Here is a 144,179-nt window from a genome sequence, read left to right on the forward strand (position 1 = left end):
TTCACATATGGTGTCCAGGGCACAGCTAGGGACAGAGGGTGGTCTATAGCAAGCGGCAACAGTGAGAGACTTGTTTCTGGAAAGGTGGATTTTTAAAAGTAGAAGCTCGAATTGCGTTGGTACAGACCTGGATAGTAAGACAGGACTCTGCAGGCTATTTCTGCATTAGATTGCAACTACGACCCCTTTGGCAGCTCTATCTTGGCGGAAAATGTTATAGTTAAGGATGGATTCTGACACGGCTAAGACATCCGGGTTGGCAGAGTGTGCTAAAGCAGTGAATAAAACAAACTTAGGGAGCAAGCGTGTAATGTTAACATGCATGAAACCAAGGCTTTAACGGTTACAGAAATCAACAAATGAGAGCACCTGGGGAATAGGAGTGGAGCTAGGTACAGCATGTCCTGGAATAACCTCTACATCACCAGAGGAACAGAGGAGGAGTAGGATAAGGGTACGGATAGAGGCTATTAGAACTGGTCGTCTAGTACATTCGGAACACAGAGTTAAAGGAGCAGGTTTCTGGGCGCGATAGAATAGATTCAAGGCATAATGTACAGACAAAAGTATGGTAGGATGTAAGTACATTGGAGGTAAACCTATGCATTGAGTGATGATGAGAGAGATATTGTCTCTAGAAACATTTAAACCAGGTGATAACATCGCATATGTGGGAGGTGGAACTAAATGATTGGTTAAGGCATATTGAACAGTGCTAGAGGCTCTACAGTGAAATAAAACAATTATCACTAATCAGAACATTAATGGACAAGGCATATTGACATTAGGGAGAGGGATGCGTAGCCAAGTGATCATAAGGGTCCAGTGAATGGTTGGGCTGGCTGGAGACACGGCGATTCAGACAGCTATCAGGCAATCAGAAGGGCCTTAGAGGGACATCGCAACGGAGGAAAGTCTGTTTTAGCCTCCTTGTGCGGTTTTGTCGATAGACCAGTCGTGATGTATTAGTAGGGTTCCATGTAGCAGAGGGGTCCAGTCCAATGGGCAAATGGATATATTTAGCTAACCGTCCAATATGCTCTAGACAGCTAGCAGGCCACGGCTAGCAGGCTAGCAGATGGGCATTCAGGGGACGTCGCGACGTAGGAACCAGTAGAGTAACCCTCTCGAGCAGATTTTGTCGGTAGTCCAGTCGTGAAGAATCGTTGGGGTTCTGTACCCCGTGCTGGCAGTAAAAGGGGTCCAGTAGTGGCTGATGAACCTCTTCAGCTAGCGGGGAGATTGGCCTAGGTGGAACCCAGCTGCCACCTTCGGGAGCGCTATGCTGGAGATCCAGAATCCTGCCGGCGTTTCCAGAATCCTAGGCGTTTCTCTCTTAGTGTTCTCTCATCTTTGAGCTGCAGCCCTCTTCATTTCCTTCGGATCGCTCGAGGATAGCGTAATTGATAATGCTTATGTCTGAGAGGGCTCACGCCTGGGCTACTGCAGTGTGGGAGCAACAATCCACCGTTTGCCTCAGTCTGGAGGAATTTGTGGCGGAGGTACGTAAAGTGTTTGATTCTCCGTTGTCCGGGAGAGAGGCACCTTGTAAGCTGCTCCAACTACACCAGGACTCCAGTGTTGTGGCAGACTATGCGGTGGATTTTCACAAGTTGGCAGCTGAGAGTGCCTGGAACCCGGAGCCCTGTTCGACACGTTCCTTCATGGATTAACGGAGGAGGTTAAAGACGAGCTCGCAGCCCGGGAGTTGCCTACGGATCTCAACTCACTCATCGCCTTGACCATACGGATCGATGGATGGCTACGGGAACGTAGGAGGGAGAAGAGGTCTGATTCCGGTCCCACTCGCTCGCCCAATGATCCCACCTCACCTCTGAGGAATCCCGGAACTCCCCGGCATCTACGTTCCCGAGAGAATCTGAGGTTACCCGAGTTCCCCCGAGACCGAAAAAACATTTGGACATGAGAACAGCGATTACTCACCGCAGACTGGAATAAACTTTTTCCTTTAACGAGTCCGACTAGAATGATATTCTGCTTTCACTGGAACAGAACCAGATTGACACCTCTTGCATGAAGAAAAGACACAGGAAAAGGGGTCGCAGACCGGGCAGCCTTCTGAGAATCTGTAGGCGAGCGAGTAAACTCCCACTGCCATCTGTTCTTCTTTCTAACGTGCAATCATTGTAAAATAAAATGTATGACCTACGATTAAGATTATCCCACCCACGGGATATCATTAACTGCACTATCTTATGTTTCACCGAGACGTGGCTGAATGTCGATATGGACAATATAGAGCTAGCAGGATTTTCCATGCACTGGCAGAACAGAGACGTTACAATCAATAAATGACAAACTGGGAATACTTGAACTAGTCAGTAAGGATATAAAAGAGTTGAAGGCAAGCCTTGAGATGAGTGACGAAAAAGCTGCGACATTGGAGAAAGACACAAACAAGCTAAAAGGGTTGAAACTGAAGTTAATTAACTTAAAAAGGAGAACATCGTTCTGAGAGAAGCCTTACTTGACATACAGGCTAGATCCATTAGAGAGAATCTGGTACTTAGAGGTATTCAAGAGAAATAAGGAGTTCCTGAATGTGTAGTTAGAGAGTTCCTCCTTACAGAACTTCAGATCCCATGCGAAGCTATCAACAAAATCCAACTCGAACGTGTACACCGCTTCGGACTGAGGGGGCAGAGGTATGAATGCCCAATCGTTGCTAAATTTACTTTCTTTAAAGATAAAATAAAATACTTGCTGCCATGAAAATAGGCATGAATGACCAGTTCCGGAAGGAAATTGCAGAACGGAGCAAAGTTCTGTATCCTATTTTCAAGGAAAATAGATTGAAAGGGAAATGCGTAGCTCTTGTGGTCGATAAACTGTATATTGATAATCAGTTGTTCAGAGGCAAAAGGACTATGCCATGGCTATTCTAAAAATTACAAAGTTAGAAACGTTAGCTTTTCTGTCTATCTTCAAATATAACTAATTGGAACACAAAGCACTATTCAACATGGTGGAGATACAAACACAGCAGACAGAAGGGACAGTATGTGTGGATGTATTGAGATGGATGGTGTGGTATGTGTTTTTTTGGTGTTTGGGAAAATGTGCCGTTGAATGAGAAAGGAAATGGTTGCATATCCCAGAAACAATTTATGTCTGTGAGTAGTGGTTGTGAGGGAGCTTTCAAGGTTGTGCAGATGAGGGATATATATTTTATAATGAATTATACATCTTGTTTATTTATTGTCCTATCATGGTGGAACAGCGTTTTAAAATAAATTATACATCTAATTTGTTTATTGTCATATCATGGGGAAATACATTTTGATCCAAATGTGCAAATTGTCCAAAAAGAACAAGGTACAGTTGAAATCGGAAGTTTACATACACTTAGGTTGGAGTCATTGAAAAACGAGTTTCAATTACTCCACAAATATCTTGTTAACAAACTATCGTTTTTGGCAAGTCAGTTAGGACATCATTTTTCCAACAATTGTTTACAGACAGATTATTTCACTTATAATTAATGGGAAAATCAAAAGACTTCAGAAAAGAAATTGTAGACCTCCATAAGTCTGGTTCATCCTTGGGAGCAATTTCCAAATGCCTGAAGGTACCACGTTCATCTGTACAAACAATAGTGCGCAAGTATAATCACCATGCAGCCGTCATGCCGCTCAGGAAGGAGACGTGTTCTGTCTCCTAGAGATGAACGTACTTTGGTACGAAGTGCAAATCAATCCCAGAACAACAGCAAAGGACCTTGTAAAGATGCTGGAGGAAACAGGTACAAAACTATCTAGCAAGGAGGAAGCCACTGCTCCAAAACCACCATAAAAAAGCCAGGCTAGGGTTTGCAACTGCACATGGGGACAAAGATCGTACTTTTTGGAGAAATGTCCTCTGGTTTGATGAAACAAAATTAAACTGTTTGGCCATAATGACCATCGTTATCTTTAGAGTAAAAGGGGAAGGCTTGCAAGCCAAAGAACACCAAAGTGAAAGTATTCGAATGGCCATATATTTAAGCAACATCTCAAGACATCAGTCAGGAAGTTAAAGCTTGGTCGCAAATGGGTCTTCCAAATGGATAATGACCCCCAGCATACTTCCAAAGTTGTGGCAAAAGGGCTTAAGGACAACAAAGTGAAAGTATTCAAATGGCCATGACCTCAATCCTATAGAACATTTATGGGCAAATCTGAAAAAGCGTGTGTTAGCAAGGAGGCCTTACAAACCTGACTCAGTTACACAAGCTCTGTCAAGAGGAATTGGCCAAAATTCACCCAACTTATTGTGGGAAGCTTGTGGAAGGCTACCCAAAACGTTTGACCCAAGTTAAACAATTTAAAGGCTATGCTAACAAATACTAATTGACTGTATGTAAACTTCTGACCCATTGGGAATGTGATGAAAGCAATAAAATATTAAATAAATAATTCTCTCTACCATTATTCTGACATTTCACATTCTGAAAATAAAGTGGTGATCCTAACTGACCTAAAATAGGGATTTTGTACTAGGATTAAATGTCAGGAACTGTGAAAAACTGAGTTTAAATGTATTTGGCTAAGGTGTATGTAAACTTCTGACTTTAACTGTAGATGGATTATTTTAAATATGTTATTGGACAATACACAGATATGGCTTATTAACCTATACGGTCCAAATGATGATGATCCAAGCGTCTTTGAAAATATTTAAGAATTTATCTATTACCCTGCCTAGAATGCCAGCATCCCAGAGTCACCTCTTCACTGTTTTACGGGTACTATTTAATGAAGCTGCCAGTTGAGGACTTGTGAAGCGTCTGTTTCTCAATCTAGACACTCTAATGTACTTGTCCTCTTGCTCAGTTGTGCACCGGGGCCTCCCACTCTTTCTATTCTGGTTAGCGCCAGTTTGTGCTGTTCTATGAAGGGAGTAGTACACAGCTTTGTACAAGATCTTCAGTCTCCTGGCAATTTCTCGCATGGAATAGCCTTCATTTCCCAGAACAAGAATATACTGATGAGTTTCAGAAGGTCTTTTGTTTCTTGACATTTTGAGCCTGTAATCAAACTCACAAATGCTGATGCTCCAGATACAAAACTAGTCTAAAGAAGGCCAGTTGTATTGCTTCTTTAATCACTAGAACAGTTTTCAGCTGTGCTAACGTAATTGCAAAAGTGTTTTCTAATGATCAATTAGCCTTTTAAAATGATACATTTGGATTAGCTAACACAACGTTCCATTGGAACACAGGAGTGATGGTTGCTGATAATGGGCCTCTGTACGCCTATGTAGATATTGTTTTTTAAATCAGATGTTTCCAGCTACAATAGTCATTTACGACATTAATAATGTCTACACTGTATTTCTGATCAATTTGATGTTATTTTAATGGACAAATTGACTTTTTAAAATTTCAAAAACAAGGACATTTCTAAGTGACCCACACTTTTGAACGGTCGTGAATGTTTACCCCAAAAATATATGGGGGATTGGAAGTGATGCAGGCAATTACATTGATGGAAGCAACAATCTATCTGCAATACTAAAGCTGATCCACTCTCTGAAAAGCAACAACAAAAAATACTACTTGAGAAAAAGTCTAAAAGTATTTGGTTTAAAATGTACTTAAGTATCAAAAGTAAATGTAATCTATAAAATATGCTTACGTGCCAAAAGTACAAGTATAAATCCTTTAAAATTCCTTACATTAAGCAAGCCAGAAGGTACGATTTTATTTGTATTTTTAATTTACGGATAGCCAGGGGCACACTTCAACACTCATAGACATAATTTACATTGTGTTTAGTGAGTCTGACAAATTAGAGGCAGTATGGATGACCAGGGATGTTCTCTTGAAAAGTTTTTTGAATTAGACAATTTAACTGTCTTGCTAAGCATTCAAAATGGAACTAGTACTTTTGGGAGTCAGAGAAAATGTAAGGAGTAAAAAGTACATTATTTTCATTTGGAATATAGTGAAGTAAAAGTAGAAGCTATCAAAAATATAATTAGTAAAGTACAGTTACCCCAGAAAACTGCTTAAGTTGTACTTTAAAGTATTTTTACTTAAGTACTTTACACCACTGTCTCACAGCCCTCTGACCTCTGCCTGCCCTTGACCTGTCGTCTGCCTGCCCCGTTTTGTTAGTAAACATATGTTATTCGAATTGTCTGCATCTGGGTCTTATGCTGAGGTCTGATTGTGGGACAAACTCTATAACAGTGAAAGCCAGGAAGTTAATCTGTACTTTCTTAGACAAAACCTTCTCAAACATTATTCGTACTGAACAGCCTTTTGGCTTCAACCCCTTCTGCATTTTATTTTATATAATCTATGGACATAGATAGTGGAACCCCAGAAATTACACCACTCAGCTAGGCTGAAGCTCCAAGGACATGACTTGTGAATTTCTTCCCATTGAGAGTTTTAATTTTCATAATCTTCCCTCATTTTCACAATATTCCATTTCTCTTTGCTTATTTCAGCTGTTCTTGCCATAATATGGACTTGGTCTTTTACCAAATAGGGCTATCTTCTGTATACCACCCCTACCTTGTCACAACACAACTGACTGGCTCAAACGCATTAACTTTTAACAAGGCACACCTGTTAATTGCATTCCAGGTGACTACCTCATGTGCTGGTTGAGAGAATGCCAAGAGTGTGCAAAGCTGTCAAGGAAAAGGGTGGATACATTGAAGAATTTAAAATCTAAAATATATTTTGATTTGTTTACATGATTCCATATGTGTTATTTCATAGTTTTGATGTCTTCACTATTATTCTACAATGTAGAATATAGTAAAAATAAAGAAAAACCCTGGAATGAGTAGGTGTGTCCAAACTTTGACTGGTACTGTATTTTGGTGGGGACAATTTTACCTGCTTCAAACATTGGGGACCCCTTCTACGCCCTTGCCAAAGAGCAACTGACAAGGCCTTCTATCCTGCTTTACTGGGTACATACTTTTAAAAGCATCAGAAAGGAATTCACCACATGGACAACATTTAGAACATTTTAATGTCATTGTCTTTTCAAGAATCTAATACAAATGCATACAAATACATTTATTTTCACCTAAGCCACATGTAACCACAATTGCAATGAACATCACAATACAAATACAATATTTTATCAGAAGTTGGCTTTCAAGCTCGAATGGTCAAACGGGGCAACATGCACACATGCATTCATTCATACAAGGACACACACACACACACACACACACAGTATAGATGGGACTTTTAACAGCATTAAAGAGGTAAGGCTCTAACAATAGTATGTGGAGGGAGGGAGTGGGAAAGATGGAGGAATTGTGGTATCAGTAGATGGAAGGGCGGGGGATCGGGGGAGGAAGAAGTGGTAATAGGAAGGAACAGCTAAAGTGTACATAAAACACATATTTCTATATTAGTCAAGCCAACTTTTTACTCAGTAAGTATAAATATTCTTCATCCAAAAGTCAGTGCAGAGTCTTCTGCTCTAGCCTGAGTCCCAGTTAGCTAGCAAGACAGCACAAACAGATCTGGGTCTCAAGCTACTTCTGCTGCAGGGCAGGCTTCAACCGGGTCCTCTTATTCACCACGCCTGGTTTCACCCAGATCCTCTTCGCGTTCCACTACTATACACCCGGTCCGTGTTGGACCTGGTCCATGAAACATCTGTTTCACTTTACATACGTTTTCCTGTCGTTCTTGTCTTTTTCTCTTTCTATCATTTCTTTTTTTTGCCACCAAATACCTCAAAGGTCCAGCTGAGAAGTACAAGTTGTTTGTTTTCTGAGTGTCGTTTTGTTTTGTTTTCCAACCAATCAATACATTTTGCAGATATAAAAGAGGACAATACATTTACAAGTGTACATATTTTCTTTCCCTTCTCCTGATTTCCCTTTTGTAGCTCCAAAAAGTCCTCCTGTCCGGTGTACGGTGCGATAATCCTACTGGATACCTCTGAAGAGACACATGGCAAAGACCATGGCAAACAGCTGTGGAGAAGAACAGAGGAGTGTCAGAACAGCAGTCAGGACAGAGAACAAGACACAAGTAAGTGTTTCAATTCTGCGAGCCTAAACTGGTCGACTGTTCTGCAGCCAAACGATGATGAGGAAACTAAACAAAATCAACCAAAACTATCTACATGATGATGATTAGACAATTCAGCTCTGGCTTAATCTAATAAATCGACTAGATTGCCATATCCATAATTATGACTTCAGAGATGCCTCCTCAGTAAATTCTGCTATGTAATGTATGGTGTGTAACAGTCCTGCAACACCAATGTTCTCCACTAAGTGGGGCAATCGTACTATAAACGGGGAAGTGACCAGCACTTGCTTCAAATTATATTCTCCAGTATTTCAGATTCCGTTGCTGTGTACTGTGTGTGGGGGAGATAAGCTACATGGATTTTTCTGAACAGCTTACATTACCAATCACACCAACTGATAAGGGAAAAATGTGTTGATTTGGAGGCTACTCACAAAGCGCTTATTATAAGTAACAAAATATTGAATCCTACCTCAATGGTGAGTACCACGATGGCCAGCGCTCCAGCCACATAGATGTACAGCTCAAAGTAGTCCACCACCGCTGAGTAGCAGCCCTGAAAACACACAGAGAGGAAAGAGTCTCAGTCACAATTCAATAGTATGAGTCAATATGAGAGAGTATTGAAATGTGTGTGTTTGTGTGTCTGTGTGTGCGTGCATGCATGCACTTGTGCCTGCATGTGTGTGTGCACGCATGTGCATAAATGCATGCATGTGTGTGTGTGCTGAAATGCATGGACAATATAAATAGCATCAGAGCCATAACTGAATGTGTCAGTGAACAATAGACTAGATGAATGGGCTGAGAGACAGAGACTGAGACAGGACCCCTGGCCTCATTGGCTTTTAATGAGGCTCTGTGTGTGAATGGGAAAGAGACAGCGAGAGACAGACGCCTTCCTGAGATACTGCATTGTTCCACAGGCCTTAAAAAACAACAGTTGGAGCCTCTCCTTCCTATCAGTGTTGACTGTAATTACATTTCACTCTCAAGACAGTCATTAAAACAGGCAAGCACACACAGAGATAAATATAGACCCGCACACACAAGCACACAAACGTGTGCATTCCGTTTGTCAATATGGCTAAATCCATTTGTCTAATATGACTAAATCCTGTATGTTTCTCCCTCCACACACACGCACACACCTGCACGCCCACTCCCCTATCCTACTCCAAGCCCGCACTACCCTACCCTACTCCAATCTACATAGTCAAATACAAGCATGCATAAGTATACACACACTGCACTACACAGTAAAACATACTTCCTTGACACCCAGAACATAGAAAAGCACTAATGAGTCTACCGGTATGAGGACAGTGCCAGTGGAGAAGCAGTCCCATTATATCATCACTCCAACACTCTTCTGCTCTAGTTTAGCTGATAGGCAAGAGGAGGATTTTGTTTCCCAGTGTGGCAGGGAGAGTGGGCAGTGGTAGCCTCGAGGTTAGAGTGACGAACATGCAACTGGAAGGTAGCCAAGTCAAATCCTAGGGTAGGAATGTGGAGGGCTGCCAGATATCTCAGGTGCCACCTACTGCTGATGTGATGCTCTAGATGCCCTGCTCTGGAGGTCCTGCTCCAGGGGCGAAATGTTTAATTCCATTCTCTTTGTTGAATGGGTCAATAAAGATAATTAAAGGGTTTTAGTAGTCTAGTACCAGTACCAGCACCTTGTTGTTTCTGAACAGCATGTTCCCCATCAGACACTCCTCCTGGGGGATGTAGGCTGAGTCTCCGGGGTGACTACCCCTCCTGCAGCAGGCTGCAGGGACCATCTCATTAGGGTTTATCAGTCTGAACAGGCTCTCCTCAAAGTCCACCGGGCTGTTCACGCCACAGCAGTCAAACTGGGGAGGAGAGGAGAGATGAGTATATTACACTGAGTATACAAAACTGAGTATACAAAACATTAAGAACATTAAGAACACATGCTCTTTCCATGACATAGACTGGCCAGGTGAAGCCAGGTGAAAGCCATGATCCCTTATTGATGTCACTTCAATCAGTGGAGATGAAGGGGAGGAGACAGGTTAAAGAAATGTTTAATCCTTGAGAACATTGAGACATGGATTGTGTATGTCTGCCACTCAGTGAATGGGCAAGACAAAATATTGATGTGCTTTTGAACGGGTTATGGGAGACTTTTATCTCCCTCACCAACTTTAAACATCTGCTATCTGAGCAGCTAACCGATCGCTGCAGTAAATAGCCCACCCAATTTACCTACCTCATCCCCATACTGTTTTTGATTTATTTACTTTTCTGCTCTTTTGCACACCAGTACCTGTACATGACCATCTGATCATTTATCACTCCAGTGTTAATCTGCTAAATTGTAATTATTCGCCTACCTCCTCATGCCTTTTGCACACAATGTATATAGACTTTTTTCTTTTCTTTTTTCTACTGTGTTATTGACTTGTTTATTGTTTACTCCATGTGTAACTCTGTGTTGTTTGTTCACACTCCTATGCTTTATCTTGGCCAGGTCGCAGTTGTAAATGAGAACTTGTTCTCAACTAGCCTACCTGGTTAAATAAAGGTAAAAAATAAATGGTAGTAGGTGCCAGGCGCACTTGTTTGTGTCAAGAACTGCAACGCTCCTGGGTTTTACAGGCTCAACAGTTTACCATGTGGATAAAGAATGGTCCACCACTCAAAGGACATCCAGCCAACTTGACAAGACAGTTTTATTAGTCGTATGTACAGCATACACATGGTATACACCGTCCAACGAAATGCAAACAAAGTAAATGGCTCAGTAAAATATAATACAAATTTTAGTATAAGTATAATACAGGAAGGCACCATTTATAGTCCAATATTTACAGTGCCTTGCGAAAGTATTCGGCCCCCTTGAACTTTGCGACCTTTTGCCACATTTCAGGCTTCAAACATAAAGATATAAAACTGTATTTTTTTGTGAAGAATCAACAACAAGTGGGACACAATCATGAAGTGGAACGACATTTATTGGATATTTCAAACTTTTTTAACAAATCAAAAACTGAAAAATTGGGCGTGCAAAATTATTCAGCCCCTTTACTTTCAGTGCAGCAAACTCTCTCCAGAAGTTCAGTGAGGATCTCTGAATGATCCAATGTTGACCTAAATGACTAATGATGATAAATACAATCCACCTGTGTGTAATCAAGTCTCCGTATAAATGCACCTGCACTGTGATAGTCTCAGAGGTCCGTCAAAAGCGCAGAGAGCATCATGAAGAACAAGGAACACACCAGGCAGGTCCGAGATACTGTTGTGAAGAAGTTTAAAGCCGGATTTGGATACAAAAAGATTTCCCAAGCTTTAAACATCCCAAGGAGCACTGTGCAAGCGATAATATTGAAATGGAAGGAGTATCAGACCACTGCAAATCTACCAAGACCTGGCCGTCCCTCTAAACTTTCAGCTCATACAAGGAGAAGACTGATCAGAGATGCAGCCAAGAGGCCCATGATCACTCTGGATGAACTGCAGAGATCTACAGCTGAGGTGGAAGACTCTGTCCATAGGACAACAATCAGTCGTATATTGCACAAATCTGGCCTTTATGGAAGAGTGGCAAGAAGAAAGCCATTTCTTAAAGATATCCATAAAAAGTGTCGTTTAAAGTTTGCCACAAGCCACCTGGGAGACACACCAAACATGTGGAAGAAGGTGCTCTGGTCAGATGAAACCAAAATTGAACTTTTTGGCAACAATGCAAAACGTTATGTTTGGCGTAAAAGCAACACAGCTGAACACACCATCCCCACTGTCAAACATGGTGGTGGCAGCATCATGGTTTGGGCCTGCTTTTCTTCAGCAGGGACAGGGAAGATGGTTAAAATTGATGGGAAGATGGATGGAGCCAAATACAGGACCATTCTGGAAGAAAACCTGATGGAGTCTGCAAAAGACCTGAGACTGGGACGGAGATTTGTCTTCCAACAAGACAATGATCCAAAACATAAAGCAAAATCTACAATGGAATGGTTCAAAAATAAACATATCCAGGTGTTAGAATGGCCAAGTCAAAGTCCAGACCTGAATCTGTGGAAAGAACTGAAAACTGCTGTTCACAAATGCTCTCCATCCAACCTCACTGAGCTCGAGCTGTTTTGCAAGGAGGAATGGGAAAAAATGTCAGTCTCTCGATGTGCAAAACTGATAGAGACATACCCCAAGCGACTTACAGCTGTAATCGCAGCAAAAGGTGGCGCTACAAAGTATTAACTTAAGGGGGCTGAATAATTTTGCACGCCCAATTTTTCAGTTTTTGATTTGTTAAAAAAGTTTGAAATATCCAATAAATGTCGTTCCACTTCATGATTGTGTCCCACTTGTTGTTGATTCTTCACAAAAAAATACAGTTTTATATCTTTATGTTTGAAGCTTGAAATGTGGCAAAAGGTCGCAGTTCAAGGGGGCCGAATACTTTCGCAAGGCACTGTATATATATATATATATATATATATATATATATCACATTTACTCAGTACTTTGTTGAAGCACCTTTGGCAGCGATTACAGCCTGGAGTCTTCTTGGGTATGACGCTACAAGCTTGGCACACCTGTACTTGGGGAGTTTCTCCCATTCTTCTCTACAGATCCTCTCAAGCTCTGTCAGGTTGGATGGGATGCGTCGCTGCACAGCTATTTTCATAATCCAAGATGGAGTAGCAGTGGGAGTAGTCTGTTTTGATTGTCTTGTCCTGTCCCTTCTATATATCGTTTTTATCTTAATATATTTTTTAAATCTAATTTTCCATCTACGGACTGAACATACTCTCCTGCAACCCACCTCACCCAATGTGTAATGGATGTGCTATTTTTACACTTTTGAACCGGAACCCCCTTCAGGAGCTAGCCAGCTAACTAGCTAGTAGTCAGTTAGCCACTGCTAGCTGTCACCACAGTTAACTCGGACATCTGCCAGCCTCAGCCCGGGCAACTCCTGCCAGCCTGAACAGCACGATATCTACCCAGAACATATTGAACTGCTTTTCTCTACCACATCTACGGATTCCTACCGCAAGCTCTGAACCTTTACTCCAGATCATCGCAGCTACCTAGCTGCTATCCGAGTGGCTACTCCTGTCTAACGTCCCGAAGCAAGCACCAGTTAGCCCGGTGCTTACTTGGCCCATCTCCCGGCGAGCCGAAGAGATCTATCAAGCAATTTCTGGGCTTCAAATACCTCTTTTGCCAATTGGCCTGGACCCTTTGCTGCCGACACGGAGCCCAGGCGACCATCACGACTGGTCTGCTGATGTAACCTTCCGAGGGGGTTACAACAGGCTCTCCCAATGCAACGTCCCCCTGAGGCCCATCTGCTAGCCCCGGACTGCTAGCTGTCTGAATCGCCGAGCCTCCAGCTCGTCTAGCTACTCACTGGACCCTATGATCACTCGGCTACACATGCCCCTCCCTAATGTCAATATGCCTTGTCTATTGCTGTTTTGGTTAGTCATTTTTATCTTATTTCACTGTAGAGCTTCCAGCCCTGCTCAATATACCTTAGCTAGGCCTTATGTTCCACCCCCCCACCCATGCGGTGACCGCACCTGGCTTAAATGGTGCCTCTAGAGACAAAACATCTCATCGTCACTCGATGCCTAGGCTTACCGCCACTGTACTCACATCCTACCATACCCTTGTCTATACATTATGCCTTGAATTTATTATTCCGCGCCCAGAAACCTGCTCCTTTTACTCTCTGTTCCAAACACACTAGACGACCAGTTATTTTAGCCTTTAGCCGTACTCTTATCCTACTCCTCTTTTGTTCCTCTGGTGATTTAGAGGTTAACCCTGCAGCCCCCAGCATCAGTCCCATTCCCCAGGCGCTCTCATCTGTTGCCTTCTGTAACCTAAAAAACATTGGTTTCATGCATGTTAACATTACAAGCCTCCTCCCTGAGTATGTTTTATTCACTGCTTTAGCACACTCTACCAACCCGGAAGTCCTAGCCGTGTCTGAATCCTGACTTAGGAAGGTCACCAAAAATCCTGGAATGTCCATCCCTAACTATAACATTTTCTGACAAGATAGAACTGCCAAAGGGGGCGGAGTTAGCCTGCAGAGTTCTGTCATACTATCCAGGTCTGTGCCCAAACAATTCGAGCTTCTACTCCGCCCCATCTATCTTCAGAGTTCGTATTGTTAGGTGACCTAAACTGGGACATGCTTAACACCCCGGCCATCCTACAATCTAAGATAGATGCCCTCAATCTCACACAAATCATCAAGGAACCTATCAGGTACAACCCTAAATCTGTAACCATGGGCACCCTCTTAGATATCATCCTGACCAACCTGCCCTCTAAATACACCTCTGATGTCTTCAACCAGGATCTCAGCGATCATTGCCTGCATGCGTAATGGGTCCGCGTTCAAACGACCAACCCTCATCACTGTCAAATGCTCCCTAAAACACTTTGGCAAGTAGGCCTTTCTAATCGACATGGCACGGATATCCTGGAAGGATATTGACCTCATCCCGTCAGTAGAGGATGCCTGGTTGCTCTTCAAAAGTTTATTCTCCATCTTAAATAAGCATGCCCCATTTACAAAATGTAGAACTAAGAACAGATATAGCCATTGGTTCACCCCAGACTTGACTGCCCTTGACTAGCACAAAAACATCCTGTGGCGTTCTGCATTAGCATCGAAGAGCCCCCGCAATATGCAACTTTTCTGTTAAGTCAGGAACCAATACACTCAGTCAGTTAGGAAGGCTAAGGCTAGCTTTTTCAAACACAAATGTTCTTCCTGTAGCACTAATTCCAAAAAGTTTTGGGACACTGTAAAGTCCATAGAGAATAAGAGCACCTCCTCCCAGCTGCCCACTGCACTAGTAATAAATCTCTGATAATCGGTAATTTCAATAAGCATTTCTCCACGGCTGGCCATGCTTTCCACCTGGCTACCGCTACCCCGGCCAACATCTCAGCACGGTTCCTAGGCCGTCATTGAAAATAAGAATTTGTTCTTAACTGACTTGCCTAGTTAAATAAAGGTAAAATACATTTTAAAAACTCGCCCCCCCCCCCCCCCCCCGGTTCTCCTTCACCCAAATTCAGACAGCTGATGTTCTGAAAGAACTGCAACATCTGGATCCCTACAAATCAGCTGGGCTAGACAATCTTTCTAAAAATTATTAGCCGAAATTGTTGCAATGCCTATTCAACCTCTCTTTCATATCATCTAAGATCCCCAAAGATTGGAAAGCTGCTGCGGTCACCCTCCTCTTCAAAGGGGGAGACACTCTTGACCCAAACTGTTACAGACCTATATCCATCTTTCCCTGCCTTTCTAAAATCTTCGAAAGCCAAGTTAATAAACAGATTACCGACCATTTCGAATCCCAAAGTACCTTCTCCACTATGCAATCTGGTTTCCAAGCTGGTCACGGGAGCACCTCAGCCACACTCAAGGTCCAAAATGATATCATAACTGCCATCGATAAAAGACAGTAATGTGCAGCTGTATTCATCGACCTGGCCAAGGCTTTCGACTATGTTAATCACCACATTCTTATCGGCAGACTCAATAGCCTTGGCTTTTCAAATGACTGCCTCACCTGGTTCACCAACTACTTCTCAGAGTTCAGTGTGTCAAATAGGAGGGCATGTTGTCTGGACCTCTGGCAGTCTCAATGGGGGTGCCACAGGGTTTAATTCTTGGGCCGACTCTTTTCTCTGCATATATCAATGATGGTGCTCTTGCTGCTGGTGATTCTCTGATCCACCTCTATGCAGATGACACCATTCTGTATACATCTGGCCCTTCTTTGGATACTGTGCTAACAAACCTCCAAACGAGCTTCAACGCCATACAACACTCCTTCCGTGGCCTCCAACTGCTTTTAAATGCAAGTAAAACTAAGTGCATGCTCTTCAACTGATTTCTGCCTGCACCCTCCCGCCCGACTAGCATCACTACTCTGGACGGTTCTGACCTAGAATATGTGGACAACTACAAATACCTAGGTGTCTGGTTAGACTGTAAACTCTCTTTCCAGACTAACATTAAGCATCTCCAATCCAAAATTAAATATGGAATCGGCTTCCTATTTCGCAACAAAGCCTCCTTCACTCATGCCGCCAAACATACCCTCGTAAAACTGACTATCCTACTGATCCTTGACTATGGCGATGTAATTTACAGAATAGCCTCCAACACTCTACTCAGCACACTGGATGTAGCCTATCACAGTGCCATCCGTTTTATCACCAAAGCCCCATATACAATCCGCCACTGCGACCTGTATGCTCTCGTTGGCTGGCCCTCACTACATATCTGTCGCCAAACCCACTGGCTCCAGGTCATCTTTGCTAGGTAAAGCCCTGCCTTATCTCAGCTCACTGGTCACCATAGCAACACCCACCTGTAGCACGCGCTCCAGCAGGTATATTGCACTGGTCATCCCCAAAGTCAACACTTCCTTTGGACCCCTTTCCTTCCAGCATCATCTGTCAGAGCAGCCTACCGATCACTGTACCTGTACACAGCCAATCTTTAAATAGCACACCCGACTACCTCATCCCCATATTATTATATACCCTCTTGCCTTTTTGCACCCCAGTATCTCTACCTCAACATCTAGCACTCTAGTATTAATGCTAAAATGTCATTATTTTTGCCTCTAGGGCCTATTTATTGCCTACCTCCGTACTCTTCTACATTTGCACACACTGTACATAGTACTGTACACTATTTTTATTTTATTTTGTGTTATTGACTGTACGTTTGTTTGTGTAACTGTGTTTTTGTTGCACTGCTTTTCTTTATCTTGGCCAGGTTGCAGTTGTAAATGAGAACTTGTTCTCAACTGGCCTACCTGGTTAAATAAAGGTGAAAAAAAATGTTCAGCTCTCTCCAGAGATGTTCGATCGGGTTCAAGTCCGGGCTCTGGCTAGGCCTCAAGGACATTCAGAGACTTGTCCCGAAGTTACTCCTGCGTTGTCTTGGCTATGTGCTTAGGATCGTTGTTCTGTTGGAAGGTGAACCTTCGCCACCAGTCTGAGATCCTGAGCCCTCTGGAGCAGGTTTTCATCAATGATCTCTCTGTACTTTGCTGCGTTCATCTTCCCCTCGATCCTGACTATTCTCCCAGTCCCTGCCACTGAAAAACATCCCCATAGCATGATGCTGCCACCACCATGCTTCACCGTGGGGATGGTGCCAGGTTTCCTTCAGACTTGAAGCTTGGCATTCAAGCCAAAGAGCTCAATCTTTCCTCAGACCAGAGAATCTTGTTTATCATGGTCTGAGAGTCCTTTAGGTGCCTTTTAGCAAATTACTGAGGTGTGGGTTCCGTCAGGCCACTCTACCATAAAAGCCTGATTGGTTAAGTCCTGTCAGAGTGACCATCAGGTTCTTGGTCACCTCCCTGACCAAGGCCCTTCTCCCCCGATTGCTCAGTTTGGCCGAGCGGCCAGCTCTAGGAAGAGCCTTGGTGGTTCCAAACTTCTTCCATTTAAGAATGATGGAGGCCACTGTGTTCTTGGGGACCTTCAATGCTGCAGAATTGTACCCTTCCCCAGATCTGTGCCTCGACACAATCCTGTTTCGGAGCTCTATGGACAATTCCTTCGACCTCCTGGCTTGGTTTTTGCTCTGACATGCACTGTCAAATGTGGAACTTTATATAGACAAGTGTGTGCCTTTCCAAATCGTGTCCAATCAATTGAATATACCAGTTTTAGCAACATCTCAAGAATGATCAATGGAAACAGCATGCCCCTGAGCACAATTTTGAGTCTCAAAGCAAAAGGGTCTAAATACTTGTATAAAAAAACCTTATATAACCTAAATACCTTATTTATATATTTGCAAACATTTCCAAAAAGCTGTTTTCGCTTTGTCATTATGGGTTATTGTGTGTAGATTAATGAGGAAAAAAATGTACTAGGCCGTCTTCACCACCGGCTGGAGGGCATTGCTGTCATGGAAGGAGCAATTCCCGTACCAGGCCATGATGCAACCGGTCAGGACTCTCTCGATGGTGCAGATGTAGTATTTGGAGAGGGCCTGGGGTGGCATGCTAAATTTCTTCAGCTGCCTTAGGAAATAGAGATGCTGTTACGCCCTCTTGACAAGAGTGGTGGTGTTGTTGTTCCATGACAAGTCCTCAGTGATGTGGACACCAATGCATTTAACACTCCTGATTCTTTCTACTGCAGTACCGTTGAGGGAGAGGTTGTTCTCCTGGCACCACAAATCCAGTTTCTTACCTCCTCCCTCTAGGCTGACTCGTCATTGTTGGTTATCAGGTCTATATCCGTGGTATCCTCAGAAAACTTGATGATGGCGTTGTTGTCGTGCAAAGCCACGCAGTCGTGGGTGAACAGGGAGTACAGAGTGCTGAGGACACTCTCCTGGCGGGCCCATGTGTTCAGTGTGGTGAGTCAGTGTGGAGGAGGTGATGTTGCCAATCCTCACAGCCTGTGGTTTGCCTCTCAGGAAGTCCAGGATCCAATTGCAGAGGGTGGTGTCCAGACCCAGGGCTCTGAGCTTGGTGTCGATCTTGGAGGGAACAATAGTGTTGAATACTGAATTGTAGTCGATGCACAGCATTCTCACATGGGTGTTCCTCTTGTTCAGATGTGTTACGACCATATGAATAGCGATGGAAATCTTCTGTGGATCTGTTGGAGCAGTAGGCAGATTTGAGTGGGTCCAGAGTGCCTGGCATGCTGGCCTTGATATGGGACATGACCAGCCTCTCAAAGCACTTCATGATGACCTGGGTTAGTGTGATGTGGCGATAGTCATTTGGATATGTCATCTTGTTTTTCTTGGGCCCTGGGACGATAGTGGTCTCCTTGAATCAAGTGGGGACTACAGCCTGAGACAGGGACAGGTTGAAGATGTCCAAGAAGACGCCTGCTAAGTAGATAATTGTATTTTGTATATCTACCAAAAGCAAGTATCAGGGTTGGGGTGAATTCCCTTTCAAGTCAGTCAATTCTGGAAGTGAACTGATTGGAATTGACTTGAATTGAGTATATTGAAATGGAATTGACCTCAAGCTTAGCAAGTAAAGTATTTTAGCCTTACAGTGTTCATGATAGCGTTCCACGTTCCAGTGAAGACATCAGTGTTATTGTAGCCCTGGTAGTGCCTCTTCAGCTCCTTTGTGAAGTACTCTCTGGTCAGCTATACAGGACATGGAGAATGTTAGAATTAGTTCTGTATGGTCAGAGGTTTTACTGTATCACCATGATGAAGGGGACAGTGTTTGCACACTACAGTGGATGGTCATAGGATCTATAAGGAGAGAATTTACTCACATGCTCCCGGAATATGAAGGCCAGGATGGCTGCAGCTAGTTCCGCCAGGAAGATGACCAGGATGAGCATGAAAAACTGCAGGGGCACAGGAGAGACAGCAGGAGGGAGGGAGAGAGAGGGACGGAGGGGGGGGGGGGGGGTGGACAAGACATTCAGTGAGAGGAGAGACGGAGAGAGATAAAGGGAGAGAACGAGTAACAGACTTAGTGTCAGCAAAAGTGAGTGCGAGTCACAAAAAATTCAACATTAACTCTGCATCTTGCCTGGTGCACCGAAGGCAAATTATTGGAATCATGAAATATACTCCGTTTTATTATGGCTTATTTATTTTTCCATCTATCTCAGGCCAGCATGACTCTCTCTCGCTCACATACAAAAAGCAGCAGACACTTGTTCTCAATGATGACTCCAAAGCAGCAAAGGAATGTTGATAACACTGTTATAACGCTGTGACCTACTGTACTATCACAATTACTCTATAATATAACACAGTGTAGGCCTACTTACAAACATCAGCAGACACTTGTTCTCCCGGATGGCTCCACAGCAGCCCAGGAAGCCCAATAGGAAAAGCATTCCCCCCATGGCAAGGATGATGTAGACTCCTGTGAAGAGCAGTGGGTTGGCTGCTACGATCTCCTTGAAGCCTGTAGGGTCCACCAGCACCCACACACCCACACCCAGGAGGAAGGAGCCTCCCAGCTTGGAAAAAGAGGGGAGAGTGGGAGAGAGAGGGTTAAGTTTAGTTTATCTGCATATAATAATTGTAATTAATGGAAGAAACAGAATATGTGCAGTTGAGGTAGGAAACCTAACAGGGACTTATGAAAACCTCACCAAAGAGGGATGGAGGGAGGGAGGGAGAGTTAAATCACCCTCACAACCTCTACTTTTTCAATACGGTACTCCTGAACTCCTTGTATGTGACTCCTCCATCTTGGCTCCATGTCCATGTTATCAGCTATAAAAGTCATTTTTACATGGTGACCGTATGTCAGAGTGTCACTGGCTCTGTAGTAGATCCTGAGGAAGTCTGTGCGAGGAGGAAATTGGGTCAGCACTCCCTCTAATGGTGTCTCTGGTCTCGTCTCCCTATCTTTGCAACTGTTCCCCCAAGAGATTATTTCAGCTCTTTCATATGACCAATCTGTTACATTTGTATACCTCTTGCAGGGGAGAAACATGTAAAATGTTGTGTGTTCCTTATGTTTCCTTATGTGGTAATATGTCAAAGTAACTAACTGAATGTTGAAGGCTTCAATGAAAAGTCATAGCAAGCCAAGAGCAGTCTCCGGGAGATATTCCAACCTCTGAGAGAAGTCGCTGGTGTAGAGCCGGCTGCTTCCTCCAGCCAATCTTCCAGCTTTCCATCAGCCCTGAGTGCCCTGCCCACCTCTCTGCCATAGAAACCTCTCCACTTTCTTTGCCAGCTACCTGGCTGTTTATTTACCACCACAGACAAATGCTGGCACTAAGACCGCACTCATTCAGCTGTATAAGGAAATAAGCAAACAGGAAACCACTCACCCAGAGGCGGTGCTCCTAGTGGCCGGAGACTTTAATGCAGGGAAACTTAAATCAGTTCTAACAAATTTATATCACCATGTTAAATGTTCAACCAGAGGGAAAAAATGTATTGATCACCTGTACTCCACAAACAGAGACGTGTACAAAGCTTTCCCTCGCCCTCCAGTTGGTAAATCCGATCACAACTCTATCCTCCAGATTTATGCTTACAAGCAAAAATTAAAGCAGGAAGCACCAGTGAATCGGTCTATAAAAAAGTGGTCAGATGAAGCAGATGCTAAACTACAGGACAATTTTGCTATCACAGACTGGAAAGTGTTCTGGGATTCTTACGGTGGCATTGAGGAGTACACCACATCAGTCACTGGCTTTATCAATAAGTGCATTGAGGACATTGTCCCCACAGTGACTGTAGTACATACCCAAACCAGAAGCCATGGATTACAGGCAACATTCACACTGAGCTAAAGGGTAGAGTTGCCGCCTTCAAGGTGCGGGACTTAACCCGGAAGCTTTCAAGAAATCCTGCTATGCCATGCGACGTACCATCAAACAGGGAAAGCGTCAATACAGGGCTAAGATTGAATCACTGGCTCCGGGCTTGCAAACTATTACAGACTACAAAGGGAAGCACAGCCGCGAGTTGCCCAGTGACACGAGCCTACCAGACGAGCTAAATCACTTCTATGTTCACTTCTAGGCAAGCAACACTGCATGCATGAGAGAATCAGCTGTTCCAAACAACTCTGTGATCACGCTCTCCGTAGCCGACGTGAGTAAGACCTTTAATAAACAGGTCAACATACACAAGGCTGCGGGGCCAGACGGATTACCAGGACGTGTGCTTCGGGCATGTGCTGACCAACTGGCAGGTGTCTTCACTGACATTTTCAACATGTCCCTGATTGAGTCTGTAATACCAACATGTTTCAAGCAGACCACCATAGTCCTTGTGCCCAAGAACACAAAGACAACATGCCTAAATGACTACAGACCCGTAGCACTCACGTCCGTAACCATGAAGTGCTTTGAAAGGTTGGTAATGGCTCACATCAAGACCATTTCCCCAGAAACCCTAGACCCACTCCAATTTGCATACCGCCCAAACAATCCACAGATGATGCAATCTCTATTGAACTCCACACTGCCATTTCCAACCTGAAAAAAAGGAATACTTATGTGAGAATGCTATTCATTGACTCCAGCTCAGCGTTCAACACCATAGTACCCTCAAAGCTCATCACTAAGTTAAGGCTCCTGGGACTAAACACCTCCCTCTGCAACTGGATCCTGGACTTCCTGACAGGCTGCCCCCAGGTGGTGAGGGTAGATAGCAACACATCTGCCACGCTGATCCTCAACACTGGAGCTCCACAGGGGTGCGTGCTCAGTCCATTCCTGTACTCCCTGTTCACCCACGACTGCATGGCCAGGCACAACTCCAACACCATCATTACGTTTGCAGACGATACAACAGTGGTAGGCCTGATCACCGACAATGATGAGACAGCCTATAGGGAGGAGGTCAGAGACCTGGCCGGGTGGTACCAGAATAACAACCTGTCCCTCAACGTAACCAAGACTAAGGAGATGATTGTGGACTACAGGCAAAGGAGCACCGAGCATGCCCCCATTCTCATCGACGGGGCTGTAGTATAGCAGGTTGAAAGATTCAAGTTCCTTGGTGTCCACATTAACAACAAACTAGAATGGTCCAAACACACCAACACAGTCGTGAAGAGGGCACGACAAAGCCTATTCCCCCTCAGGAAACTAAAAAGATTTGGCATGGGTCCTGAGATCCTCAAAAGGTTCTACAGCTGCAACATCAAGAGCATTCTGACTGGTTGCATCATTGCCAGGTACGGCAATTGCTCGGCCTCTGGCCGCAAGGCACTACAGAGGGTAATGTGTACGGCCCAGTACATCACTGGGGCTAAGCTGTCTGCCATCTAGGGCCTCTATAACAGGCGATTTCAGAGGAAGGCCCTAAAAATTGTCAAAGACCCCAGCCACAGACTGTTCTCTCTACTACCGCATGGCAAGCGGTACCGGAGTGCCAAGTCTAGGACAAAAAGGCTTCTCAACAGGTAACAGACTCCTGAACAGGTAATCAAATGGCTACCCGGACTATTTGCATTGTGTACCCCTCCCCAACCCCTCTTTTTACACTGCTGCTACTCTCTGTTTATCATATATGCATCGTAACTTTATCTATACATTCATGTACATACTACCTCATTTGGGCCGACCAACCAGTGCTCCCACACATTGGCTAACAGGCTAGCTGCATTGTGTCCCGCCACCCACCACTCCCTATTTTACACTACTGCTACCCTCTGTTCATCATATATGCATAGTCACTTTAACCATATCTACAGTGCCTTGCGAAAGTATTCGGCCCCCTTGAACTTTGCGACCTTTTGCCACATTTTAGGCTTCAAACATAAAGATATAAAACTGTATTTTTTTGTGAAGAATGAACAACAAGTGGGACACAATCATGAAGTGGAACGACATTTATTGGATATTTCAAACTTTTTTAACAAATCAAAAACTGAAAAATTGGGCGTGCAAAATTATTCAGCCCCCTTAAGTTTATACTTTGTAGCGCCACCTTTTGCTGTGATTACAGCTGTAAGTCGCTTGGGGTATGTCTCTATCAGTTTTGCACATCGAGAGACTGACATTTTTTCCCATTCCTCCTTGCAAAACAGCTCGAGCTCAGTGAGGTTGGATGGAGAGCATTTGTGAACAGCAGTTTTCAGTTCTTTCCACAGATTCTCGATTGGATTCAGGTCTGGACTTTGACTTGGCCATTCTAGCACCTGGATATGTTTATTTTTGAACCATTCCATTGTAGATTTTGCTTTATGTTTTGGATCATTGTCTTGTTGGAAGACAAATCTCCGTCCCAGTCTCAGGTCTTTTGCAGACTCCATCAGGTTTTCTTCCAGAATGGTCCTGTATTTGGCTCCATCCATCTTCCCATTAATTTTAACCATCTTCCCTGTCCCTGCTGAAGAAAAGCAGGCCCAAACCATGATGCTGCCACCACCATGTTTGACAGTGGGGATGGTGTGTTCAGCTGTGTTGCTTTTACGCCAAACATAACGTTTTGCATTGTTGCCAAAAAGTTCAATTTTGGTTTCATCTGACCAGAGCACCTTCTTCCACATGTTTGGTGTGTCTCCCAGGTGGCTTGTGGCAAACTTTAAACAACACTTATTTTTATGGATATCTTTAAGAAATGGCTTTCTTCTTGCCACTCTTCCATAAAGGCCAGATTTGTGCAATATACGACTGATTGTTGTCCTATGGACAGAGTCTCCCACCTCAGCTGTAGATCTCTGCAGTTCATCCAGAGTGATCATGGGCCTCTTGGCTGCATCTCTGATCAGTCTTCTCCTTGTATGAGCTGAAAGTTTAGAGGGACGGCCAGGTCTTGGTAGATTTGCAGTGGTCTGATACTCCTTCCATTTCAATATTATCGCTTGCACAGTGCTCCTTGGGATGTTTAAAGCTTGGGAAATCTTTTTGTATCCAAATCCGGCTTTAAACTTCTTCACAACAGTATCTCGGACCTGCCTGGTGTGTTCCTTGTTCTTCATGATGCTCTTTGCGCTTTTAACGGACCTCTGAGACTATCACAGTGTAGGTGCATTTATCCTCACACCATTCCCTTCCTCCTGGGAAAGAACCTGTCTTTCAATAAATGTCCAAGAAAACGTTCTGTCAAAGGCAGAGCTTAGAGCTATAGAGGCAACCATTGTCTCATGGGATGGTGGGAGGGTAGAACTGTCTGAGAGTATAAACAAAGGAATGGACATGGTAACAGTCACTGGTTGCTACTGAGAAGTTATTCAACCCTCCCCACTAAATTTAATTATATGACCCTCCTCACCACTACCCCCATACCCCCAGTTATTGGCTCTCTCTGGAGTTACCTTTGATTGTCTGATCAAAACTGAACAAGCAAAACATCAATTGCAAGCTGCATACCCAGTGGAACTGTAAATATGTGTCATCACCAAAATGCCTCCGTGTCTTATTAAATACATGTGAGACCACAATAGAGAGATGGAAAGAGTACTGTTAGATACCATAGGAGGATATATAGGATATACAGAATATATACAGTGTACTGTATATAGGAGGACAGTTTAAGATAATACTTACGAAGATGAGAAAGTTGAAGACAAACATGAGGTATTTGATGCAGCTGAGACAGTCTCTGTCCATGGCTGTCCCTCTCGCTGAAGCCTCTCCCAGCCCCTGAGAGAGAGAACACACAGAGACAGAGCAGTCATTTAAACTGATTTTGTTCTGCAAGAATACACACAACACAAAACCCAGCACTCACTTTTTAATGAGTTCAGCCCATCAAATATACAGTACCAGTCAAAGGTTTTGACACACCTAGTAATTCAAGGGATTTTCTTCATTTTTACTATTTTCTACATTGTAGAATAATAGTGAAGACATCAAAACTATTAATTAACACATATGGAATCATGTAGTAACCAAAAAGTGTTAAACAAATCTGAGATTTGAGATTCTTCAAAGTAGCCACCCGTTGCATTGACATCTTTGCACACTCTTCACATTCTCTCAACCAGCAAATTAAATGCTTTTCCAACAGCCTTGAAGGTGTTCCCACATATGCTGAGCTCTTGTTGGCTGCTTTTCCTTCACTCTGCGGTCCAATTCACCAACCATCTCAATTGGGTTGACATCGGATGATTGTGGAGGCTAGGTCATCTGATGCAGCACTCCATCACTCTCCTTCTTGGTCAAATAGCCCTTACACAGCCTGGAGGTGTGTTGGATCATTGTCCTTTAAAAAAAACAAATGATAGTCCACTAAGCACAAACCAGACGGGATGGCGTATCACTGCAGAATGCTGTGGTAGCCATGCTGATTAAGTGTGCCTTGAATTCTAAACAAATCACTGACAGTGTCACCAGCAAAGCACCACCACACCATAACACCTCCTCCTCCACGCTCCACGGTGGGAACCACACATGCAGAGATCATCCATTCACCTACTCTGTGTCTCACAAAGACACGGCATTTGGAACCAAAGATCTCAAATTTGGACTCATCAGACCAAAGGACAGATTTCCACCGGTCTGATGTCCATTGCTCGTGTTTCTTGGCCCAAACAAGTCTCCTCTTCGTATTGGTGTCCTTTGGTAGTGGTTTCTTTGCAGCAATTAGACCATAAAGGCCTGATTCACACAGTCTCCTCTGAACTGTTGATGTTGAAATGTGTCTTACTTGATCTCTGTGAAGCATTTACTTGGGCTGCAATTTCTAAGGCTGGTACCTCTAATGAACGTATCCTCTGCAGCAGAGCTAACTCTGGGTCTTCCTTTCCTGTGGCTGTCCTCAAGAGAGACAGTTTCATCATAGCGCTTGATGGTTTTTGCGATTGCACTTGAAGAAACTTTCAAAGTTCTTGATTTTCCGGATTGACTGACCTTCATGTCTTAAAGTAACGATGGAGTGTAGTTTCTCTTTGCTTATTTGAGCTGTTCTTGATCTGTTCTTGCTTTTACCAAATAGGGCTATCTTCTGTATTCCACCCCTACCTTACAACACAACTGATTGGCTCAAACGCATTAAGGCAAGAAACTCTACAAATTAACTTTTAACAAGGCACATCTGTTAAATGAAATGCATTCCTGGTGACTACTTCATGAAGCTGGTTGAGAGAATGCCAAGAGTGTGCAGAGCTGTCATTAAGGCAAAGGGTGGCTCCTTTGAAAAATCTCAAATATATTTTGATTTGTTTAACACTTTTCTTTTGGATACCACATGATTCCATATGTGTTATTTCATAGTTTTGATGTCTTCACTATTATTCTACAATGTAGAAAATATTAAAAATAAAGAAAACCCCTGGAATGAGTAGGTGTGTCCAAACCTTTGACTGGTATTGTATGTAAACAAAGTGAGTATCTTCATTTCAGCCAATATAATCGCAACAGAAAAACACCAAAATCATACCCACAGGCATTCTGCAAAAGCAACACTTTCTGAACTAAACCAGAAACCTACAGTATAGGTTGGGACAACAACATATTCACAGTGTCAGAACCACACAACATGACATGGCACACAACTCGGTGAGCCCCCAAATTGTGACTGAAAACTTGTCAGTGTTTAACTTTGCTAGTATCGGCCCCTACCAGGGTATTTTCTGGAACAAAATGGGGCTTAGGTAATGAGCATGGCACTGGAATTATAGGACTTCCTGTTGGCCGCAGTGACAAAATTTAGCTTTTTTAAAGCTAATTTTCTGTAAGTCTACATATTTTGCCATGGCTTATGCTATCGGAGTGACTCTAAACATTATGACAAAATCAATTGCACTGTTGGAGCTACAAACATAAGCCATGAATAAAATACTCCTGATTGCAAAACATTTTTTATGTAAGATTCTACCTGACTGTCTAGCTTTTATTTTGGTGATTGTTAGTTCTCAAATATGCTCTTATTTAATCATATATAGGTCCATTATCTTTTCTACATACTTTACATCTATTTTTAGTCGTCTAAGTTTACACTGCTGCAGCTGCGATATCTGCAAAATATGTGTACCCAACCGATAAAACTTGATTTGATTAAATTTTATTTTACTGTTTTTACATAGACTTTGAACGTCACAGCAGAGGGGATCAGACATTCAGGCTCAAACACAGTTGAGGCTTCAAGCTTTTCCTCTAAAAGCTTAAAACCATCAAGCCCTGGATTGGTAGATATTGCCCTGGTTTTAACCACTGACTCAGAGTTCCTGAGAGAAATCGAGATAACTCTTCTAGGCTTTCACAGCAGATAAGGCTAGAGTAGAAGACAGCTGGAAGATTAGGAGTCTGAAGCTAGAAAGGAAGACAGGGAAAATGGAAGCCATTTCAACTTTTTTTTACAGATTGGCAGTGTCTGTGAGTTGTCTGGTTGCCCAAACCAGGTCTATTCATAACTCCTACACTCCCTAAAGGTAGATTTACTTCTAGCCGTCTCGGAAGAGTTAAGTACCGTTGCTTATATGTGAAATAAATACAGGCATGTCGGGGAAAATCTTTTTGCTGGTTTTACCTCTGACACCAGTGGCGATTGGTACTATTTAAGATGAGGGAGGATGATAATTTGTTTTCTTGAGCATGGCCTTATATCTATTACAGCATATTGGATGGTCATTCAGATTCCATTCACCCAGCTCAATGTAACATCAATAGGTTTAGGCTACTACATGAAACCAAAATGTTCCCTATACCTATCATGAGGTTGCTACAACCTAACCTATTAATGAAATTATACAATGTAGGTGCACAAATTTGTATAATCAAGGTGACAGGCAGCATTCAATAACGCCTTGCACACTCTTGCCTGCATCTAGCTTATCTAGGGTATAATCATTAGTCCAACGGCTGCAAAAGAGAGTTTCTATTGGACGAACTCAGGTATGTTCCTCCCCGTTTTGTTCCGTTTGCTTCCATTTAAGAAAGCAAAATCAGCTGAATGAATATACTCCTGATCACACGCAAACACAGTTCACTTACATAGCAGCCACATACAAACAGCATGATCACTTTGATCGTTGTAGCTATAATTCGTTCTGCATCTACCCGCTCTCCTCCTCTCACATTTTTCATTTTCTTGTGGACTTTAGTGCACAAAGCAACACATCACCAAACCTTCATATTATAATTGCTAACCACAACACAAAGCCGACATCGTTATCACCATTATAAGCTAACATCAAAGTCAACATACAGTATGACCCTGTTAGTATAACCAAAAGTATGTGGACACCCGCTCGTCGAACATCTCATTCTAAAATCATGGGCATTAATATGGAGTTGGTCTCCCCTTTGCTGCTATAACAGCCTCCACTCTTCTTGGAACACTTTCCACTAAATGTTGGAACATTTCTGCGGGGACTTGCATCCATTCAGCCACAAGCATTAGTGAGGTCGGGCACTGATGTTGGGCGATTAGGCCTGGCTCGAAGTTGGCGTTCCAATTCATCCCAAAGGTGTTCGATGGAGTTGAGGTCAGGGCTCTGTGCAGGCCTCTCAAGTTCTTCCACACTGATCTCGACAAACCATTTCTGTATGGACCTCGCTTTGTGCACGGGGGCATTTTCATGCTGAAACAGGAAAGGGCCTTTTCCAAACTGTTGCCACAAAGTTGGAAGCACAGAATTGTCTAGAATGTCATTGTATGCTGTAGCGTTAAGATTTCCCTTCACTGGAACTAAGGGGCCTAACCCAAAACATGAAAAACAGCCCCAGACCATTATTCCTCCTCCACCAAACTTTACAGTTGGCACTATGCATTCGGGCAGGTAGCGTTCTCCTGGCATCCGCCAACCCCATATTCGTCCTTACCACTTTGTGGCTGAGCAGTTGCTGCTTCTAGACGTTTCCACTTCACAATAACAGCACTTACAGTTGAGCTCAGATCTGGCAGGGCAGAGGTGCCACGTTGAAAGTCACTGAGCTCTTCAGTAAGGCCATTCTATTGCCAATGTTTCCTATGGAGATTGCATGGCGGTGTGCTCGATTGTATACACTTGTCAGCAACAGGTGTGGCTGAAATAGCCGAATCCACTGATTTGCAGAAGTGTCCACATACTTTTGTATATATAGTGTAGCTGTTCTGATGTCCAGAAGCTTTCTTTCTGTCATAGGAAATGATGGCAGAAACATTATGTACAAAAAAAGTTATGATCAGCACAAAAAAACACAACCTAGCAGAATTGGTGAGGAGCCTGTAAAACAGAAGCTATCCATTGTAGTGCCATTCTATTTTTTATAACCTTTAACTTCTTTGGGATAGGTGGGACATTAACATCCCACCTGGCCAACATCCGGTGAAATTGCAGAGCATGAAATTCAAATTAAATTACTATAAATATTAAACTTTCATGAAATCACAAGTGTAATACATCAAAATATACCTTAACTTGTTGTTAATCCAGCCAAGGTGTCAGATTTCAAAAAGGCTTTACGGCGAAAGCAAACCATGTGATTATCTGAGGACAGCGCCCAGCACACAAATGCATAACAAATCATTTTCAACCAGGGAGTTGCGACACAAAAGTCAGAAATAGCTATATAATATATGCCTTACCTTTGAAGATAGAAGTGGTTGGGTTCTCTTTCAAAACTGAACACCCTTGGCTGCATGGTGGTTTCTCCTTGAGTGTGACACTTTCAGCTCAATTCATGAAGTGACTCTATTGCCCCCCTCTTCCCTCCCCACCATTTCCTTCATCATCCCATCGCTCCTCCCATCATCCCTCTCTCCTGACCAAGGACAGTAATGAAGTGACTATTATCCCCATCTCCTCCGTCTCTCCCCCTCCCTCCCTCATCTCACCCATCATCTCTCCCCTACCCCCCATTCAGGACAGATGTACCAGCAGGACAAGGACACTGTCTGCTCTGAGCCAATTGGCACCCTATTCCCTATTTGGTGCACTATTTTTGACCAGGGCCCAGTCAAAAATAGTGCACTATATAGGGAATAGGGTGCCATTTGGGAGGTAGCTGTGTCTGATCGGAGCCAAACTCCCCCAGCCACCTTCACCCTCCCTCAACCCTGACCATGAGCCTGCATACCAAATCCTCACCCTCCCTCCCTCACCTTCCCCCACCCTGCTGCTCACCCTCTTTACTCTCCCTCCCTTCTCAAACCCTCGCCCTCCCAGACCATGAGCCATGAGGCTGCATAGCAAGTCATCATTAACCCATCAGACACTGCTGGGATCATGAGGATGGAACTTGACCTCTCTCAAATGCCGTTGACCTCTATAATTGACCCCTAGGGACCAGGCTGATTGTCCCCTCTCCACCGTGCAGGGGGAGCAGGTGTGTGTGTATGTGTGTGGTACATTGTTTGCATCAGTCTGGATACAGAAGGTGCACACACCACACACACACACAATCTTCGCACATACACACACGGGTGATAATGCTAATACCTCAAAGTACGGACGCAGACCATTCTAGTTTGTTGTTTATGTGGACACCAAGGAACTTGAAGCTCTCAACCTGCTCTACTACAGCCCCGTCAATGAGAATGGGGGCGTGTTCGGTCCTCCTTTTCCTGTAGTCCACAATCATCTCCTTAGTCTTGGTTGCGTTGAGGGATATGTTGTTATTCAGGCACCACCTGGCCAGGTCTCTGACCTCCTCCCTATAGGCTGTCTCGTCGTTGTCGGTGATCAAGCCTACCACTGTTGTGTCGTCTGTCGTCTGCAAACTTAATGATGGTGTTGGAGTCGTGCCTGGCCATGCAGTCGAGCACGCACCCCTGGGGAACTCCAGTGTTGAGGATCAGCGTAGCAGATGTGTTGCTACCTACCCTCACCACATGGGGGTGGCCCGTCAGGAAGTCCAAAACCAGTTGCAGAGGGAGGTGTTCAGTCCCAGGATCCTTAGCTTAGTGATGAGCTTTGAGGGCACTATGATGTTGAACGCTGAGCTGTAGTCAATTAATAGCATTCTCACATAAGTGTTTCTTTTGTCCAGGTGGGAAAGGGCAGTGTGGAGTGCAATAGAGATTGCATCATCTATGGATCTGTTTGAGCGGTATGCAAATTGGAGTGGGTCTAGGGTTTCTGGGGTAATGGTGTTGATGTGAGCCATTACCAGCCTTTCAAAGCACTTCATGGCTACGGACGTGAGTGCTACGGGTCTGTAGTCATTTAGGCAGGTTGCCTTTGTGTTCTTGGGCATAGGGACTATGGTGGTCTGCTTGAAACATGTTGGTATTACAGACTCAATCAGGGACTTGTTGAAAATGCCAGTGAAGGCACCTGCCAGTTGGTCAGCACATGCCCGGAGCACACATCCTGGTAGTCCGTCTTGTGTATGCTGACCTGTTTAATAATCCAAATTTTCACTTTTGGATAAATAGCGTGCCCAATTTCAACTTCCTCCTACTCATGCCAAGAATATAAGATATGCATATTATTCATAGATCTGAATAGAAAACACTCTGATGTTTCTAAAACTGTTTGAATCATGTCTGTGAGTATAACAGAACTTATGTAGCAGGCAATACCCAGAGGACTAACTGTTCAGAATCCCCCCTCCTCTCTGTTCACTAAATTGTCTTTGCCATTGGATATTTAATAGGAACCTATTTTCAATTCCTACCGCTTCCACACGATGTCGCCAGTCTTTGGAATATGGTTGAGGTTATTCCTTTGTGCTATGAAGAAGTAGGCCAACTCGGAACTGGGGACACTTTTCAGGGTTGCGCAAGACGTGAACAGCAGTGCTGGTTTGTTTTCATTCCTGTATTGAATACAGATTGCCCCGTCTACAATTTGATTGATTATTAACGTTTAAAAATACCTAACGTTGTATTACAAAAGTAGTTGAAATATTTTGGCAAAGTTTATAGGCAACTTTTGAATATTTTGTAGTGACGTTGCGTTTTTGTACTAAGCTGTCTTTTTCTGGATCAAACGCGCTTAATAAATTGACATTTTCGATATATATGGACGGAATTAATCGAACAAAAGGACCAATTGTGATGTTTATGGGACATATTGGAGTGCCAACAAAAGAAGCTTGTCAAAGATGCATATTTCATATTTTATTTATTTCAGCGTTTTGTGTAGTGCCTGCTATGCTAGCTCCTTTGTTTACTGCTGGTGCAGATGGGTGCAGGCTATCTTATGCTTTCGCCGAAAAGCTTTTTAAAAATCTGACATGTTGGCTGGATTCACAACGAGTGTAGCTTTAATTGAGTATCTTACATGTGTGATTTAATGAAAGTTTGAATTTTATAGCATTTTATTTGAATCTGGTGCTCTGCATTTCCCCTGGCAATTGGCCAGTTGATGCTCTCATGCCTCGAAGTGAGCATAGAAGTGATTTAGCTCGTCTGGTAGGCTCGTGTCACTGAGAAGCTCGCGGCTGTGCTTCCCTTTGTAGTCTGTAATAGTTTGCAAGCCCTGCCACATAAGACAAGCATCGGAGCCGGTGTAGTATGATTCAATCTTAGCCCTGTATTGACGCTTTCCCTGTTTGATGGTTCGTCGAAGGGCATAGCATCATTTCTTGTAAGCTTCCCACCTTTGAATGCGGCAGCTCTACCCTTTAGCTCAGTGCGAATGTTGCCTGTAATCCATGGCTTCTGGTTGGGGTATATACGTACAGTCACTGTGGGGACGACGTCCTCAATGCACTTATTGATAAAGCCAGTGACTGATGTGGTGTACTCCTCAATGCCATCGGAAGAATCCCACAACATGTTCTAGTCTGTGATAGCAAAACAGTCCTGTAGTTTAGCATCTGCTTCATCTGACCACTTTTTTTTAGACCGAGTCACTGGTGCTTCCTGCTTTAATTTTTGCTTGTAAGCAGGAATCTGGAGGATAGAGTTGTGGTCGGATTTATCAACTGGAGGGCGAGGGAGAGCTTTGTACACGTGTGGAGTACAGGTGATCTAGAATTTTTTTCCCTCTGGTTGCACATTTAACATGGCGATATAAATTTAGTAGAACTGATTTAAGTTTCCCTGCATTAAAGTCTCCGGCCACTAGGAGCACCGCCTCTGGGTGAGTGGTTTCCTGTTTGCTTATTTCCTTATACAGCTGACTGCGGTCTTAGTGCCAGCACCTGTCTGTGGTGTTAAATAAACAGCCACGAAAAGTATAGCTGAAAACTCTCTAGGCAAGTAGTGTGGCCTGCAATGTATCACAATATACTCTACTTCAGGCGAGCAAAATCTAGAGACTTCCTTAGATTTTGCGCACCAGCTGTTGTTTACAAATATGCACAGACCCCCCCCCCCCCCCCCCCCCCCCCCCCCCCGGGAGTGTGCTGTTCTATCTTGCCAGTGCAGCATATATCCCGCTTGCTGAATATCCATGTCATCATCCAGCCACGATTCCGTGAAACATAGGATATTACAGTTTTTTAATGTCCCGTTGGTAGGATATTCGTGATCGTACCTCGTCTAATTTATTGTCCAATGATTGCACGTTGGCGAGTAATATTGACAGTAAACGGCAGCTTTCCCACTCGCCTTCTGCGGGTCCTCACGAGACATCCGGCTCTGTGTCCCCTGTACCTGCGCCTCTTCCTCTTGCAAATAACAGGGATGTTGGCCCTGTCGGGTGTTTGGAGAATGTCTTGTGCGTCCTGCTTGTTGTAGAAAAAATCTTTGTCAAAGGAAGATTGACAGACAACTTTGACTGAACACTCAGGGAATGAGAAGTTCTACAAGCAGATCTCACACGAAGAAAGTGTGAAGCTTCAAGCTTCACGGTATGGGACTCACAGAGAGGATACAGTGTTCTCATGGTCAAACTGTAACTCATTTGGATCTGGTTGTTAGGGAAACTGGCTGTGGCTGGCTGGCCAGAGCCCAAATGCTGGTTAAAAGCCCAGGTGGAAACATACAATACTGCTACTCCTCTGCCATCAGGCAAGGTACTTTAATTGTTTCAGAGAAGGCTATGCAAAATAGCTCTTATAGATAGATGTAAGATGAGATCTTACAGATGACCTCTGCAGGCGCTGTACTGTACACCAAGACAAGTGGGTAAGATTGGTCTCAGTTATCCTCGCTCAGTAGACCCATTAATCATTTCTATTCATTGTACAAAAAATCTTTGTTAAGACTAGAAAAAAAATCAGTGAAGGCATTTGGAGACAAAACAGCTATTGGGAAAAGGTATTATGTGTATTACAATTTCAGAAACTGCAGCATGCCAGTGTACAGTAATCCCCTTTATTGCCTCTAGGGAGCGCTTTTCATGCTGGTACAGTCCCAATGAGTAAGTCTGAGGCCCAAGGATAAAGGTGACCAAGCAGCTGACACAGTCCTGAACAATAGTCTGATTTACTAACACTCTTTCCAATCTGGACACATAGTCCTCCCAGTCGAGAGAACCAGCTTTTGGAACTTCTGTGAGTGTTTTTTATAGATAAGATAGATAGATAGATAGATAGATAGATAGATAGATAGATAGAGAGAGAGTCTGATAGAATATATCCAGACCATATGCTATCAACAAGAATGCAGGCCAAGGTCTCTGCCATCAAGCATTTTTCAATTCAATTCAATACAACCACAAGAGTAAGGGGAAAGATCCTGGCTGATATCCATGCTCGGTGTGGTAGTGGTCCTTGTCGTCCTTCGTCTTCTCCCTCTTACTCCTCCCTCACCCTCCTCCCCCTCCTAGTCCTCAGTCTTTTCCCTCCCCTCCTCCGAAAACCCCCCTCCGTCTTTTCCCTCCTCCACCTCAATCCCAACCTCTTCCATCTCCTCCTCCACATTCTCCTTCATACAGCAGATATATAGGCTTTGCTCCAGTTCTCACTTAATAGTGTCAACACCTGTATCAGACAGAGTGGAGATAGTAACATGCTCAGGGAGGATGGATCGATTCATAGCCCAGGGATGGCAGATGGTCAATGGGCATTGATCCACTGAATCACCCCCTCTCCTCAGTCTTCTCTCTCTCTTTCTCTCTCTCTGTGTATGCGGTAGTGTTGAACAATGAACACAAACACATTTGTGGTCTGCTGTGTGGCTCAATTGGTAACAGGATGTCTCTAGCAACACACGACTAGGTTGTGGGTTTAATTCCCGCAGGGATCACAAACACTTCAACACAGAGGCCTGTTAGGGCGCAACCAGGGTGTTCCCAAGGGGGCTGTAGACACACACATGCATAAATACACGCACACACTGGGGCTTTCCATGAGAATGAAGCTCTAAGTCAATGTAAATCATGTGTGAAATGATAATGAGTTGATGACAATGGGGTATATTATTAGACTGACTGCATTCCTGTTGGGTTCAGACCATTTGAACCGGAATGCTCTGTGAATGGAAGTATGGAATGGATTGTCTGCCTAGGCATGTGTTGATAGAATCAATGATTATCAAAGCACACACATTGTTCATTGCATTACAAACTCCTTTGAATATTGTCCAAATCGAAGAACACGCATCATTACATTGGAACCTTCTCAGAGTAACCCACAGCATCTACTATCACAAAACAGTCTTCTGCTACTTCCAAAATCTAGATACTATTGTGATAGCAACCAAGCTAGTCCAGTAAACCTGTCACGCATGCTCCTGCTCTCCCTCTCTGGTGCTCGAGGGCGCCAGGCTGCCCTTCATTACGCACACCTGTCACTATCATTATGCGCAGAAGCGCTCATTGGACTCACCTGGACTCCTTCCCTTTGTTGATTGGCAAGTCTAATTGTCTGCTCCCCTGGTTGTTCCCTGTGTCTGCATTAATGTCGTTATGTGTTTATGTCGAGACGCTATCCTGTCCTGTTCCATGTCCGTGCTAATTAAATGTTCACTCCCTGTACTTGCTTCTCATCTCCAACCTTGACCATTACAAAACCCACTGGGCACAGACATCATTTCAACGTCTAGTTTTGATTTATATTTGGTTGAGATTTAGGTGAAAAGTTAAATGAAAATACTACATTCCCTTACGTTGATGACTTTTTGGAAATCCAATCCGTTTTTCCACATTAATTCAACGTCATCAGATAGATTTTGTTGTTGAAATGATGTGGAAACAACGAAGATGGAAGTAAACAGCGGCAGAAACAGGTCCTTATAGGGACGGACAACCCCCTCTGCCCAAGAGCAGTAAACGCTAGTATGCACACACACACACACACACGTACGCAGGCACGCACACACACTTCTGGCAGGGTTATACATAGAGTGCAATAGAGGAACTGAGACAGATCTTGTTCTAAATAGCATAAGACTCCTGGCTGAGTAGTCAGCCCAGAGTGGGAAAACATGTAAACAGGTTTTTAGGGGTAAGAATCTACAGTGTTGTTGATGAACTGTGCATACTTTTTAGTCCAAGACTAGGCTTAATCTGTCTGGGAAACTGCCCCTCTATGTCTGTTTTATAATCCATAAAAAAAACAAATACAAAGTGAACATGAAAAAGGGGTGAAAATGTAACATGGGACTCTGTGATCGTTTTTTATCGTAATATCCCCCTGGGATTTTTGACAACATTTAGAAAACTTTCCAAGACTACGAGCTCTGCATAAAAGACTGAGCATGGGCTGAGGTGTTGTGCGCTGTGGGGAGGGGGTGAGAGTGTGTTTTGTCTTTGCAGACTAGTGTTTGGCATCTCCACTTAACACTACCCACTGGGCACACATATGTTTGAATCAACGTTGATTCCAAGCCATTTAATAAAATTATGTTGAACCAACGTGGAATAGACTTTGAATTGACGTCTGTGCCCAGGGGGTAGTTTCTGTTACTACAAACAAAGAACTCCAGGGTGAAGTTTCCCCTAGGTACAGATCTAGGATCAGCTTCCCTTGCCCCAATCCTAACCTTAACCATTAGTGAGGAAAATGCTAAACTGACCCAAGATCAGCGTCTAGGGGTAAATTCACCCTACACCAACAAAAAACAGCACAGGAACAGGAACAGCTTGGATGGCCATTTGTCTAATGAGTGATCACTCACACGGCTTTGCTCCCTATTACCAGGCCATATGTTAGTTAGATAGAGGACCAGAACCACAGGCCAAACCTGTTACTGTTTACTTTGTTGGTTTGTTAGCTAAGCCTCTCACCGTGAAGCTTTTTTTGAAGGGACACATTAATATTCAAGATAGGCTACAATACAGAGGAATCAGACTGAGTGCATGGAAAGAGAAAAGGTCAAAACAACCACAGCAGGGCCTAGTTGTGTTACAGGTTGTACCTTTGAGGGAGTCAAAACCAAAGCCTGGAGAAAGTGTGTGTGGTGGGGGAGGGTGGGGGGGGGGGGGGGGGTCTGTGTGTGGGCGTGTGTTTGTGTCTCAAAAGAAAGATGGCCATCTGCTACACACATGTAAATACACCACTTGTTAAATAACACAAGTAAAATTCCATGTGCATAGTGCATTCCACAGGTCACGTTTATAAGTCAGTGTTCAAAAAAAATAATCAAATTAGGAAAAGTTATGGCACACCTGAGAGTTGGGAGCCACTGCTCTAGGCTACCATCTGGAAATGGAAATACATTATTTCATCCATAAAAGTTAGCAGGAAAAAACAAACACACACGTGCAAGCACATACACACGCGCTTACACACACGCTTGTTTTCTAGCTTTAAAGGGAAAGCTGTATGGTGAAAGGTTTCCATGTCTGTCTGCAGGCTATGTTGTGGCTTTGTCTGAAGTCCACTTTAACTTCTCGATCTATGCATGTCTGCTGCCGAGGCGTGCTTTGAATGCTAATGCTTTAGATCTCTATGTTAACAAAGGGTCTAACCCTAACTCACTGCACCGCTGTGACAGGCTGAGGGGTCAAAGCCCACTGGTGGTGTCTTAGTGTTTTAGATTAACTAACTTCAAAGTAATGACTCGGACGTCGGGTTTGATACGAAAGATTCTTTTTAGTAATAATACTTGTTCACGTTATATTTAACAACTTTGTTTTGGTACAGAGCAATACAGGTAAGTTGGAAAGTCAGAAAGTCAGCCACAATCAACTGCACCTGCACATAATTGGCGCGTTATCTCTCTCATTCCTCTCGCAAGGCATTCTGGAGGAAGAGGATAACAGTTTGGGCCTAAACACCTCCACAATTCTCTGGGCTAAGATAGACATGCACAGGGAAATAACTGATGTGAGAAAAACACAGAGGGAGAGGAGGCTTTGAGAAATGGGCAATTGAGAAATGGAAGTGTTTTTGAGAGAAAAGTATTAGTCGGGCAAACTCGGTGATGAAGCTATATGCTGAGAGATCATGAGTTGAGATTTGGATGGAAGTGATACCAACATACCATGAGTTTCTGTTTCTGCGTCTTTGTTCAGATGAAGCAGATGACTTCTCTGTTTCTCCTCCTCTCCTGTTTTCATTTAGCTGTGGGCAAAAAGACAGACACAGGTCAGGGGTCATAGATCACATGCAGAACCCTAATGGTTACAGTTTCTCTATTTTTACTAACTTACAGAGAAACTGTCTACAGAACAGGCATGAAGAACATGTGCTGAACCACAATAATGACAGTCAGTTTCTCTGTGCTGAAAACCTGTAGGACCCGGGTATTAAGAACATGTACACTCAACAAAAATATAAACGTAACATGTAAAGCGTTGGTCCCATGTTTCATGAGCTGAAATAAAAGATACCAGAAATGTTCCATATACACAAAAAGCTTATTTCTCTCAAATTTAGTGCACAAATTTGTTTATATCCCTGTTAGTGAGCATTTCTCCTTTGCCAAGATAATCCATGCACCTGACAGATATGGCAAATCAAGAAGCTGATTAAACAGCATTATAATTACACAGGTGCACCTTGTGCTGGGGACAATAAAAGGAGCGTGCAATTGGCATGCTGACTTGCAGGACTGTCCACCAGAGCTATTGCCAGATAATTGAATGTTCATTTCTCTACCATAGGCCGCCACCAACATCGTTTTAGATCATTTGGCAGTTCATCCAACTGGCCTCACAACTGCTGACCACGTGTAATCACGCCAGCCCGGGACCTCGACATCCGGCTTCTTCAAATGAGGGATCGTCTGAGACCAGCCATCCGGACAGCTGATGAAACTGTGAGATTGCTCAACTGAATAATTTCTGCAAAAACTGTCAAACTGTCTCAGGGAAGCTCATATGCATGCTTGTTGTCCTCACCAGGGACCTAACCTGACTGTAGTTTGGCGTCGTAACTGACTTCAGTGGGCAAATGCTCACCTTTGATGACCAATGGCACGCTGGAGAAGTGTGCTCTTCATGGATTAATCCCGGTTTCAACTGTACCGAGCAGATGGCAGACAGCATTTATGGCGCTATGTGGGTGAGCAGTTTGCTGATGTCAACGTTTTTAAAAGAGTGCCCCATGGTGGCGGTGGGGTTATGGTATGGGCAGGCATTATGGTTATTATGGTATGGACAACATTCCACAGGCCACAATCAACTCTATGTGAAAGAAATGTGTCGTGCTACATGAGGCAAATGGTGGTCACACCAGATACTGACTGGTTTACCGATCCACGCCCCTACTTTTTTCCCCCTAAGGTACTTTATCTGTGACCAACAGATGCATATCTGCATTCCCAGTCATATGAAACCCATAGATTAGGGCCTAATGGACTGATTTTCTTATATGAACTGTAACTCAGTGAAATGTTAGAAATGATTGCATGTTGCATTTGTAATTTAGTTAAGTGTATAAAATAAGCCTCTACAAGACATTTCAAATGGTGAGATTTGGCGAGCCAATCACAGAGACTGCGCCAGTGTTTTACCCATGGGAACATTACGCTGATACTCAGCTGGAGGGAGAAATAAAAGGGGACAGAGAATACAAAATGCAGCAGCTGCCTCCTCTAATAGTTCCAATCCTGTCTGTGTCTGTGTCTGTGCGCACGCATGCGTGTGTGCGTGCGTGTTATACCAGTCAAGTAAAATTGTAATGCCTGCCGCCAAGGTAGCTTGGAGGGTAGGAGCGTTGGGTCAGTAACCAAAAGGTTGCTGGATTGAAACCCAGAGCTGATAAGGGGAAAGGTATCCCCCTTGAACCATATGGGTCAGTTAATTGGTCCTTTATTTGTGTGTAACACAGTCTCTCTCTCTCTCTCTCTCTCTCTCTCTCCTCATACTGGATCTATCTGATGCTAACCTTGATTAGCATCTCATGCATTATACATAGGTAAACTAGCATACATTGCTAAATACACGTTGCTAGCAATAACTGACTGTCAAAATGGATATTTACCTTAGTGTGGCTAATGAGCCTAAATGCTTTTAACTTTTCCTACTTCGCTCTTCTGTTCTTTTCAGTTTGCTTTCTTTGCCACAAGTGTCTAAGTTAGTCCCAGCTGAAAATAATTATATGGCAGCGCAATGGAGAGCCAACTACATTACTGCTAGTAGCTATTCCTGCCTGCTTGAACTTAATGCAAAAATAGTCAGAGGAGCTATTCTGATAGAATGACAATACGTTGGAGTGGATTTCAAAGTGATTGACAGTGGCTTTGACAACTGTAAAATCAAATATCTATAGATAGAAGCGTTAGCTGTCTGTGGAGACATTCTCCTCCATTAGATGTACAATTCCAGGCTGTGTGTATTCTACCTCTTACAGACGCTGGGATAGAATGGAGAATCATAATGTCACAAGAGTATTCTGGAACCAGAGCCTAAAGCCATCACCGTCACCACCATCATCCTTCTATCCTTCCACACCATATTGCCAGCAGTATCCTACAGAATCAACAAGACACCAAAACTGACACTTGCAGCTCACCAACCACCCATGGAACAAAAACAGGAACACACTCACACCAGCCCCCATATAGCATATGCGCACACACACACAGACACACATTTTGTGATTATATCTACACACTACACAATGCAATCACAGCCTGAGTAGGTAACTAGCGAGGAAGAGAGATGCTCCAAAATTATACACTGTTATCACAGGGTTTGCACTGTGAGACTCTTCACAGTAAACACCCAGGGAATCAATAAACCTCCACAGTCGTACAGAGGATATAGAGGCACACATCTATAGTATGTGGAAACAAAATCCATCTTTTGGAGAGCAACAGAGGTGTTTTAAACCAATTTTACAGCCTACTTGTTTACAAACAATCCAATATCATCGGCTCTATTTGCTTCTTGGACAGACAGACAATAGATCTCTCTCTATCAGGCAAGTCTATCACTACCTAACCCCCCCTCCCATATATCAATAGCAGCCATACTTAGAAGTGTGTACTGAAACAAAAGGGGTCAAAGTCTATCTATCCTGCCAAGCTGGTAGCAAAAAAGCCTCTCCAATGCCCTGTGCTTAGTGCTATTGTGGTTGGCAGGTAGCCTAGCGGTTAAGAGCATTGGGCCAGTAACCGAAAGGTTGCTGATATGAATCCCCGGGCTGACTGGGTGAGAACTTGGCTGATGTTCCCTTGAGCAAAGCACTTGACCCTAATTTCTCCAAGGTTGCTGTCAATAATGACTGATCCTTAGCTGTTAGGATGTCTCAGGGGAGAGTGGGATATGCAAAAAAACACATGTATAATACACACATGAAATAGGAAACATGTAAGCACCCACCTAATTATTATCTGCTAGAGTAGCTGGTGGAGAGAAGGCAACAGTAGAGAGGGTCTGCATTATTTTCAGATCTCCATGGTAACCTTGCACAGGGAGAAAGTGGAGCACCAATAGGATCAGGGAGAGAGACTCAGCAAGGCGGCGGTATCGGGTGTATGTTACGTGGGGTGAGGGGGAGATCGGCAAACTTGCGCACACACACACACACACACACACACACACACACACACACACAGCAACAACTAAAGGGCGGTGGTATAGTATAGATCCTTGCCTCGTGGGAGACTAGAAAGGCCAGGCCATTGAGGGTCCGAGTGAAAGAGAGGAAATAGAGAATGAAAGACTTCTACCACCAGGCAATAGGTTTCATCTACATCCACTCAAAATAAACCCTTTCAAGTAGGGCTTCTAAATCCCTTTTACTCTCCAATCGTTGACATTTAAGCATCGACCGCTGTGTGAGAGATTTACAAATCAAGCCTGTAGGTAATTGAATAGTGTCTGTTGATATTCAGGCTCTGAGTGAGTTTATTGTTGCATCTACTGTCAGACTCATTGAAAATCGGGTGTGGAGTACCACAAGGATGTGATTCGGGACCTTGTTTGGGATCTAATGTCATCTTACACACTTTGATCAACCCTACCTCATTTATTTCAGGGCACTCCTATGCAGAGGGCCTTGCAATGTGACAATACATCTTACACGGCTAAGCGCTCTTCAATAACAGGTTTCACTTCTCATTTTGTCATTCTTTGAAAAGTAGCAGATGACTTAAACATAGATAGAAGAAGAGTTAAAACCAATCAATTATTTCCAATCCTTTGAGCATTGTCCATCCATCCCCATCGCTTCGCCTCTCGCTTCGCCTCTTCCCCTCTGTGACCACTGACCCACTGTTGGACGAGCGAGCTACACCCAAAGCAGGACTTCTATTGCTGTAAAATTTTGACTTTTAAGAACCAGCTCCACAGCCACCAAATAACATTACGATTCTGACAGATCGTAGGGCTCTGGTTAAAAGTACAGGGAATAGGATGCTATTTCGGACACAGCCCAAAGAGCAAAAGAGCATAACAATAGAGCAAGAGCTTTTTCAGCTATATTTCTCCTGGATATCACAGGTTTTAATGAGCAGAGTGCTGAGACAGACTTATGGCTCTTCTAGCAGATCCAGATTTATTGATCTACAGTGTATAAATCAACCGCCCAGGACAGACGGACAGGGATAAACTGCTGAGGTTGGAGGTTCAATCCCCACACACATCTGATTGGATCAGAAAACTCATCATTAATTTACCTTCCCCTCTCTTTGGTCATAGCTCTCAATAGATTGGTAAACAGTGAGCACCTTGGGTAAACAGATGGGTAAACCCTAACTCAACAAACATGTATCTAGAATAATAGGTGGGTAAACCGAACTCAAATCACCCATCACCAACTGAACTCAATCACCCATCTTAAATTATTTTGATTGAACTCATTTTACCCTGTCCTATGTCTTCTCAGTGTTAATGTTTTGAGGGGAGATGGGAAACCTGAGAGATTGCAGCAGCAGCCCCTTGAATATGTGTTTATGAGGAGTTACATTGATGCTGGTTGAAGCAGATGAAAAAAATATATATATTTTATATATATATATATATATATATATATATATATATATATATACAGTGGGGCAAAAAATGATTTTTAATGAATTTATTTTCAAATTATGGTGGAAAATAAGTATTTGGTTTAATAAATAAATAAAAAGAAAAGATTATGATGGGCAAAAGAACAGACTCTGGACAGAGGAACTCTGGAGCAGTGGAAACGCATTCTCTGGAGTGATGAATTACACTTCACCATCTGGCAGTCCAACGGACGAATCTGGGTTTGGCGGATGCCTGGAGAACGCTACCTGCCCGAATGCATAGTGCCAACTGTAAAGTTTGGTGGAGGAGGAATAATGGTCTGAAAGGCCCTTTCCTGTTTCAGCATGACAATGCCCCTGTGCACAAAGCGAGGTCCACACAGAAATGGTTTGTCGAGATCGGTGTGGAAGTACTTGACTGGTCTGCACAGAGCCCTGACTTCAACCCCATTGAACTCCTTTGGGATGAATTGGAACGCCGATTGCGAGCTATGCCTAATTACCCAACATCAGTGCCTGACCTCGCTGCCATTCAGCCACAGAAACATTAGTAAGTCCCCGCAGAAATGTTCCAACATCTAGTGGAAAGCCTTCCCATAAGAGTGGAAGCTGTTATAGCGTCAAAGAGGGGCACAACTCCATATTAATGCCCATGAGTTTTGAGTAAGATGTTCAACGAGCACGTGTCCACATACTTTTGTATGTGTGTCCACATACTCGTGTAAATGGGTAAAAATAAAAAATCAGACAATGAATATCCCTTTGAAAATGGTGAAGTTATTATTTACACTTTGTAAGGTGTATCGATACACCCAGTCACTACAAAGATTCAGGCATCCTTCATAACTCGGTTGCCAGAGGAAGGAAACAACTCTGGGATTTCACAAAGAGGCCATTGGTGACTTTAAAACAGTTACAAAGTTTAATGGCTGTAATGGGAGAGTACTGAGGATGGATCAACAACATTGCAGTTAATCCAAAGAAGGAAGAAAGCCTGTACTGAATAAAATATTCCAAAACATGCATCCTGTTTGCAATGAAGCACTAAAGTAACATTTTAAATAATGTGGCATGCAATTAACTATATGTCCTGAATAGAAAGTGTTATGTTATGTTGGATTTGCCCCAAACATATCACCTAGTACCACTCTTAATATTTTCAAGCATGGTGGTGACTGCATCATGTTATGGGTATGCTTGTCATCGGCAATGACTAGAGAGTTTTCTCTTCATAAAAAAAAACGCAATAGAGCTAAGCACAGGCAAAATCCTAGAGGACAATCTGGTTCAGTCTGCTTTCAGACACTGGGAGAAAAATTCACCTTTCAGCAGGACAATAACCTAAAACACAAGGGCAAATATACACTGGAGTTGCTTACCAAGACAACACTGAATGTTCATAAGTGGCCTAGTTACAGTTTTTACTTAAATTGGCTCGAAAATCTATGGCAAGAATTGAAAATGGCTGTCTAGCAATGATCAACAACCAAGATGACAGAGCTTGAAGAATGTGCAAATATTGTACAATCCAGGTGTGCAAAGCTCTTAATGTCTTACCCGGAAAGACTCCCAGCTGTAATCACTGCCAAAGGTAATTCTAACACGTATTGACTCGGGTGTGAATACTTATGTAAATGAGATATTTCTGTATTTTATTTTAGATACATTTGGAAACATTTAAAAAATATATGTTTTTGCTTTGTAATTATGGGGCAATGAATATCAAGATGATTGAAAAAAAATCTATTTAGTCCATTTTTAATTCAGGCTGTAACACAACAAAATGTGAAATAAGTCAAGGGGTACGAATACTTTCTGAGGACACTGTATGTCATTATCATTAAGACTGCAGAACAAGAACAAGCTTAACCTGTAATCACAGAACTCAACATAACACATTAACTGGCATGACAATCCATGTCATGGGTGGCCTTGAGTTTGGACATTCCCTGTGACAAAGTTAATGCGCACTATATAGGAAGAACTTTAGAGAGGGAATCCCGGGAACAGAGAGTTCGGAGTTCACTCATGCCACGAACCGCGGGAGATGCACAGTTTCGCAGCCTCGTTTGAAATGAGCTGGTGAGAGAACCTGACTTAAATGAGACTTCTTCACAGAGCTCCTTGAAATCTCTTCTCTTGTTGCTAGTTATTGAACAAATGAAAAAGGAAAATCAACATGACAAGGTAAACACAATTGATAATTATTTAAAAATGGTGTTGTATACAAAGTCAATGAAGTAGGCTATTTGGGATTTTCAGATTATCAGTCATTTATCGATCATGATGAATGATTGACGTTTGTGATCATAAGCTAAGACCTAACATTAGCCAACTAGGTAGCTAAAGTTCTTAGTAAAAAAGCAAGATAAAGAGTTACATTTGTGTCTTGGATGGTTATATGAATGATGAGAGTATGGATAGATGAATGAAGAGGATAGATGAATGAAGAGAGTATGCATAGAATAATGAAGAGAGTACGGATAGATAAATGAAGAGAGTACGGATAGATGAATGAAGAGAGTACGGAGAGATGAATGAAAAGAGTACGGATAGATGAATGAAGAGAGTACGGATAGATGAATGAAGAGAGTACGGATAGATGAATGAAGAGAGTACGGATAGATGAATGAAGAGAGTATGGATAGATGAATGAAGAGAGTATGGATAGATGAATGAAGAGAGTACGGATAGATTAATAAAGAGAGTATGGATAGATGTAAGGATAACATTAAGAGAAAAGAAGGAGGGGCATAGGAAATTACTTGTCTGTCGCTTCTTTATTCACATCTCATAATCTCTCTTAAGCCCCATCTCCCTGTCTGTCTCTCTCCCTTTCTCTCCCTCTTGTTCCTGCTCTCTTCATCTATCCATATTCTCTTCATTCAACGTCCATCAGACAAACAGACAAGTCATTTCCTATGCCCCTCCTCCTTTCCACTTAATGTTCATCAGAAAGGTGGGGGCATTCCTAAAAGATTATATATTATTATTTTGTCATTATATGGAAGTGGGTAATGCTCTACTATTTCAGTAAAAGTTGCTGGAAAGGGAATCAACACTTGACACCTTGCATTCCCAACAAGGAACAGTTCAAGTCTGTGAACCCATCATACATATGTAACTATCCTCACTTGAAGGTAGGCTACATTGTCCAAATGATCCTTTATTGTAGCCTATAACCTACAGATGTAGGTCCATAACCATATGCACTGTAAGTTTGTGATGAAGTAACCCAAGTGCGAATGTTGTCCACCCTTCCTAGGATAAAAAAACACAATGTATGTAATATGTCAAAATTCAACAAACTCCTCACAAACCCTTATAGACTTCTACCATAGGGCTGCTTGGCTAATGGTTTTGACAAGTTTTGCTCTTATGAGAACACACATTAAACTGAAGACCACCAAGACTGAGGCAATTCTCAGAATATCCATCTGTGGAGGAGGTACATCAGTGGGTGAAGAGAACCAAGGATTGACATGTGACATGGAGGGTGGAGAGGACCAGACTGAGGAAAGGACATCAGATAATTTTTAAGGTAAAGTAGGTCCACAACTTCAGCAGCCCTGGCATTGTTCCTTTTCAACTCTGTTTTTCTGAGTGTAGTGAAATTACATGATCAACAGAATGGAATGCGCTCAGACCAGTTTTTACACTCAATAAATGCATGCAACAGCAATAAATTCAAGTCTTGAATGGTTATTTATTTGTCAAATTCTTCTGTACTTTTCAGACAGACTACAGGTGTCAACACAACACCAGATGGTGCTCCTCAGAAGCATCAAAACATTGATCGAAAAACACACTGTTCTGCCAAAATTTCATTTTGCTGAGGACTGAGATAAGTCAAAGATAGCAGGTCAAAAATGTACATATACACTACATGACCAAAAGTATGTGGACACCTGTTCGTCAAACATCTCATTCCAAAATCATTGGCATTAATATGGAGGTGGTCCCCCCCTTTGCTGTCATAAAAGCCTCCACTCTTCTGAGAAGGCTTTTCACTAGATGTTGGAACATTGTGGGAGGGACTTGCTTCCATTCAGCCACAAGAGCTTTAGTGAGATCAGGCACTGATGTTGGGTGATTAGGCCTGGCTCACAGTCACCTTTACAATTCTTCTCAAAGGTGTTCAGAGCTCTGTGCAGGCCAGTCAAATACTTCCACACCGATCTCGACAAACCATTTCTGTATGGACATCGCTTTTTGCACGGGGTCATTGCCATGCGGAAACCAGAAAGGGCCTTCCCAAAACTGTTGCCACAAAGTTGGAAGCACAGAATGTCATTGTATGCTGTAGCATTGATTTTCCTTCACTGGAACTAAGGCCAAACCATGAAAAACAGCTCAAGACCATTATTCCTCCTCTACCAAACGTTACAGTTGGCACTATGCATTCAGGCAGGTAGTGTTCTCCTGACTTCCGCCAAACCCAGATTAGTCGGTCGAACTGCCAGATGGTGAAGTGTGATTCATCACTCCAGAGAACGCGTTTCCACTGCTCCAGTGTCCAATGGCGGCAAACTTTACACCACTCCAGCCAACGCTTGGCATTGTGCATGGTGAACTTAAACTTGTGCGGCTGCTCGGCCATGGAAATCCATTTCATGAAGCTCCCAACAAACAGATCTTGTGCTGACATTGCTTCCAGAGGCAGTTTGGAACTCGGTAGTGAGTGTTGCAACCAAGGAAATACCATTTATACGGGCTACACACTTTAGCACTTGGTGGTCCTCTTCTGTGAGCTTGTGTAACCTATCACTTGGCGGCTGAGCCGTTGTTGCTCCTAGATGTTTCCACTTCACGATGACAGCACTTACAGTTGACCGGGGCAGCTCTAGCAGTGCAGAAATCTGATGAACTGACTTGTTGGAATGGTGGCATCCTATGACGGTGCCACGTTGAAAGTCACTGAGCTCTTCAGTAAGGTCATTAAAGTGGCATTGTTTGTCTATGGAGATTGCATGGTCGTGTTCTCAATTTGATACCTGTCGGCAACGGGTGTGGCTGAAATAGCTGAATCCACTAATTTGAAGCGGTGTCCACATACTTTTGTATAGATAGTGTATATGGTCAAATAAAAAACAGATCACATCATCAAAATAATAAATAATCATAAACACTGAACAATTACATAAAAATACAAACAAAAGTTGCAGTACATTGTAGAGTAGTGGTGTCTAAGTCCAACCCTATTCACAATGGGGCAGCAAAGGTCCAAGCTACCTACCCAAAACGCCAGTGACACCTAGCCCATTCAAATAATGGTGTGAGTCTTTCCACATCTTCTCCAACATTGGGCTATACCTGCATGACTGCATTTTCCTTACATAGCTGGAGTTCTGTAAAAGCAAGTCTGCAATTTCCAGGCAAATAGCACTTCAGAAAGTATTCATACCCCTGGACTTCTTCCACATTTTGTTGTGATACAACCAAAATTCAATATTGATTCAATATTAAAAAAATCTCATCCATCTACACACAAAACTCCATCATGAAAAAGTGAAAATATGTTTTATAAAATGAAATACAGAATGTATTCACACCCCTGATTCAATACATGTTAGAATCACCTTTGGCAGTCATGATTACAGCGGTGAGTCAATCTGGGTAAGTCTCTAAGTGCTTTGAACACCTGGATTGTACAATATGCCCATTGTTCTTTATAAATTCTTCAAGCTCTGTCAAGTTGGTTGTTGATTATTGCTAGAAAGCCATTCAAGTCTTACCATAGATTTTCAATCCGATTTAAGTCAACACTGCAACTAGGCCACTCAGGAACATTCAATGTTGTCTTGAGAAGCAACTTCAGTGAATATTTGGCCATGTGTTTTAGGTTATTGTCCTGCTGAAAGGTGAATTTGTCTGCCAGTGTCTGCAGACTGAACCAGATTTGGACTGTGCTTAGCTCTATTCCGTTTATTTTTTATCCCAAAAAACTCCTGAATCCTTGATGATGACAAGCATAACCATAACATGACGCAGCCACCACCATACCTGAAAATATGAAGAATGGTACTCAGTATTGTGTTGTGCTGGAATTGCCCCAAACATAACACTTCGTATACAGAACATGAAGTGAATTTCTTTGCCACATTTTTTGCAGTTTTACGTTAGTAAAACTTACTAATGGATGCATGTTTTGAAATATTTTTATTCTGTACAGGCTTCCTTCTTTTCACTCTGTCAATTAGGTTAGTATTGTGGAATTAATACAAAGTTGTTGATCCATCCACAGCCATTAAACTCTGCAACTGTTTTAAATTCATCATTGTCCTCATGGTGAAATCCCTGAGTGGTTTCCTTCCTCTCCATCAACTGAGTTAGGAAGGAAGACTGCATCTTTGTAGTGACAGGTTGTATTGACACACCATCCAAATAACTTCACCATGCTCAACGGGATATTCAATGTCTGCTTCTCCCCCATCTACCAATAGGTGCCCTTCTTTGCGAGGCATTGGGAAATCTCGCTGGTCTTTGTGGTTGAATCTGTGTTTGAAATTTACTGGTTGCCCAGGAACCTTACAGATACAGTGCATTCAGAAAGTGTTCACACCCCTTCCAAAACATGCAGCTGTTTGCAACAAGGCACCAAAGTAATACTGCAAATAATGTGGTAAATCAGTTAACTTTTTGTCCTGAATACAAAGTTATGTTTGGGGCAAATCTAATACAACACATTCCAGAGTACCACTCTCCATATTTACTAGCATAGTGGTTGCTGCATCATGTTATGGGTATGCCTGTAATCATTATGGACTGGGGAGTTTTTCAGGATAAAAAAGAAAAAGAATGGAGCTAACACAGACAAAATACTAAAGGAAAACCTGGTTCAGTCTGCTTTACACCAGACACTGGGAGATTAATTCACCTTTCAGCAGGACAATAACCTAAAACACAAGGGGAAATGTACACTGGAGTTGCTTACCAAGAGGGCAATAAATGTTCATGAGTGGCCAAGTTACAGTTTTGATTTAAGTCTGCTTGCAAATCTAAGTCTAGAGCTGAAAATTGTAGTCTAGCAATTATAAACAATCAATTTGACAGAGCTTGAAAATAATAAATGGCAAATGTTGCAATATTCCGGTGCACTGCTCTTAGAGACTTACCGAGAAAGACTGACAGCTGTAATCACTGGTGATTCTAACATGTATTGACTCAGGGGGTTGAATAGTTATGTAATCAAGATATGTTTATTCTTCATATATATTTTTTAAACGTTAGAATTTTTCTTCCACTTTGACAGAGTATTTTGTGTTGATCGTTGACAAAAAAATGACAATTAAATCCATTTTAATCCCACTTGGTAACACAACAAAAAATATATATGTTCCATGTGCTCTATTTCTATGCTTCCCGTTAAGTTTTGTTTTTGCGTGTTTTACTTTCGGTGTTGTACACCAGCTTCAAACAGCTGAAAAAATACAATAATTTTTGTTATTGAAAATATATTTCACAGCAGTTTAGATGGCACCATGATTCTCTACACTACACATTGCATGTTTTGTCACAAATTAGCAAAACAATTAGAATTTTAGCAACCAGGAAATGGCAGAGCAAATGCAATCTAGGTCATTTGAATCTGCTATTAGATGAAGCACAGTGATAACACAATCTGTTGTATAAATAAACAAAATATCTGACACACATGAAACATTCATGGAAATTTAGCTAGTTAGCTGTTTTGTTGTTATTTTATCTGACATGCAGATGTGACCAACAACCTCGATTTGTTTTTTTGCAAAATGTTAAATGGTGTTTTTCACATTGGATAAAAGTAAAGACTCAGCTACAAAATGGTATATCACAATCTGCAGTTGAAGAACAATGGGAAAGTCATTCTGCTTTGAAAGTTGATAGATTTGTAACCCCACGATTGAGAAAATGGCCCATGAATGTTTTGGTAAAACTACTTGAGAATTCAACTTTGTCTACACACCTATTCAGCATTGTTCACACCCTCTTAAGCCTTAGCCCCACCCATCTCTTTAAGTGTTCACATGTGAGGCCATGTGCTAAACAGACTGAATAATGTAGTGTAGTAAACAACCAACGTTTTCAAAACTAAACGTGGTGAAAGTAGTAGCCCAGAATAAGGAAAAACTCCAGGCAAAAATACACTTTTCTTGGCCTATATCCTAATCTGACTTTGGTGCAGGTCATGTTGTTCTTCACATTACCATCTCTGTAAAAATAACATCTAAGTGTATTTGTCACATGCACAGGATACAGGTGTAAACGGTACTGTCACGCCCTGACCTTAGATCCTCCTTATCCTCCTTATTATTCTCTATGTTTGGTTAGGTCAGGGTGTGACTCGGGTGGGAAAGTCTATGTTTTCTATTTCTTTGTTTCTGGCCGAGTGTGGTTCCCAATCAGAGGCAGCTGTCTATCGTTGTCTCTGATTGGGGATCATATATAAGTTTTGGGTTTTGTGGGATCTTGTTTTCTGTTTAGTATCTGAGCCTGACAGAATTGTTTGCTTTCGTTTTTTGTCGTTGTTATTTTGTTTTGGTGTCATCAATAAAAAGACGATGTACGCCAACCACGCTGCGCCTTGGTCTCCTTCTTCAAATGAGAGCCGTAACAGAAGACACCACCAACGGACCAAGCAGCGTGCCCCGGAGTGGAGGACATCATGGACATGGGAGGAGGTAATGGCAGGGCATGAGAGCCAGCCGTGGAAACAGGTGGAAACAGCGAGGGAGGAACGGCGACGAGACCAGGAGTCATGGCAATGACGGAAGCCTGAAAGGCAGCTCCAAAATATTTTTTGGGGGGAGCACACGGGGAGATTGGCGGAGTCAGGGTTTAGACCTGAGCCAACTCCCCTTGCTTACCGTGGGGAGTGTGTGACCGGTCAGGCACCGTGTCATACCGTGATGCGCACTGTGTCTCCAGTGCGCATTCACCGCCCGGTGCGCTCTGTGCCATCTCCCCATATTTGCCGTACTAGAGTGGGCTTTCAGCCAGGACGGTTTGTGCCGGTCAGTGAGACCTGTTCTGGTTCCACGTACCAGACCTCCAGTGTGTCTCCCCAGCTCGGTAAGCCCTGTGGCAGCTCCACGCACCAGGCTGCCAGTACGTCTCCTCAGTCCGGTGAGACCTGTTCCGGCTCCACGTACGAAGCCTCCAGTGATGATCCATGGTCCGAAGCCTCCAGTGATGATCCATGGCACGAAGCCTCCAGTGATGATCCATGGCCCGGGGCCTGTAGTGATGATCCATGGCACGAAGCCTCCAGTGATAATCCATGGCCCGGAGCCTCCAGTGATAATCCATGGCACAAAGCCTCCAGTGATGATCCATGGCCCGGAGCCTGCAGTGAAGATCCAGGGCACGAAGCCTCCAGTGATGATCCATGGCCCGGAGCCTGTAGTGAAGATCCATGGCAAGGAGCCTGCAGCGATGGTCCCCGTTCCGGAGCCTGCAGCGACGGTCCTTAGTCCGGAGCCTCTAGCGACGGTCCCCAGTCCGGAGCCTCCAATGAGGGTCCCTAGTCCGGAGCCTCCAGCGACGGTCCCCAGTCCGTGCTTACAGGGGGGGTTCCTAGCCTGGAGTCCCCGACGACGATCTACGGTCCGGAGGTCCGGGTGAGGATCCCTGCAGCAGAGGTGCCACCGAAGTGGGGGGAGCCTCAAGCGGAGCGGGGTCTGTGTCCCGCACCGGAGCTTCCACCGAGAGTAGATGCCCACCCGGACCCTCCCCTATAGGTTCAGGTTTGTGGCCGGAGTCTGCAACTTTTTTTTGGGGGGGGGGGGGGTACTGTCATGCTCTGACCTTAAAGATCCTTATTATTCGGTATGTTTGGTTAGGTCAGGGTGTGACTCGGGTGGGAAAGTCTATGTTTTCTATTTCTTTGTTTCTGGCGGCAGAGTGTGGTTCCCAATCAGAGGCAGCTGTCTATCGTTGTCTCTTATTGGGGATCATGTATAAGTTGTCATTTTCCTTTTGGGTTTAGTGAGATCTTGTTTTCTGTTTAGTATCTGAGCCTGACAGAACTGTTCGCTTTCTTTTTTTGTCGTTGTTATTTTGTTTTGGTGTCATCAATAAAAAGACGATGTACGCCTACCACGCTGCGCCTTGGTCCGGTCTTTCCACAAACGAGAGCCATAACAGGTACAGTGAAATGGGTTCTTGCATATTTGCATAGTAGCGAAGAAATAGAAAGTGTCCAGAAAAATATTGGATAAATATTGGATAATTATTACCCAGACACAATTGTTTTAATTGATGGGTCATGTGAAAGATAAGCTATAACCACTCCCCAGCCACATCCAGTAAGTGGATAGAATGTTGTCAAGACATGTTCATGAAATACACTGCTCAAAAAAATAAAGGGAACACGTAAACAACACAATGTAACTCCAAGTCAATCACACTTCTGTGAAATCAAACTGTCCACTTAGGAAGCAACACTGATTGACAATAAATTTCACATGCTGTTGTGCAAATGGAATAGACAACAGGTGGAAATTATAGGCAATTAGCAAGACACCCCCAATAAAGGAGTGGTTCTGCAGGTGGGGACCACAGACCACTTCTCAGTTCCTATGCTTCCTGGCTCATGTTTTGGTCACTTTTGAATGCTGGCGGTGCTTTCACTCTATTGGTAGCATGAGACGGAGTCTACAACCCACACAAGTGGCTCAGGTAGTGCAGCTCATCCAGGATGGCACATCAATGCGAGCTGTGGCATGAAGGTTTGCTGTGTCTGTCAGCGTAGTGTCCAGAGCATGGAGGCGCTACCAGGAGACAGGCCAGTACATCAGGAGACCGTAGGAGGACAACAACCCAGCAGCAGGACCGCTACCTCCGCCTTTGTGCAAGGAGGAGCAGGAGGAGCACTGCCAGAGCCCTGCAAAATTACCTCCAGCAGGCCACAAATGTGCATATGTCTGCTCAAACGGTCAGAAACAGACTCCATGAGGGTGGTATGAGGGCCCGACGTCCACAGGTGGGGGCTGTGCTTACAGCCCAACACCGTGCAGGACGTTTTTCATTTGCCAGAGAGCACCAAGATTGGCAAAATCGCCACTGGCGCCCTGTGCTCTTCACAGATGAAAGCAGGTTCACACTGAGCACATGTGACAGACGTGACAGTCTGGAGACGCCGTGGAGAACGTTATGCTGCCTGCAACATCCTCCAGCATGACCGGTTTGGCGGTGGGTCAGTCATGGTGTGGGGTGGCATTTGTTTGGGGGGCCGCACACCCCCATGTGCTCGCCAGAGGTGGTCTGACTGCCATTAGGTACCGAGATGAGATCCTCAGACCCCTTGTGAGACCACATGCTGGTGCGGTTGGCCCTGGATTCCTCCAAATGCAAGACAATGCTAGACCTCATGGGACTGGAGTGTGTCAGCAGTTCCTGCAAGAGGAAGGCATTGATGCTATGGACTGCCCCGCCCGTTCCCCAGACCTGAATCCAATTGAGCACATCTGGGACATCATGTCTCGCTCCATCCACCAACGCACCACAGACAATCCAGGAGTTGGCGGATGCTTTAGTCCAGGTCTGGGAGGAGATCCCTCAGGAGACCATCCGCCACCTCATCAGGAGCATGCCCAGGCGTTGTAGGGAGGTCATACAGGCATGTGGAGGCCACACACACCACTGAGCCTCATTTTGACTTGTTTTAAGGACATTACATCAAAGTTGGATCAGCCTGTAGTGTGGTTTTCCACTTTAATTTTGAGTGTGACTCCAAATCCAGACCTCCATGGGTTGATAAATTTGATTTCCATTGATCATTTTTATGTGAATTTGTTGTCAGCACATTCAACTATGTAAAGAAAAAAGTATTTAATAAGAATATTTCATTCCTTCAGATCTAGGATGTGTTATTTTGGCTAACATGTATTTTGTTTAGACATGTAGCTAGCTAGCTAGCTAAACAATGAACCATAATCCCAACCCATACAGTAGAAACGGGTTGTCATAGCTAGTCACCATGCATGAAATGCTGTAGTATGAACTAGGTGCAATGTTAGCTAGCTAGCATTAGGCTATAACTAGCAAATCAAATGGATTTCTGAGATACAAATAATATTACGACATAGATCCTACACGTAACATTAGCTAGCAAGTCACCAAGCTAATGTTCGCTAGCTAGCTAACAGTACGCTTTAAATTGCAATGAAAACAACTTTCTGATAAAATTAGGAACGTATAATATATCAAAATGTAGCTAGACTCTTACCAGTATACATGGGTGAACGCTTCACTCCAGACTGGAACCCTTTAACTAAGTAAGATGTCCTGTGTCGTTTTTGTTTTGTTTGTAGCGCAAGCTTGTTTCCCGTTGTGTCAAGTCACTCCGGTTCACACTGACCTTGTGCAGAAAATAGTCCATCATAACCTTCTGCCACTGATCTTTGTCGATAGTGCCTGCTAAATTGAGGGCAGCAATGTTATTGAGAGAAGTAGCAACACTTTTGCAGTTCTCCATGGATAACATATCTTTCAAAAAAGCTGTGATTTCAAGGAATATCTACACATACTGAGCAGCTCATGTTATAGGCAGAAGCATGCTATATGGCAGACCAATCCAAACTCCTTTCTCAGCATGTCCAGCCCATCCATTATGTCGACCAATTATGGCTAGCAGGAATGTTCCTTTCTTTTTCCGTGACTAAACCAACCAGGCTCGTAATTTAACAATTTTATTTGTATTTACAGATGTCATACAAGTTATTAAGGCACATTACAGTTCACATGTTCCAGAGACATTTCTGCCCAAAAATGCCACATTTTGATCAAATAATCTTTCCAATGCCTCTGGAACATGTGAAGTAGTGACGTGAGACATATGCTTAGCTCCCTGAAATGGGTCACAAATGGTCCTCTTTTTAGCTGGATACTTGTAGAATTTGCACCAGGAGTCATATAAAATCGTGTTTCTCTACTCCAAAAATTAATTCAAAGACAAGGAAACCTAGTGAGTTTTTAGTTAGTAATCTTTCATTAATTTATTATTTTTGTATTTTATTTCACCTTTATTGAACCAGATAGGCTAGTTGAGAACAAGTTCTCATTTACAACTGCGACCTGGCCAAGATAAAGCATAGCAGTGTGAACAGATAAGAACACAGAGTTACACATGGAGTAAACAATAAACAAGTCAGTAACACAGTAGACAAAAAAGAAAGAGTCTATATACAGTGCCTTGCGAAAGTATTCGGCCCCCTTGAACTTTGCGACCTTTTGCCACATTTCAGGCTTCAAACATAAAGATATAAAACTGTATTTTTTGGTGAAGAATCAACAACAAGTGGGACACAATCATGAAGTGGACTTTTTTAACAAATCAAAAACTGAAAAATTGGGCGTGCAAAATTATTCAGCCCCCTTAAGTTAATACTTTGTAGCGCCACCTTTTGCTGCGATTACAGCTGTAAGTCACTTGGGGTATGTCTCTATCAGTTTTGCACATCGAGAGACTGACATTTTTTTCCCATTCCTCCTTGCAAAACAGCTCGAGCTCAGTGAGGTTGGATGGAGAGCATTTGTGAACAGCAGTTTTCAGTTCTTTCCACAGATTCAGGTCTGGACTTTGACTTGGCCATTCTAACACCTGGATATGTTTATTTTTGAACCATTCCATTGTAGATTTTGCTTTATGTTTTGGATCATTGTCTTGTTGGAAGACAAATCTTCGTCCCAGTCTCAGGTCTTTTGCAGACTCCATCAGGTTTTCTTCCAGAATGGTCCTGTATTTGGCTCCATCCATCTTCCCATCAATTTTAACCATCTTCCCTGTCCCTGCTGAAGAAAAGCAGGCCCAAACCATGATGCTGCCACCACCATGTTTGACAGTGGGGATGGTGTGTTCAGCTGTGTTGCTTTTATGCCAAACATAACGTTTTGCATTGTTGCCAAAAAGTTCAATTTTGGTTTCATCTGACCAGAGCACCTTCTTACACATGTTTGGTGTGTCTCCCAGGTGGCTTGTGGCAAACTTTAAACGACACTTTTTAAGGATATCTTTAAGAAATGGCTTTCTTCTTGCCACTCTTCCATAAAGGCCAGATTTGTGCAATATACGACTGATTGTTGTCCTATGGACAGAGTCTTCCACCTCAGCTGTAGATCTCTGCAGTTCATCCAGAGTGATCATGGGCCTCTTGGCTGCATCTCTGATCAGTCTTCTCCTTGTATGAGCTGAAAGTTTAGAGGGACGGCCGGGTCTTGGTAGATTTGCAGTCGTCTGATACTCCTTCCATTTCAATATTATCGCTTGCACAGTGCTCCTTGGGATGTTTAAAGCTTGGGAAATCTTTTTGTATCCAAATCCGGCTTTAAACTTCTTCACAACAGTATCTCGGACCTGCCTGGTGTGTTCCTTGTTCTTCATGATGCTCTCTGCGCTTTTAACGGACCTCTGAGACTATCACAGTGCAGGTGCATTTATACGGAGACTTGATTACACACAGGTGGATTGTATTTATCATCATTAGTCATTTAGGTCAACATTGGATCATTCAGAGATCCTCACTGAACTTCTGGAGAGAGTTTGCTGCACTGAAAGTAAAGGGGCTGAATAATTTTGCACGCCCAATTTTTCAGTTTTTGATTTGTTAAAAAAGTTTGAAATATCCAATAAATGTCGTTCCACGTCTTGATTGTGTCCCACTTGTTGTTGATTCTTCACAAAAAAATACAGTTTTATATCTTTATGTTTGAAGCCTGAAATGTGGCAAAAGGTCGCAAAGTTCAAGGGGGCCGAATACTTTCGCAAGGCACTGTACATTGTGTGCAAAAGGCATGAGGAGGTAAGCGAATAATTACAATCTAGCAGATTAACACTGGAGTGATAAATGATCAGATGGTCATGTGCAGGTAGAGATATTGGTGTGCAAAAGAGCAGAAAAGTAAATAAATAAAAACAGTATGGGGATGAGGTAGGTGAATTGGGTGGGCTATTTACCGATGGACTATGTACAGCTGCAGCGATTGGTTAGCTGCTAAGATAGCAGATGTTTAAAGTTGGTGAGGGAGGTAAAAGTCTCCAACTTCAGCGATTTTTGCAATTCGTTCCAGTCACAGGCAGCAGAGAACTGGAAGGAAAGGCGGCCAAATGAGGTGTTGGCTTTAGGGATGATCAGTGAGATACACCTGCTGGAGCGCGTCCTACGGGTGGGTGTTGCCATCGTGACCAGTGAACTAAGATAAGGCGGAGCTTTACCTAGCATGGACTTGTAGATGACCTGGAGCCAGTGGGTCTGGCGATGAATATGTAGCGAGGGCCAGCCGACTAGAGCATACAGGTTGCAGTGGTGGGTGGTATAAGTTGCTTTAATAACAAAATGGATGGCGCTGTGATAAACTGCATCCAGTTTGCTGAGTAGAGTATTGGAAGCTATTTTGTAGATAACATCGCCGAATTTGAGGATCGGTAGGATAGTCAGTTTTACTAGGGTAAGTTTGGCGGCGTGAGTGAAGGAGGCTTTGTTGCGAAATAGAAAGCCAATTCTAGATTTGATTTTAGATTAGAGATGTTTGATATGAGTCTGGAAGGAGAGTTTACAGTCTAGCCATACACCTAGGTACTTATAGATGTCCACGTATTCTAGGTCATCTAGGCCATCCAAGGTGGTGATGCTAGTCGGGCGTGCGGGTGCAGGCAGCGAACGGTTGAAAAGCATGCATTTGGTTTTACTAGCGTTTAAGAGCAGTTGGAGGCCACGTAAGGGGTGTTGTATGGCATTGAAGCTCGTTTGGAGGTTAGATAGCACAGTGTCCAAGGAAGGGCCAGAAGTATACAGAATGGTGTCGTCTGCGTAGAGGTGGATCAGGGAATCACCTGCAGCAAGAGCAACATCATTGATATATACAGAGAAAAGAGTCTGCCCAAGAATTGAACCCTGTGGCACCCCCATAGAGACTGCCAGAGGACCGGACAACATGCCCTCCGATTTGACACACTGAACTCTGTCTTGGTAGTTGGTGAACCAGGCAAGGCAGTCATTAGAAAAACTGAGGCTACTGAGTCTGCCAATAAGAATATGATGATTGACAGAGTCGAAAGCTTTGGCCAGGTCGATGAAGATGGTTGCACAGTACTGTCTTTTATCGATGGCGGTTATGATGTCGTTTAGTACCTTGAGCGTGGCTGAGGTACACCCGTGACCGGCTCGGGATCCAGATTGCACAGCGGAGATTCGAGATGGTCAGTGATCTGTTTGTTGACTTGGCTTTCGAAGACCTAGGCAGGGCAGGATAGGATGGATATGGGTCTGTAACAGTTTGGGTCCAGGGTGTCTCCCCCTTTGAAGAGAGGGATGACCGCGGCAGCTTTCCAATCCTTGGGGATCTCAGACGATACGAAAGAGAGGTTGAACAGGCTGGTAATAGAGGTTGCGACAATGGCGGTGGATAGTTTCAGAAATAGAGGGTCCAGATTGTCAAGCCCAGCTGATTTGTATGGGTGCAGGTTTTGCAGCTCTTTCAGAACATCTGCTGTCTGGATTTGGGTAAAGGAGAAGCTGGGGAGGCTTGGGCGAGTAGCTGCGGGGGGGCTGTTGGCCGAGTTTGGAGTAGCCAGGAGGAAGGCATGGCCAGCCGTTGAGAAATGCTTGTTGAAGTTTTCGATTATCATGGATTTATCGGTGGTGACTGTGTTGCTCAGCCTCAGTGCAGTGGGCAGCCGGGAGGAGGTGCTCTTCTTCTCCATGAACTTTACAGTGTCCCAGAACTTTTTGGAGTTAGAGCTGCAGGATGCAAATTTCTGCTTGAAAAAGCTGACCTTTGCTTTCCTGACTGACTGCGTGTATTGGTTCCTTACTTCCCTGAACAGTTATTCGATGCTATTGCAGTCCGCCACAGGATGTTTTTGTGCTGGTCGATGGCAGTCAGGTCTGGAGTGAACCAAGGGCTATATCTGCTCTTAGTTCTGCATTTTTTGAATGGAGCATGCTTATCTAAGATGGTGAGAAAGTTACTTTTAAAGAATGACCAGGTTTCCTCAACTGACGGGATGAGGTCAATATCCTTCCAGGATACCCAGGCCAGGTCGATTAGAAAGGCCTGCTCGCAGAAATGTTTTAGGGAGCGTTTGACAGTGATGAGGGGTGGTCGTTTGACCGCGGGCCCGTAGCTGTACAGGCAATGAGGCAGTGATCACTGAGATCATGATTGAAGACAGCGGAGGTGTATTTGGAGGGCCAGTTGGTCAGGATAATGTCTATGAGGGTGCCCATGTTTACAGATTTAGGGCTATACCTGGTAGGTTCCTTGTTGATTTGTGTGAGATTGAGGGCATCTAGCTTAGATTGTAGGACTGCCGGGTGTTAAGCATATCCCAGTTTACGTTACCTAACAGAACAAACTCTGAAGCTAGATAGGGGGCGATCAATTCACAAATGGTGTCCAGGGCACAGCTGGGAGCTGAGGGGGGTCGGTAGCAGGCGGCAACAATGAGAGACTTATTTCTGGAGAGATTCATTTTTTTAATGAGAAGTTCGAACTGTTTGGGTATGGACCTGGAAAGTATGACATTACTTTGCAGGCTATCTCTGCAGTAGACTGCAACTCCTCCCCCTTTGGAAATTCTATCTTAACGGAAAATGTTATAGTTGGGTATGGAAATCTCAGAATTTTTGGTGGCCTTCCTAAGCCAGGATTCAGACACGGCAAGGACATCAGGGTTGGCAGAGTATGCTAAACCATTGAGTAAAACAAACTTAGGGAGGATGCTTCTGATGTTGACATGCATGAAACCAAGGCTTTTTCGATCACAGAAGTCAACAAATGAGGGTGCCTGGGAACATGCAGGGCCTGGGTTTACCTCCACATCACCCGCGGAACAGAGGAGGAGTAGGATGAGAGTGCGGCTAAAGGCTATCAACTGGTCACCTAGAGCGTTGGGGACAAAGAATAAAAGGAGCAGATTTCTGGGCACGGTAGAATATATTTAGTGCATAATGCGCAGACATTAATCTCTCCTCATTTGTCTTTCAAGCATCCATGTGGACTTGTATTTTCCTGATAGTGTCTCAAATGGAACGAAGTTCTATGTCAGAGCTTGGCTACGCAGATGCTCGTTCAACCGAGCACACAGTGTGGGTGAAATTATTGAATAACTTATGTGTACATTTATTTTGAAATGCCCGCGCACACAACGTGGCCGGTGTGGTTTGCGTATTACAGTCTCATCCTGGTCAGTCCTAGAATATCATCTATGCCCTCAGCTGAGAGTCTGTGAAATGCCCTCCTATGGCCTCTACATTCCTCTCTATCCAGCTCACTGAGGAACATTTCTGATCATTGTAAATTTAGGACACATGAGATTGATTATAGTCTCTAATAGGTCTTTGCTACCTACTGTTGTTTACACTGCATTCTTCTTTTTAATACCCTCTTGCAAGTCATGCTCAGTCTAGAAAGCTTGCTCAGCTGCAACTCTTAACAGGGGGAGTGGAAATGGAAAGAGAGAAGAGGACAGATGATGGGGGCTGGTTTCATGGTGCACACACTGAGGTATGCAGATAAAACCATGAACAATGACAACCAGACACACAGGGCCTTGTGTAGTGGGCTGGTACTAGGCCTAATGCACTAGCTAGCTTTCAATACATAACGCTGGCTATCCACATGATCGATTACTATTATACATGATTGATTATTGGCAAAATGCTCTTGGTGACATTTCCTTTACATACCTTAGCCTTTTGTGACTAGGGGACAGTATTTTCATTTTTGGAAAAATAACGTTCCCATAGTAAACAGGATATTTTGTCAGGACAAAAGATGCTAGAATATGCATATAATTGACAGCTTAGGATAGAAAACACTCTAAAGTTTCCAAAACTGTAAAAAATATTGTCTGTGAGTATAACAGAACTGATATTGCAGGCGAAAGCCTGAGAAAAATCCAATCCGGAAGTGCCTCATGTTTTGAAAGAGCTGCGTTCCAATGCGTCCCGATTGAGCAGTGAATGGGCTGTCAACCAGATTACTTTTTCTACGTATTCCCCAAGGTGTCTACAGCATTGTGACGTAGTTTTACGCATTTATGTTGAATAATACACGTAAGCGGCTACATTGTGTAAGTGGTCACCTGATGGCTCTCAGAGTGATTCTCGCGTAAAATACAGAAGTAGCCATTTTTCCAATCAGTCCTACTGAAAAACCAATTGTCCCGGTGGATATATTATCGAATAGATATTTGAAAAAGACCTTGAAGATTGATTATAAACAACGTTTGCCATGTTTCTGTCGATATTATGAAGCTAATTTGGAATATTTTTTGGCGTTTTCGTGACCGTAATTTCCTCCACTGTACTGGTCAATGAAGTGTATCCTGTCATTACTGTTCTGTATGCACATTATTGCTGTAGCCTATACCTTGTAGCTACAGTATTGGGATAGATCAGTAGTCTGTCATCTCTTATTATCCCAGTTTAAAGAGGACAATAGGTTTGTGTGTGCTGTGACATTTCAGGCTGGATGACTTTAGATCTGGATGGAGATAGCTATAGGTCTTGGATGACCATAGCATGTCCAGTCTGCTAACAGTTAAACAATCCCTGTGTTTGTTGCAGTCTGTGATACATATGGGCTGCCAAGAAGGACTTAAAGATAATTAGGCCTGTTTGTAAAAGAACGAAAACACAAAGGTCTTCTACTGGTTTTAATTATGAGAGTGAGTGGCAGATGGTTCCTCAGAGCCAGAAAGTGTGTTTCCCCTTTAGTGCTCCCTCAGTCCTGGTCTTTGAGATTTTCAGATGTTTACCACACTGTTAGTCAGCACAGCTAAACAAACACCATGTGAGCCCCCGATGGACTGGAGAGAAAAGTGGAAGAGAGGAATAAGGTCATCCTAGAGACAGGTCGCTCGGTCCAGAAAACAACAACAATAGTAGCATAATGTATATCTTGGTATCCCCCCACAAAACAAACAAAACATTAGAAATTGGAGAATATTGCAAATGGTTTGCAGGGCTTCAAAACATCTATAGTCTCCATACAACAAAATTATTTTGATAAGGACTGTTTCACTTCTCTTGGTATTTGTTCTTGTGAACCTTTACGGTCTTCTCAGTCCCAACATGTTCTAACGTCATGTGTTATGTTAAGACCCTGGTTTAAATGGAGAACAGATGTGGTTTAACATGCGCTTAAGAGACTGCTTTGACTTCAGGGATCAGGGATAACTAACAGAGGCCTGAGGATTCCTGCACTCTCCTTCTTTAAGTGGAAACTAGAATGGAAGAAACATATGTACAATGGTCCAAGAACTTTCCTTATCTCTTTAGAATAGAAGAAGAACATGTTCCAGGAGTTATACAATTCTCCTCATCTCTTTGGACTGGCTATGATTCTAATCTAGACCCCTCCTCCTTCTGTTTTTGGACTAGCTAAGTGTCTTGAAAACAGAAATGTGTGTTCTTCTGACAAAGGGTTGACAATGTGACAGTAAAGCACCATATGAGAGAGCACAGCATGCCAGGGATGTCGTTACACTGTCTGACATGACAGTCGCTAGAGTGCAGTGTGAGAGTGACACAGCTGTGGTGTACCCACTATGGCAGACAATAATCCAGGATTCTGTCTGATTTCCCCGGTAGCTCTGGAGCAGGGCAGGGGTCCATATGACAGAGCACACCATGACAATGGTAGTTTTACCCTGTCTGACATGACAGAGGTGTGGTATGTCATCGGTATGCCCACCATTGAAACGCTATTAGCGCGCACCACTGCTAACTAGCTAGCCATTTCGCATCGGTTACACTCACCCCTCTTTTGACCTCCTCCTTTTCCGCAGCAACCAGTCAACAGCATCAATGTAATCAATGTATAAATGTAGTCCGTCCCCTCGCCCCGACCTGGGTACGAACCAGGGACCCTCTGCACACATCAATAACTGACACCCACAAAGCATCGTTACCCATCACTCCACAAAAGCCGCGGCCCTTGCAGAGCAAGGGGAACCACTACTTCAAGGTCTCAGAGCAAGTGACGTCATCGATTGAAACGCTATTAGCGCGCACCACCGCTAACTAGCTAGACATTTCGCATCGGTTACACACCCACCATCCAAATCGTCTGAAGAAAAAGATACTGAGGGAGAGAGATATACAGAAAGAGAGAGAAAGAGGGTGGGGGCGAGAGAGTGAGAGAGAAAGAGGGTGGGGGCGAGAAAGAGAGAAACAATCCAGGTTGCACTCCATCCAATCTCTTGGTTTACTCTAAGAGCCTCTTCACACTTACTACACTTTTGGTAAAAATACCGTCAGCTACACATATTACTCAAATGTAAACTTGCGTACTTGCTACGTCTCGACCGCCACCTCCGGAGGTAGCTCACGACTCTCCCCCGACAGTTTCCCCACTTAAAGCATGGCAGTGTGAACAGAATTGTCTTGCTGAGCTAACACTCGTAGAGTATAAATTGCAAGAGCCCTTATGCACATTCCATGATCGAACGTTCCAAACACACTTCCTACCGGCGTGGCACTTTCCAGTCGCGCATACTATAGAACGGAAGTCAGTCTAGTTGTTATTGACGATATAACGTTGCGACCACTATGTCGCAGTTTTTTACTTGGTCTTCAGGACTTGCCTCAAATTCATATTAATGATGTACATTGAATTGTTAAATCAGCCTCAGACTCCAGCTAGCAAGAATGAAAAGGGGTTCAAGATGTATATAGGAAGCTAAATAGACAACTATGAAGGTGAGTACCAAGTCAGTGACAGATAACGTTAGCTAGCTACAATCATTAGCTAGCTAATTTAACTATTAACTGTAGCTAGCTAGTTACTTCGTAAAATAATGTAACGTTGACAGAATCTACCTGAGAATGTGTGTATTTTCATTAGCTTGGTTAAGTTACGCTTGCTAACTATATTTGCTAGCTAAAAATAATTGTTATTCATGTCTTCTACACAGTATCTAACAAAGATACATTGACAGGGGAGACACCGTGAGGGCTGCCTGTCACAGGTCCATGAGGAAGAGTGAAAAACCGCACAGCATGAGAGTATGGAAAGGTTATAGATAGCTACTAGGGACCTTGTTAAACATCTCCTGTGGGACACTGTCATCATGGTCAAAATGTGTTGGAGACAGTGTCAACGTTAAAACGTTAAATGATGGGTCCCAATCCCAATTTAGAATTGCCCACTTAACAGGTTATTGGTAAAGATCTGTTGATGCAGTGTTTGGTAATTTTGTTACTGAGACACAATGTATTCCTGTATAGTTAAATGAGCCCCTGGTTAAGAAGACTAGACACTACTACAGTTGAAGTCGGAAGTTTACATACCCCAAGGTTGGAGTCATTAAAACTCTGTTTTCAACCACTCTACAAATTTCTTGTTAACAAACTATAGTTTTAGCAAGTCGGTTAGGACATCTACTTTGTGCATGACACAAGTAATTTTTCCAACAATTGTTTACAGACTTTTCATTTGAGTCAATAGGAGGTGTACCTGTGGATGTATTTCAAGGACTACCTTCAAACTCAGTGCCTCTTTGCTTGACATCATGGGAAAATCTAAAGAAATCAGCCAAGACCTCAGAAAAAACATTCTAGACCTCCGCAAGTCTGGTTCATCCTTGAGAGCAATTTACAAACGCCTTAAGGTACCATGTTCATCTGTACAAACAATAGTATGCAAGTATAAACACCATGGGACCACACAGCCGTCACACCGCTCAGGAAGGAGACACATTCTGTCTCCTAAAGATTTACGTACTTTGGTACGAAAAGTGCAAATCAATCCCTGAACAACAGCAAAGGACCTTGTGAAGATGCTGGAAAAAACAGGTGCAAAAGTATCCGCTCAGCAAGGAAGAAGCCACTACTCCAAAACCACCATAAAAAAGCCAGACTACGGTTTGCAATTGCACATGGGGACAAAGATCTTACTTTTTGGAGAAATGTCCTCTGCTATGATGAAACAAAAATAGAACTGTTTGGCCATAATGACCATCGTTATGTTTGGAGGAGAAAGGGAGAGGCTTGTTGGCCGAAGAACACCATCCCAACCATAAAGCACGGGGGTGGCAGCATCATGTTGTGGGGGTGCTTTTCTGCAGGAGGGACTGGTGCACTTCAGAAATAGATGGCATCATGAGGGAGGAAAATTATGTGGATATATTGAAGCAACATCTCAACACATCAGTCAGGAAGTTAAAGCTTGGTCGCAAATGGGTCTTCCAAATAGACAATGACCCACAGTTGTGGAAAAATGGCTTAAGGACAACAAAGTCAAAGTATTTGAGTGGACATCACACAGCCCTGACCTCAATCCTATAGAAAATGTGTGGGCAGAACAGAAAAAGCATGTGCAAGCAAGGAGGCCTACAAACCTGACTCCATTACACCAGCTCTGTCTTCACAGATGGTGTTAAACCACTCCATACCAGTGATTGTGGTAGCTCCTGTGTTGCAGGAAGTGCTATGGGCAATCATCTGGTGGCCCTTCTTTACCAGACAGCGCACTACTCTCAACTAAACATTCCTGCTGCACCACCAGTTCACAGCTGCACAGACACAGAACAGCGTTGGCACAAGCCAAGAACACTTGTGAGTCTATCAATATCCATAAAAAAATGCACCTGAAAAGTATTCTGCCTATGTAACAGTAAATCCTTTTTAATTAGGGTGTGAAGCCAGGTCCGGTTGATGGGATAGAGTTCCATAAACCTGCTAACTTCTGTGCTAATTGAATAAGGTAAGTTGGAGGTTTCTAGAATGGAAACATTTTAGAAAACATTTTCTGGTGATTTATTTTTGTATCCATTTGATATGCCTAATCATTACGATGTAATGACAAATGTTTCGGACAAAGACTGGAGGGAAATGTATAATCTGTATATTTTAATTCATTTTATTTGAACTTTCGGGCTTGTGCTGTTTCTGGAAAAGTTACATGAGTCTTTGTCATAGTAATCTCTCCAACCTGATGTTAAGGTTTTAAAATGTTTTGCAGAAGTTCTCTCTACAAAGCACTCAATGGATACAGGGATCTTCTCCGCGTCTCAGAAACGTATGTCAACTTTTCTCCAATTACTGCCACTCTTGTGACAATAATGGAAATGTCAGCTGACGTGCCCCTGGTTGAGTCCGCCTTTGGGCCAGTGCAAGCTGGCAGTGCGCTGTCCTATCAACTTCCACAGCCAAAGACCCGTGAAATTGGGAAGATTGCCGATGCCCCTTCTCCAATACTTCCATTAGATGGCCACAGGCTTCAGGCTTCCCAGTGTGCTTATGTCCTTAGCCATCAGGAGTAGTTCCACGTCAAAGGCATTAGAGACAACCTATGAGATGTCACACAAAGTCGAGGTTGCTACAAGGGAGCAACCTCAGCTCAGGAAAATGAGAATAACATCCACTCGTTTCCGAGAGGTTTGCCATGTCCTGGGAGAGACCTCAGCTGACCGCCTAGCTGAGCGGATGTTTAAGGGATCTGGTATGCAGACAATGGAGATGAAGAGGGGGTTAGGCATGGAGCCAGTCGCTGTACAGGGATCTGGTATACAGACCATGGTGATTAAGAGGGGGCTAGCCATGGAGCCAGTGGCTGTACAGGAGTACTGCACACTGAAGAATGTTAACTTCTTTCCGTGTGGCTTCGTAGTGCACCCAGATGCTCCGTGGTTAGGATCCTCTCCAGATGGAATCATATTTGATCCCAGTGTGAGACCACACTTTGGACTTAGAGGTCAAGTGCACAAATGTACCAAGTTATGTTGACTGCCCATTCCTGAATATACAGAATGGAGAGCTGAAGTTGAAGAGATCTCATGCTTACTACTGGCAGGTACAAGGTCAAATCCTTCTCACAGGTTGTAGCTGGTGTGACTTTGTCAGTTGTGCACAGGAGGACATACTAGTTGAAAGGATATATAAAGATCTACAGGTTTCAAAAACGGCAAGAGAGAAGGTTGACCACTTTTATTTTTACCATTACTTGCATCAGTGTCTCTCGCACGTGAATTGATCGCCTGCATGGGTGTAAAGTTTAGTGGTTTCATGAAAAATAAGTATTGATGTTCTTGTGAAGAAAACTACAGTAGAATAGATTTGTTTAAAAAAATGTATTTCAGCATATGTTCAACAGTTCAGTTAATCAATTACACATCTCTAACATTGCATTCAATCTTGCATTCGGGTTATTCTGTGTTTACTTGATTTCTTTCCCCTAAACTTACCTAATTAAAGCCAATACAAGCTCCACACAAACTGATATTCACTACACGTGACTATACGTGTTGTAGATAAACAAATGATTATTTTGCTACTAGCAAATCAACACATGTACATTTACCCTGGCTTGGCCCATGCTCTGTCCAAAGGTCCGTTTTGATAGTTGACCAACAGGCACACCAATGCAAATAATTGGTTGATGCTGCCTGAGATGGTCAGGGGGATGGGATGACTGTGTCAAACAGCTTGTGCTCCTTTACTCTGGGGTTCATTCTTTCAACATGCACTCTCAGCCTGGCAATGGATTGGATTGGGGAAGAAAATAATTCCAGACTGCTTGAAGATCTCCTTGTCACTCACAGATCCAGCATACAACCATGACACAAGAGTGACAGCTCCATGTGGTGACATTTCCAACATGCCCTTAAAGGTATTGTGACTTGTAGGAAGAAAACATCTCACTCTGCAGTAGTAGTGAAGATGGTGTCTGGCAGCAGAGTTCAGTGCAGTCCATCACTACCTGGGTGTCTGGATAGTCCTTGAACTCAGGTGGCAGGTGGGCTTTGATGGTTTCCTTGGGGATCCATATCCGTGCTGATCCAAGCAGACAGTAGAGGAAGTTGGTCCAAGAGATGATAATCCGGCTCACTGTCGATTGGTGGATGCTGAACCGATGGGTCAAATCCTTCTGCTTCAGACCCAGCGACAGATGAGTCATAAACAAGAAGAACTCGTTGATTGATGGCAGTGTCTGAACGTAAAGAAAACCATTTTAGTACAATATAGTCCTTATATTCGGTCCATAACAAAAAGTAAATGTTTGATAATTAATATTCTCTTAAGTATTTAATGAAGTTGTTCCTTACCGGTTTTCTTCGAGTAACACCGGGTGTAGACGGACCCGGAGTTATTTGAATACTAAAAAAGCTCATTACTATCATTGCCCAACTTCTCTAAGCATCAAGTAGCACTAGACATGACCTAGCTGCTATTGTAACCTGTTTTTCTTGTTACTGCAATTCGTACTGTAATTCACAGCAGCTATCATCACAGCAGTGACTTTGTTTTAAATGTTCCGTTATTTAACCTGGGAAGTTGGCTAAGAACCAAATCTTATTTACAGCAACGACCTGGTAGAATTTTTGGGGGTTAACTGAAAACTAATCTAAATACAATATACATTCAATGTGCCTACTTATGCTAAGATATGCTAGCCTAGTTTTAAATAATCATGAACATGTTCTTAAAGATAAGATGGACTTTGGGATAATAATAATTAACAGTAAATAATAAACAATAGTAATGCTGGATAATAATAAATCATTACTGTACCTTGTGTAAAAATGTATATCCTCGTCAGAACCAGCAAATCGCTGTAGACCAAAGCCGTGTTGGGCGGTCAGTTTCTCCAGCTTGGCTCGAAGCTCCTCAATTTCTCTTACGTGCCATTAGGGCCATGTCCAGGGCTGCAGTTTCAAGGACTGCACAGTAATCAAGTGTCTGGAGTGGACCGGATCAGAGACGGCACTGTCCATAGGTAGCACACCTTGTTCTTCATCCTCCTCAGTCGGGGCAGGAGGTTTCGGTCTTCTTTCCAAAACACCAGGTCTCTTTTGAATGTGCCAGTTCCACGTGAAGACTGTAGGAACAACACCTCTTTTTAGGTATTGTCACCCCCCAATTTTTCCATCAACAAAGTCACTCTCAACAATGTGTACTACACACCTTTGTGTGTTTGGTGACAGTAAAGTTGTCACGACGTACTGCCACCAACCACCTTTTTCTGAGCTCTACGTCGACCAGGAAACTATGGAAGCTCACAATTCCATTACATTTGGAAGAAACTGAACAGAGGCACTGAACAATGTTCATTAGCACCTCCTTCACGGGGCTGGAATTTAAACGTAGTCATTGCGAACTACTTCAGTCAGAAATGCATCGACAACAGTTTCCGGAAGTCATCAACCCGGTAGGAAGTAAATTACAACGTTGGAGGTGGTATAATGCATGGAGCCTATAGCAGAGCAATGTTTTTGAAAACAGCTGAAATGTATAGACATTTTCCTAATATTTGAGGCTTGTTTTATTGAGTTTCTACCTGAAATTTCATTAACAGCCTGTTACATTCTGTTACATCCCCCCACCACCAAAAACATGTAAAATGTAGATCATACAAATAGGATATATTTGTGTAGTCCCAAAGTGGTGGGTGGGGGGGGGGGGTGTTTTCCTGAGGCTTAGTTTTTCCTGAACCGTTATTAGGCTAACCTAACCAACTCCAGACCCTAGTTGTAGCGTATGACATAGTAATAAATTAGCTGTAAAAAAATGTTTTATGATGGGACCACATCATTTTTTGTAGTCAGGTCATATGACATTTTTTACATTTTTAAATCCTGGTAAAAATCCTGGCCCTAGGGAGGATGAAAACATTAAAACCCTTTACACAGACAAAGAAACAACTGTGAAGGGACAAAAACTAACAGTCCTGAACTCGCTGTATGCAGGGTCGCATCATGTAAGGCCTTTGCATCTATAATTAGAAAGATACTCCTACAGTATGTATTCATTATTGTTGATTGATTAATTCCAGTCAATCATTTTGGAGTCAACAGGCCTAGATAGCCTAGCCACCCGAAGTGTGAATATAAACCAAATTTGATCACGTTCACATTTTCTCAGAAGAAAAATAAAATGGGCCTATTTTAAATACATAGCTTAGGCTGTAAAAACATGATATTACAGACAGGATTAGAGCACATAGGCTTCTCTAGGCTACCTGCAGCTGTGGTTGTTATCAGTAGGCTACAGGTGATCAGACTGAAGCACAGAATAATTGTGCATGTTCACAAATCATGATGCATTTCATTTTATAAAAAAAATGTTGGTGGAGGGTATAGGCTTCCATATAAAATAGCTCATCATGGTTAATTCCCTTATGCCCATGTTTTCAGTTACAATTAGCTTTTTCCACATGTAATGATTTGCATTATATTAATCAAAATTAAGCCTGGTTTGTTGTAAATGTTGTAAGGTAGGCCTAATGTACTTTAATACTTGTGTGAGAGGGTTAACAGTTCATTTTTGATAGGCTAACGTTACTTGATAACGACATTTTAACAACTGTGTGCTTTTGTCTTGAAGCTAAAATGTAATGACTGTAGCCTACAGATGATAAAATAAACCCTTTAATTGTCTACACATACTGTACAGTCTTGTGAAATGTTGCATTATTCAAGAGTGTAATATGGTTTGGTTGCATTATTCAATAATCTAATATCTTTTAGAATACATGTTTCTGTCATTGTTGAATAGTTTGTGGTTACTGGCTAGTAGTGGCTACTGTGATATTTATGGTCAATATGAGCTGCTGATCATGAATTTTGCTTTGCCATCCACAACAAAAGGTAAGAGACAAGGATGAAATATGAATTGAACATTCTCTTTCGCCACCCCGCTCCTCAGACTTTCCTTCATATCTCATAGTGGGAATAGGGCCTAAGCTCAATCCTTCATGGACAAGGAGTTGAAAGATATCCTTAAGGACATACTGTACATCCTGCTTCTCTTACTGAGTCTTACTGAGTCTGGAGAGGAAACAAGCTGAAGCTAAGAGGAGGTGGAGGAATGGAAAAAGGGGTCAGACTCTAAACATTATTCACAGCCGTGAGGCTACAATCTCGTGAAAATTCAAAAAAGCGAGGAGCTGCATTTAAGAGCATTCCACCGCCAGCCTTGAGAAAGTCACAAGATGAGAGACGGAGAATCAGAAATCACGCTCGGCTTTGACACAAAGAGCACTCAGAGAAATTAGATTTAATCTTACGAGCCGAGCAGCTAAAGGGAAGCAGGGAACCTAACATCAACACTTTGAGCCAACTGTGAGAAAGAAAGATCACTTCCCGATCAATCCCTCCCCTCCCAGCCTGGAAAAACAAAACATAAAAAACACAAAACACAGAACCGCTGCATGTTTCTGCACTGCAACAGCTCAAAAGGCCAAAATAGTTTGATTTTCATTCACAAGGCAGGGACATCAGAGTGATCAAACCTTCTCTCCCAGCCTGGGAAAACAAAACATAAAAAAGCCTAAACTTATCATGAATGGAGGGAAAAGGGCCACAAACAGAAGTCTTTAAAAGGCATAAATATGTTAGGTTTTTATTTACAAGGCAGTCCGGGGAAATAGGAGTGATCTGACATGCCCTCACCAGACCCAGAGAGACTGTTTTTGGGACATGGGGTTGAGGTTAACTAGCCCACTCTGAGACAACTACACTGTGAGAATGTGTACACACAAACACACTGTGAGAATGCACTGCCTCACTGAGTCCCAGACTGTGGGAAAGGGAGTTTACACAATTACATCACATTTATGTATGGGAGTGAGGGAGGGAGGCAGGGAGAGGGAGATGGAGGGAACTGAGACATTTGGACGAGGTCCAAGATTAGGTCCCTGAAGGAACACAAGTCCATAGGTTTCAACCACAAAACATGATAGATTGGATGGGATAGCAGACGGGCAGACAACATGGCCTGGAGTCATACCAGTGTTCAGAATTTATTTATTGAAAGGCTCCCATATGGGAGAGTAAATAATATATAATGAATTCATAACTTCATGGTTTAGCCTGATCTTAAACCTTTGGAAGGGGTTTATTTGAGGAAATGTAAAGTGAAATTAAATAGCTGAAGTGCTTGAATGCTTAGTTTGAGGCAAATGGGGATCAACAGCGTTCATATTTCAGTGTGCATGCATAATGAGTTTAAAATTAAACTACACTACATGGCCAAAAGTACGTGGACTAATTAGTGGATTCGGCTATTTCAGCCATACTCGTTGCTGAGAGGTGTATAAAATTGAGCACACAGCCATGCAATCTCCATAGACAAACATTGGCAGTTTAATGGCCTTACTGAAGAGCTCAGTGACTTTCAACATGGCACCGTCATAGGATGCCATCTTTCCAGCAAGTCAGTTTGGTGGAAGCCAGGAGAACGCTACCTGCCCGACTGCATAGTGCCAACTGTAACATTTGGTAGAGGAGGAATAATGGTCTGTTTGGGTTGTTTTCCATGGGCTGTTTTTCATGGTTTGGGCTAGGCCCTTTAATTCCAGTGAAGGGAAATCAACGCTACAGCACATTCTGCGATTCCAACTTTGTGGCAACAGTTTGGGGAAGGCCCTTTCCAGTTACAGCAGGGCAATGACACCGTCCAAAAAGCAATGTCCATACATAAATGGTTTGTCGAGATCGGTGTGGAAGAACTTGACTGGCCTGCACAGAGCCCTAACCTCAACCCCATTAAACACCATTGGGATGAACTGGAACGCAGACTGCGAGCCAGGCCTAATCACCCAACATCAGTGCCCAACCTCACTAATGTTCTTGTGGCTGAATGGAAGCAAGTCCACGCGGCAATGTTCCAACATCTAGTGGAAAGCCTTCCCAGATAAGTGGAGGCTGTTATAGCAGCAAAGGGGGGGCCAACTCCATATTAATACCCATGATTTTGGAATGAGATGTTTGACAAGCAGGTGAAAGTAAACATCCGCACCTCGATGGTCCCAAGTGTGCTTATGTCTGCATAACGAGAAAGTAGGGGAAAAAATGGCCTAGCGATTTCTGGTCTAGTGATTGATGACTAAAGAGTACGCTGCCCAACCTTATGTAATTAGAAAGAGGAGATTATCCTGATTAAAATGGTGTCCGACTTGAAAAAATCTAAATATACACATTGTGAGATATCGGGCACAATAGACAGACATACCTATATTTCCCTATAGGAAACAATGGGACAACCTCCATGAAGTTCCATGAATCATTTTTTTGATGTTTACATTTGAACTACCAACAACGTGGGCAGGTCTCATTGCCAACAATAGCAAAGCAGACATTGCGATGTAGAACAATAGGCTGGGAATAGAACGTTCGGAAGGCAAGTTGGTGCCACAGTGCTCAGTAGAATTAATAAGTGCTGGCAGGGTGAAAAATGCCCTAAAATAAGGCTTGTTTTTTTTGTGATTACTTCAAAACTATGGCAAGCAGCGGGTACATATTATGAAACTGGGTTGCACGCCGGATGCAATTAACTATTTTTTTGTCAGAAAAAGCATTGTTAAAAATGTAATGTGTCCAGCCTAATAACGTTAGGCCAATGCCCTACTTTTATTTCGCCACACTCACAACTGTAAGCAATTTTCTGTAATTAGCTCGCCATTAACATGTTGTGAGTTTATTTTCCTGTAATAATGAATACAAATTACGTTTCAGCTATATGATATGGTCATTATTTGAACTACCTAGCTAGCTAACAAGCTAGAAACCAACCAAAACATTGTTTATTAAATTGACACATACTCAATTAATTTTTAAACGGATGAGTTATGCTATTTTTGACCATAACGCAGCCTGCCATTTTTGTGTTTATACTTTTTCATAACGACAACAAGTGTGATATCGGACGACAATAGAATGTTCATGATGTCACTGCAACAACTGTCTACAGACATGTTGATAGACGTAGTATAAACCAGCCATTAATCTAGAAACCTTTGGTTGTTAAGTACACTACCGTACTCACTCTGTTTAGCACATGGCCTCACATGTGAATCCTTAAAGAGATGGGTGGGGCTGGCTTATGAACGATGCTGAATGGGTGTAGACAAAGAAGTGCTCTCCAGTAGGTGCATCAAATATTCTAGGGCCATTTTCTCAAAAGTGGGGTTACAACTTTCAATGCAGAATTACTTTCCCATTTTTCCCCTCAACTGTAGTGTATGATATATAATTTTCTAGCTCTGGGTCTTTAGGTTAAACCAATGTAAAAAAATATATATAATAATAATAATTTTGCTACATAAGATTGTATCGAGCTGGTCAGTCACAAATGGTAAAGATATGGACGAGGCAGAGAGAAAAGGGAGATAGGCATAGCTTAAGTATAATAATGAGGTAGAAAGATACAAAATTGGGGTTTTGTCTATGTCAAACTCGTTGGAAAAACTCAGCCTCTGAATTTATGGTGTCTCGGGTTCCTCAAAAGCATGAAGAGTTTGTAAATCCTGAAACTTACACTTGGTTGTGTTCACTAGGAACAAAACGGTATTGAACTGAGTGTAACATTTTGCACAAGTGTCCTTAATGAACATGGTTCTGGATTATAAGGAATGGTGGGTTCTCGTTGAGGCTGCAAGCTCCCCTTTCACCTGGAGATGTTTTGAGCAGAAAAGACTTTCAACATCTGCTTTCTGTTAGGAGTAGACAAAGAGTGATGTGCTAGCTACTCCAAACTGCCTAAAGTGATAAGGGAAAGTATCTTTATATCATTCTTATTCTTCTCTAGTCATTCACAACTGAGAACAGTCTGAGATCATCTATACTTTTTTTTGGAGTATGGACTTCATTTGCTAGTTTCTCATGTCTATCTCAACATTACATGAGCATGTATTTGGTTTTGGAGGAACAGGCTTTTCTATGGCTACAATGCAACCACCATCTCAGACAACATTGGCAACCATATCCAGGTAGAATGTATTGTTGGCAGACAGATGGATCAATGATGCTGATCTTTCCAAAAAAGGGAAAATAACTGCATGATGGATTTGGGCATAATTTTTACTTTTTTGGAAAGTTGAGAATCTATAATATTTCCACAGGCAAGCACCTTATTCTCATAGAAACCTTAAGTAGTGCCGACAAACCTACATACTACTCAACGTCAATGATTTGGCAGATAAAGATCTCTGGGCACCCAGAGGCTTAGGAGACACCCCCAAATTGCTTTGGCTAGCTTTATTAAGCATCAAGGCCTATTCCTTTGGGGTCGCTTGTCTCTTCTCCTCCAACAGTTGTCATTAGAGATCATCATGAGGCCTTAAAGTGTATACTGCTGGACAGTGGTGTAAAAATACTTTAAAGTACTACTTAAGTAGTTTTTGGCGGTATCTGTACTTTACTATTTATATTTTTGACAGCTTTTCCTTTTACACCACTACATTCCTAAATAAAATATTGTACTTTTTACTCCATACATTTTCCCAGACACCCAAAAGTACTCATTACATTTTGAATGCTTGGACAGGAAATTTTGCGAATTCATGCGCGTATCAAGAGAACATCCCTGGTCATGCCTACTACCTCTGATCTGGCGAACTCACTAAACACAAATGCTTCGCTTGTAAATTATGTCTGAGTGTTGGAGTATTCACCATGGAGTTCCATAAATAATAATGCATTTAAAAAAGAAAACTGTGCCGTCTCGTTTGCTGAAAGTACTCAAGTATGACAATTGGGTACCTTTTCCACCACTGCTGCTGGAGCACTGCCTAAAATTGTCTGGTTTCTCTTGGCCCTATTGCCTTCACTTTCTGATTAGCGAAGGACACACACACACACACACACACACACACACACACACACACACACACACACACACACACACACACACACACACACACACACACACACACACACACACACACACACACACACACACACACACACACACACACACACACACACACACACACACACACACACACACACACACACACACGGTGATGAATAGGTTAGACCATTTTCACTTTCTGCTCTCTGGAAGAGGGACAGGTCATGAGTAATCATTGGGAACACATCCAAGGCATCCTCTCTCTCTGACCTTCCCGTGCAAAATAAAACCTTTAAAAGCGAGGGAGTGTGTGTGCATGTCTATGTGTATGTATGCGTGTGTATAAGAGCTCAATCTTGTTTTAATTACTCTGCTTAAATCGATGAAGAGAAGACTGCAGTCAATTTCAACTCTCATCCTCCTCATGGAGGACAGATGCTGCTGTCAGAAACATTAGTTGGTTGGATGATGAAATACATTGCCATGACAATATCAAACACCTTCTAAATGTCTCAAATGGTTACATTAAACAGTCTGGTGGCTTCTCTTTTTCTCTCTCACTCTTCTCTTTCTTGCTCTCCTTCTCTCTCTCTCTACCTCTCTCTAGCAGTAATACTATGGCTGACCCTTTAAAACAACAACTATCTGGTGTATGTGACAATTGTTTCTTCTGAAAGTGGAGAGAAATGGAATACTACTAAATAACAGAGCCACTGACAGTAGTACGTGTAGGTCTATACCACAGAATGAACTAGAACACATTGCACCTCTATTTAACTGTACATTGAAATCATGGTCTTTCTCTGTAGTAAAACTACACAGACACATACTGACTTGTTATTCCTCTGTAGAAGGCTGTACTGACACACATTGACCTGCTCAGTACCCAGAGGACAGAGAAGGCTGTACTCTAAGACTATTTTAGCGCACAAACACTAAAGCCTGGAGCAGCGCACTTTTAAAGTGGCGACGGGCTAAATCTTTTATAAAGCGACATAAAAAAATCATGAGGCAACTTTCTCTTTACTTCAGCCTTGCTCTGTAATCATCTGTCCCTGGGTGTACAGTAAATATAACCACCATTAGATTTAATCTGCTGTTTAAACATCGGGCCTACTAGGCAGTCTGATATGACATTGCATTTAAAAGTAGTGAAGTGAAGAGTAAAATGTACAGAAAACAGTAGAGAGTGTGCAGACAAGGTTACCCGCAGAGATGTAGACTGGAGTGGTCTAATAGGTACATAGGTTCTCAAGACATTCAACAACCACCATCTTTTCTTTAACGAGTCTGAAGCAAAATAATTTACTTCAGACACCCGACAAGGCTCAAATCCCTGTCATTCTCATGAAGAAGAGACAGAGATATTGGGGACGTAGGTTGGGGTGCCTTGTAAGAATTTGACGGCGAGTGGGTAATCCGCCTCTACCATCAGTCCTATAAGCCAACGTGCAGTCATTGGATAATAAACTGGATGAGCTCTGATCAAGACCATCCTACCAACAGGACATTAACAACTGTAATATATTATGTTTCACTGAGTCGTGGCTGAATGACGGCATGGATAACATAGAGCTGGCTGGATTTTCTGTGAATCGGCAACATAGAACAGCTGCCTCCGGTAAGACAAGGGGTGGCGGTCTGTGTCTATTTGTCAATAACAGCTGGTGCACGAAATCTAATATTAAGGAAGTCTTGAGGTTTTACTCACCTGAGGTAGAGTATCTCATGATAAGCTGTAGACCACACTATTTTTCGTAGCTGTCTATATACCACCACTAACCGATGCTGGCACTAAGACCACACTCAATGAGCTATATAAGGCAATAAGAAAATGCTCAAACAAAGATGGCACTCCTAGTGGCCGGGGACTTCAATGCAGGGAAACTTAAATCTGTTTTACCTCATTTCTCCCAGCTTGTTACATGTGCAAACAGAGGGAAAAAAAACTCTACCGTTACTCCTCACACAGAGAGGCGTACACAGCTCTTCCTCGCCCTCCATTTGGCAAATCTATGAGAAGCTTATTTATGGAAGGCTACCCGAACCATTTGAACGAAGTTAAACAATTTAAAGGCAATGCTACCAAAATAATAATTGTGTGTATGTAAACTTCTGACCCACTGGGAATGTGATGAAAGAAATAAAAACTGAAATAAATCATTCTCCCTACTATTATTCTGACAATTCACATTCTTACAATAATAAGGGATAATAATAAGGGAATTTTTACTAGGTTTAAATGTCAGGAATTGTGAAAAACTGTGTTTAAATGTATTTGTCTAAGGTAAACTTCCGACTTCAACTGTATGCATGGGCTTGGTCTCATGAATAGAAGGTGTCGACTTAGGCAGTTACATCACTAGGGGTTGACTGCAAGCATATTAAAAGCAATTTGGACTTTTCCTATTTTGCAGAACTCAGGAGAGACATCAGTTGTATGTTTGGTGTTTGATCTTTGACTTCTGCCTTCAGCTGTATTTTGATTAAAATTGTTATGATTTAAAAGTGCACATTTGGAATATTCCTAATTTGTTAAGTAAATAACGGAGCCCAGAAAAGTGTCAGAGTCCTGTCTCAGCCTCCAGTATTTATGCTGCAGTAGTTTATGTGTCGGGGGGCTAGGGTCAGTTTGTTATATCTGGAGTACTTCTCCTGTTCTATTCGGTGTCCTGTGTGAATTTAAGTGTGCTCTCTCTAATTCCCTCTTTCTCTCTTTCTTTCTCTCTCTCGGAGGACCTGAGCCCTAGGACCATGCCTCAGGACTACCTGACATGATGACTCCTTGCTGTCTCCAGTCCACCTGGCCGTGCTGCTGCTCCAGTTTCAACTGTTCTGCCTTATTATTATTGGACCATGCTGGTCATTTATGAACATTTGAACATCTTGGCCATGTTCTGTTATAATCTCCACCCGGCACAGCCAGAAGAGGACTGGCCACCCCACATAGCCTGGTTCCTCTCTAGGTTTCTTCCTAGGTTTTGGCCTTTCTAGGGAGTTTTTCCTAGCCACCGTGCTTCTACAACTGCATTGCTTGCTGTTTGGGGTTTTAAGGCTGGGTTTCTGTACAGCACTTCGAGATATCAGCTGATGTACGAAGGGCTATATAAATACATTTGATATGATTTGATTGGAGTCTGCTTGAGTGGCAACGCTCTAGACCAGGCTTGGGCAAAGGACGGCCCGGGGGCCGTATGCGGCTGATTCAATACAGTCCCATCATAGCCCATATAAAACATTTTTTTTACAGATGATTTATTACTGTCATACCCATAGTTTTCCCTGGTTAGGTTAGCCTCCCTGGGCCCCAGGAAAACAATTTCCACCCCACCATTCTGGGATCTGTGGTGCCACCTCTGAAATCAACACACAATGTTACAAATTAAAAAACATATTTTATTTATATGATCTACTACAGACCTGGGTAAAGGCCGGCCCAGGGGCCGTATGTGGCCCGCTACCTGATTCAATACGGCCCGCAAAATCATGCTCAGATCACATAAAGAATTTGCGATGGTAAAGTTTTGAAAAATACATTTGTTGTTCAAATTAAAAGCCCAATGAATACTCGCCTTTATGTAATGATTTAACTCCCACCGCTTGTGGGACATTTATTTTGAAGGCACGTATAAATAACAACTGCACGAGGACAGACAGTGACTGACAGGCTGACACACATATCAAAGTTACAAATAGTAGCTGGCTAGAAATTGTGCAAAAATGAGTTTTTCAAAGAAAAGGAAAGTAGACAATGAATGTAGGATGTTCCAGCAAGAGTGGACAGGGAATCAGGGAATGCTAGTGCTTAGTGTGCAAAGAGAGCGTCGCTGTCTTGAAAGAGTAAAACTTGTCCCGACACTTCCAGATGAAGATATAAGAATATGTCTTCTGAGCAGAGGGCAAGTGCATCAAAAGAGTTGCTTTCTCAGTTGCAAAGGCAGAAAGGAGTTTTCACAAAACTGCATTCAGCAAACAACAGAATTGCGAGAGCTAGCTATGTACTGTCCCACAAAATTGCTAAACATAGCAAGCCATTCGCTGAGGGTGATTCATTAAAGAATGTTTAATTGACTCTGCAGCAATACTTTGCCCCGACAAGAAAGAGCTGTTTGAAAGCTGTTTCCCTGTCAAGACGAACGGTGACACGGCGTGTTGAGGACATCGCAGAGAATATGGAACAACCGTTGAAAGACAATGTAAAGGATTTCACCTATTTCTCCTTGGCCCTGGATGAGAGCAGTGATGCACGTGACGCGGCACAGTTGTTGATATTCTTACGAGGCATAACCCCAGACTTTGAAATTACAGAGGAGCTTGCTTCAGTGCAGTCAATGAAGAGCACAACCACAGGGAAAGATTTGTTGGAGGAGGTTAATAAGTGTGTGGCAAAGCTGGGACTGAGTTTTGAAAAGTTATCCAGTGTGACCACTGATGGGTAACCAAACTTGACAGGAAAAAACATTGGCCTTTTGAAAAGGATACAAGATCAAGTGGCTGAAATTATTTTCCTGCATTGCATTATTCATCAGGAGATGCTCTGAAAATGAACCATGTTGTGGATACAGTCACTAAAGTTGTAAACTTGATAAGAGCAAAATCTTTAACCCACAGGGAGTTTGTCTCACTATTGGAAGAGACAGAGTTGGGTCATGCAGATCTCCCCTACCACACAAACGTGAGATGGCTGAGTTTGGGGAAGGTGCTTAAAAGGGTGTGGGACCTGAAGTCGGAGATTGCAGAGTTTTTGCAAATGAAAGATTTGTATATGTGTATATGTGGATTTCCCTCAACTGAAAGATAAAGAATGGTTGGCTGATTTTGCCTTCCCAGTGGACATCATGGCCCTCATGAATGAACTGAATTCCAAACTACAAGGGAAGGGCCTTATAATGCACATCAAATGTACAGCCTAGTCATAGCCTTCAAGGGAAAATCACTCCTCCTGACCCACCAAGTCGAAGCCAACAATCTAACCCACCTTCCGACACTACTAGTCTGTTCCCTATCAGATGACCAGCGGGAGAAGTATACATCGCTGCAGCGTGCTTTGAACGGGTGAGTTTTCTCATCGTTTTGAAGATTTCAAAGTGTTGGAAAAAAGACATGCTGTTAGTTTCCTCTCCTTTCACCTTCAATGTGGATAACTCTCCCACTGACCTGCAACTTGAGGTTATATATCTTCAGTCTGATGCAGTGATTGGAGAACTATTCAAAACAATGTCACTGATGAGTTCTATGCATCTCTCGAGGAACAACATTTTCCAAAGATTAAGAGTCATTCTCAGAAGATATTTGTACTGTTTGGGTCAACCTATGTATGTGAACAGACATTTTCAGTGATGAAATTTAACACGTCAAGGCACAGATCATCTCTTACTGACTCTCACCTCTCAGCAATCCTGTGCATAGCGACGACAGAAACTATACCTGACTTCACTGCTCTAGTCAATGCCCATCAGAGACTTCACTCCTCACACTGATTGAGTAGTTTAAATGTAATGTTGAGCTCTCACTCACTGTGTTTTTATGCATACTCGTTAACCTCTTTGATCTCTAGGGGCGCTATTTCATTTTTGGATAAAAAACGTTCCCGTTTTAAGCGCGATATTTTGTCACGAAAAGATGCTCGACTATGCATATTCTAAACACTCTGAAGTTTCAGAATCTGCAAAGATATTGTCTGTAAGTGCCCCAGAACTCATTCTACAGGCGAAACCAAGATGATGCACCAACCAGGAAATGAGCAGAATTTCTGAAGCTCTGTTTTCCATTGTCTCCTTATATGGCTGTGATTGCGCAAGGAATGAGCCTACACTTTCTGTCGTTCCCCCAAAGTGTTAGCAGCATTGTGACGTATTTGTAGGCATATCATTGGAAGATTGACCATAAGAGACTACATTTTCCAAGTGTCCGCCTGGTGTCCCTGCGTTGAAATTGGAGCGTAAAGCCAGGTGCAATTATTTTTCCATTTGAGAGCAAGGAGAAACCAGGCTTCCACGAAGGATATATCATTGAAGAGATATGTGGAAAAACACCTTGAGGATTGATTCTAAACCACGTTTGCCATGTTTCAGTCGATATTATGGAGTTCATTTGGAAAAAAGTTTGCGTTTTGAGGGCTGAATTTTCGTTTTTTTTTTTTTTTTTTTTTTTTTTTTTTGGTAGCCAAATGTGATGTACAAAACGGAGCTATTTCTAATACACAAAGACTCTTTTTGGAAAAACGGAGCATCTGCTATCTAACTGAGAGTCTCCTCATTGAAAACATCAGAAGTTCTTCAAAGGTAAGTTATTTTATTTGAAGGCTTTACTTGTTTTTGTGATAGTTGCCTGCTAAATGCTAACGCTAATGCTAACGCTAACGCTAAATGCTACGCTAGCTAGCTACTGTTACACAAATGATTGTTTTCCTATGGTTGAAAAGCATATTTTGAAAATCTGAGATGACAGTGTTGTTAACAAAAGGCTAAGCTTGAGAGCTAGCATATTTATTTCATTTCATTTGCGATTTTCATGAATAGTTAACGTTGCGTTATGGTAATGAGCTTAGGTCTATAAATAGAATCCCGGATCCGGGTTTGGTCGTCGCAACAGGTTAACAAGAGTTTTGTCCGTGGTGCTGAATGCAGTGTAATTTTTACCTCCGTGTAGTTCATTGCATGTTTAATAATTAAAAAACCTACGAAACGGAGAACATGTATGTGGTTTATTTCTGTGCATGTTAAAAAAGTAAAATAAGTAGCATATCTGGATGTGATTTACAGTTAGATATCTGTCAACAGTCATACACTTTATGTATAATCCTGTAATATGTTTCTGGCCCGCGACGACAAAAATATATTCTAATGTGACCCTCCATGGAAAATAATTGCCCAGTCCTGCTCTAGACTCTGGACCACGTAGACCTATGCTCCCATGGCAGCAGTGGTTAGAGCCCTGGGAGTAGAAATTATGTTAAGCTCTTACTTACTGTATCCTTCTCTACATTCTCTGTCTTACAGAAATATTAAAGGGATGAGAGAAAATAAAGAAAGATGTACAAGAACCATCGTCACTGGACTGTCTTCACACTGAGTGAGTGACCTGGATCGCTCAAGGATGCAACTAAGAGCGCTTCAGTGGCTTCAGCAAGAAAATGTCTGTAAAACCTATGCTGTCTAATAGTTTGAGTAGGAAGCTGTCAAAGGTAAATGCTCTGTACCAGAACACTACAGTCCTGAAGCAATGTGACAGAAATCCACTATCGTACCAATAATCCAGTGTGTTCTGTGTTCCCATCAAGAAGAAGTAGAAGAAGAGCAACACAAGACTACCTCCCGGGTAGTAAGTGGACATTCCCTTTTTCTCTACATGTTGGACCTTCTTTTTCCCCAGCTCATGTTATTAGGCTATTTTGTATATGCGTAAAACCATCTCCATTCTGTCTCAGGAAGGGAGGATTGTGATCCTACTGATATCAGCAGGGGAGGGCTCATTAGCTGGTCCAGCTCCCCAGGTAGAGTCTATGAACAACTAGGGGATATTTCAATCAAACAATCAAACATTTATCAGTCCCCCGGATGCACTGTGATGCCATGGAGGAAGGCAGAAACGGAGGTGGGGAGATTGGGGGGAAGGCTGGAAGGAAACCTGTGAATCTAATAGACCAGTGATGAAGGTCAACCTGCGGGAGGTAGTGTGATATTACTGTTACTACAGAAGACCTACAGGGAACTAAGGCTGTGTGTGGGCTTCAGAGAGAAAGAGACAAATGAAAGAAGTTGAAGAAGAAGATTGGGAGGTAGAGAAAGAGACAAAGATGGAGAGAAAGAAAGAAAACCAGCCTAGAGTAAAAAAAAAAAATCCCTCCAATATTTATGAGAATCTTTACCTTGATATTAGCATAATATTTGCATAGGATTGTATAGACTTACATTGAAAACTGGAGTTAGAATCAAACTTGCCCACTTATGTCTTCTGAAGTTTACCCAGTTCACCTCCAAATCAAAGGCTAGACACAGTACTTATGTTTACCTCAGCCGTTTTCTACACCACGTTCTCTGAATATCAAATATTTAGCCTACATTTTACTAACATTCAAATACAAAGACACATATGTAAAAATCTGTCGGAGTCAGCCGGTGCGCAATGCCTCATATCATAGGCCTGCAGTATAATAGGCCACACGAAACTAAACCTTCACAAAAGTTTCTAAAGATCATCAGGGACCTCAGCCACCCGAGCCACGGCCTGTTGTCACTGCTTCCATCACTCAGACGCGGGCAGTACAGAAGCATCATGGCTAAAACTAACAGACTGGCCAATAGCTTCTACCCCCAGATCATCAGGCTGCTGAATAGCTACCACCAGTCAGCTACAATTTTGGGGGGAATAAGTCAATGGGATGAATACTTTCTTAATAACCTGTTTGGGATAGGGGGCAGCATTTTCACGTTCGGATGAAAAGCGGGCCCAGAGTAAACTGCCTGCTACTCTGTCCCAGATGCTAATATATGCATATTATTAGTAGTATTGGATAGAAAACACTCTGAAGTTTCTAAAACTGTTTGAATGAAGTCTGTGAGTATAACATAACTCATATGGCAGGCGAAAAGCTGAGAAAAATCCAACCAGGAAGTGGAAAATCTGAGGTTTGTAGTTTTTCAACTAATTGCCTATCGAATATACAGGGTCTGTGGGGTCATATTGCACTTCCTACGGCTTCCACTAGATGTAAACAGTCTTTAGAACATTGCTTGAGGCATCTACTGTGAAGTGGGGGAGAAAGAGAGCTGATTCAACTAGAGGTCTGCCAGAGTGGCATGAGCTGATCAGGCGCGCACACGTGAGAGCGACCTGCGTTCCATTGCAATTCTAAAGACAACGGAATTCTCCAGTTGGAACATTATTGAAGATTGACGTTAAAAATATCCTAAAGATTGACTCTATACATCGTTTGACATGTTTCTAAGAACTGTAATATAACTTTTTGAACTTTTCGTCTGAACTTTCACGTTTCGAGTTTGGATTTGTTTACCAAAAGCGCTAACAAAAGGAGGTATTTGGACATAAATGATGGACTTTATCGAACAAAACAAACATTTATTGTGGAACTGGGATACCTGGGAGTGCATTCTGATGAAGATCATCAAAGGTAAGTGAATATTTATAACGCTATTTCTGACTTTTACTGACTCCACAACATGGCGGGTATCTGCATGGCTTGTTTTTGTGTCTGAGCGCCGTACTCAGATTATTGCATGGTTTGCTTTTTCCATAAAGCTTTTTGGAAATCTGCGGTTGCATTAGGGAGAAGTATATCTGTAATTTTGTGCATAATACTTGTGTCTTTTATCAAAGTATATTATGAGTATTTCTGTAAATTGATGTGGCTCTCTGAAAATTCGCCGGATGTTTTCGAGGCACAACATTACTGACAATAAAGCGCCAATGTAAACTGGGATTTTTGGATATAAATATGAACTTTATCGAACAAAACATACATGTATTGTGTAACATGAAGTTCTATGAGTGCCATCTGATGAAGATCATCAAAGCTTAGTGATTAATTTTATCTCTATTTCTGCTTTTTGTGACTCCTCTCTTTGGCTAGAAAATGGCTGTGTGTTTTTGTGACTAGGCTCTGACCTAACATAATCATATGGTGTGCTTTTGCTGTAAAGCCTTTTTGAAATGGGACACGATGGGTAGATTAACAAGAAGTTAAGCTTTAATTTGGTGTATTGCACTTGTGAATGTATGAAAGTTACATATTTCTAAAAAATATTTTTGAATTTCGCGCTCTGCCTTTTCAGTGGAATGTTGTCGAGGGGTTCCACTAGCCATTAGGAAGTTTTAAGGCACTGTACATTGACGTAAACCAAAGTTTTGAAATACATAACACCATCAAACCAAAAATCAAAGAATGTTAGCCAGCCCGCTAAAATGAGCTATTTATAGCCAACAAGCTTTTAGGCTAGCTAGCCTAGCCAACCACCACTGTTTTGGTTGGCAAGCTAGAGGCCAACTACTGGAGACCAGCTAGAACACAACACAACTAAAACATAACCGGAGATCAAAAGCAAAGAGAGAGCAGAGACTTACAGAATGATGGTTGGGGTCCATCTGATGGTAAAACTTTTAAAAGAAAAGGCCAAAAGTTGACAAAACAAAAATGAGTACCCACGAGGTAATAAACAATCAGAGTAAGCAGGTATGATTTTCTCATTTGTTTTGAGCTCACGGCAAGAAGGCACTAGAGTCTGCCATGCTAGAGTTCCCACTAGATAACACAGCCACAAAGTCTGTGAAGAGCATGAGGTGTGGCTAACCTTAGCCAAATTAAGCTAGCTACCGAGATAGCATACAAACTCGGTAGCACATAATAGATCCTCCATATGGCGTTGAGCAATAGTGCTTTGTGGCTAGTTTAGAAGACTTCTGGAAACAAGTTAGCAAATATGTAATACCACAAAACACAACTGTGTTTGGACTTATAGGTAACCAGATAATGACTACAACTAAGTTATTATGTCTGTGTTGTTACATAGGTGAATGAAAGCGCTTCCTATCCTTTAAGCTAAACATTTGTTTCATCAGCCTTATTAATTGATACAGAGTATACCTCCACTAAACTACTTTGATATGCATCCTGGGCATTAATTAACTTCTTATGGCTGCAGGGGCAGTATTGAGTAGCTTGGATGAAAGGTGCCCAGAGTAAATGGCCTACTCCTCAGTCCCAGTTACTAATATATGCATGTTATTATTAGTATTGGATAGAAAACTCTCTGACGTTTCTAAAACTGTTTGAATGATGTCTGTAAGTATAACAGAACTCCTATGGCAGGCAAAAACCTGAGGAGAAATCCAAACAGGAAGTGAGAAATCTGAGGTTGGTAGGTCTTCAACACAGTTCCCATTGAAAGCCCCTTGAGATATGAATGAAGTTGCACTTCCTAGGGATTCCACTAGATGTCAATCGTCTATAGAAATTTGAATGAGGCTTTTACTGTGATGTGGGACAGAATAAGAACAGAATGAACAGGTGTCTGGCAGTCAGCCATTTTCTGGTCATGCGCATTCCACATGATATCCACTTGCGTTCCGTTGCTCCTCAAGAAACAAAGGAATTCTCCGGTTGGAACTTTATACAAGATATATGATAAAAACATCCTAAATTATTGATTCTGTACTTAGTTTGAAACGTTTCTTCGACCTGTAATATAACTTTTTGAAGTTTTTGTCCGAAGTAACGCTCAACCAGAATGAGTGTTTGAATATGTATAAAAAACGAGCTAACAAAAGCAGGTATTTGGGCATAAATAACGGACATTATCGAACAAAACAAACATTTATTGTGGACCTGAGATTCCTGGGAGTGCATTCTGATGAAGATCATCAAATGTAAGGGAACATTTATCATGTAATTTCTGGTTTCTGTTGACTACAACATGGCGGCTAATTTGACTATTGTTCTGAGCGCCGTCTCAGATTATTGCATGGTTTGTTTTTCCGTAAAGTTTTTTTTAAAATCTGACACAGCGGTTGCATTAAGGAGAGGTATATCTATAATTCCATGTGTATATTATCATCTACATTTATGATGAGTATTTATGTTGAATCGATGTGGCTATGCAAAATCACTGGATGTTTTTGGAACTAGTGAATGTAACGCGCCAATGTAAACTCAGATTTTTTTTTATAAATATGAACTTTATCAAACTAAACATACATGTATTGTGTAACATAAAGTCCTATGAGTGTCATCTGATGAAGATCATCAAAGGTTAGTGATTCATTTGATCTCTATTTGTGCTTTTTGTGACTCCTCTCTTTGGCTGTGAAAATGGCTGTTTTTATTGTGGTTTGGTGGTGACCTAACATAATCGTTTGTGGTGCTTTCGCCGTAAAGCCTATTTGAAATCGGACACTGTGGTGGGATTAACAACAAAACTACCTTTAAAATGGTATAAGATACATGTATGTTTGAGGAATTTAATTATGAGATTTCTGCTGTTTTGAATTTGGCACCCTGCACTTTCACTGGCTGTTGTCATATCATCCCGTTAACGGGATTGCAGCCCAAAGAGGTTTTTAAGAAGTGAGTAGTCGTAATGCCCACTAAAAAATATAGTGGCATATAGCTGAGTACAGTGCATTCGGAAAGTATTCAGACCTCTTGACTTTTTCCACATTTTGTTACATTACAGCCTTATTCTAAAATGTATTAAATAGTTCTACACACATTACCTCATAATGACGAAGCAAAAACAAAAGAAATGTAAAGAAAAAAACCTGAAATATCACATTTACGTAAGTATTCAGATCCTTTACTCAGTACTTTATTGAAGCACTTTTGGTGGTGATTACAGCCTTGAGTCTTCTTGGGTATCAATCTACAAGCTTGGCATATCTGTATTTGGGGAGTTTCTCCCATTCTTCTCTGCAGATCCTTTCAAGCTCTGTCAGGTTGGATGGGGAGTGTCGCTGTACAGCAATTTTCAGGTCTTTCCAGACTTATTCGATCGGGTTCAAGTCCGGGCTCTGGCTGGGCCACTCAAGGACATCCAGAGACTTGTCCCAAAGCCACTCCTGCATTGTCTTGGCTGTGTGCTTACGGCCGTTGTCCTGTTGGATGGTGAACCCTCACCTCAGTCCGAGGTGCTGAGCGCTCTGGAGCAGGTTTTCATCAAGGATCTTTCTGTACTTTGCTCCATTAATCTTTCCCGCTATCCTGACTAGTCTCCCAGTCCCTAGCGCTGAAAAATATCCCCCCCAGCATGATGCTGCCACCACCATGCTTCACCATAGGGATGGTGCCAGGTTTTCTCCAGACATGACGTTTGGCATTCAGGCCAAAGAGTTCAGTCTTGGTTTCATCAGACAAGAGAATCTTGTTTCTCATGGTTTGAGCGTGCTTTAAGTGCTTTTGACAAACTCCAAGTGGGCTGTCGTGCCTTTTACTGAGGAGTGGCTTCTGCCTGGCCACTCTACCATAAAGGCCTGATTGGTGCAGTGCTGCAGGAAGGTTCTCCTATCTTCACAGAAGAACTCTGCAGCTCGGTCAGAGTGACCATTGGGTGCTTGGTCACCTCCCTGACCAAGGCCCTTCTCCCCCGATTGCTCAGTTTGGACAGGCGGCCAGCTCTAGGAAGAAGAGTCTCAGTGGTTCCAAACTTCTTCCGTTAATATAAGGTCCCAAAGTTGCAACTCAGCAGCAGGCGCAGAGCATGCGGGTAAGTCAACGCTCAAGGAATGAGAATCGGGATGTATGAGAGACAGGCCTGGACAATTTGGCCGGCTATAATTTATTTTATCGCCCAAAAGCCAGCAATTACCGGCTAACAGAAACCCTGGTGTGTGTTTGTGTGTGTGTTCTATGGAGAACATTTGGCAGGCCCAAATCAGTATAAATCTTGGAAAAGCCACTCTATAATTCACTGAAAAAGGCAGAAACAGCAAATAGGGAATAACGTCATCCACATCAATCCACCAAGTCACCAAGTGTAGGTCCCAAAATGGCACCCTATTCCCTTTATAAGCTCACTAGTTTTGACCAGGGCCTAGAGTAGAGGGCTCTGGTCAACAGTAGTGCACTATATAGGGAATAGTGTGCCATTTGGAAGCACCCCAAATCTCCAGTTGGCTCCAGGTCTATAAATCTGTTTTAACTGCTCCCTCTCAGTATAATACGTTGACTTCCATTCATAAACCCCAATCCCGAGGTAATGACGATGGCTTCCCTCAACACCAAACGTGTTTAAATTAAATAGTTTGAATGAATATTAGGCTAATTGGCAGGGTCATCACTAACAACCATCCATCCCTGTAAAATGTTGACCACACTGGCCGCAATGCATGCAATAAGTGTTGCAAAATAAATATACACATAGATGTTATTCAATAATTTCATCCAAACTGCTCGTGCGCGTCTGCGTAGCCAGGCGCTAAAATAGAAATTGGTTCTATTTTAGATGCTTGACGCGCTTCAAGTCCCACCTCTCCCATCTCCTCATTGGTTTTTAGGAGCATATACCCACATAGGTGATTGAAAGATGAATGAGGTCCTCACTCCAGTCGGTTGTGGTAATGCACATTAAAGTTGGTTGCCAAACACCATACAAAATCCACAGAAGAAGAAGAAGACTGAACAAGGAGAGATTACTTATTGGTGGATTAATTGTTGGAGTAGAGAACACATGATTTTGTGTGACACAAAATGTATCAATATTTTACAAAGATCCAGCAAAAAAAGAACCATGTACATTTCAGATAAAATAACAACCCACTGTTTATATCCCAGGACAATTTAGCTAGCAACAGCAAGTCAGCTAGCTAAATGTCCATGAATATTTAATGTGTTCTGTACCCAAATTAATATAGTTGGCTCAGAGTTTGTTTTGATATTTCAACCTGTGTTTCCTGATCGCGTCTGGTGCGGATGGACAAAATCAACATGCGCACGATGGCATAGTCAGCATGTAAGACAACTGTTTGGTGTCTAGTGAAAGCCGCACACTAAAACATGAGTGTGTGACTGAGTATTTCAAGTTGAAGCCTTAGTGTGTGATTTGAAATAAGCAGCTACATAGACGCAGGAGTCTTGATAGAAGTTATCTTATGGAAAAATTATACTAGTACATAAGGTACAATAGTATAAAAGTGGAGTGCTACAATGCCAAAACAATAGCATCCCATTACAGAACAACCACTATGAGCTACAAACACACAAAGCCCACAATGACTGAGCTACAGTAGGTTTGTCTGCACTGCTACACTCTTCTTGCACTCAAATACAGATTGAAAGAGCATTCCAAAGGCACTTTTCCAGAACCCAGAGAGAGAAAGAGAGAGGAAGGACTGAACGCGAAAGGGGGAAAGACTTGGGACACAGTTATGGCTGGGGAAATAGAAAAAAGACCAGAAGCATGAAGAGAAGAGTCCCATTTCATCAGAAGAATGCCAGAGTCAATGGATATGTGTGTGGTTGCGCGTGTGTGTGTGGGCACACATGTGTGTGTGTGTGTGTGTGTCAGGGGAAGGCGAATGGAGCCATTAGGGCCTAGTGAGTCACAGTCACATAACAGGGAGAGGAAGTAAAAAAGGACTGGCTCACAGTCACAGCATCGGCCCAGAAGACCAGAGGAAAGGAGAGGCCTAGAGGCACAAACATTTGCATTACATTTTAGTCATTCACCAGATGAGTCTTCTCCAGAGTGGCATTCAATCAATGCACTCAAATAAAGTAGGTAAAACAAGCACATATCACGACCATTGCAAGTTATTCAAAATAGCCGCTATCTGCAAAAGTACAGTCAACTACAGTGCTGTTATGGTATCCTCTCTAGAATCTAAAGATCAGGGCAGGAGGAGTCATAGTGAGCAGTGGGGTTTTACACGTTACATGTTAATGTCATAAGTCCACTGTCCTGCAGCCCAGGCAGGAAATTCATCAACTTCATCTCCATCTGGAAAAACGTATAAACCTGTCTGACTCTACGACCTGTGCAACAATGTATCATTTTACAAATGTGATCTCTCCTGTGCCAGTAGGCTACCTAGCCCACGAATAAAGGTGAAAATAATAATTCACCATTGAAACCGTAAAAACATTAACGAGCGCAAATGCGGCCTTTGTAGGCCTATTGAATATTTATTATCATTATTTCTTGCATTTCTTGTCTCTCATCATCATTGAATCTTTGCTAGCTAGCTACATGCCAATGATTTGTTTAGCATTCAGTGAATAGATTCATATTCAAATTAATAGAATGACTAGAATTACTAACGACCAGTCTGCTTGGGTAGCAACTTCAGAATGCAAAAGTTATCCCGAAGCAGGCCTGGAGGCATGGGAAATAAGGGCTGTGAGTGGCCATCTCACTCAAGAGTTATTGGCAGCCCCTATCATGGAGAACATAAGCTATGAAGTGCCATTTTAGCTGGCAACCATGTGAGTAGGATGTCCGATTCTCCACCAGCAAGCACTGGCTGTTCTTCCACTCGTGTGCCATCAATGGAAACTGCACTGTTAACATCACCAACAAGATTGGTTAGCTCGGACTCGCCAACCATAATAGTTGCCTACTGAATGTAGGTCTATTGGATATTTATTAAATCATTATTTATTGAGGTTCTTGTCTCTTATCATCATTGAATCTCTGCTAGCTAGGTACATGCCAATGATTGTTTAGCATAGCAACTTAAAATGAATATAATTATTTATTAATTAATGACTGGGTCAAAACATGAGAAAATAACTAATGACCAGCCCTTCAGAGTGCAAAACTAAATGTAATATTTATGAAAGATTCCTATTTGTATAAATATGTTGCCAACTGTTTTATAAAAGCAATAATGCCCTCAAATCCAGGAATTTTGGTGTGAACTCTCCAAAGGCTGTATCCAGGCCCTTGGTTTCGCCTCGGGCCTCAGAACAGCCCTTCAGGAGTTCTCAGGCATTAATGGTTAATTATTCACGGTGCCTAAGCCAGCCGTATTCCACTAAAGCTCCTCTTCTTCACTATATTAATTCAGTGATACACATTTTAAATGGGTACACAATCCACCAATTATGATGACACACAGGATCCAGTGTAAAAGATGTTGCCTTCTGTGACTTTGAAGATTGGTCGACCATCTTCATCTTGGTGTTGATTTGTAGGAGGTATCCTTCCTGACCAGACGGGGTGTGCAAGGGCAGTGGGAGGCGACAATGCAATTAAACTCAGTGTCAAAGCGTGGCGTCGCTACACTGCTTATCTTAAACTTTTTTTAAATTGCCAATTTTGGCACAACAGGACATTGAGTGAAAGACTACAGTGTTAAAGGGAGCGGGTGGGAAACAATCAGATATCAAAAGGCTTAATAGGAGTTCCTACTCACAGACAGTGCTGTAGGATTAACACAGTTGGGATTCCCCTTGTTTTCAACACTGAACATCTACTCAATACAAGCCACTGTGTCCTGTTGGAGAATGGTACTGACTAGAACATTACGATATACAGGGCTTTAAAAGAACATTTTTCATTTGTTGCAATGGTACTCCTAACTTAGAAAAGTTAAAAGCACCAAATCAAATTTAGGAGTACCAGATAAAGATGTTTTCATTGATTGAGATATAGCTTACATTGGGCCTATATAAATCCTACTTACTTTTGAAGCACACCTCCTAAAGAAGACATCCTTTTTCCTTTCTTTCTGTGCCACCAAATGTTTGCATATACCAGGTTGTTAGTAGGGTTGCACGATATGGGCCAAAATCTAATTGAGATTTTTTTTTTAAAGTTTGACTTGCGATAATAGATCAAAAGACTTGGGTAAACTGCTGGAATCACATAAATATAATGATTATTCTAATTCTACGGTCGGTGTTGTTTGGCATGAGAACAAATGAAAAAGCCAGGTAGGAGTTATGACAGGATTAAAACCAAAGTTTTGGTCAGTGTTTCCCAGGGGACCCTAATCACATTTAAATAGATGTTGCACTTAGACAAAGAGCATGCCGTTGCACAAACAACATGCTGATCTACACCACCACTGATAGCAACCTGTATTAGAGCCAAAGTTTGCTTTGCCCTAACTAGTGCATTTAGATAAATGGCTTTTAGCTAGCTATTGGTATTAGCATGATCATGGGCCGGCATTTGCAGCAGACAATCTGATGTCTGCCTTATTGTTTTAAAATCTTAATTTCCCTAATCCCCATTTGATTTGAATGTGAAGTGTTGACCTAGGCCTAGTCTACTCTTTCATGATCAACTGTTGAATGACTCGATAGACCTAACGGAGTTCAATCTCAGAAATTTGTTTGTGAATGACAGAGTGTGGGCAAAATAAATTGTGCTATCAGAAAATCCCTCCTTGCAAACAAAACAGCCAATAATATAGGCTGCTATCAATAAAAGTTGCAGTAAACATTACACTTATACACTAATATGTAGAATATTGTCAAAGTGTTTATTAATGTCCTTGAATTGCGCAATGGGGAAATGCTCCTTCAGAAGCACTTTCAATAAGTGGGAACAAAAAACTTTATTTTGAATAGCTTACGAATTGTGCATTTCTATAAAAGTCAACAACAATCAGATAAAACAAACGATTATTTAGCCTATAACATTCTTTATAACGCTTGAAGGAACATTGGCTCAGCCTAAAAAACAAATAAAGGCATTGCCTTTTGCCTATTGACCTGTCAAAACCCTAACTATACAATCAGATAAAACAAACCTGCATGACATTCCTCATAACAAGGAACACCAACAGGTTCACCCCCATATTAGCGAACTCAGCAGGATGATGGAGGTTTGTAGTTTGTCCATCCTTTGCCCGGATAATTGTTGTAGCATATTCTGCAAGTGACTTGGTTCAGGTCTTCTGGCTCACCTTCATCATTCGGCCTGAAAACGAAGAACTGCTAAACAGGAAAATACCTGCTTTTCTTTCCCAACAGCCATAGTTTTTTTCTGATTTAGCTAAGGCAGGTTATACTATAGTTACTAAGTTAAATGTTTTTACAGTCTGAAACTGTCATTAACAGTAGCCTAATGAAATAAGGAATGTCGCAAATGCGCTTACCCAGATAATCAAGATGAAATAACAATACCCCTAACAATTTGAAAATCATTCTGCAGCCTAAACTAGATAAAACATAATCAGGCCTAACAATCATGTAATGCTATTGTTTGTGGCTTTTGTAACAATTTAAATTAAGAAGAATGACATTATGCACCAAATCAATGTTATGTTATAACCAATCTGTCCTTCCAGACATCGTACAACCCTAATCTTCAGCATCACACAGGATAATTTCCACAGTCATTTAGGTAATCTCCCACAGTCAACCAATCCCATCTAACCCCCAGACAGACACATGCCTATCAGACAGCTGACACCCTGCTCTCTTTAAGCCTCTCTCTGGACATAGACTGGCTCTCTGGCTGAGCCCTGAACCTAGGGGATGAATAAATTAGTGGGAGACATGAGAGATGAAGCCTAGCAAGGATTTACTCTGTGTACTCAGTCTCTATAATGACCACCGACTCCCCTCTCATCTCCCCTGTCTGCTTGGCTGTAGGCTTTAATAGACACGAGGGGCACGCTTATTAGGACTAAAAAACATTGTGGACATGTTGTTTTTCAACATCCTTAGACAAATGACTCCTCTCTCTCCTTGCTCTACAAACCGTCTGACTCGCCTGTCAGAATCCAATCTCCCCTTGCTCCCAGCTTCGGCTGCTATCTGTCTGGTCCAGCTTGTCAGTAAGATACCTTTTACCTAATTACCTGCTCTCCGCAAGTCTCCGCCAGGCTATTATTGAAGGGAAATAGGGAGAGTGTGAGATAAGCACCAAGAATCCTTAGGCCAGGTGGCCTAGGCGAGGAGCAAGGCGGAGGACAAACAACTAGCCTGTTTCCACTAGATAAAGAGGGAGTCTCAGCGAGAGACCCCTGGACAAACAAACTTCCTTTGTGTGTGTGTGTGTCTTTCCTCCCATTCTCAGTGAACTCTGGGGTCTCCAGCTGCGCCCAATCTTAGATCACACGTGCCGTGTGGAATGAAATTTGCAACACAAACAAAGACAGAGGAGAGTGAACGTGACACAGGGCACGGAGAGAAGGAGCTCGTACCTAAAAGAGGGGCTACTTCGGTGGCATGGACGTGGTTTGGGTATGAAAAGTCTGACACAGACCAGAAAACCGTCCTCTGCAAAATATGCCGCAGGCTGGTCCCGACAACAGGCTCAAACACCACTAACCTCTATTACCAACTACGCAAGAATCATGTGAAACAGTACGTAGAGAGTCTACCGATGAGACCCCAAAAAGTACAATTGAGTGCTCAAAACAAACCTGACTCAGACGTTGCAAGAGGCTTTTGCCCGCGGCACACCATATGGCAAAGAATCACAAAGATGGAAGGAGATAACAACTCCCGTTACAACTTACATCTGCAAAGACATGGCTCCAATTTACACGGTCGAGAAATGGAGGGTTCATGAGTTGGTGCTAACACTCGACCCAAGGTACCAAATGCACATTGGTATGTGACACGTATTAATTCCAAAATAACATGCAAAACAGGCAAGCCCCCAAAAATATTTATACATTTTAGGCCTATATTTATTTTGTTTGCAACTATAGTTGAATACATTAATATGTTATATTTTGTTAAATTCTTTATTGAAAAATTGCACAAAGGTTCTAAATAAAAGGAGAAGTAATCAAATATGAGTAAGTACCTTTTATTTGTTGAGTATATTTCAAAATATAATAAGAAATACACCTTTACATCTGGTCATTTTATATAAACGATTTAAAATGTGCTATATCATGATATGTATTGTTATTGGGATATGAAATGTCCTATATCTGTAACGTCCGTCGTTAAATGAAGACCAAGGTGCAGCGTGGTAGGTGTACATTTTCTTACATTTTTTTAAATGTTCCACCAAAAACAATAAACAAATCAACGAACGTAAAGCTAGGAGTGCAACACATGCAACACAAAAAGACAAGATTCCACAACTGAAGGTGGGAAAAAGGGCTGCCTAAGTATGATCCCCAATCAGAGACAACGATAGACAGCTGCCTCTTATTGGGAACCATACTCGGCCAACAAAGAAATATAAACATAGATTTCCCACCCTAGTCACACCCTGACCTACCAAATAGAGAATTAAAAGGATCTCTAAAGTCAGGGCGAAAGGTGCAGACTCCCGGTCGCAAACCTGAACCTATAGGGGAGGGTCCGGGTGGGCATCTACCCTATGTGGCGGCTCCAGTTCGGGACGTAGGCCCCGCTCCATGCGCGGATCCCTCCGCTTCTGTGGAACCGGACCATGGATCGTCGCCGGAGACTCTGGACCGTGAATCGTTGCCGGAGGAACCGGACCGTGGATCATCGCCTGAGGCTATGAACTGGGAACCACCGCTGGAGGCTCCGCTGGAGGCAGATTGTCGCCGGTAGCTCCGGACTGGGAACTCCCGCTGGAGGCTCCGGACTGCAGCTCGTCGCTGAAGATTCTGGGCTGCAGACCGTCGCTGGAGACCCTGGACTGGGGACCGTCGCTGGAGGCTCCGGATTGAGGACCGTCGCTGGAGGCTCCGGACTAGGGACCGTCGCTGGAGGCTCCGGCCAGGGGACCGTCGCTGGAGGCTTTGTGCCATGGATCATCACTACAGGCTCCGTGCCATGGATCATCACTACAGGCTCCGGGCCATTGATCACACCTGAAGGCTGAAGGCACCCCTGCCATGGATTATCACTGGAGGCTCCGGCCCATGGATTATCACTGGAGGATTGGTGCCATGGATCATCACTGCAGGCTCCGGGCCATGAATCATCACTAGTGGCTTCGTCCATGGAGCCGGAACAGGTCTCACCGGACTGAGGAGACGTGAGATCTGGAGACTGGCTAGGCCACTCCAGAACCTTGAAATGCTTCTTACGAAGCCACTCCTTCGTTGCCCAGGCGGTGTGTTTGGGATCATTGTCATGCTGAAAGACCCAGCCACGTTTCATCTTCAATGCCCTTGCTGATGGAAGGAGGTTTTCACTCAAAATCTCACGATACATGGCCCCATTCATTCTTTCCTTTACACGGATCAGTCGTCCTGGTCCCTTTGCAGAAAAACAGCCCCAAAGCATGATGTTTCCACCCCCATGCTTCACAGTAGGTATGGTGTTCTTTGGATGCAACTCAGCATTCTTTGTCCTCCAAACACAACGAGTTGAGTTTACTAAAAAGTTATATTTTGGTTTCATCTGACCATATGACATTCTCCCAATCTTCTTCTGGATCATCCAAATGCTCTCTAGCAAACTTCAGACGGGCCTGGACATGCACTGGCTTAAGCAGGGGGACACGTCTGGCACTGCAGGATTTGAGTCCCTGGAGGCGTAGTGTGTTACTGATGGTAGGCTTTGTTACTTTGGTCCCAGCTCTCTGCAGGTCATTCACTAGGTCCCCCCGTGTGGTTCTGGGATTTTTGCTCACTGTTCTTGTGATCATTTTGACCCCACGGGGTGAGACCTTGCGTGGAGCCCCAGATCGAGGGAGATTATCAATGGTCTTGTATGTCTTCCATTTCCTAATAATTGCTCCCACAGTTGATTTCTTCAAACCAAGCTGCTTACCAATAAGATTCAGTCTTCCCAGCCTGGTGTAGGTCTACAATTTTGTTTCTGGTGTCATTTGACAGCTATTTGGTCTTGGCCATAGTGGAGTTTGGAGTGTGACTGTTTGAGGTTGTGGACAGGTGTCTTTTATACTGATAACAAGTTCAAACAGGTGCCATTAATACAGGTAACGAGTGGAGGACAGAGGAGCCTCTTAAAGAAGAAGTTACACGTCTGTGAGAGCCAGAAATCTTGCTTGTTTGTAGATGACCAAATACATATTTTCCACCATAATTTGCAAATAAATTCATTAAAAATCCTACAATGTGATTTTTCTGGATTTTTTCTCTCATTTTGTCTGTCATAATTGAAGTGTACCTATGATGAAAATTACAGGCCTCTCTCTTCTTGGCTGACTAAATACTTTTTTGCCCCACTGTATGTGCCCTTCGCTATATACAGTTGAAGTTAGAAGTTTACATACACCTTAGCCAAATACATTTAAACTCAGTTTCACAATTCCTGACATTTAAACCTAGTAAAAATTCCCTGTTTTAGGTCAGTTAGGATCACCACTTTATTTTAAGAATGTGAAATGTCAGAATAATAGAAGAGAGAAGGATTAATTTCAGCTTTTATTTCTTTCATCACATCCCCAGTGGGTCAGAAGTTTACATACACTAAATTAGTATTTTGTAGCATTGCCTTTAAATTGTTTAACTTGGGTCAAACATTTCGGGTAGCCTTCCACAAGCTTCACACAATAAGTTGGGTGAATTTTGGCACATTCCTCCTGACAGAGCTGGTGTAACTGACTCAGGCCGTCTTGCTCGCACATGCTTTTTCAGTTCTGCCCACAAATCTTCCATGGGATTGAGGTTATGGCTATGTGATGGCCACTCCAATACATTGACCTTGTTGTCCTTAAGCCATTTTGCCACAACTGTGGAAGTCTGCTTGGGGTCATTGTCCATTTGGAATACCCATTTGCGACCAAGCTTTAACTTCCTGACTGATGTCTTGAGATGTTGCTTCAATATATCCACATAATTTTCTTGCCTCATGATGCCATCTATTTTGTGAAACGCATCAGTCCCTCCTGCAGCAAAGCACCCCCACAACATGATGCTGCCACCACTGTGCTTCATGGTTGGGATGGTGTTCTTCAGCTTGCAAGCCTCCCCTTTTTCCTCCAAACATAACAATGGTCATTATGGCCAAATAGTTCTATTTTTGTTTCATCAGACCAGAAGACATTTCTCAAAAAAGTACGATCTTTGTCTCCATGTGCAGTTGCAAACCGTAGTCTGGCTTTTTTTATGGCGGTTTTGGAGCAGTGGCTTCTTCCTTGCTGAGCGGTCTTTCAGGTTATGTCAATATAGTACTCGTTTTACTGTGGATATAGATACTTTTGTACCTGATTCCTCCAGCATCTTCACAAGGTCTATTGCTGTTGTTTCTCTGCTCTATTTGCACTTTTCGCACCAAAGTACGTTCATCTCTAGGCGACAGAACGCGTCTCCTTCCTGAGCTTTATGCCGGCTGCATGGTCCCTTTGTGTTTATACTTGCGTACTATTGTTTGTACAGATGAACATTGTACCTTCAGGCATTTGCAAAATTGCTCCCAAGGATGAACCAGACTTGTGGAGGTCTACAAATGTTTTTGTGAGGTCTTGGCTGATTTCCTCATTATGTCAAGCAAAGAGGCACTGAGTTTGAAGGCAGACCTTGAAATACATCTACAGGTACACCTCCAATATACTCAAATTATGTTAATTAGCCTATAAGAAGCTTCTAAAGCCATGCCATCATTTTCTGGAATTTTCCAAGCTGTTTAAAGGCACAGTCAACTTGGTGTATGTAAACTTCTGACCCACTGGAAATGTGATACAGTGAATTTTAAGTACAGGTCGACCGATTATGATTTTTCAATGCCGATACCGATTATTGGAGGACCAAAAAAAAGCAGAAACCGATTAAATCGGCCGATATTTATATATATATTTGTAATAATGAGAATTACAACAATACTGAATGAACACGTTATTTTAACTTAAAACTTCTCGATTCTACTTGAGACGCATATGTCTCAAGTAGGCACCTGGAAATGCAAATGCGCTACGCTAAATGCTAAATGTACTCGTTAAAACTCAAACCTTGATCAAAATTCACAAGCAGGGTATTGAATTAAAGCTACACTCGTTGTGAACCTAGCCAACAAGTCAGATTTTTAAAATGCTTTTCGGCGAAAGCATGAGAAGGTATTATCTGATAGCATGCACCACCTCAAAATGCCTGAATGCGACGTAAACAAAGACTCTGCTTATCCGACGCAGCACAAAACGCAGAAATAAAATATAAAACATTCATTACCTTTGACGAGCTTCTTTCTTGGCACTCCTATATGCCCCATAAACATCACTATTGGGTCTTTTTTTCGTTTAAATCGGTCCAAATATACCCAAAATAGCTTTCTATGGAAGCTGTGTCATTCAGAAAAAAACATCGTTTTTAAACGCTGCGTCATTTTTTTAAATTAAAAAAGTCGACGATAAACTTTCACAAAACACTTCGAAATCCTTTTGTAATCCAACTTTAGGTATTAGTAAGCGTTTATAATCTATCAAAATGATTACAGGGCGATGTATATTCAATAGCTCCTCGTCTGCAAATCAATGGCTGCCATTGTCCACATTTACAGCGTCCTGGTGGAGACTGGAAGAAACGGAAGCCAGATACTTGGATTTTCCAACAAAAAATTCAATTGAAAATGACGACAATGGCGACATCGTGTGGAATTTGTATGAATTGCATGCAGGTCGATATTAAATTTTGTCCTCTTTTAACAACCCATGAAAGTGACTTATGGAAATTATTTTTAGCTTTCAGAGAGCAGTTTTTCTTGCGTTTTTCAATGAAACACACGATCTGTTATAGTCACAGCCGTAATTTAACCAGTTTTAGAAACTTCAGAGTGTTTTCTATCCACACATACTAATCATATGCATATACTATATTCCTGGCATGAGTAGCAGGACGCTGAAAAGTTGCGCGATTTTTAACAGAATGTTCGAAAAAGGAGGGGGTAGAAGTAAGAGGATAATTATAATACATAAATAAAATCTATTTAGTCTCAAATAAATAATGAAACGTTCAATTTGGGTAAAATAATTTAAAAACAAAGTTTTGGAGAAGAAAGTAAAAGTGTGCCATGTAAAAAGCTAACTTTTAAGTTCCTTGCTCAGAACATATGAAAGCTGGTGGTTCCTTTTAACATGAGTCTTCAATATTCCCAGGTAAGAAGTTTTAGGTTGTAGTTATTATAGGACTATTTCTCTCTATGCAATTTGTATTTCATATACCGTTGACCATTGGATGTTCTAATAGGTACTTTAATATTGCCAGCCTAATCTCGGGAGTTGATAGATTTAAGTCATAAACAGCGCAATGCTTGAAGCTCAGCGAAGAGCTGCTGGCAAATGCAGGAAAGTGCTGTTTGAATGAATGCTTACGAGCCTGCTGCCGCCTACCACCACTCAGTCAGACTGCTCTATCAAATCATAGACTTAATTATAATATAATAACACACAGAAATATGAGCCTTAGGTCATTAATATGGTCAAATCCGGAAACTATCATTTCGAAATCAAAACGTTTATTCTTTCAGTGAAATACAGAACCGTGCCGTTTTGTATCGAACGGGTGTCATCCCTAAGTCTAATTATTGCTGTTACATTGCACAACCTTCAATGTTATGTCATAATAATGCACAATTCTTGCAAATGAATTACGGTCTTTGTTAGAAAGAAATAGTCTTCACACAGTTCGCAATGAGCCAGGCGGCCCAAACTGCTGCATATACCCTGACTCTGCTTGCACAGAACGTAAGAGAAGTGACACAATTTCCCTAGTTAAAAGAAATTCACATTAGCAGGCAATATTAACTAAATATGCAGGTTTAAAACATATATACTTGTGTATTGATTTTAAGAAAGGCATTGATGTTCATGGTTAGGTACACATTGGTGCAACGACAGTGCTTTTTTCACGAATGAGCTTGTGAAATCACCCGTTTGGCGAAGTAGGCTGTGATTCAATGATAAATTAACCTTTCTAGGGCAGGGGTTCCGCTAACAGACAACATTCACCTGAAAAGGCGATCATCTCCTTTGTTTTGTTGACGTTGAGTGTGAGGTTATTTTCCTGTCACCACACTCCGAGGGCCCTCACCTCCTCCCTGTAGGCCGTCTCGCCGTTGTTGGTAATCAAGCCTACCACTGTAGTGTCGTCTGCAAACTTGATGACTGAGTTGGAGGCGTGCATGGCCATACAATCATGGGTGAACAGGGAGTACAGGAGAGGGCTGAGAACACACCCTTGTGGGGCCCCAGTGTTGAGGATCTGTGGGGTGGAGATGATGTTTCCTACCTTCACCACCTGGGGCGGCCCGTCAGAAAGGAGTGGAGGTCAGATTTGCCGAAAGGAGGGCGAGGGTGAGCTTGGTATGCATCAGGGAAATAAGAGTAGCGATGATCCAGGGTTTTGCCAGCCCGGGTCGCGCATTCGATATGCTGATCAAATTTAGGGAGCCTTGTTTTCAGATTAGCCTTGTTAAAATCCCCAGCTACAATAAATGCAGCCTCAGGCTATGTTGTTTCCAGTTTACATAGAGTTCAATGAAGTTCTTTCAGGGCCATCGAGGTGTCTGCTTGGTGGGGGATATACACGGCTGTCATTATAATCGAAGAGAATAGCATTTTATTGTAAGGAATTCTAGGTAAGGTGAACAAAAGGACTTGAGTTCCTGTATGTTGTTATGATCACACCACGACTCATTAATCATAAGGCATACACCCCCGCCCTTCTTCTTACCAGAGAGATGTTAAGGCCCATTGTCGTTCCATTCATCCATTGTCATCACCTCATATTTTAGCATGATTATGCACAGCCCCATGTCACAAGGATCTGTACACAATTCCTGGAAGCTGAAACGGTCGCATTTCTTTCATGGCCTGCATACTCACCAGACATGTCAACCGTTGAGCGTGTTTGGGATGCTCTGGATCGATGTGTACGACATCGTGCTCCAGTTTCCACCAATATCCAGAGGAGTGGGACAACATTCCACAGACCACAATCAACAGCCTGATCAACTCTATGCAAAGGCGCTGCATGAGGCAAATGGTGGTCACCAGATACTTACTGTTTTTTTTAATCCATGCCCCTACCTTTTTTTAAGGTACTGTATACTACATATCTGTATTCCCAGTCATGTGATATCAAAAGATTAGGACCTAATGAATGTATTTCCATTGACTGATTTCCTCTTATGAACTGTAACTCAGTAAAATATTTGAAATTGCTGCATGTTGCGTTTATATTTTTGTTCATTGTATTTGTTGATCCCTGCTGTACAGTATGTGCATGTCCTCGACTTCCTCCATATTTCTTTATAACCTAGTATATATTTTTTTATGATGCTCATGGGAGTCAAATTCATAGCAAACCTCACACACTTAAAAAGCAGACATAAACATCCATTGTTCTCTATAGGCTGTTCTAAGAACTGGTTATTGTTTTTAAAACTGGGCAGCGTTATTGTTTTAAGAACTGGGCAGCAATGAAAGCAATTTCAGCATGACGTGACCTTTAGCTTAAAGAAATAGCAAGACTACAAAATCCCACTATGTCTTTGAACATCAAATCAATTGCAAGAACACCGGTGCAATTCCAATGCATGTATTGTGTGTGAAAACCCCAGAAACATACATCTATTCCCTTTTATACAAGGTGCCGGAAAAGTACACACCTTTCCTCTCCTTTTCTCACCTCGACTGTGTAAATTATTTGTGCTTCAACACTGGAAAGCAAATGTCATTTTCCTGGTGTCTCTCGACAACAAAGATATGGAACCCATTACAGGCTACTCTGCTCTCCTACATCTCAAACATTAAATGAAGGGTCCTCCAGCGATCAAAAAAAGCAATTTTCACATTGAGCCAACATATAGATACACCATTTAGTTCCGAGCTCTCAGAGGACGGTGTGTGTGTGTGTGTGTGCACATGCCTGTGTGGTGTGCATATGTGGGTGAACTGCAGCATGGTGGATGGTGCCGGAGTGAAGAGCAGTGGGGCTGATACGATACCGGGAAGCAAAGTACACAGAGATGACCCACCGGGCCTGATTTTCCCCTTCCTGCCTGCCCCTCGATACTGATGCAGACGTGCCCTCAGGCTGGATGAGAGCAGAGGAGAGAGAGAGTGGGGGGGGGGGGGGAGAGAGAGAGATATGGATAAGGAAGGAAGAAAAGAGATGGAGAGATGTAAAGGAGAGAGAAAGAAGGAGAAAGGTAGTGGGAAAGGGGATGGTGCATTCGTATTAATCATTTGGTCTGTTTAGGGCCATACAGCAATCAAACGACCGGCCAGAGAGAGAGAGAGAGAGGGGGAGAGATAGAAGTGAGAGAGGGAGGGAAAGAAAGAAGAGAAAGGTAGTGGGTATGGTGTATTAGTATGAATCATGTGGTGTGATTAGGGCTGTGAAAACGGGGCCATGCAGCGATCAGACACTGATGTCCAAGCGGACAGCCACATCAGCAGTTATTAATGAGAGAGAGAGAGAGAGAGAGAGAGAGAGAGAGAGAGAGAGAGAGAGAGAGAGAGAGAGAGAGAGAGAGAGAGAGAGAGAGAGGAGAGAGAGAGAGAGAGAGAGAGAGAGAGAGAGAGAGAGAGAGAGAGAGAGAGAGAGAGAGAGAGAGAGAGAGAGAGAGAGAGAGAGAGAGAGAGAGACTCTTACACCCTCCATGTGGAACCTTCGCAGATTGATTAAAGCTACAATGTGTAACTTTTTGAGCCACCAAACAAAATGAATATGTGTTATAGATCTATCATTCTCATTGAAAGTAAATTATGTGCACTATTTCTATGATTCCCATTTTTACGTTTAGTTTTTTATTTTTTACTTTCGGTTTTGTAGTTTGTTTTGTACACCTGCTTCTAACAGCTGAAAATACAATATGTTTCGTTTTGTAAAATATATTTCATAGCAGTTAGGTGGTACAATGATTCTCTACACTATACTTGCTTGTTTTGTCAATTAAAGTTAAATTAGTCTAACTTTTAGAATTTTAGCAACCAAGAAGTGGCGGAGCGATTACTGCAGAGTGCATCTTTAATTTGAGCTCTTTTATGAGTGATACTAAACTAGGCCAGCTAGCGCAGCACACCACTGTCACCCCTTCCCTCATCAGCTACAACAGGAAGGGATCGGTGGAGGGTTGGCCCAGTAACTGAGAATTTCCTAGTTTGAAATCTTCAAACCCACAAAGTGAAAAATAGGTCGATGTGCCCTTGAGCAAGGCACTTAACGCTAATTGCTCCAGGACAAAAATAAGCATCCACCAAATTCTTACTATTATTGCCATGTGCATTTCACACGTTAATATCTCCTACTAATAAATGGATTGGTCTAGATTGGATAGGGAACACACATCGGCATAGTGCCTTTTCCCAGTCTGTCTTTCTGGCTGATTGGGTGTTTCACAAGTATAATGGTATCACCGATGGCAAAAATCCAGTTCATCACTGTAGTGCAGGCAAAATCAAAGCAGGCTTGTTAGGTGGAGATGAGATGTTTTCTCACATATCTCTCTCCTGCTATCTTACAGGGTCCACTGCTATATTAGGTAGGCCGTCATTGTAAATAAGAATTTGTTCTTAACTGACTTGCCTAGTTAAATAAAAGTTAAATATATACAAATAAAATAAATACAATTAGAAGGTTCGTTGAGAAAACTGAATGCATTTTTGCTACTCTCTGACGCATATCACTGTGTAAATTGTAGGGTTTGTGAACTGTGTTGACATTAGCATTTTTATATCCTGTGGACATAACTTCTGTATCTGGGCAGCAAAACAATTTTCCAACAACACTCATGTGAAGAAAGTTAAGAGAAGAAAAGCTTTAGGCGGTGGTAAGAGTGTGTGTGTTCAGTCATCCATGTTGGCAGCTGTTCTACCATCATCACACTACTATTTTTTCTTTCTTTAACAAGGCAAATGCTCTCCTACCCAGCCGCAACACACACAAGGAACAAAATACTCTGTTTACACTTTGCAGTGTGTGTGTATGTCTCACCCCTCAAAAAGCACTCAAAAATCGCCCAGATATTTGGGAAAGAAAGAAGGAGAAAGTAAAAGAGGGAAAGTGAGATAACAAATGTGGGTATGTACATGATCCTAGCTCAACACATTTAATCATCGTAGGGGATGTGATCTGAGTCACTCACAGCTATTCAGAGCCAGTGAACTGTTCTTTCCTTGTTTTGTTCTCACCCTACAATGTGGATGGAGTGCTACACTCATAGAAATAAAGGTAATAGAATATATTTTATTTCTGTCGCTACACTGACCCCATGATAGGCACGCACTGAATAAATGAACATTATAGCCACACAACTGACTTAGCCTGAGTTTAGTTTGCCATGTACTGTTGTATATACTGCTGGTGTACGTTTCTTGTGTTGTCCATTAATCATGATGTGAGAGGATTCCAATCCTCAGTCAGCTGGTTCTGAAAGACTATCTATAACCTAGTCTATTGTCTTTCTAACCTCATTTGGCCTCACCCTGCGGTCTGGAGAGTATTGCTAGCCAGACTGGCCTCAGAGAGACAGAAAACCTGAATAAGTGAATTGGATTTACAAGAGGCTGAGCAGTCCAGCACTGTCACACACACCTGACCAGAGAGCTGTGTTACTGTAATGAATCCACCGGAGTCAATCTCTTCACACACAAGTGCTGGTCTAATTGAAACCTGATTTGCTGTGTGTGTGTGTGTGTGTGAGAAAGTTCGACCGATTATGATTTTTCAACGCCGATACCGATTATTGGACGACCAAAAAAAGCCAAAACCGAAAAATTGGCCGATATTTTATATATAAATATATATTTGTAATAATGACAATTACAACAATACTGAATGAACACTTTTTTAAAAACTTTATATAATACATCAATAAAATCAATTTAGTCTCAAAAAAATAATGAAACATGTTCAATCTGGTTTAAATATTGCAAAAAGAGTGTTGAAGAAGAAAGTAAAAGTGCAATATGTGCCATGTAAAAGCGCTAACGTTTAAGTTCCTTGCTCAGAACATATGAAAGCTGGTGGTTCCTTTTAACATGAGTCTTCAATATTCCCAGGTAAGAAGTTTTAGGTTGTAGTTATTATAGGACTATTTCTCTCTATACCATTTGTATTTCATAGACCGACTATTGGATGTTCTTATAGGCACTAAAGTATTGCCAGACTAATCTCGGGAGTTAATGGGTTTGAAGTCATAAACAGCGCTGTGCTTGAAACATTGCGAAGAGCTGCTGGCAAACGCAGGACGTCAATGTTATGTCATAATCATGTAAAATTCTGTCAAATTAACTAAGGTCTTTGTTAGGAAGAAATGGTCTTCACACAGTTCGCAATGAGCCAGGCGGCCCAAACTACTGCATATACCCCGACTCTGCTTGCACTGAACGCAAGAGAAGTGACACAATTTCCGTAGTTAATATTGCCTGCTAACATAAATTTATTTTAACTAAATATGCAGGTTTAAAAATATATACTTGAGTATTGGTTTTTAAAAAGTCATTGGTGTTCATGGTTAGGTACATACGTGCAACGATTGTGCTTTTTTCGCGAATGTGCTTTTGTTAAACCATCAGCCGTTTGGCAAAGTAGGCTGTGATTTGATGATAAATTAACAGGCACTGCATTGGACAAGACAGTTTGACTAGGTCATTCCAATACATTTCAATGTTTTCCCTTAAACCACTCAAGTGTTGCTTTAGCAGTATGCTTAGGGTCATTGTCCTGCTGGAAGGTGAACCTCGGTACCAGTCTCAAATCTCTGGTTTCCCTCAAGAATTTCCCTGTATTTATCTTCATCCATCATTCCTTCAATTCTGACCAGTTTCCCAGTCCCTGCCAAAGAAAAACATCCCCACAGCATGATGCTGCCACCACCATGCTTCTCTGTGGGGATGTTGTTATTGGGGTGATGAGAGGTGTTGAGTTTGCACCAGACATTGCGTTTTCCTTGATGGCCAAAAAGCTCAGTTTTAGTCTCATCTGACCAGAGTACCTTCTACCATATGTTTGTACGAGTCTCCCACACACCTTTTGGCAAACACCAAATGTGTTTGCTTATTTTTCATATAGGAGTCCCACTAGAGGGACAACTTCTGGTGAAACTGGAGGGCGCGCAATTCAAATAAATAATCATAAATATGGATTTTAAACATTTAGGTACATATAAGTATCTTATATTGGCTGAAAGCTTAAATGCTTGATAATCTAAGTGCATTGTCCGATTTACAGCGAAAACATGCCATGCGATTGTTTGAGGACGGCTCCCCACATCAAAATATTTTTCCACCGGCACAGGTTTCATACATTCACAAATAACGATTAAGTATTCACTTACTTTTTGAAAATCGTCCTCTGATTTGTCATCCAAAGGGTCCCAGCTATAACATGTAGTGTCGTTTTGTTAGATAAAATCCTTCTTTATATCCCAAAAAGTCGGCATCGATTTGAGGAGTCCACACGTGCAGAGAAAGAATCAGAAAATGTACACATAATTTACACCTAAGCTTTGTTTTCAAGTCAAAATATGTTTCCATTTACTCCTCAGACACCCTAAAATGTAATCAAACTATAATATTTCTTACGGAAAGAGGTATGTTCAATAGGAAACGTACGTAATGTCTTCACGGCTTGCACAAACACAAATTTACAAGACTGTGTCCCACTACTAAAACTGATACTTCTTATTCATTTTTGAAGTTACAGGCATGAAACCTTGAAAATAGACTGCTGACACCCCGTGAAAGCCATAGGAATTGCATCCAGGAAGCTAATTTTCAATATGACCTTACTCTTGCATTTCTAAGAGGATGGTCTCTCAAAAAAAAACAATTACGGTAGATTTGTCTTTGGATTTTCTCCTACCATATCTACTGTGTTATATTCTCCTACATTATTTTAAAATTTCTACAAACTGCAAAGTGTTTTCTTTCCAATGGTACCAATTATATGCATATCCTGGCTTCAGAGCCTGAGCTACAGGCAATTAACTTTGGGCACGTCATTCAGACATGAAGTGAAGAAAAAAGGGGCCTGTCTCTTAAGCAATGGCTTTTTTCTGGCCACTCTTCCGTAAAGCCCAGCTCTATGGAGTGTAAGGCTTAAAGTGGTCCTATGGACAGATACTCTAATCTCTGCTGTGGAGCTTTGCAGCTCCTTCAGGGTTATCTTTGGTCTCTTTGTTGCCTCTTTGATTAACGCCTTCCTTGCATGGACAGTGAGTTTTGGTGGGTGTCCCTCTCTTGGCAGGTTTGTTGTGGTGCCATATTCTTTCAATTTTTTAATCATGGATTTAATGGTGCTCTGTGGGATGTTCAAAGTAAAAATAATAATAATTATAACCCAAACCTGATCTGTACTTCTCCACAACTTTGTCCCTGACCTGTTTGGTGCTCCTTCGTCTTCATGGTGCAGCTTACTTGGTGGCGCCCCTTGCTTAGTGGTTACAGAACAGGTATATATATATACACTGAGATCATGTGACACTTAGATTGCACACAGGTGGACTTTATTTAACTAATTATGTGACTTCTGAAGGTAATTGGCTTCACCAGATCTTATTTAGGGGCTTCATAGCAAAGGGGTGAATACGCACCACTTTTCAGTTTTTTCAGTTTTTTTTTCTTTTCAGTTTTTTTTGTTTGTTTTTTTAACAGTTATTTTTTTCATTTCACTTCACAATTTGGACTATTTTATGCATGTCCATTACATGAAATCCAAATAAAAAATCAATTTAAATTACAGGTTGTAATGCAACAAAATAGGATAAACGCCAAGGGGGATGAATACTGTGGCAAGGCACTGTACATATAGCTAAGTATAAAGTGGGTAAGCAACAGGAAAGATAATAAAAAGTAGAGGCAGCATATGTGATGAGTCAAATTAGTTAGTCCAAGTAGCTATGGTTAACTATTTAACTATCTACATTGCACTAACTATTTAGCAGTCTTACGGTTTGGGGCTTAGAAGATGTTCAGGGTCTCTGCTTGCTGTGCTGTAGCAGAGAAAACAGTCTTTGACTTGGGTGTCTGGAGTCTATATAGAGGTTTCAAACCTCTCTGCTATCATACTGTACTCCAGTTTACATCTAATATCAAAGGGCTCCCTCCAATGTGTGCTAGTCTTTGATTAATGTTAATTGTCAGTAAACTCCTCCTGCCAAGGTGCCTCCAACTGAGACAGCTCCAGACGTTCCCATCTGTTACCACGTGCGTTGTGAGCGACAGGCCCACATTATGACCGAACCCCCTGGGCCGCGCGCGTTACGCTGTCACTTCGCGTGGGAAAGATGCCGTCTTGAAGACTGATGTACTGATTGACTGGCAAACATCGGCTTTCACTCTTAACTCTCCAATATCGGCCGGCTGCCTGCTCTCTCAAAGGCAAGCTAATTGGTAAATATGTCAACGGTGTCAACGGTGTTCCTCATACCAGAGATTAAATGTGTCTTGCAAGATAAATGGTAGCATCATAAATGTTTTGGTCATACGAAATGAATGTATCCTATCATTAGTTTATTCTACAGTGTTAAAGTAGGATATATTATGTTCAATATAACGTATGCACTCCACTGACAATAAGGTTTATATATTGAAAAATGAGGCTAGGTATAGGCTAAAGCAAAATCGATTGTTGAAAGTTCAACGGGCATTTTTATAATTCCGTTTTTGACTCCGCGTCCACACCTAACGTTAACGATGTCCACATATCTGAGTTAATACTGATACAGTCTTGAACAATGCACACTGCTCGACGCCGGAGAAATTGGATACATTTATGAATCCAACGTTCCAATATGTAGCAAAGATTTCCTTTGCGCAATACTGACATTTAATTCAGCAGATAGTCTTTTGCTTGTTAAAATTATTGAACAAATGTTGTGGTGGTGTAATAAAGTGTGCATACGACGGTCAGAAAAACCACCTATACTTGAGCAAACTAGAACAATAGTCGACAGCTGCATTAGTCCATTAGTCTAATCCAAACCATTTCCAAATCAAAACATTGCGCACAACATAGACAGTTAATAAGACATGAATACGTTATACCACAGAACCCCGTCGCAAGATTAGAAGATATGGGATAACATTGTTTACATAACAGTTTTCTCCATCACTTCATGTTGCTCTCTATAATTACTTTTCAAGGAACACATTTGGATTCGGTTCAAATTCCACAGGTCGCAATAGTTTTGTTGTTCTATTGAGATCGACTAAAGAGAGACATTGACTGTTCTTACCTCAAAACTGCAGCTTAGTCCAACACCTCTGCGCGAGCTTTCTGGTGCTCTCTCCACAAAATATGTAAGATAATAGAATTATGCACTAAAATCAGAGCAGAAAAAAACGAAATAAATATTCTAAGAAAATAGCCAAGTAGGAGATGTGTCCAAGAAAATAACAACAAGCCTTAGACTTCAGTCTTCAACAAATAAATTCCAGAGCCGAAGATAACTATAGCCCCAATTTGGTCATGCTGTCTTCCAGACGAGAGAGAGATTGGAATGCAAACAGTTTTCTTCCTAACTCACTGAACGAACCACACGCTGAAAAGCTCTGGAGTCATCCACACGTTATTCAGCCCTCGGGGCGGGCACTCAGCTTGCAAGACACGCCCCTTTAACTCCTTTATTTCAGTTGAATTAGATTGTATCTTCTAAACACAAGGTAATGATAACTTTACTCACAGGTGAAAGACTATGATAAATTAAATGCAATTTGGTTCACTGATTATTTAGAGCGGTGCGGCTGGGGTGATGGAAGTGTTTTCTTTTCAGGCATGTCCATAATGTCACAAATCTACTACAGATGGGAGAGCAAGGTAAGCAGGTATCCAGGCTGATCTTTTTCCTTATCTCAGAAGATCGTGACACTGACATTCCCTGTGGCATAGGTGATACCCCCAACTGCATTCCCTTGTGTTTTACTCTGTGTTTCCTTATCCCTTTTCCCTCTATTTGCCTAACCCCAAACAAGAACATTTCAATACAGAGAGAAAGTATCAGGATCTTGAGTAGAAGAAACTACTTGTTAAATGACCATCAAAATGGAAGTGTGTGTGTTGTGTGTGCATGTGGGTATGTGTGTGTGATAGCAGCTACATGATAGCAGCTGTCTGGTGTTTTAGGCACAGGGCTCAGAGAGGACAGAGGTCCACGTTTGTCACACACAATAAGGTCAAAATACTGTTTTTGGGGAAGTCCACCAGATCAGTTAGTTCTGTTGGGTTTTCCTCCACTATCCAGTCATCAGAACCTGGGGTGAGTTGACTGTTTCAGCCATTATTGATTGATCACATTAACCCTGATAGGAAACAAAGAAGTGAGTAGGCTTGGCCCAAATGGGCTCTGGTCAAAAGTAGTACGCAACATAGGGAATAGGGTGGTATCAGGGATGCAGACTCCATGGTCCTTGAGTTGTTGCTCTGTGCAATAGAGGTGTGAACTCTGTGTTTACTCTTTCACGCACCACACTCTCAGTAACAGACTGGGTCATTCTTTAACTTCACTGTGTTTGAAGTGAATGGCAAAAGGGCATAGATAGGCTATTGTGGGCATTGGTTATGCAGAATGGCATATATATTGTGGTACATTAACTAGCACAGAGGAGAAACTAAAGATCCTGACTAAATACTAGCCATTTTGAGTCCATTTGAATGTCGCACACAGACATAGGGCAAAGATATGATCAGCCTTATGAGACATTATAAAGGCTCATACATTCTTATAACAAGTTATAAAGCGTAAAAACTGAACTAAAGTGCAAGTTTAAACATGATAAAATAGATGTGAACAGGCAATGACTACTGGAATACCAACTGAACACTGTCACTTTCAGAATATAAAATCATAGCATTGGTGTCCACACTTTAACAATGGATACAGTGTCTGGTATTAAAACTTCTTTGGGCTGCAATCCCGTTAACGGGATCGATATGACAACAGCCAGTGAAAGTGCAGGGCGCATAAATTCCTCAAACATACATGTATTTTATAGCGTTTTAAAGGTAATATTGTTGTTAATCCCACCACAGTGTCCGATTTCAAATAGGCTTTACAGCGAAAGCACCACAAACGATTATGTTAGGTCACCACCAAGCCAAAGAAAAACTCAGCCATTTTTCCAGCCAAAGAGAGGAGTCACAAAAAGCACAAATAGAGATAAAATTAATCACTAACCTTTGATGATCTTCATCAGATGACACTCATAGGACTTCATGTTACACAATACATGTATGTTTTGTTTGATAAAGTTCATATTTATATAAAAAATTCGGAGTTTACATTGGCACGTTATGTTCACTAGTTCCAAAAACATCCAGTGATATTGCAGAGAGCCACATCATTTTACAGAAATACTCATAAATGTCGATGAAAATTAAAGTGTTAGATGTAGCGAGATTCGTCTTCCTCTGACGAGGAGTATGAAGGATCGGACCAATATGCAGCGTGGTACATGTCCATGTTGAGATTTATTAACACAAAAACCGAAATAACAAGAAGAACGAACGAAAACGAAACAGTTCTGCCTGGTGGAGACACAGAGACAGAAAACAATCACCCACAACTAAAATGGGGAAAACAGGCTACCTAAGTATTAATCTCAATCAGAGACAACGAACGACACCTGCATCTGATTGAGAACCATACCAGGCAAAACACATAAATACTGCATAGAAAAAAGAACATAGACTACCCACCCCAACTCACGAACTGACCAAACTAACACAAAGACATAATAAAGGAACTAAGGTCAGAACGTGACATTAGACATGGAAATATAGATATACCTCTCCTTACTTTACGGAAAAAGCAAACCATGCAATAATCTGAAACGCGCTCAGAAAACAAATAACATTTTCCGCCATGTTTGAGTCAACAGAAATCAGAAATGACATTATAAATATTCCCTTACATTTGATGATCTTCATCAGAATGCACTCCTAGGAACCGCAGTTCCTCAATAAATGCTTCATTTGTTAGATAATGTCCATTATTTATGTCCAAGTAGCTACTTTTGTTAGGGCGTTAGGTACACATATCCAAACGCTCGTGTAGGTCAGGACAAAAACTTCTAAAAGTTATATTACAGGTCGTAGAAACATTTCAAACTAAGTATAGAATCAATCTTTAGGATGTTTTTATCATGAATCTTCACTAATGTTCCAACAGGAGAATTGCTTTGTTTGTAGAGAAGCCATGGAACACAGGTCGCTATCATGTGAAATGCGCATGACCAGGACCTGGCTCTCTGCCAGTAACCTGACTCATTCAGCTCTTATTCAGCCCCACATCACAGTAGAAGCCTCATTCAAGTTCCTAAAGACGGTTGACATCTAGTGGAAGCCCTAGGCAGTGCAACTTCATCCATATCCTACTGTTAATGCAATAGGGGATGGGTTGAAAATCGACCAACCTCAGATTTCTCACTTCCTGTTTGGATTTCTTCTCAGGTTTTTGCCTGCCATATGAGTTCTGTTATACTCACAGACATCATTCAAACAGTTTTAGAAACCTCAGAGTGTTTTCTATCCAATACTAATACTATATTATGCATATATTAGCAACTGGGACTGAGTAGCAGACCCTCTGGGCACCTCTGGGCACCTTTCATCCAAGCTACTCAATACTGCCCCTGCAGCCATAAGACGTTTTTAACTAACTGACTGGCTGATTCTCAGGCTGTCCCAAATGGCACCCTATTCCCTATACAGTGCCTTTAGAAAGTAGTCATACCCTTTGACTTATTAAACAGGTCAGGCTGTTACATGTTGTGTTACAGCCTGAATTCAAAATGTATTACATTCTTCTTTTTTTCTAACCCATCTAATAACAATACCCCATAGTGACAAAGTGAACACATGTTGTTGTTTTAGCAAATGTATCGAAAATGAAATACAGAAATATCTCATTTATCATACGTATTCACACCCCTGAGTCAATACTTTGTAGAATGACATTTGACAGTGATTACTGCTTTGAGTCTTTCTGGGTAAATCCACACCTGAATTGTGCAACATTTGTTCATTATTCTTTTCAAAATTCTTCAAGCTCTGTCAAACTGTAACTCGGCCACGCAGGAACATTCACTGTTGTGTTTTAGGTTATTGTCCTGCTGAAATGGCTAGTACACCATCCACCGCTTCTGAGTATATTACTCGCTAATGTTCAGTCTCTGGACTATAAAGTAGACAAGCTCAAGGTGAGGATCTCCTTCCAGAGAGACATCAGGGACTGTAACATACTCTGTTTCACGGAATCATGGCTCTCTCAGGATATACCCCGTCCATACAGCAAGCTGGGTTCTCAGTTCATTGTGCAGACAGGAATAAAGAACTCTCCTGGAAGAAGAAAGGCGACGTATGTTTCATGATTATCTACTCATTGTGTGATTGTGATAACATACAGAAACTCAAGTCCTTTTGTTCACCCGACCTAGAATACCTCACAATCAAAATGCCAACCGTATTACCTTCCAAGATAATTCTCTTTGGTTATAGTCACAACCGTGTATATTCCCCCTCAAGCCGATACCACGATGACCCTCAAGGAACTATAATGGACTTTATGCAAACTGGAAACCACATATCCTGAGTCCGCATTTATTGTAGCAGGACATTTTAACAAAACAAATTTGAGGAAAAGGCTAATGAAAGTCTATCAACACATTGACTGTAGTACTCGCTTAGGAAAAACAATAGACCACTGCTACTTGCCTTTTTGAGATGCCTACAAGGCCCTCCCCCGACCTCCCTTTGACAAATCAGATTACAACTCCATTTTGTTCCTCCCTTCCTATAGGCAACAGGAAGTACCCATGCTAAGGTTTATTCATCGCTGCTCTGATCAATTGGAATCGATGCTTCAAGATTGTTTTGATCACGCGGACTGGGATATGTTCCAGGTAGTCTCTGAGAATAACATTGACGTATACACGGACACAGTGACTGAGTTCATCAGGAAGGGATGTTGTTCGCACAGTGACTAAAAAAAACTACCCAAACCAGAAACCGTGGATAGATGGCAGTATTTGCGTAAATCTGAAAGTGTGAACCACCTCCTTTAACCATGGCGATGTGAATGGGAATATGGTAGAATACAAAACAGTGTACTTATTTCCTCCTTAAGAAAGTCTAACAGGCAAAACATCAGTACAGAGCCAAGTGGAGTCGCAATTCAACGGCTCAGACACGAGACGTATGTGGCCGGGTCTACAGACAATCACGGACTACAAAGGGAAAACCAGCCAAGTCGCGGACACCGACGCCTTGCTCTCAAACAAGCTAAACACCTTCTTTGCCCGCTTTGAGGACAACACAGTGCCACCGACGCGGCCCGCTCCCAAGGACTGTGGGCTCTTGTTCTCCGTGGCCGACGTGAGTAAGACATTTAAGCGTGTTAACCCTCGCAAGGCTGCCGGCCCAGATGGCATCCCTAGCCGCGTCCTCAGAGCATGCACAGACCAACTGGCTGGAGTGTTTACGGACATATTCAGTCTCTCTCTATCCTACTCTGCTGTCCTCACTTGCTTCAAGATGTCCACCATTGTTCCTGTTCCCAAGAAAGCTAAGGTAACTGAACTAAATGACTATAAGGATCATATCACCTCTACCTTACCTGACACCCGAGACCCACTTCAATTTGATTACCGCACCAATAGATCCACAGACGATGCAATAGCCATCGCACTGCACACTGGCCTATCCCAGATGGACAAGAGGAATACCTATGTCAGAATGCTGTTCGTTGACTATAGCTCAGCCTTCAACACCATAGTACCCTCCAAGCTCATCATTAAGCTCAGGGCCCTGGGTCTGAACCCTTCTCTTTGCAACTGGGTCCTGGACTTCCTGACGGGCCATCCCCAGGTGGTGAAGGTAGGAAACAACACCTCCACTTCGGTGATCCTCAAAACAGCAGGCCCTCAAGGGTGCGTGCTCAGCCCCCTCCTGTACTCCATGTTCACTCATGACTGCGTGGCCACGCACGCCTCCAACTCAATCATCAAGTTTGCAGACGACACAAAAGTAGTAGGCCTGATTATCAACAAAGACGAGACAGCCTACAGGGAGGAGGTGAGGGTCCTGGCGGAGTGGTGCCAGGAAAATAACCTCTCCCTCAACGTCAACAAAACGAAGGAGCTGATCGTGGACTTCAGGAAACTGCAGAAGGAGCACACCCCTATCCACATCAACGAGACCACAGTGGAGAAGGTGTACACAGTGATGTGTGTACACAGTGATGTGTACACCAAGTTCCTCGGTATACACATCACTGACAATCTGAAATGGTCCACCCGCACAGAAACAGAAACACAGAAACTGAGTCACCTCTTCACCGTTGACATTGAGACTGGTGTTTTGTGGGTACTATTTAATAAAGCTGCCAGTTGAGGACTTGTGATATGTCTGTTTCTCAAACTAAAGTTCCACAGACATGCGACAAACAGAAATGGAATAATGTGTCGCTGAACAAAGGGGGGAGGTCAAAATCAAAAGTAACAGTGTGTGGCCACCAGCTGCATTAAGTACTGCAGTGCATATCCTCCACATGGACTGCACCATATTTGCCGGTTCTTGCTGTGATTCCACCAAGCCACCTGCATGTTCCCGGACATTTCTGGGGGGAATGGCCCTAGCCCACACCCTCCGTTCCAACAGGTCCCAGACGTGCTCAATGGGATTGAGATCCGGGCTCTTCACTGGCCATGGCAGAACACTGACATTCCTGTCTTGCAGGAAATCATGCACAGAACGAGCAGTATGGCTGGTGGCATTGTCATGCTGGAGGGTTATGTAAGGACGAGCCTGCAGGAAGGGTACCACATGAGGGAGGAGGATGTCTTCCCTGTAACGCACAGAGTTGAGATTGTCTGCAATGACAACAAGCTCAGTCCGATGATGCTGTGACACACCGCCCCAGAACATCCCACTCCAGATTACAGGCCTCGGTGTAACGATCATTCCTTCGACGATAAACGCAAATCCGACCATCACCCCAGGCCCACCCATTGGGGAGCCAGGCCAGAAATATTCCTCAATCTCAGACGATCCCACAGGTAAAGAAGCCGGATGTGAAGGTCCTGGGCTGGCGTGGTTACACATAGTCAGCCATTGACAGTTATTTTTAGCCTAAGACCATAGGCTTAATCTGGGTCTGGGAAACTGACCGTTGGAGCATGAGAGTTAGAGAGAGCAGTATGGTGTGGTGGGCTTGTTGAGCTATGTGGCATCTCGTAGTGACAGGCCAAGCGTGGCAGAAGAGCCTCCCTCCATCTTCCCTCCATCCACCTCCTCCTCCTCTTTTCCCAGGAGAAGCTGGTGAATGGAGGAAAGTAGGGCAGGGGAATCACCACCACTCTGTCCACTCCTCATCCCTCATCCTCCCTCCCTCTTCCCCTCTCCTCCAGCCCCAGAAATCAGATTCAGTGCTGGGGAATGATTCATTTCTGTGTCATATGGAATTTTAATGTGGGGTTTTCATTTTCCACAGCGAGGACATGCCATATATATATAATGTTTGTATTATGTTTGCCGACCTCACTGTGTGTGTGTGCGCGCACACGCATGCGTGCCTGCCTACCTGCCTGCCTATGTGTGTGTGTTTGTTTGTGCAATGTGTGCGTGCATGCATGTGTATGTAGGCTTTGTCAAATTCCTTTTTTTCAAGCTTAATTCAAATTGGCAAGCAGCTCTATTAGGGCCAGAACAGAACATACTATGTTTATGTGCATTTCAATAGACTCTCTGTGTTGTGTGGGTTTGGTTTGCAGTAGGCTAGTTGTAGTAGCCAGGTGAGGAAGATGGAGAAACATAATTACCATTGTGTTTTCTCTCACACTCTCCAGACCAGGGTCAGTACTTTTTAAAATCTTTTATACTTTGAGTGTATGCCTAGAGTGCCATGTGGGAAGGTTTTGCTCTGTGTGGACTTTTTTTATTGATTACATTGTGCCAGACAAACTCAATCAAACACTGATAAGGTATTTCAAATATTTCAAATATTATTGGAACCCAGGTCTGACTCTCCCTCTACTCGCCCCTTCTGTCAGAGACTGTACTGTTGCTCTGCTTAATGTGAAAACCTGTTAATGTTGCTCATTGAGGCAGTATAGGGCCATAACTCACCACTGTCTAACCCCACCACTGGTCACACACACTCACGCACACACAGACACACACCACCGGTCTAGCCCTAATGTCAATGGACCTATTGATGTTCCCGGAGTTTGTTTGGGATGCGTTACAGTAATAGTTTACCCTCAGTCCTTTCACATATGCCCATTCTCCCCTCTATTCTACTGTATTCTCCCTCATCAATCTACACACAATAACCCATAATCACAAAGAATAAACAGGTTTTTAGAAATGTTTGCAACAGAAATAAGACATTTAAGTATTCAGATCCTTTACTCAGTACTTTGTTGAAGCACCTTTGGCAGCGATTGCAGCCATCTTGCCACACCTGTATTTGGGAAGTTTCTCCCATTATTCTCTGCAGATCCTCTCAATCTTTGTCAGGTTGAATGGGGAGCGTCAGCTATTTTCAGGTCTCTCCAGAGATGTTACAGTGAGGGAAAAAAGTCGTTGATCCCCTGCTGATTTTGTACTTTTGCCCACTGACAAAGACATGATCCGTCTATAATTGTAATGGTAGGTTTATTTGAACAGTGACAGACAGAATAACAACAACAAAAATCCAGAAAAATGCATGAATTTTTTGTATTAATTGATTTTCATTTTAATGAGGGAAATAGGTATTTGACCCCCTCTCAATCAGAAAGATTTCTGGCTCCCAGGTGTCTTTTATACAGGTGACGAGCTGAGATTTGGAGCACACTCTTAAAGGGAGTGCTCCTAATCTCAGTTTGTTACCTGTATAAAAGACACCTGTCCACAGAAGCAATCAATCAATCAATCAGATTCCAAACTCTTAGATTGCAGATTGTGAGTTTCACCTCTGACTCCCCTGGGCTGCCACATTAGCAAAAATATAGCATTTTTATTACAATTGTAACATCTAAACATTAGATACCAATTCTAGGCCCATTAAAGGGAAACAGTACAGAGGCAGATATAAAGAACAAGCTAAGGTTATTAAAATTTAGAGGATTATGTTTGCTAGTTTAATGCCTTAGAGCTGTTATTTCCACTAGATAGCTTTGTGAAATAGTGCTTTCACAGAGATTCAGCTGACCAAGTTCACAAGATGATGAAAAACTGTTTTTCTGAAGGTAGAAAAGGAAGAACAATTAGCTACTGCGTATACATAAACAATCGCTATTTGTGAAATACAAATGACAAAGCTTTTTGGCCCCAGTTTAGCCCTATTTTCATGCCAGAAACGGAGCTCTCCCAGACTCTGTACACAGCCCGCATGAGTGTTGCTCAAAAAAGACAAGGACCCTCTGTCCTGCTCGTCCTTCCGGCCCATAAGCTTGTTGGATTTCGACTACAATATCATTACCAAATTGCTCACTAAAAGACTAAACACTCTTCTCCCCAAAATAATAAATACGTACCAAACTAGATTTATTAGAAACAGCGACTCTTCTGGTAATGTTCAGCATCTTTTTGATATTATAGAACAAGTAAACACACAGAAGACCCCTGTCCTGCTGGCTTGCTGAGAAGGCATTCGACAGGATGGAGTGGAGCTTTCTGTTCTCAAGCTTAGAAAAGTTCAATATGGGCCCAAACATTCTTAAATGGATGAAGTCCCTATATTCTCATCCAAATGATGACTACTAACAGTCTGAATTATGACAGATTCCCTTTGGGACGTGGCACAAGGGATGCTCACTGTCCCCCCTGCTCTACTTGTTGGGGACGGAGCCTCTGGCAAAGTTGATAAGGAGCAATCCAAGTATTATGGGTGTTTCTGCAGGCAGACTTCAGCACAAGATTTCACTGTACGCTATTTTTTATTTTTTATTTAACTAGGCAAGCCAGTTCAGAAAAAAATATTATTTACAATGATAGCCTACCGGGGAACAGTGCCTTGTTCAGGGGCAGAACAACAGATTTTTACCTTGTCAGCTCGGGGATAAAATCCAGCAACCTTTCGGTTACTGGCCCAACGATCAAGTCTCCCAATTAGCTTATGACCTTTTGGACCAGCTCTAAATGTCCCCAGCTAGCAGCAAAGAAGCTACACCAGTCTATTGCAGATTGAGAAATGGTCCAACAAAACAAGCCAAAACATAGCAATAAAATGTCCTACAGACTACCAAGACAACCAATACATCCACAGCATATCTGTGCAGCATCTGAAATAAATAGTTCAATCTACGGAGGATGTTCATACGGATAACATTGATTCTTCGGACTAAGCTAATTGGGAGGGTGATCCAGGTTCGGAGATTTGATTTGATTCGATCATCAGGAGTGGGAGATCATTCGATCAAAAGGCGGGCTACCTGCCTTATTTCAGATGCTATTATTTAACCAGGTAAGCCAGTTGAGAACAAGTTCTAATTTACAACTGCGACCAGGCCAAGATAAAGCAAAGCAGTGCAACACAAACAACAACACAGAGTTACACATGGAATAAACAAGCGTACAGTCAATAACACAATAGAAAAAAAAGAAATATACAGTGTGTGCAAATGGCATGAGGAGTTAAGGCAATAAACAGGCCATAGTAGTGAAGTAATTACAATTTAGCAGATTAACACTTGAGTGATAGATGAGCAGATGCAAGTAGTGACACTAGTGTGCAAAAGAGCAAAAAAGTAAATAAAAACAATATGGGGATGAGGTAGGTAGATTGGGTGGGGTATTTACAGATGGACTATGTACAGCTGCAGCGATCGGTTAGCTGCTCAGATAGCTGATGTTTAAAGTTAGTGAGGGAAAAGTACGTCTCCAGCTTCAGCGATTTTTGCAATTCGGTCCAGTCACTGGCAGCAGAGAACTGGAAGGAAAGGCGGTGCTGGCTTTGGGGATGACCAGTGAGTTATACCTGCTGGAGCGCGTGCTACGGGTGGGTGTTGTTATCGTGACCAGTGAGCTGGGGTAAGGCGGAGCTTTACCTAGCATAGATTTCTAGATGACCTGGAGCCAGTGGGTCTGGCGATGAATATGTAGCGAGGGCCAGCCGACTAGAGTATACAGGTCACAGTGGTGGGTGGTATAAGGGGCTTTGGTAACAAAACGGATGGCACTGTGATAGACTGCATCCAGTTTGCTGAGTAGAGTATTGGAAGCTATTTTGTATATGACATCGCCGAAGTCGAGGATCGGTAGGATAGTCAGTTTTACTAGGGTAAGTTTGGCGGTGTGAGTGAAGGAGGCTTTGTTGCGAAATAGAAAGCCGATTCTATATTTGATTTTGGATTGGAGATGTTTAATATGAGTCTGGAAGGAGAGTTTACAGTCTAGCCAGACACCTAGGTATTTGTAGTTGTCCACATATTCTAGGGCAGAACCGTCCAGAGTAGTGATGCTGGTCGGGCGGGCGGGTGTGGGCAGCGAACGGTTGAAATGCAAGCATTTGGTTTTACTAGCGTTTCAGAGCAGTTGGAGGCCACGAAAGGAGTGTTGTATGGCATTGAAGCTCGTTTGGAGGTTAGTTAACACAGTGTTCAAAGAAGGGCCAGATGTAAACAGAATGGTGTCGTCTGCGTAGAGGTCGATCAGGGAATCACCCGCAGCTTGAGCGACATCGTTGATATATACAGAGAAAAGAGTCGGCCCGAGAATTGAACCCTGAGGAAAGGCAGGGCAGGATGGATATAGGTCTATAACAGTTTGGGTCTAGAATGTCACTCCCTTTGAAGAGAGGGATGACCGCGGCAGCTTTCCAATCTTTAGGGATCTTGGACGATACGAAAGAGAGGTTGAACAGACTGGTAATAGGGGTTGCAACAATGGCGGCGGATAGTTTTAGGAAGAGAGGTTTTGTAGCTCTTTCAGAACATCTGCTATCTGGATTTGGGTGAAGGAGAAGCTGGGGAGGCTCGGGCAAGTAGCTGCGGGGGGTGCAGAGCTGTTGTCCGGGGTCGGGGTAGCCATCTCGATTTTCATGGATTTATCGGTGGTGACCATGTTACCTAGCCTCAGTGCAGTGGGCAGCTGGGAGGAGGTGCTCTTGTTCTCCATGGAATTTACAGTGTCCCAGAACCTTTGGGAGTTAGAGCTACAGGATGCAAATTTCTGTTTGAAAAAGCTAGTCTTTGCTTTCCTGACTGACTGCGTGTATTGGTTCCTGACTTCCCTGAACAGTTGCATATCGTGGGGACTATTCGATGCTATTGCGTTTTTGTGCTGGTCAAGGGCAGTCAGGTCTGGAGTGAACCAAGGGCTATATCTGTTCTTAGTTCTACATTTTTTGAAAAGGGCATGCTTATTTCAGATAGTGAGGAAATTACTTTTAAAGAACGACCAGGCATCCTCGACTGACGGGATGAGGTCAATATGCTTCCAAGATACCCGGACCAGGTCGATTAGAAAGGCCTGCACGCAGAAGTGTTTTAGGGAGCGTTTGACAGTGATGAGGGGTGGTCGTTTGACCGCGGACCCATTGCGGATGCAGGCAATGAGGCAGTGATCACTGAGATCCTGATTGAAAACAGCAGAGGTGTATTTAAAGGGCAAGTTGGTAAGGATAATATCTATGAGGGCGCCCATGTTTACGGACTTAGAGTTTCCTTGATAATTTGTGTGAGATTGAGGGCATCTAGTTTAGATTGTAGGACTGCTGGGGTGTTAAGCATATCCCAGTTTAGGTCACCTAACAGAACAAACTCTGAATATAGATGGGGGGCAATCAATTCACATATGGTGTCCAGGGCACAGCTGGGAGCTGAGGGGGTCTATAAAAGGCAGCAACAGTGAGAGACTTATTTCTGGAGAGATTCATTTTAAAAATTCGAAACTCAAACTTTTTGGACATAGACCTGGAAAGTATGACATAGCTTTGCAAGCTATCTCTGCAGTAGATTGCAACTCCTCCCCCTTTGGCAGTTCTATCTTGACGGAAAATATTCTAGTTGGGTTTGGAAATCTCAGAATTTTTGGTGGCCTTCCTAAACCAGGATTCAGACACGGTAAGGACATCAGGGTTTGGCGGAGTGTGCTAAAGCAGTGAGTAAAACAAACTTAGGGAGGAGGCTTCTGATGTTAACATGCATGAAACAAAAGTAAACAAAGTGGAGTACCGTGATAAACGAACAGTCCAGCAGGCATCAGAAAACGCAGCCAAGTGATCATAGGGTCCAGTGAACAGCAATAGATGGAACAGGGAAGCCGCAGAAGCAGCGAACAGATTGTATTAGTTTAGACAAATGTGTGCTATTTATCATTGTGTAGCATGAAAGATAAAATAAATACAGTTGTGGACATGTATAGTAGTTTTATTTTAAGCCCTGGATATCCTACAGATACTATAAACAGGGTCCCTTGTTAGACCACAATTGCTTTGCAGCATGTTCAGGATTTATTTCAAAAGCAAGTGAGTATACCGTATAAACGAAATATCCTGAATAGTGTTGTGTTTGCATTTGATCAAATAGGCTATACAGCACTAATTCAGCCAGCCAGGAGTATCCTTAGGTGAGGATGGGGTACGAGTGACTGATCAATTGTTTCATACAGGAGAGAGGTTTCATCTGAGTAGGAGTTCAAAATAATAATAAATAAATAAATCAATAAAATATAAAAATGGAATTATTCAAAAAGCTCCAAAAATGCCATAAATCTAGCACAGGTCTACACAATATCTGCAGGGTAATGTTCATGAATGTGTGGTAGTGTTAGCCAGATAACATAACAACAACATGTTATGGGGCAAAGAGAAAAACGTGCAGTTTTAAAGCAAATGTAAAAAGCTCAATTATGAGAAAGTTGTCTGGTTTCAGAAAATATCTCTCAATAGAATTTAACAAACACAGTCATCCGGAGCTTAAAAATATTTATAACATCACAAAACATGCCATGTATTATTGTTATGTGATTGCTGTATAATAAAGTACCATGTTTGTAAAATGTATATGGAAAATGTGTATGCAAAATGTATGTATATGTAGCAGAAAAGCTGTAAAAAAAAATCTAAAAAGGTATGTGTCCTCTGAGGAGGGGTGGTGGTGGATCGGTTAAAAATAAAAAGATGTATTAAAAATAAACAGATCTGCTGGCTCCACTTAGTGGTACCAATACCTTTCAGGGCATATTAATGCATAAGCCTGGAGGACTCCAATATAGCAATTGTACACGAGATGGCGTGCTAAGCGACTTTTTTAGCACGGCTTTCCTGCGGTCATTGGTATGAGGCGGAGCCGAGTATCATAGATGTTTCCTAGGTGAGCAGGACGATTATGACGTTGTTTCTACACTTGACACATTACATGCGACTTCTGCTATCAGAATACAAAGATTGCATTGAAAAAAAAAAGTTGCTTTGTGGTCTGATTGTGTTCAGATCTGGCTGACCACTTCAGGATGCATTGTGTGTGGATTTCTCCTCAGTCTGGATGAAACCGAGAAGCACCTTTTCATTATAGTGTTGAAGGAAATACATTCCTAGCATCTGATGAACGTGTTTGCTGGACTCAAATGCTAGCTAGCTAATATTTACACTTTTTTGGGGGGGCTAGAGTTATGCAAGCCCATTTTCTATCCCTTTTTAGCGTTGCTTGCTAGCTAGATACAGAGGTTTACTGGATAATTAGCGACAGTAGTTAGCTACTGCCATCAGTTGTGTTATCATATTTTGCCTTTTCCAGTGTTTTTAGAATGCATACTGAATACGTATGTAAATAAGTTTTTTTTATTTATTTTTTTAAGTTGCAAACATTTCTAAAAACCAGTTTTTGCTTTATCATTATGGGCTATTGTGTGTAGATTGATGAGGAATTGTTTTTATTTAATCCATTTTAGAATAAGGCTGTAAAGTAACAAAATGTGGAAAAGGGAATGGGTCTGAATACTTTATTTTACCAGGTAACACCCCTACTCTTACGATAAGTTCCATGGGATCTTTAGAGACCTTAGGACACCCGTTTAGTGTCCCATCTGAAAGACGGCACCCTACACAGGGAAATGTCCCCAATCACTGCCCTGGGGCATTGGGATATTTGTTTAGACCACAGGAAAGAGTGCCGCCTATTGGCCCTCCAACACCACTTACTTTGGTCACCAGTGTCCAAAACACAGCCAAGCCTGGTCACCAGCAAAAAAACACAGTGAAAGCTGATCACCAGCAAAAACACAACGAAGGTTGCCAGCATAACCAGCTAGACCATGCTGGTCTGCCAGCATAACTAGCTAGCCCATGTTGGTTAGACAATATTGACCAGCATCAGATCAGTTCTGACCAGCATAAGCCAGCATGGACCAATTTGAAATCTATGCTGTTTTTTCAGCAGGGTGGATGGGTCTTTACTGGGTTTGTGGATCATGGTAACAAGTGCAGATTTCCGGGGTTGGGGTAAGTGGCTGTGGGTGAGATATGAGGTGAAGAGGTTGGAGAGGAGGTGTAGATATTCATTGGGTGCTTGTTTTATGAGTGTGCTATCAATATGGTCTTGCCTATATGCTTTGTTGAAAAAATTCAGCTGGATCTTTGTTTCTTCGGCGGTGACGGACAGGATGGTCAGCTGGTGCCGGGAGAGAGGCAAGTGACAGCTGTGAGGTAAGTGTTGTGTTCTCTATTTCTCTGTCAATGTTTTTCCAGTCTTGGTCAAAGTGTGGCTCGCTGGGGCAAGGGTGGACATTTTGTAGCTGGTTTCTGAATATTATTGCTTTGTCTTTGTAACGGTCATCGTTGCATGAAGAAGTGGACCAAAGCGCAGCGTGGTAAGTGTTCATGATTTATTAATAGAACTGAACACGGAATAACAAAAACAACAAAGAGAACGAAACAGTTCTGGTGCAGACACATAAACAGAAAACATAGAATGCCCACCCATACCCTGACCAAACCAAAATAGACATAAAAATGATATTTAAGGTCAGGGCGTGACAGTACCCCCTCACCCCAGGTGCGGACTCCGGCCACAAAACCTAAACCTATAGGGGATGGTCTGGGTGGGCATCTATCCGCGGTGGCTCTGGTGCGGGACGTGGACAGGAGGGCGACTCGGCGACTCTGGCAGCTCCGGACAGGAGGGCGACTCTGGCAGCTCCGGACAGGACTCACCAGGCTTGGGAGACACACAGGAGACCTGGTTCTGGGAACAGGCACAGGACTCAACAGGCTGGGGAGACATGCAGGCGGCCTCCTCCTTGGCCGAGGCACCGGACACACTGGGCCATGGAGGCGCACTGGCGGTCTCGAGTGCAGAGCTGGCCCCACCCGCTCTGGCTGGATGCCAGCTTCCACCCGGCAAATGCGGGACACTGGCACCGAGCACACCGGCCTGTGAATGCTCGGCCGAGACACAGTGCGCATCACCCCATAGCACGGGGCCTGACCAGTCACATGCTCGCCCCGGTAAGCACGGGGAATGGGCTCAGGTCTCCAACCTAACTCCACCAAACTCCCCGTGTGGCCCCCCAAAAATGTTTTGGGGGCTGCCTCTCGGGCTTCCTTGCCAGCCGTGTTCCCTCATACCGCTGATTTCCCTTTCCTGCTGCCTCTAGTTCTTCTTTGGGGCGGAGATATTCCCCAGCCTGTCTCCAGGGTCCCTGTCCGTCCAATATCTCCTCCCAAGTCCAGGAGTCCTGAACCCTTTGCTCCCTGTTACCACGCTGCTTGGTCAGTTTGTGGTGGGTAGTTCTGTAACGGCTGTTGAGGGCCAAGGTGCAGCGTGGTACGTGTTCATACTTTTATTGAACTGAACAATGAAATAACAAAAAGAAAGAACAAAACCGAAACAGTTCTGTCTGGTGCAGACACAAAACAGAAAACAACTACCCACAAGACACAGGTGGGAAAAGGCTACCTAAGTATGGTTCTCAATCAGAGACAACGATAGACAGCTGCCTATGATGGAGAACCACACCCGGCCAAACACACAGAAATAGAAAACATAGAACACAAAAACATAGAATGCCCTGACCAAACCAAAATAGAGACATAAAAAGGATCTCTAAGGTCAGGGCGTGACAGTCTTTGTTTTGTTTTTTTATGAGTTGACGATGGGATTTATGTACAGGTATGATGTTGTTGGCCTTGTCTTCGGTAAGCGCTTTAGATTTTTTGCCAGAAAGTCCGTGTGTTGGTGTCGGTGTCTAGCTTTTGGTAGAAGGCAGTCCATTGTTTCTGTTTAAGAAGGGTGAGTTGGTGTCTGCTTTATTCTGTAGCTGGCTGGGGTGCTCTTGTTCTGATGAAACCTCTCTGTATCTTTTTATTCTGCTTGATAAGGCTGAGGATGTGTGGAGGGAGCTGTTGCGGTGGTGGTAAGGGGAATAGTCCCTTCCCGGGCCTGAATGAGGACACCTCCCAGCCTCTCTGCCAGCTGGGCCAGCTCCTGGGGGTCCTGTGTTGTTGCTGTAATGTTACATATCTTTTTTCTATATATCCCAGTTTGCTTTTTGTAGTTGTACTTTAGTTTGGCAGGTGCTTGTTTTAGTTTAAGGCAAAAGGAGGCAAGGAGGGGAAGGTAGTTACTTCATAGCTGATGGAGAAGCTCAGGAGTTATGCAGCCAGGTCCAGAGAGCAGTGGACAAGGTCGAGGGTGTCTGCAGTGGAGGTGGAGGAGTGGATGTGTGTGGATGTGTATTGGTGTTGAGGATGGTGATGTTTGTGTTGTTGAGAATGTCCCTTAATGTTCTTCTCGAGTGGTTTGTAGTGTTGCAGTTAAAATTGGTGTGATTGGCATTAAAATCATCCATGATGAAAGTATGGCAGTGATCAGCTTTTCTGAAGGTTTTATTGAAGGAGGGGTGTATGCGTTTAAATCGATTCTGTCTGCTATGTACTCATTCTTATCGCATTTTCTTCTGTGAGGTTAACTTCTTGTATATAGGGGGCGCTATTTTAATTTTTGGATGAATAACGTTCCCGTTTTAAACAAGATATTATGTCACAAAAAGATCCTCGACTATGCATATAATTGACAGCTTTGGAAAGAAAACACTCTGACGTTTCCAAAACTGCAAAGATATTGTCTGTGAGTGCCACAGAACTGATGTTACAGAGTAAACCCAGATAAAAATCCAATCAAGAAGTGCTGCATTTTTTGAAACCGCCTCATGGCAATGACTCCTTATATGGCTGTGAAGGAGCTAGGAGTCAGCTTACGTTTTCCACGTTTTCCCCAAGGTGTCTGCAGCATTGTGACGTATTTGTAGGCATATCATTGGAAGATTGACCATAAGAGACTACATCTACCAGGTGGTCGCTTGGTGTCCTCCGTCGCAATTATTGCGTAATCTCCAGCTGCAGTATTTTTCCGTTTTCTTCTGATGAGAAGGCAACTGCCACCACTGATAGATTATCGAATAGATATGTGAAAAACACCTTGAGGATTGATTCTAAACAACGTTTGCCACGTTTCTGTCGATATTTTGGAGCTAATTTGGAAAAAAGTTTGGCGTTGTAAGTGACTGCATTTTCCGGTGTTTTTCTTAGCCAAACGTGATGAACAAAACGGAGCTATTTTGTCTACACAAATAATATTTTTGGAAAAAATGAACATTTGCTATCTAACTAAGAGTCTCATCATTGAAAACATCCGAAGTTCTTCAAAGGTAAATTATTTTATTTTAATGCTTTTCTTGTTTTTGTGAAAATGTTGCCTGCTGAATGCTAGGCTTAATGCTATGCTAGGCTATCAATACTCTTACACAAATGCTTGTGTAGCTTTGGTTGAAAAGCATATTTTGAAAATCTGAGATGACAGTGTTGTTAACAAAAGGCTAAGCTTGTGTTTGAATATATTTATTTAATTTCATTTGCGATTTTCATGAATAGGAAACGTTGCGTTATGGTAATGAGCTTGAGGCTATGATTACGCTCCCGGATACAGGATTGCTCGACGCTAGAGGTTAATAATGGTTTCTGAATACTCAATGCCTTCCTTTAAGAGCAATGCAACACCCTCTGAATCACCCTGAACGTTCACTTCTTAAAATGTTACAACCAGGGAATGCAAAATCTTATATATATTTTTTGGGTCTCATCGATGGAGGCGATCTTCACTTGTTTTTCTTCGAGTAGCGGGATCAGCTCCTACTTGTGCCCCCTTATGCCTCTGATGTATACATGTAAACAGGTGGTTGGAGAAGCCATCTAATAAAAAAGGGAATAAACTATGTAGGATGAAGTTAAAAGTTAAGAAATTAAGACTGATTAAAATGGTTAAAAGGTTGTGTGTCTTTTCTAAGACTCTCATCATCTCCCCATCAGCGCATATCTTCTTCAGGTCATTCTACAGGTGGGCAATGTTCTTAGAGGTGGCTGTGGGGGCTAAGAGCTGGAGAGGCTTTGTGTGATGGTATTTTTTTGGTGGTGGGAGGTCTGGTTGGTGATGAGTGAGGGCCACCACAGTTGGCAGAGTTTGCATCTTATTTTTCTTTGGGGTATTCTTTGTAGTGGTGGTTTTCTGCACATTGGAGGCATTTGACCTTATTGCAGTGTGTGGAGTTGTGGATTCATTCTAGGCATTTGTGGAACTGTTTGATGCTGGTGGGGGGTGGTTGTGCTCTTTCCACCTTGAAGTGGAAATAATCCATGTAGAACCCCGCAAGTGGTAGGCTAGCTTCTTCATCCTAAGGTGAATGCAGATGAAGGTAGTGCGTTGATGTGTGGCTAGGCTGATGATCCTATGTGCTTTGTTAGTTGTGACTCACCACCTGAATTCGGTCTTATGTGGCAAAGTTTGAAATTTGTTTTTTTTTACATTGGTAAAAAGTAGAGACTCAGAGCTACAAAATGGTATATCATATACTGCATTTTTGAGGAACAATGGGAAAGTAATTCTGTTTTGAAAGTTGATACACTTGTAAACTCACTTTTGAGAAAAGGGCCTTTGAATGTTTTGGCACCTACTGGATAGCACTCCTTTGTCTACACCCATTCAGCATTGTTCACACCCTCTTAAGCCAGCCCCACCCATCTCTTTAAGGATTCACGTGAGGTCATTTGCTAAACAGTGAGTAGTGTAGTAAAGATTAAGACTAAATGTGGTAGTATCAAAGTAAATAGAATTGCTAAAATGTACTTAAGTATCAAAAGTAAAAGTATAAATAATTTCAAATTCCTTAAACCAGACAGACCAATCTCTTTTTATTGACGGATAGCCAGGGGCACACTCCAACACTCAGACATCATTTACATATGAAGCATTTGTGTTCAGTGAGTCTGTGTGGTATGTAACAAAATCATGTTATGAACAAACATATCAAAATTCATTTTATATATCAATATATTGGTAAGCCTTTCTAAGTGGATGGGTCATTACAGAAGGTGTGAACGGTACAGCAAATGGGTTCTTGCATAGTAGTAATATCAGAAATACAGTTGAAGTCTGAATGTAAACGACTTTGGGTAGTTTACATGCACTTAGGTTGGAGTAATTAAAACGCGTTTTTCAACCACTCCACAAATTTCTTGTTACAAACTATTGTTTTGGCAAGTCGGTTAGGACATCTACTTTGTGCATGACACAAGTATTTTTTCTAACAATTGTTTACAGACAGATTATTCCACTTATAATTCACTGTATCACAATTCCAGTGCGTCAGAAGTTTACATACACTGCCTTTAAACAGCTTGGAAAATTCCAGAAAATGATGTCATGGCTTTAGAAGCTTCTGATAGGCTAATTGACATCATTTGAGTCAATTGGAGGTGTACCTGTGGATGTATTTCAAGGACTACCTTCAAACTCAGTTCCTCTTTGCTTGACATCTTGGGAAAATCTAAAGAAATCAGAACTCCACAAGTCTGGTTCATCCTTGGGAGCAATTTCCAAACGCCTGAAGGTACCACGTTCATCCGTACAAACAATAGTATGCAAGAATTAACACCATGGGACCACGCAGCCGTCATACTGCTCAGGAAGGAGACGCGTTCTGTCTCCTAGAGAGGAATGTACTTTGGTGCGAAAAGTGCAAATCAATCCCAGAACAACAGCAAAGGACCTTGTGAAGATGCTGGAGGAAACAGGTGCAAAAGTATCTATATACACAGTAAAAAGAAGCCTATTTCGACATAACCTGAAAGGCCGCTCAGGAAGGAAGAAGCCACTGCTCCAAAACCACCATAAAAATCCAGACTACGGTTTGCAACTGCACATGGGGACAAAGATTGTACTTTTTGGAGAAATGTCCTCTGGTCTGATGAAACAAAAACAGAGCTGTTTGGCCATAATGACCATTGTTATGTTTGGAGGAAAAAGGGGGAGGCTTGCAAGCCAAAATACACCATCCCAACTGTGAAGCACGGGGGTGGCAGCATCATGTTGTAGGGGTGCTTTGCAGCAGGAGGGACTGGTGCACTTCACAAAATAGATGGCATCATGAGGGAGTAAAATTATGTGGATATATTGAAGCAACATGTCAAGACATCAGTCAGGAAGTTGAACAATTGTGTGTGAGCAAGGAGGCCTACAAGCATGCCTCAGTTACACCAGCTCTGTCAGGAGGAATGGGCCAAAATTCACCCAACTTATTGTGGGAAGCTTGTGGAAGGCTACCCGAAACGTTTGACCCAAGTTAAACTATTTAAAGGCAATGCTACCAAATACTAATTGAGTGTGTGTAAACTTCTGACCCACTGGGAATGTGATGAAAGAAATAAAAGCTGAAATAAGTCATTCTCTCTTCTATTATTCTGACATTTCACATTCTTAAAATAAAGTGGTGATCCTAACTGACCTAAGACAGAGAATTTTTACTAGGATTAAATGTCAGGAATTTAAACTGAGTTTAAATGCATTTAGCTAAGGTGTATGTAAACTTCCAAATTCAACTGTAGAGAGTGTCAATTTAAATAAAATAATATACAGTATGTACATAAACAATAGCGATAGTCAGACGAGGTAGTTGTATGCATACAATCAGGGGTAAAGTGGCGGAGCAGCAGGATAAAAAATAATAGTAGCAGCAACGTATGGTGTTTGTGTTAGAAGAGAGTCATTTGAATAGAGGCCATGCAGATAGTGCTGATTACTGGTCCGTCCGAGAGCCTGTTCCTGTCCTGCCCTTGACGTTGGTGTCCATTGCCTCTTTTTTGCAAAACTCCCTGATCTTCTCAAAAAGACAAGTTTGTCTAGCTGTGTCAAGTCCAGGTGGTGCTTTTACAGGCAGACCATCTATGGGAGGAAGGATGTCAGCGTTGCGGGGCTAAAACTCTACTCCATAAAACCAAGCTGTAGAGAGCATGTTAGATGGAACAATATAAAACCAGTAGTCATAAATTCCTGCAGGGAAATGTATTTTAAAACCGCGCGGTTAAAATGAAACTTTACAAGAGATTCAATTGCCTATGTAGGCTGGTCGGAGGGTAAGCTACGGTTTATTTATTGATTTATTGCTGGGAAGAAGTGCTAATGGCTGTGCTAATTTGCCGGGTGACAATAATGTTCTTAGGAATGTGACAATATGGAAGTTAGGGGACTGGCTTTGTCGCTCCTCTTGCTCTCTCGCTCTGCTACTTTGATGAACATGACCAAGGGGTTATTTAATACATTTCCAGCAACTCTGTCCCTAATAAGGGTGCCCAGTGAAACACTGACCAAAACTTTGGTTCCTAGGCTGTCACACAATATTCTTCAGTTAAACAATTGTAACAGATTGCGGTGTAGGTGAGGGTTATGGTGATGCCCATGTACTGTGGGACTCCAGTTAAAGAGCAGGCGGTCGCAGAGAAGCAATTCAGTTTAAGAGTCTTTATAGATTCAGGTAATGGAGATGATACATGGCAGGAAATGATAGACAGTTGTTGACATGACTCGTCTCGATTTGAGACTTGGTTGGCTTTGTATGGAGTATGGTTTATCTAAAAGGAGACACAGAAACGTGAAAATAATAATAACAGCAATGATCATATATAATTGATCAGCTGTTAATGGCAGTAATCCATAACAATATGCAAATGCCGTAAGCATATAAATAGGTCAATCTCACCATAAATATCGCAGCAGTTAACAATGAATGGCCAGAAAGGGGGTGCAACAGCAGGTGGCATGGTAGGCCAAAGTTATGAGGCTAATTGATCAATGGCTACAAAGCATAGCATGGCAAGCACATGAACACTATAAAACTAACAAAAGTTGCAGGCATAGCCATAAAGTATGCCTACTTAGCATAACAAAGGCAATGCACAAAAAGTGCAACAATTAACATGTTGCCATTAACACTACGAGTACCAAAGAGAACAGATCAATAGACTCAAAATGGATGTTTAACTGAGCCATTAGCATTTCGCAGTCATTAGTGGCCGATATCAACTATACAAAACAAACAATGGTGAGGGAATCCTTTTATTTTCCTAATCTATTAAATAAAGGCTTCTACTCATATTTCAATGACACATACTGGTTGTTGTTTGTGAGAGTTGTTTGTCGTGCATAACTACTCAGCTCTGTCTGGGTGAAGGACACGGATTGAAAGGAAGTACTCTCGAACCTACCCATATAAATACCTTGCCATAGAGTAATATAGATGGCAGACCTGCCACGAGTCCCTTCCGTTCTCACGTGACCATAGAGATGGGTAGAGTGCACACCTGCCACGAATGCCATTCCCTGCATCTACGTCACAGAGCAGAGAATTCTGTACAAAGAATAACAACCAACTGGCACTTCCTTTTGGCTTTACCAGTATAAATCATCTACAATCATCAGACAATTAATAATACATACCTAGATAGTGGATTGCTCTACTCAGACAATCATAAAAACTTAGGACTTCATGTCACATATCATACCGTCAAAGAGGATAATTTCAAATACCTAGCATATTTATGATTGTCTGAGTAAAGCAAGCCACTATATGGGTATGTATTATTGGTTGTCTGATGATAGTTGATGACTTATACTGTTAAAGATGTTGTCTAACTAACTGTCTCTGCTATGGTGTTATCTTGTCCATTGCATTGCTCAGAACTGTTGACCCAACTCAATAGGTGGCCTGTCAAGAATCTGTGTGTCTAATGTTCTGGTTTAGGTGTTACCCTCATTAAACAGTACAGTTGCTTCTGAAATATTATTCACCCCCCTTGGTTGTATCATTTTATTTACACAACATGCCTTCCACTTTGAAGGTGCAAAATATTTTTTATTTTGAAACAAACAAGAAGTAAGACATAAAAATGAAAACTTGAGCATGCATAACTATTCACACCCCAAAAGTCAATACTTTGTAGAGCCACCTTTTTCAGCAATTACAGCTGCAAGTATCTTGGGGGATGTCTCTATTAGCTTGGCACATCTAGCCACTGGGATTTTTGTCCATTCTTCAAGGCAAAACTGCTCAAGCTCCTTCAAGTTGGATGGGTTCCGCTGGTGTACACCAATCTTTAAGTCATACCACAGATTCTCAATTGAATGAGGTCTGGGCTTTAACTAGGCCATTCTAAGACCTTTAAATGTTTCCCCTTAAGCCACTAGAGTGTTGCTTTAGCAGTATGGTTTATTTATTTATTTGTATTTTTTATTTCACCTTTATTTAACCAGGTAGGCTAGTTGAGAACAAGTTCTGATTTGCAACTGCAACCTGGCCAAGATAAAGCATAGCAATTCAACACATACAACAACACAGAGTTACACATGGAATAAACAAAACATACAGTCAATAATACAGTAGAACAAAATAAAACAAAAAGTCGATATACAGTGAGTGCAAATGAGGTAAGTTAAGGAAATAAATAGGCCATGGTGGCGAAGTAATTACAATATAGCAATTAAACACTGGAATGGTAGATTGGCAGAAGATGAATGTGCAGGTAGAGATACTGGGGTGCAAAGGAGCAAAATAAATAAATAAATACCAGTATGGGGATGAGGTAGGTAGATAGATGGGCTATGTACAGGTACAGTGATCTGTAAGCTGCTCTGACAGCTGTTGCTTAAAGCTAGTGAGGGAGATATGAGTCTCCAGCTTCAGAGATTTTTGCAATTCGTTCCAGTCATGGGCAGCAGAGAACTGGAAGGAAAGATGACCAAAGAGGAATTGGCTTTGGGGGTGACCAGTGAGATATATCTGCTGGAGAGCGTGCTACGAGTTGGTACTGCTATGGTGACCAGTGAGCTGAGATAAGGGGCTTTACCTAGCAGAGACTTGTAGATAACCTGTAGCCAGTGGATTTGGCGACGAGTATGAAGCGAGGGCCAACCAACGAGAGCGTACAGGTCACAATGGTGGGTAGTGTATGGGGCTTTGGTGACAAAATTGATGGCACTGTGATAGACTGCATCCAGTTTGTTGAGTAGAGTGTTGGAGGCTATTTTATAGATGACATCACCGAAGTCGAGGATCGGTAGGATGGTCAGTTTTACGAGGGTATGTTTGGCAGCATGAGTGAAGGATGCTTTGTTGCGATATAGGAAGCCGATTCTAGATTTAATTTTGGATTGGAGATGCTTAATGTGAGTCTGGAAGGAGAGTTTACAGTCCAACCAGACACCCAGGTATTTGTTGTTGTCCACGTATTCTAAGTCAGAGCCGTCCAGAGTAGTGATGCTGGACAGGCGGGCAGGTGATGGCAGTGATCGATTGAATAGCATACATTTAGTTTTATTTGCGTTTAAGAGCAGTTGGAGGCCACGGAAGGAGAGTTGTATGGCATTGAAGCTCGTCTGGAGGTTAGTTAACACAGTGTCCAAGGAGGGGCCAGAAGTATACAGAATGGTGTCGTCTGCGTAGAGATGGATCAGAGAATCACCAGCAGCAAGAGCAACATCATTGATGTATACAGAAAAGAGAGTCGGCCCGAGAATTGAACCCTGTGGCACACCCATAGAGACTGTCAGAGGACCGATTTGACATACTCCGATACCTCCGATTTGACATACTGAACTCTATCAGAGAAGTAGTTGGTAAACCAGGCGAGGCAATCATCTGAGAAACCAAGGCTGTCGAGTCTGCCAATAAGAATGTTGTGATTGACAGAGTCGAAAATCTTGGCCAGGTCGATGAATACGGCTGCACAATAATGTCTCTTATCGATGGCGGTTATGATGTCATTTAGAACCTTGAGCGTGGCTGTGGTGCACCCATGACCAGCTCTGAAACCAGATTGCATAGCGGAGAAGGTATGGTGGGATTCGAAATGGTTAAGGTCATTGTCCTGCTGGAAGGTGAACCTCCGTCCCAGTCTCAAATCTCTGGAAGACTGAAACAGTTTTCCCTCAAGAATTTCCCTGTATTTAGCACCATCCATCATTCCTTCAATTCTGACCAGTTTCCCAGTCCCCACCGAAGAAAAACATCCCCACAGCATGATGCTGCCACCACCATGCTTCACTGTGGGGATGGTGTCTCGGGGTGATGAGAGGTGTTAGGTTTACGCCAGACATAGCATTTTCCTTGATAGCCAAAAATCTCAATTTTAGTCTCATCTGATCAGAGTTCATTCTTCCATACAGTGCATTGCGAAAGTATTCGGCCCCTTTGAACTTTGTGACCTTTTGCCACATTTCAGGCTTCAAACATAAAGATATAAAACTGTATTTTTTTGTGAAGAATCAACAACAAGTGGGACACAATCATGAAGTGGAACGACATTTATTGGATATTTCAAACTTTTTTAACAAATCAAAAACTGAAAAATTGGGCGTGCTAAATTATTCAGCCCACCTAAGTTAATACTTTCAAGGAGAGTCACCTTTTGCTGCGATTACAGCTGTAAGTCGCTTGGGGTATGTCTCTATCAGTTTTGCACATCGAGAGACTGAACATTTGACTTGGCCATTCTAACACCTGGATATGTTTATTTTTGAACCATTCCATTGTAGATTTTGCTTTATGTTTTAGATCATTGTCTTGTTGGAAGACAACTCTCCGTCCCAGTCTCAGGTCTTTTGCAGACTCCATCAGGTTTTCTTCCAGAATGGTCCTGTATTTGGCTCCATCCACCTTCCCATCAATTTTAACCATCTTCCCTGTCCCTGCTGAATAAAAGCAGGCCCAAACCATGATGCTGCCACCACCATGTTTGACAGTGGGGATGGTGTGTTCAGCTGTGTTGCTTTTACGCCAAACATAACGTTTTGCATTGTTGCCAAAAAGTTCAATTTTGGTTTCATCTGACCAGAGCACCTTCTTCCACATGTTTGGTGTGTCTCCCAGGTGGCTTGTGGCAAACTTTAAACGACACTTTTTATGGATATCTTTAAGAAATGGCTTTCTTCTTGCCACTCTTCCATAAAGGCCAGATTTGTGCAATATACGACTGATTGTTGTCCTATGGACAGAGTCTCCCACCTCAGCTGTAGATCTCTGCAGTTCATCCAGAGTGATCATGGGCCTCTTGGCTGCATCTCTGATCAGTCTTCTCCTTGTATGAGCTGAAAGTTTAGAGGGATGGCCAGGTCTTGGTAGATTTGCAGTGGTCTGATTCTCATCCCATTTCAATATTATCGCTTGCACAGCGCTCCTTGGGATGTTTAAAGCTTGGGAAATCTTTTTGTTTCCAAATCCGGCTTTAAACTTCTTCACAACAGTATCTCGGACCTGCCTGGTGTGTTCCTTGTTCTTCATGATGCTCTCTGCGCTTTTAACGGACCTCTGAGACTATCACAGTGCAGGTGCATTTATACGGAGACTTGATTACACACAGGTGGATTGTATTTATCATCATTAGTCATTTAGGTCAACATTGGATCATTCAGAGATCCTCACTGAACTTCTGGAGAGAGTTTGCTGCACTGAAAGTAAAGGGGCTGAATAATTTTGCACGCCCAATTTTTCAGTTTTTGATTTGTTAAGAAAGTTTGAAATATCCAATAAATGTCGTTCCACTTCATGATTGTGTCCCACTTGTTGTTGATTCTTCACAAAAAAATACAGTTTTATATCTTTATGTTTGAAGCCTGAAATGTGGCAAAAGGTCGCAAAGTTCAAGGGGGCCGAATACTTTCGCAATGCACTGTATGTTTGAGGAGTCTCCCACATGCCTTTTGGCAAACACCAAAAGTGTTTGCTTATTTTTTTCTTTAAGCAATGGCTTTTTTTCAGGCCACTCTTCCATAAATCCCCGTTCTGTGGAGTGTACGGCTTAATGTGGTCCTATGGATACATACTCCAATCTCCGCTATGGAGCTTTGCAGCTCCTTCAGGGTTATCTTTTGTCTCTTTGTTGCCTCTCTGATTAATGCGCTCCTTGACTGGTCCGTCTGCCACTGTGAGGACGATCAGTTGTCTGTCCTGTCTCCCTGTAGCGCTGTCTTAAGCATCTCACCGTACAGACATTGCAATTTATTGCCCTGGCCACATCTGTAGTCCTCATGCCTCCTTGCAGCATGCCTAATGCACGTTCACGTAGATGAGCAGGGACCCTGGGCATCTTTCTTTTGGTGTTTTTCAGAGTCAGTAGAAAGGCATATTTGGTGTCCTAAGTTTTCATGTCCTAAGTTTTCATAACTGTGACCTTATTTGCCTACCGTCTGTAAGCTGTTAGTGTCATAATGTCCGTTCCACAGGTGCATGTTCATTACTTGTTTATGGTTCATTGAACAAGCATGGGAAACAGTGTTTAAACCCTTTACAATGAAGATCTGTGAAGTTGGATTTTTACAAATTATCTTTGAAAGACAGGGTCCTGAAAAAGGGACTTTTATATCACTAGAGAAAACATCAGAGCAAATGAAACAGCAACCCTCTATGTGTAGCCCATTTATCCTGATGCTGTCTGGACAGAAATACTTTGACATGCCATACTCTTTTGGTCAAGGCAGCATCAAATACATGGTCTGCATCTACAGAGACAGAGGCTCTGTTTCTGTCAGCACGCATCTCGGTCAAATAAATTATCAATATTTAAATATTTTATTTGGATTTGCAAGGAGGTACAGTAGTGCGGGCCAGGCCCCCTAAGGCCCGCCCATAACGCCAGCCCTGGTGGGATGTCCTTCAACATGGAATAAGCAGGAACAAGGGGGTATAAATTAATCATACTGCCTAATATATATTTTAGTGTTGGTTCAAGTTGCTGACGCCACAACTACCTTTATTAATGTTCAATCGTTTTGTTAACATTTTTAAGCTTGGTTAAGTTGTCTTCCTCCGAAGTCGATCCCTCTCCTTGTTCGGGCAGCGTTCGGCAGTCGACGTCACTGGTCTTCTAGCTATCGCCGCTCCACCTTTCATTTTTTTGTCTTGTTTTCCTGCACACCTGGTTCACATTCCCTCATCAGACTAAATGTATATTACCGTCTGTTTCCCCCATGTCTGTGTGTGGAATTGTTCTTTGTATAGGGTGTTATGCTACAGCCTGGCTTGCTTTGTTTTGTTTAATCCGGTTCATGTTACCGTGGTTGTGCTTTGGGCTGCCTCCCCTGTGCCTTTGGCCAGGGTGTATATTAAAGTTCTCCTGTTATACTCATCTCTGCTCTCCTGCGCCTGACTTCCCGGCAACCAGTCACTCACCTCGTTACAAACCCCAATAGTGCAACACAATAGGGAAGGGAAAGTGGCAAGAGGAAGTTAGCTAACGGCTAGCTAGGTAAAAAGACACGGACTCTCTCCAAACAACTGATGAACAGGATGAGATCGCCTGCTAGCTAGTTATTGCATCCAATGTTTTAACTAGCTTGGCAACAACGGGCTGATAAACACCAGTTACTCAAAATTTCAATTCACAATTTATATGCAAGCAATTTGTTGAACATTTTTACATAATTTGGTGAATAAATAAATATTATACTTCTATTTTGCAAAGTTATTCCTTATTGTTTTGGATTTTTTTCAATCCCAAGTGAGAACTTCTGTCCGATATTAATTCCTTATTATCGCCAGCTCATGTCTCGTTAATCCATCGATATGCTCTAAATTCACCCTTTGGTTGGTACAACTTAGTCCTTTTTGAACAGACTAAGGGTGTTTTATCTTATTGACAAGCATTCTGTACAATAGAAATCAATTATTTCCTGGTTTACCATGACAAAACACTAATGATGGTGTAGTCTATTGACTTATTATTTAATTTGTTTCCGATGTATGTTTTCCAAAAGTGTTTGGTGTGGTCATTTCATATTAAGATCAGGGGTGAAATAACCCTGTAGTGTCCATATTTTAAATGTGTTGTTACATCAAGTCAGATTGGATGATTGAGTTATTTATGTTAGAAGGGTGTGGCTGGTATCAAACCCCATGCTGACACAGTAGGCTTATGTCCGCGCTGAAAGTAGCAGTCCTAACCACTAGACCCCCCCAGGCCACAATTGATGTCTCGTTAAATCAATGTTCCAGTAATAGGACCTAGGCCTCACGAGAAATAACATAATTTTGACAGCAAGCCTTGAACCCAATTTTATCTTTATTTAACTAGGCAAGTCAGTTAAGAATAAATTCTTATTTTCAATGACGGCCTAGGAACTGTGGGTTAACTGCCTCGTTTAGGGGCAGGTCGACAGATTTGACCTTTTCAGCTCAGGGATTCAATCTTGCAACCTTTCAGGAAAAGACTCGGCGACAAAAGAGTGATAAGGTTATGAGCCAACATCTGTGCAGTCATGTCTGCAAAAAAACTAAATGAATACTATACTACAGTGGTAGGCTTGATTACCAACAATGATGAGACGTTCTACAGGTGTGTGGTCAGGAAAATAACCTCACAGTCAATGTCAACAAAAAATAGGAGATGATCGTGGACTTCAGAAAACAGCAGAGGCCATCGGTCATCCATATATTTTTATGTACATATTTATGTACTTATTAATTCCTTTACACTTGTGTGTATAATGTAGTTGTTGTGAAATTGTTAGATTACTTGTTAGATATTACTGCATACCATGTGAATGTAACAAATAAAATTTGCTTTGATTCGATTTTATTTACTACAGTCATGTCCGCAAAAACACTACAATGAATACTACAGTAAAGTCTGCAAATACACTACAGTGAATGCTATAATACTACAGTCATGTCCTCAAAAACACTGCAAAAACACTACTGTGAATACTACAGTAAAGTCGGCAAAAGCACTACAGTGAATGCTATAGTATACTACCATCATGTCCGCAAAAACACTTCAGTAAATATTACAGTATACTACAGTCATGTCCACAAAGACACTACAGTGAATACTGTAGTATACTAGTCATGTCTGCAAAAACACTACAGTGAATACTTCATTAAGTCCGCAAAAACACTACACTAAATTTAGTAATACTACAGTATTTAGACCATATTAAACTATTGTATTTTTTCATGAGGATGTGTGGTGCAGCAGGTAGACTAGTGGTTACAGTGTTGGGCCAGTAACCGAGCCGACTTTCACCTGAAAGTCTGCCGATGTGCCCTTGAACAAGGCACTTAGCCCTAATTTGCTCCAGGGGTGTCGTTCTACTATGGCTGACCTTGTAAAATAACACATTTCACTAAACCTATGAGAGTGTTTAGGCTCGTTTGAGTGGTAAGGCTGAAGCAACTGACTGTAAATGAAAGTCGAGGAGTAATGTTAGGGAGGTGCATCTGCAACAACCGAAAGTTGGACACTAATGTGGTTTTTCCAACCAGCTCAGATCAACATGGCAGTGTTGACATTGTTAATAAGGTTAAGGTTAATAAGGTTTTCCTGTCTCAGCCTCCAGTATTTATGCTGCAGTAGTTTATGTGTCGGGGGGCTAGGGTCAGTTTGTTATATCTGGAGTACTTCTCATGTCCTATTCGGTGTCCTGTGTGAATTTAAGTGAGCTCTCTCTTAATTCTCTCTTTCTTTCTCTCTCTCGGAGGACCTGAGCCCTAGGACCAT

General features: G+C 42.4%; 1 protein-coding gene across 3 annotated transcripts; it reads right to left on the reverse strand.

Moving 5' to 3' along the window:
• Nucleotides 1–6,969: 6,969 nt before the first annotated feature.
• LOC139416575 (tetraspanin-18B) lies at nt 6,970–112,946 on the reverse strand. Of its 3 annotated transcripts, none has more exons than XM_071165418.1 (9): nt 112,620–112,946; nt 38,655–38,734; nt 25,016–25,111; nt 19,817–20,011; nt 19,310–19,384; nt 19,077–19,175; nt 9,697–9,873; nt 8,490–8,573; nt 6,970–7,956 (listed from the first exon to the last, which is right to left on the reverse strand). In XM_071165418.1, the coding sequence occupies exons 2-9, from the start codon at nt 38,655–38,657 to the stop codon at nt 7,909–7,911; spliced, it is 777 nt and encodes a 258-aa protein (XP_071021519.1). In that variant the 5' UTR covers nt 38,658–38,734; nt 112,620–112,946; the 3' UTR covers nt 6,970–7,908. The 3 variants fall into 3 exon arrangements, with proteins under 3 accessions (XP_071021519.1, XP_071021510.1, XP_071021501.1); XM_071165409.1 differs by having other exon boundaries at nt 7,658–7,956; nt 9,691–9,873; nt 112,620–112,927; XM_071165400.1 differs by having other exon boundaries at nt 7,658–7,956; nt 9,685–9,873; nt 112,620–112,927.
• Nucleotides 112,947–144,179: the final 31,233 nt, after the last annotated feature.

The sequence above is a fragment of the Oncorhynchus clarkii genome, chromosome 1 (assembly GCF_045791955.1).
Source record: "Oncorhynchus clarkii lewisi isolate Uvic-CL-2024 chromosome 1, UVic_Ocla_1.0, whole genome shotgun sequence".
In the NCBI taxonomy this organism is placed as follows: domain Eukaryota; kingdom Metazoa; phylum Chordata; class Actinopteri; order Salmoniformes; family Salmonidae; genus Oncorhynchus; species Oncorhynchus clarkii.

Coding starts and splice junctions, on each gene's coding strand:
- LOC139416575 (XM_071165400.1), bottom strand. Junction 9,874..19,076: donor GGAACGCTATCATGAACACT/GTAAGGCTAAAA, acceptor TCTCCTCCCCAG/TTTGACTGCTGTGGCGTGAA. Junction 8,574..9,684: donor ACAACAAGGTGCTGGTACTG/GTACTAGACTAC, acceptor GTGTGTTTTCAG/GGCTGCTACTCAGCGGTGGT.